At 39.5% G+C, this 144,179-nt stretch overlaps 1 protein-coding gene across 4 annotated transcripts; it reads right to left on the bottom strand.

Moving 5' to 3' along the window:
- Nucleotides 1–26,650: 26,650 nt before the first annotated feature.
- SGK1 (serum/glucocorticoid regulated kinase 1) lies at nucleotides 26,651–132,662 on the bottom strand. 4 transcript variants are annotated; one of them, XM_010965602.3, is made up of 14 exons: nucleotides 132,188–132,662; nucleotides 89,808–90,023; nucleotides 55,604–55,679; nucleotides 31,895–31,970; nucleotides 31,380–31,455; nucleotides 30,875–30,979; nucleotides 30,688–30,771; nucleotides 30,443–30,574; nucleotides 30,060–30,172; nucleotides 29,619–29,742; nucleotides 29,084–29,179; nucleotides 28,461–28,616; nucleotides 28,267–28,356; nucleotides 26,651–27,851 (listed from the first exon to the last, which is right to left on the bottom strand). In XM_010965602.3, the coding sequence occupies exons 1-14, from the start codon at nucleotides 132,254–132,256 to the stop codon at nucleotides 27,684–27,686; spliced, it is 1,581 nt and encodes a 526-aa protein (XP_010963904.1). In that variant the 5' UTR covers nucleotides 132,257–132,662; the 3' UTR covers nucleotides 26,651–27,683. The 4 variants fall into 4 exon arrangements, with proteins under 4 accessions (XP_010963904.1, XP_010963906.1, XP_074224422.1 ...); XM_010965604.3 differs by lacking the exons at nucleotides 55,604–55,679; nucleotides 89,808–90,023; nucleotides 132,188–132,662 and adding an exon at nucleotides 34,754–34,945; XM_074368321.1 differs by lacking the exons at nucleotides 55,604–55,679; nucleotides 89,808–90,023; nucleotides 132,188–132,662 and adding an exon at nucleotides 33,036–34,606.
- Nucleotides 132,663–144,179: the final 11,517 nt, after the last annotated feature.

Genomic DNA, 144,179 nt, shown 5'->3' with positions numbered 1-144,179 from the left:
AGAGGAGAGCAGTGAAAAGAACACTGGGCCAAACTGAATGGAAGGAGAGACAAACGAAGGGAGTGTGGGACACACTATGGCACTTCAGGGTGGGTGTAATCACAGAGGTCCCAGGCGAATTCCACACATGCTCCTGGCCAGCATACCTCCCGATTGTCCACAGATCTGAGGACTCCCGCCATCCATCCCGTCTGGCATTTGTCCCATCTCCTTTCACTCCCCAGATTGTCCCAATTTGGGCAAGAGGTTATATGGTTCACTTTTATTATGAATTTATTGTTTTGTGAGTTCATAAATTGAGGAATATAAAAATGTACTTGTCTTTATAAATAGGACAGAAGAGCATATTTAGAAAAAATACCTTTTGGAAAATAGTCAATGACTTAAGTTTCAAAATCAAAAGATTTGCTTCTTTTTTAAGCAGACTATTGAATTAGTCAGAACAACTCCATTCCTTGATTATTTCAGTTCATGTTTCTGCAGACTGTGGCCATTGCATTTGTGGGAATAGGGGACCAAAATTCAGTTCTGACCAGTCTTCCATATGAAATCAGTACTACACACAGATACATCTTGTTCTTTGTGAAATATTTAATTGCAACGTCTTAAACTAATTGTATATTCAGAAGGACAATTTTTCAATAGGTGGAGATAAAAGTACTTAAAAGTGTGATTTCATTACAGCCTAAGATATACATAAAGGAATGACTGAGATCGATGGTAGGAGCAGGTGTTGGTTATGGGCACACAGCCTCACTTGTTTACTTTTACAGAAACACATATTTTCTCCGTGTGTATCACAAAATAGACTTCTGATAGAATCAGTTTTCCAAGGTGACTGTTGATTCTCCTCCTTTGGAATCAAGTCGGTCCAGATTTTTGTCATCCTTGCTGGTAATATTTACAGCATCCCAATCATTCTTTCTTCTTCAGTCCAACTCTCAAACCAACCCATTTTATCCAGTGCCAGAAGGTTAATTTCCCTAGAATACTATTTTTATTATCACTTCTCCCCCTGCCCTCTGTCATTAAAAGAAATTCCAGATCCAACCCCTCTGAACGGCTTTCCAAGTGTTCCATTAGTTGATCTCATCCTCTCTATCCCAACATTCCTATGGCTCTACTGTTGATAGTTTGCAGTTTTGAATTTGATTATATACCAGCCTGATATTACCATTTAATTTCTTCTTAGTAATAGATCTCATTTTCTGAAAAATTGAAAGGTCTATGGTGACGATGTCTTTTTTCCCCCTTCTCAGGCACAGGAAGTTTATAACTTATCTGCTAGACTCTAAGCTTCTTGAGCACAGGAATTAATCACCTTGTTTCCAGAATCTTGCAAAATATCTGATGTTACATTTATGTTCAATAAATTATTGAATTTGATGCATATGAATAGTGTAGAAGCTGAACAATTCAACTTTCTCCCAGCAGATGTCGCTACATTTAAGGCTTTTAAGTCTTAGTTTCACTGTTAAACAGATGCTTGTGTTCTCAAGCAGTAAAGGTCTACCTTACATGATTACAAATTTCTGGAATTTCTTTTTCACTGCTTTTAGGGGGAATTCTTTGGCTAGTCCCAAATTTTGCGTTTCCTTTTTCCATGCATATTTCTTTTCTGGATGCACAGATGATGATATTGGTAACAGCAATGGCTGAAATTATTTTAAAGAGCTTGCTATCTGCCAGGTGCAGGGCTGAGCACTTCACATGTATTATTACCTCATTTAAGATTCATGACACCTCTGTGAGGTAGGAACTGTTATTACCCTCATTTTAACTAATGAGGAAAGTGCAGGAGAGTAAGCAATTTAGTAACAATATCTCATAGCTGCAATGTGACAGAAACAGAATTCAAACCCAGGCTTTTAGGTAATTTCAGTGTGACGTCATTAAGCTTTTCTTCTGTCATTATATAGTTTCTGTACATATAATTTTACTAAATCTTTAACATGAGCGCCAGTATGTTTGTTTACCATAAATAATATATGTTTTGAAGCAGGGTGGACTCATGGCCTTTAAGTTTTCCAATAAGCATACCTTACGCTTATTAGATTGCTTTATTTTTTAACTAGAAAAAAAGGATGATTGAACTTGAAAGCTTTAAAACCCAAGCTTCTCTCTCAGCTCCAAACTGTACACAAAATTCTTGATGAAATTTTCTTCCATCAAAAAGGTACCTTTCAAAGGAGCTCCTGTGAAGCACTTAGCACAGTCCTGCCCAGAGAAGTGCTCTGTATTAGCTCTTATGATTACTATTATCACCTTCTACATCAAAGCAAACCAAAAGAACAGAATGAAATGCACCAATAGGGTAAAAGAGATTGTTTAAGGCTGCGGCAGGGATGCTAAATTTATGCGTCCAGATTTTCTGCCTCTCTTACTCTGGGAACAGCATCACCTCTTCCTTTGGGGGACTTTTCCTAAATGCCCATTCCGTATGATTCAGGGCAGCTGTCAATCACAGCAGTCTGCTCTCCTGCCCACCCATGTGGGCATGTGGTCCTCCCCAGGCCAGGCCCAGTATTTCCCTGGGATTTATTGATGCCACAGTGGAGGAGAAAAGTCCTTCCTTCTTTGAGGGAAAATGAAGTAAAATAAAAATTTAAAAAAAAATAGTCTAAAACCACATTTGCCAATCCACTTGGGAAAAAGTTAGATCTCTATCTTACACCATTCACAAAAAATAAATTTCACATAAATCGAAGACTTAAAAAACTACTAAATATTAAAATAAAAGAGAATATAATTTAGTCAGGGAAAAGGGAAAATTAGTTTTAGTCCATGTAATTCAAGTTACACGCACTTGGAGATTAAACCAGCCTAGGTGACGTGAGGGAGTCTCACAGAAGACATGGCTGAGGTTTCTAAAGCAGTGGGATGCTTTGGCCTGGTAGGAGCCTAGGGCTCAGATAATTTTGCAGATAGAGGGATGAATCATCCCCAGGCCCATTACACAAGCCTCTCCAGCTATTGGATTTTCCATTCTCTTTAAAATCCACAGAGCAGCAACTCAAGTCAGCAACGTGAGTGAGCGGGCGGTTCTGTTTCTGAGCTTTTTTCCCAAGTTATTTCCGAGGATCTCCAAAGATACATCCGTGTTTGTCCTATAAACGTGTTACAGGTGCCTCTTGCCATCTGCCTCCCACTTCTGTGCTCACTCCAGCCTGTGCACGCCTCTCCCCTCACTCTCTGTGACTCAGAAAGCATGTACCCAGGCCTGGCCTCGTTCCCCACGGCACCAGATGCTTAACAAAATTTACTTGGAGTTTGAAAATAATGGCAAAAAAAAAAAAAAGGGTCATTGAGAAAAACAACCTAAAGCGAGCAGAGTCTTCCCTAGAGGCCTTGGGTCGGGCCCCCTGTGCAGCTCCAGGGACCTGCTCTCTCTTCACTTTCCATGGGGCGGCTCTGTGGTAGGGGCTCTTTTTCCTCCCACCTGGGAAAGTTCTAGAAGAAGCTTTTTCCACAAAGGAAAAAAAGTAAAAAAAACAAAAAACATTTTCTCTAAAGGAAACAATTTCTATGAAGCAGCAATACCCAAGGACCATTTTTGACATAAGTATGTTGAATTATTCAATTCCTCTCTAACCTCCAGTGTCAAAAATGATTTTTTTCTTTACATCTGCATAACCAACGGCTCTCTTCTGTTGCTTTTTCTTAAAATAAACAAACATAAAGGAGATTTAAAAAATAAAGCAATAAATCCAAGCTTTCTTATGTAGAGAAACAGGAAAACAACTAACAGCTTTGAAATGGTATTTTCTTCTTGTTTATAAGGTACCAAAAATGGAGTGTCTTGTCTCAGAAAGATGGTTTGGGGTCTTGGCTGTTGTTAGCAGGTTGAACGTGGGCTGTCTCACTTTCCATGTGTCTACTTTGATCTACAACTTTCTATACACGTTCCATCCTGAAAAATAGATGGAAACTTGAACTCTTTTTGAGGGTTAGGGAGAACTTACATGACTGATGGACTGGGGTGGCCCCTGATTACAGAAAAGAGCCATGGGGCTCCTGACAGGGAACACATTACAGGGGAATAAGGAGCCTGACCCAATAAATCAGACTCAGAGCCAAGGCTTGAGACTGAAACAAGAAGAGCTGTTGCAGGTACGTCATGTGGCCAATGTTAAAATCTAGCTGATCTCTGTCTTTTGGAAGGAAATGGCTGTGTGCTCCTGGATTAAAAGAACCCAAACATGCAATCCCAGGCAGCTTGGCCACAGGCCCCCATGTCTGGTCATAACACACAGGGATGGTGCATTATTTTCTTCTCACTTTCAAGTGGATAATTTGAGTATCTAGTATCTGAAGAGAGGTAGTGGTATCAAATCATCTCTGCAACTAGGATCAGGATGAAGATGATTGTATAAATCGGTGCAATCACCTTAGAAACTAGCAGTGTCTCCCAAAGCAACCAACACAAACCTTACATTGCAGTAATCAATCAACCAATCAATATTAGGTATCACTATATGTGACTATGTGAATCACATGCAGTGATTCCACTCAAGTGTATTTCCAAGAAAAATGAGTGCATATATACAACAAAGGCATGTACAAGAATTTTCAGAGAAGCTTTATTGTTAACTGGAAACAACACAAATATCTATCAATACTGTAATGGTAACCGTGATATAGACATACAGTGGAACACTATGCAGCAATTAAATAAGAGTAAAATCATATTATGCATAACAGCACTGATGAACCTCTCAGAAATGATACTGAGGGGAAGAAGTCAGAGAGAAAAGAGCACCTACTATATGATCCCTTATACATGAACAGGCAAAAACAAATCTCTGGTGATAGACATCATTATTGCAATTATCTTTGGTGAATGGAATGGGAGAAGCTCAGGGAGGCTTCAGGGGCACTGAAAACACTGTATATCTTGATTTCGATTATGATTTCATGTGTGTGTGTGGTGTTAATTTACTAATCTGGATACTTATGATGTGTGCAATTTGCTGCATGTAAATTAAAAGAATTTTTTTAATAAGCTGAGGACACTGGGAAATCCCCAACTAGCATCTGGCCTTAGGAGTCTGTTCCTAAAGAGCAAATTGTTGTCCATTTCCGAAACAGGTTGGCAAAGGAAACTGATTCACAGACACACATAAGACCCCAGGGATTTGTCAAAATATTTGGGGATGCAAACCCCAAGAAAAAACTATAGTTCTAACTAATCAAGCAGATGGGGGCTCAGAGCACCACGATTTGCTCCAAGTGTTCATGTAAAGTGATCTCATTTGCAACAACTGGCCAAACAGAATCTCTCGGAGTCAGCTAAAAATTGGAACTGTGTTTGACCATAACTAGCTCAGCTCTGAAGCTCGCTCAGCACATTTCCAATTTTTTAAAAAGCATTACTAAGATGATTCATCAGCCAAATGCTTTCCCAAGAACGAACAACTGAAGAGAAGTAGCGTGGTTGGCATGTGCTTCTTCATCTACAGGTCTCTAAATGTTGCCCTTTCTGTCAAACATCTTATTTCTCACCTCGATTTTCCTCTTTCATATGTACTTCATGTTGCTGTGTGTCTGATAATTTACTAAAAATAAAATTTGAAGCCAAGGAACCAGTCAAAAAGATATTATAAAGGCCTAGTTGGCTAATCTTTGATATAAGGCTTCCAAATCTTCCAATAACTTAACGTTTGTGTTTAGAGCTGCCAAAGATTTTTTTTTTAATGTGTAGAGAGACAGAGCAACTGGTCTGCCCGAAGTTCCTCAGTGTAGTCGTCCAAATAATAAGAATTATAATAATAACAACAATAGCAGCAGCAGCGTCAGCAGCAAATCCCGTAATAGTTGTCACCCGAGGAGGCACAAGTGGCTTTGGTGAGCAGTCACCCTTCTGCATCAGTGGTTTCCACATCTGTGTATCAGAAGTGGTTTTTTGTTGTTGTTGTTGTTTAGTTCCAGGAAGTTCCCAAAAGCAAATTTTAACTTTGCCACATGCTGGCAATGATTGCCATAGCATTTACATTGTGTTTGGTATTTTAAGCAACCTGGAGATGACTTAAAGTACATGGTAGGATCCACATAGGTTATATGCAAATACTGTGCCGTTTTATATAAAGGAATTGAGCATCCATGGATTTGAGTATTCTGGGGGCCCTGGATCCAATCCCCCACAGATACCACGGGGTGAGGCTACCTTGTTTCTGCTTGGGAGGACAATTTCTCAAACTAAATATTTCTGAGTTCCAATCCCAGATCAACTCTGCATTTATTAACCATATGACCTTGGGCGAGTTATTTAACTTCACTGAGCCTAAATTTGTTTTCTTCTAAAAATATGGAGAAGAGAATACCCCTCAAGGTTTCTGTGAATTGAGAATGTCTTACCACCATAAGTGTGTCTAATAGGAGGCAACACACAGATCTGTTTTCTTTCCCTTGTCCCAGCTGGAAGACTGCCCTGACACTTTTTTCTATAAAGGCAACATTCGACTGCCCAACCACACGTGGTAGTGCTGCTTTTAGACTGTTGTACGCTCAGCTGAGGAACAAACATTTTGAGCTCTGCATGGGGTCACTGCCTGCCAGCCAATAGATCAGTTTGGTCGGCTTGTAATGTGTGTGAACAGCAGGTGGGTACATTTCTAAAATATTTTATTGTGCTAGATCTTATCATGTTACAAATTAATTGGAAAATTAAAATATGAAAGTTGAGAGATAGGTTTATAAACAAAAAAGGGTAGGTCTTATAAACGATACATTTGGAATAAAGATGTAAATCTTTAGTCATGCCAAAAGCTGTGAGTCTCTAATTTTGAAGAGATAGTCATTGACCTATAGTAGTTCATTTATGAATGAAAAGAAAATCAAAGAACATTTATATACTAGAGCTGCATCATTGTATCTTTAAGGTAAGGTATGAATAAGATTTCTATAAAATGTTTAGGTTTGGGGAACAGACTTGTATGAAATTAAAAGATTGGTTATAATGACTTCATTCATCATGTATTTAATTATGGAGTAAAGGGTTCTTCCATTTCACCTTAGGTCCATTTTAAAGATAGAATTTCTCAATAAGTAAATTAAAAATCTTTACTGAGAACTAAACAGGTATAAAGTACTCAGCACAAGGAGGAAATGCGGATGGCCAACAGGCACCTGATAAGATGTTTAACATCACTCATTATCAGGGAAATGCAAATCAAAATCATGATGAGATATCACCTCACACATGTCAGATGGCTATCCTCAAATAGTATACAAAAACCAAATATTGGTGAGCATGTGGAGAAAGGGAACACTTGTACATTGTTGGTGGGACTATAAATTGATGTAAGCACTGTGGAAAACAGTATGGAAGTTTCTCAAAAAACTAAAACTAGAATTGTCATACGACCCAGCAACGCCACTCCTGGGTATATATCTGAAAAAACCAAAAGCTCTAATTTGAAAAGATACATGCACCCCAATGTTCATAGCAGCATTATTTGTGACTGCCAAGACATGGGAACAACCTAAGTATCCATCAACAGATGAATGGGAAAAGAAGATGTGTGTATATATATATATATATATATATATATATATATATATATGGGATACTACTAAAACATGAAATTTTGCCATTTGCAGCAACATGAATGGACTTAGTGGACATCATGCTAAGTGAAATAAGCCAGACAGAGAAAGATAAATACTGTATGATATCGTTTATATATGGAATCTAAAAAATACAACTAGTGAACATAGCATAAAAGAAGCAGACTCACAGTTGTAGAGAACAAACCAGTGGTTACCAGTCGTGGGGAGGGGCAATATACAGGTGGGGGAGTGCGAGGTACAAGCTACTGTGTATAAGGTGGGGTCAAGGATGTATTGCACAACACAGGAATATAGCCAATATTTTGTAATAACTGTAAATGGATAGTAGCCTTTAAAAATTGTATATAAAAAAATTTAAAACGTACCCAGAACTATTTCACAAAAGGAGGCAAGCACTGTTTCAGGAGCCATCTTGGTAGCAGGCTGCTCGACTTCAGTGTCTTGTTTCTCCTCCCTACAGACAGAGGCTGCTTCCTTTCTGGGCTGGGAGAACAGCAGTAATGGCCTAAAAGGGGAATCTAAGGATATTTACAGAAATTATGTGGACTTCTCAAGACACAAGCAGCTAAATCCCCTGAACACAGTTATCAAGTCATGGGAAAGGTGTTACTTGCTTCGTTACTGTAGTAACACTGAAAACTTGTCAAAGAGAATGAATAGAAGTTCTCAGAAGCAGCAAGTAGAGGGAGGTGGTGACAGCGTGCTGGTCTGCTGTTACAGAAAAAAGCCCTGGGAACATTAAATGGTCTCTTGAGGAGTCCCATGGGGAGCAGGTACTCAGGAAGCACTGGGAGAATTGAATTTAATTGAGCTCCTCTGAGGTGAAGAGGCCAGTTTAAAGTCAGAGTCATTATTTCAGCTCAAAGTCCTTGTGACTGCTCTCACATGGTGGCATAAAATTATCCTTGGCATCCTCGCAGGGCCTGGCACTTTTTCCGCCCCAGGGAGCCTTTCCTTTATCCTGCCCTGGCCTAATTAGGTCTCTCTTCTTTCCATTTTCCCTTCTTTCCTGCTCTAAGCACAGAAATAGAAACCCTTTTGCAGCCCCTCATAGAAAAAGTGATCGCTGATCTAAGTAAATGTTTCCAAGGTGTGTTCTCGGAAAGATCTCCCCCTGGTGCTGTTCATTTCCCCCCAACAACCTGGCACATTCAGTTACCCTCCCCGGGCTTACCTCCTGGTCTCCTGGAGCAAATTCATCAAGGGATGGCACACCTTCCCTGCCATCAGAGGCAATGAGTTCACAGCTTTTGCAAGTTCCACTCATTTTCCCTTGAATCTTGCCCCTTCCAAGTACACAGAAAGAAAACCTACCAGAAAGTTATTTAAAAATACTTGTGATCCTGCCTCATTTCGTGTCTCCCTGAAAAGTCTCTCCATTATGGAACAACAAAACATTAATTGTACTTTTGCATCAGAAATTGGCCATCAGAATTATCAACCCAAGAGTTACCAAGTGATCATCGGCATAACTCAAATTCATGCCAAATGCTTCCAGATGGAACATGCAGTTACTGGAGGCTGGTGGTGACCATTCCATTCTAACTTCTTTTCATAATTATGGCGCAGACACAACATTTGATATTCTTGTTTGGAATTTTCTTTTTTGCCACCAGAAGACCATGAAGGCATTATGCTGGGAATGGGAAGCTGCTGGGCCACAGCTGTGCCCCGAGATGCCTGTACCACATGGAGAGACCAGATGTCCTAGCACTGGGGGGACCTGGGCAGATCCTGATGGGAGCAAATAAAATGGCCCCTCTGTGATGAGCAAAAGGGCAACTAATACGTAACAGACTGTCTCTCTCGCTTATAGACAGTGGCTTACCGACCTTCCCCAGTGAATCAGGGAACAGAGTGCCTTGCTTTTCTCAGGCACTCCGTAAACCATCGCAGCTGTGCTTTCTGAAATACGTGGCTCCACAAGGACATTCATGTAGTGGGAAACAAAGGCAGAATTCTGGGAAACAGGCTGGGGTGGCACTCTGAAATGCCTGGACAGGGAGGGGATGGGCCTGGAGATTATTATACTAAGTGAAGTAAGCCAGAAATAGAAAGAAAAATACCATATGATGTCACTTATATGTGGACTCTTAAAAAATGACACAAACAAACTTATTTACAAAACAGAAACAGACTCAGAGATATAGAAAACAAACTTATGGTTACCAGGGAGAGAGGTGGGAGGAGGGATAAATTAGGAGTTTGGGATTAGCAGATACATACTACTATATATAAAATAGATAAACCACAAGGTCCTGCGGTATAGCACAGGGAACTATATTCAATACATTGTAATAGCCTATCATGAAAAGGAATATATATATAGGTATAACTGAATCACTATGCTGTATACCAGAAACTAACACAACATTGTAAATCAACTGTACCTCAATTTTTAAAAAAGTGCTTGGACAGGAATGGAGTCTGAGAAATACTGGGGACAGAACAGTGTGGAAGGAGATAAGGTTACCTTCATGGGAAAGTGAAAGAATAGAGACATCAGGAAGCAAGATGCTGAAAAACCCACAGAGATGCACACAGAGTGACTCTGGATTGCCTGGACCACCTGGGGGCTATTCTTATTACTATCTAGAAGGTCCACGAGTTCAAAAAAATGCAAGAATTAATTCATATAATTACAGTAATTCAAAATGCCAGAGATCATTTGTAGCTGTAGTTAAACTTAAATGCAGCTTTTCTCACACAGCCATAAATAACTAAATAAATAACTCAAACTTAAAATAGGCAAACCCTAAATGGTGCACAAGTTTTATTCTTCCTCTTCTCTATTCAAACGATTTGGTCCAAATCTTTCGGACAAGGTCAAGCAAGGGCAGATGTCTGCACAGGTCAGGGTGGGGAGGTAGAGCAGGATGACCATGCTTGAAGGGTGTCCATGAGAAGAAGTAGCATCTTGGTGTGAGTGTTGGAGCCAGTGGAGAACCAGGTGGAGCCAGGGTGGAAGGGTGTCCCTGTAGGAGGGTAGCCCTGGGGCATCAGAGCCTGAGAAAGGTGAAGGTACCATGCAGAGGAGCAGGTGGCTGGAGCAACAGAGCATAGGTTACATACAGGGGGATTGACCACTTTATGAAATACTTTAAGGATAAAAAGAACAGGTTTCTCACTGTTGGAGCAAGGAGTTACAATCATGCTAGGCAGAAAATAAAAATGAACTGAACTGGAATTAGAGATATTGGTGTAAATTTGTTCTTTAATCTAGATAGATGAGAGAGATACAGAGATAGAGACAGAGACAGAGGAGGAGGGAGGGAGACAAGGAGAGACAGAGACAGAGAGACAAAGAGAGATAGCCCCTGACTCTGTCCACTGAGAGGTCCTGGGAGCAGTGATGCCCCAGGACCAAGTGAAGCCGTGAGCACACCAAACCCAGTAAATGCCATTTTCCATTAAAGGAACCAGAGCTTTTTGGATAAATGGCTGATTTCAGGGCTAGGTTGACTTTTTTTTTTTTTTTTTTTTTTTGCCAGAAAGTGAAGAAATGCTCAAATTCGTTTCTTTAAGGAACTTCCATGCTGTCTTCCATAGTAGCTGCACCAAACTACTTACCTACCAACGGTGTAGGAGGGGTCCCTTTTCTCCACACCCTCTCCAGCATTTATCTGTTGTGGACTTTTTAAGGATGGCCATTCTGACTGGTGTGAGGTGACACCTCACGGTAGTTTTGATTTGCCTTTCTCTGATGTAATTAGTGATATTAAGCATTTTTTTTTCCCTGTGGAGAGAGTCTATCTTATTTATTTTAACTATCACTTCTAAGAAAGAATCTTGTGTTCAGCCATCCCCCACAATAACCCAATCTGTGTGGTGAGACACGTGCCCTCTCCCACGCAAGTTTGGGTGGGGTTGGGAGATGGCGTGAGGAAGGCTGGGGGGATGTCTGTTTCCAGGATGTGTCCCGGGTGTTGTGGCAGTTGCTGTGATACTGGTTTAAAATAAATGTTATGAGGCTTTTCCCAGCGAGTTCCTTAACCCTAATTTTCCCTGAGGATTCTTTTGTGAAACATTAGTGACTGGAATAAACGTAACTCTTGTCAAGCCTTTAAGAAAATGGGATCTGATCTCTTTGTTTTGCCTGGAAGTAGCCTCTCCAGGCAAGTAAAGTACAGATGTGGCACCTCTCTATCACGATTACGATTACTTAAGTCAACTGAACGGCTGTTCCATTTTCTTACGATAATCTGATTCTAGGACTCTTTCTTCATTATTTTGAAGAACTACAAGAAAACTCGAGAAAACGTATGTTTACGTAATCAAGTTTAGGCAGAAAATCGTCATGTGAGATAAAAATAATAGGTTATGTCTGCAGGACACTTTGATACACTTCCAAATGGTTTTATTTAATTCTTAACATTCTTCAGAAACTATCTGCAATATTTAGAGCTAGAAGAAAATGTGGGGGTTACCTGCCCGGGTCTCTACCTGATAAAGGAATTTCCAGTACAACCTGCAGCCTCCCCCACACAGTTACAGAATGTGATGGTGAATTTTATGTGTCAGCTTGTCTGGGCTAAAGGATGCCCAGAGAGCTGGCAAAATATTATATCTGGGTGTGTTTGTTTAGGTGTTTGTAGAGGAGATCAGTGGTTGACTGAGTAAAGAAGGTTGTCCTCACCAGTGTGAGTGGGCACCATCCCATCAGGTGAGGGCCCAAAGGGAACAAAAAGACAGAGGAAGAGTGAATCTGCTCTCTGCTTAAGCTGCAACATCCATCTCCTCCTGCCCTCTGACTTTGGTGCCCCTGCACCTTGGACTCGGACTGAATTTTTGTCATTAGTTTTCCTGATTGTCCAGCTTGCAAAATGGCAGACCAGGGGACTTCTCAGCCTCTGTTATCACATGAGCCAATTTCTATCTGAAATCTCCCCTTATGGCTATGTATCTATACATATCCTATTGATGCTCTTTCTCTGGGGAACTCTAATTCATGGAGCCACTCCACGGTCACTATCAAGATCTCACGACCTCTTCAGGTTGCTTCAAAGTCTGCCTCCCTTTGATTTCCACCCAGCTCCACTTTGTCCTGCCGCACAGCACAGCAAGATCAGGCTAGTTCCTCCTCTGCACAAATATTTGTGGACAGCTATCACGTTCTCCATCTGCACACCTCCTGCACTCCCCTCTCAAGCTGAAAACCACCCCCAAACTTCTCTTTTTCCCAGCTAGATCGTCACTGTTTCTGCCCTCGGAATCTGGTTTCAACAACTTTTCCATCCTGCTCACTTCAGTTTGAACGGTTTTCTTGAAATATCCTGCTGGAAATAAAACCTCCTTCTGATATTGCCTCATTCATTAGAAATGTGGACCTGATTTTCTTCCAGTCACAGCGTTTCTGTTAATCAGCCTAAGAGCACATTTGATTTTTGGAAGCTTCATAGTGCACTTAACTCATATTGAGACTGCAGTCAATTAAATCGTCTAATGTTAACATGTGCTGTTAAGCCCAACGTTTTTGATTTTATAGTTGTGAAGTTGATTCTTTGGACTTCTATGGGAAACTTTATATGTATTTTTTAAATCACTTTTCATCACATGTGACTCTTTGAATACTCTTTTTGAATTCTGACTCCATCGTTTCACACGCTACAGCTTCTTTTTCTAGCCTCAAATTGTAATTTCAAGCTATTGACTTTTTCTGTTTATCTATTTAGTTTTTTGTTTGTTTTGACTAACTGACCAGTTGGCATCAACCCAAGTATTATCATCCCTGCTTTTCTAGCACAGAGATGTTTTGTAAATGTCTAGAAAGTACTATACAGGTGAATTACTCACTCACTCAACAAATGTTTATTGAGCACTTACTATACAATAGGCATATATGGGTGTCGGGGATTTAATAGAGGTCAGAATGATAAAGCCTGCCTTCAGGAAGCTTGTGTTCTAGGAAGAGACAGATAAATAATTGCAGAGCGGTGCGTAAAGGAAATAAAGACAGTGGGAAGACAGAATAATTTCTAGGGGAGCTGCTTTAGAAGAGGTGGAGAGAGCACATCTTCACCAAAATGTCTTAGAGCAGGCGAGGCAGGGTTTCAGGAAGAGAGAAGGGCAAACACAAGGTCCTGAGGCAGGGAAGAGCTTGACCAGTATGTCCAGGTCCGAGATGCACGATCTGACTTGGTCTCTTTCTGATTCTGACTCTGACCTTGGCCCCCCACACAGCACTTCTTGGGTTTGCTCGGGAGCACTGCCCTGAGCGGAGAATGCCGGCTGCTCAGCCGGATTCACCCGAGCCCTCACCTGGCACATGCGGGACTCCTTCTTTATGGACCACTTCGTAGGTGACTTTCATTTGAAAGAGCATATGGAATCAGGAATTACAGGCTGAAGAAGGCCCAGAAACAATGCAAAAGTGTCCCTTTTCAAAAGCCTCAGCGGCTGTTGGAGCTCAGTAGCGTGTGCGTGTAAGTGCCTATGCGTGTCCCCTGCTCTGACTTTACCGTGTGCATGTGATCTTGCAGGCATCGTCCTTCCACTAACCTTATTATCTCCTTTCAATCTTCTAAAGGCACAGAGTAATGCCCATTCAGCCGCAAAGTCATCTGGAAAATTAATATTGAGGTCTAGTGACACCAGTCTCTTGCCCAGATTAGCTGCGGCCTCGAATTTTCCTTTCCATATCATAGTAAATGATGGGAACACGAGCCAAGGGGAAAACGCCCTGTAGGCCCTTCTCAGAAGACTGTGAGGCAGAGGGAAGCAATCACAAAAGTGTGTTCAGAGCTTCAGAATAAATATTTAAAAACGCTTAGTAAACATGTGTTTCCTCCAAGCAGACAGTAGAAAATAATGTGCCCGTATTTTAGCAGAACTGTCTCGATTCTAGTAATGTTCTGAGAAAGATCTTAACCTCCGTAACTTCCTCTGTAAAAATGAAAAGACTGATATTAGCAGCCTTCAATTTCTGGACGCCACGTAAAGGTTAATGACTGGCGGTTGACTGGATAACACTAAGAATGAAATTTATTCAGGTCAGAGTGAAACACATTCTGTTTCATCGGTCATTCTTCTGATGGGGAAGCAATGGAAATATCAGAACATCTGGGGTCAGCAGGACCTGACTTGAATCCTGTCTTTGTCATTTGCTAGCTCTAGGGAATAGCTATTTGTCCTTGCTAGCCCCAGGGTCCCCTCTGTGACTCAGGGACAACAGTACTTACCCCATTAAATAAGATAATGTATCCACAGTGCTTAATACATATGTAGGTTTCAACAAATGTCAACTCTTTAATTCTTCCCTCCCTTCTGAGATATTTTGAATTGTGTACAGGAATATGTATACACTTAATAGGACAGAAAACTCTTATAACTGGAACATTTGAGACATTTCTTCTGTTCATACATAAAAGGGGGCAATGATCTGAAAAACTGTCTGCAAGGCAAAACTTCCAGCAATGTTGGGAAGACTTTTCTGTTTAGATTGTTGAGATATCCAGAAGTATCCATTCTTTTTGATGATGTCTAAAGAGACACAACCCAGAGAACTGATTCATAGGTTTTAGTGCAGTTTCTTCTTTTAAGTAGTTATGAGTCCTAAGCTAACCAATTAAATTTTGCTTCCTCCTTCATTTGACGAATTGAATTTGAACACCTGTCTTAGTCTGACCCTCAAGACTGTGAAATAAAAATTTACATATAATCATTAGATGTTCACTACATGTCTTTGAAATGTGAGGAGCTTGAATTTGCATTCAACCATAACAATGTTATACACTATGTTCTCAAAACTTCTAATTTTTGCTTACTTTTGAGTCAAATTTACATTTTCTTCCTCATTGTTTTAAACTTTATGTACCATTTTAGGGGTCGGTAAAATATGAGTGATGCATTGAAAATTGTGTGACCTTTGATCATATGATACTTTAGGCAAAGTATTAATCACCTATTATATACCATGCACTGTAACAGTCTTGGCTTTCCCCGCCGAGGTAGGTATTATTATTATTTCTATTTTACAGAAAAGAAGAATTGAGTATCAGGGAGATAAAATCATTTGCTGACGGTCACAAGAATAGTAAGAGACCACAGGGTTTATTTGGTGTTTCTGACTCCAGATTTCACTGCTTCACAAGATTATTCTAAAACACAGAGCACACGCTTCTTTCTTCTTCCCACTGATTGTCAGGTTTAAACAAAAGAGCTTCAAGATCGTCCACTGTAAACCCAGTGTCCCCCAAACACCCACATACGCATGAGGACAAATTAGACTCTTGTTCTTTCACAACAACAACAACAACAAAATAAATAACAGATAAAACCACAATGAAACAAACATTCTCTTTCCCTGAGCTAAGTAAGTCAATAACATTTGTGTGGTCACTTAATGATTGCGCAGCTCTCTGACTAGATTGCAAACTCCCGGAAGGCAAGATCTGAGTTCTGTTTTGCTTGCCGCTGTATCCCTAGCAATAAGTACAGTGTCTAACATTGAAAAATACTCAAGAGATTTTTTTTTTTTTTTAATGGAAGCAATGCTATGAGTGAGCGAACTGTAACAAGAAGATTCTCAGGTATGAATCAGCGATTTTAAGTACAACAGACAGGCAAATCAAGAAGGAAACACATGGCTCCAGCAATGTCCCCAGCTTGTCCTCCGGTGTTAAATAACAAACGTTTATCAAACATTTGGGTTGCAGTTCTGATGAGGACAGCTATACAGGGTGAAGCATTCTGAGTAAAATATGAGTTTATGATCTGAAATTTGGGCTTTATTTGGTCTTAGCTTATCAAAGTAAAATTCACTGGCAAAACCTCATATAAACAATTTTTATAAATAAAAATCTGAGAGGAATATACTGAGTGTAAGCAAAGTACCTGAGTAACAGACATATAATAAAGGTAATACTTACCCCCCGAAAAAGAGAAGACACGTAAACTATCAGGCATCACTGTAGCCACTGGGTGGCGCTGCAGACTGATGCTGCTGTTCTTTGGCACATTGTTAAAGGGTGTCAGGAAATTTTTTAAGTTAGGACAGTAATTCCTTATGTGTGAAAGCTCCCTCTTTCATGTGATTCTCACAACAGCTCTAGGAGGAATGTAGCGGATGTATTACTATCCCTTAAACACAGACTTCAGATACCATGTTTAATAAGAAACTGCCTTTCAGGAGATTTGTAACACATTTTAATGGAGCTTTTCACTTGAAAATGGCCCATTCACATTTTGGCTGCACATTCCAGTTATTTATTAGTGACCTTTGGTTCTTTACTCTAGTTTCAGGTGTCTGTCTCATGAAAAGGCAGATCTCTATGGAAGGGAAACTGAAAGAGCTGGTCTATACATTCCTGGTGGTGGGTGCTGGGCTCACTGGTAAAGATAACGTGGATGTTCCCCAAACTCCGTGAAGTCTCTGGTGCCGGAGCCTCAATCTAGCACATGCAGGAAGGGAATAGAAATATTTTACCATTTGCCTTACTAGTCCCAAAAGATAAAACGAGTTAGCATGTGATAGTGTGAAGTGGTCTGTAATGTAGGTTATTACTACTTTCTCTGGAAGCTTACTCTACATTCCAGAAAATTCTTCCCATTCCTAGTCCTGCTCAAACCATAATTCCTATACAGAAGACTCTCAAGCCATATGGTGACACGTGATGTGCCTGTTTGTTAATTAGCCCATCAATGACTTGATAGATTCTTTGCTATTTTCTTCTATTAGTTTAATAGTTTTTTTTATGTTTCATATGTAGGTCTTTTCCCATCCATTTGATGTTTATTTTTAAAGTCATGTGAGGTAGATATTTTCATATAATGAGCTAAATATCCTAACATCATTTGGTAAATAATCTCATTTCTGCATTGATTTGTGGTGTCACTAATCTCATATTCTGTATACCATCTCTCTGTCCCGTTTGTCCCTTTGTCTGTCCATATGTCAATATCATGTAGTTTTAAAATACTGTTTCAATGTCTTTGTAATGTTTTAAGATCTGGTAGATATGGTTTCCCCTCTATGCTCTCCATTTTCTATTATTTCATGTAAATTTTGTATGAAATATTAGTGACTCTTACTCTTTCATATACATTTCACAATTAATTTTTCAATTCAACAACAAAAAATCCTTTTAGACTTTCAGTGGAAGTGTACTGAAACCTATAGATCAATTTTGAAAGAATCAATATCTTTGCAAAATTATGACATCCTGTCCACTAACACATCTTTTCCCGTAGTCAGTCACTTTAATAGAGTTAATTTTTTTCTCTACAAAATTCTCGTTAGGGTAATTTCTAGATACTTTATATATTTTGCTGTTAACTATAAACATTTTTTTTTCTGTTCTGTTTTCTAACTTTTATTTCTGGGTAGAGAAACCTTATTGATTTGTGTAGGCAGATACTGGATGAGGCAAGCTTAATGAACTTCCAATTAGGTTTTATAGTTTGCTGATCTCTTTGGTATTTCTGTGTAAGTTATTACAACATCTGCATCAATGACAATCTTGTCTTGTCTTTTCTTTCATGATGCTTATATCTCTTATTTCTTTCTCTGCTTTTGTTGTTGTTGTTGTTTGTTTTGCATGGTTGGGACCTTGAAAACTATGTGGAATGTTTTTGACAGTGACAAGGACTCATGTTATGAGACTCTCTTTCCTCCTCTCTCATCTCTCTTTCTCTATCTTTCCCCCACTATCTCTGTCTCTGTTTCTATCTCTAATCTCTCTGTCTCCTTTATCTTTATCTCCAATGCATGATTTTTATTTAAATCTTAAAGCCTAAAGAATAGTAAAATAATGATTTGGATATTCTTTATTTAGTAATATCTTTTATAGCTTACACTTTAAATCTCTTGTTCACATGTATATATAATTTCATCATGTTAAGGATTAGTATGATGGAGAGCAATTCTTACTCTCTGAATTCAGGAATTTAATTCCTTGAAAAAGTTTCTTGCTTTTAAATGTGAAGAATTTTCAAAGTCAATTCAAATATACATATGCATATTGAGAGGTGTTAAAAAACTGACTAGATAACAAAATTCTCAGTAGGATAATCTGTTAGAAAAATCTTTAAAGACTCCCAGAGGCCACAATTCTTAACATAAACTACTGTGTGAATTGGGACAGTTCAAAGCATGGTGTTTTCTGGGAAGCATCTGAACCTAGCTGACCACTTCCTGGTTGGCCACGCCAGGTGGTCTATGTGGTCTGTCTGGTTGGAACTTTGCCCTGGCCTGTGAGGAAAGCAGAACAGCTACCAGTATCCCCATTCTATGAAAAAGGAAATTTAACAACATGGTGGAGGTAGAATCTGAATCCAAATCTTCTGGATTGTATCCAGATACGCCCCCAATATCCCTAGATTTCTTCGACAGATTTGACTGTAATGCTATTTGCAATGATGAAAAAATAAAAAACAAAGCTTTTGTGAAAGTGTCACTCACCCTTTCTCTCCTTAAAGAAAAGGTTGGCATGGTGAAATGTCAGGCTATTATAGCACTGTGCCACTCTGTTTTTGTTGGTGAGTAAAGCAATACAATTCTCCCTTATTTTATGGTGTGTGTTTCTTAAAGAAACCTGAAAGAAATTTAATTTGACAGTTTAATAATCCTTTGGGATAATTAGAAACATCTTGAAGTCTATAAAACCAGCATGTGGGACTCTTTACTCAACTTATAGTTCACAGTCCTCCTGCTGCAGTTGGAAAGGGGGTCGTGCTTGGGACTCTGAGGGCACAGGATTGTTCTCTGTGCTTCCAAAGATGCACAGCTGGAGGAGCTGATTGGAAGCCATGTTTTAAGTTACGAAGGGTCCGTGCAGTAGGTCTGAGTGGTCCCAGCCCCTCGCTCCTGGGACAAGTTTCAGCAACACCATTATTTACTTTCTTGTTAAGTTAAAATACATTTTTCTGTATCTTGACACATTACCTCAGATCTTCTACTACAAAAGAAGTGCTTTTAGTCCCAGTTCAGGAAGAAATAAACCAAGGCTCAGAGAGACTAAGAAGCCGAGCTCGGTTTCAAGAATCAGAGGTTTTCTTAATTGACTGTGCTTCCTCTCAACGTATCTTTACTTGGCTTCCTGCTCTCTGGAACTCAGATCAGCTTGGCCAGGTTTAATCCTTGTTCTTGTATGGAAAACAGAAAATTCTTCAGATTATTATAAACAATGTGTGATCCATTCTCTTCTCCCTTGTGAGTGAGTGTGTGGTCTGCTCTCAGGGGGGCCCTTTAATTGTTTCTGGTGATACACCAAAGAGCCTGCCTGCTTCCTTTCCAAAACTGGTTATGGGATTCTGATGGACGTTGGGGCCACCAGGTGTGTGCATATGATTGGAAGCTGGGAACAGACTCTGTTGAACTGGAGAGTGGACTTGGTCTCATCTAATGCCAAGCTAGTGTCCCAGTGAGCCCCTTCTTTCCTTACGATTGCATAGTTGGGGGAAGCAGAGCTTTCAATCTTCAGTGTCTGGGATTTCGTTTTTTTTGTTGTGTTGCTCAACGATAAAGAAGGCACAAGAATGCAAAAGAGAAGGAGGGTCGTTGAATTTTACACAATTGGATATGAAGTTATGCTGTAACACTTACAGGTGTTTCTGGCCATAGACTCATTTTATTTCGTCAACACGGTGGCTTTTGGTTTTGATCTTATTGCTTTAATTTCAATGCTTTTAAGAGAAAATGCATTTCCCATGACTCCCGTCCTCTTAATCTAATATGATTTTCAACTCTGGCTCCTGAAGGCACTGAGTTCACGGCCCTGGAGCTAATAGTGACCTCCCCTATCCCTGACATTTTTGTGATTTTATGGTATTAGAAAGGACAAGAGAGTTGATAAGGGAGAGTGACGTAAAGGAACGGGGGGATGGTTAGAAGAGAAAGTATTATCCCTGAATCAGGTCAGCTTTGTGAAAATATTCAGGTATGCCCTAGGCATGAGACAGCTTGGTGAGTGGCAGACCAAGATGACTCCTAGCTGTTTTTCTGTAACAGTGAAGTTGCTGAGCTGTTAGGTCCTAAAGACTGTGGACAAAGCAAAAATCGTACATAGTTGCAAAGGGCAACCTGGAAAGCTGGGTCTCCGGTCTCAGGGAGTCTATCACTTTGTTCTGCAACATGAAACCAGATTGCTGTGTCTTCATCCTGCAGCAGATGAAAAAGAAGACATGCAGTACAAGAGTTACATTACACCGAAAGTTTTTTAACACTAGAATCACATGAGTGAGATTTTGAGCTTTTAAAAAACATGAACACTTACGGTAACTTAAAAAAAAATCAACCAGCAATCAAGACACCTCCTTTGCTCCCTCTTTTAAAATTCTAATCTTGTGTTATTGTAAGCCTTTATGCTTGTTTATGCATAGTGAATTTCTAAAAGAATACATCAAAAGGCTTGTCTCCAGCCAGGAAAAAATTGGGATGTAAATGGCTGAGCAGTGAGGCAATCGTGAAATTATTACTTATTTTGACCCATCATGTTTTTATTTATTTTACCAAAAGCATGTTATCCATTTACAAATGAAAGAAAAATATAAGGAAGCTTCATTGCTTTCACATTCTTTCCTCTTTGATTATTTATTCTTTGGCTTGCCATATTTTAAAAGAGTTGTCACATATACATTTGAAAAATATTTTCTCTAAATTTATTGCAAATTGTCCATTATTATTAGATAGAGTATAATCTAATTCAAGCATTAGATCATTTCTGGATGTCCCTTTGTCATGATCTTTGTCATGATCTTTCAGAGGAAAATATAATCATTGTTTACAATTTAGACTCCAAACTGTTTCCAGCTTAACCTTAATTAATCTAATTAAGTGAACTTGGATTTAATTAATAATTGCCCAAACAAATAGATCTGTACTGGCCTTTGCTAGCAACACTGCAAAGCACCTGGAATCAAATGGTCTGGTTATGGAGGGCGATGACTTTGGTCTCTGGAATGCTGGGTTCAGAGTCTATGACTATCCAAAGTGGCAGTAAAACAAAGGTGAGCAGAATTGTGTTAAATCACCTGGAAGTCATGCCCAAATTGGCAGCCACTCATCTGTTTTATATATGTGTCTGTGAAGTGACACCATGTCCTCATGCTTATGTTCCTTGTTGACAGGAGGTGATTATCTGTGTGTATATTTTCTTGTGAACAGTCTGTACCTTACACATTGTTGTTGCAGCATCGTCATCATACCTGCTGCGGGACACTAGGTGGAGCGCAGGACAACACAGAAAAGAGGAAACCGCCCTGCCTGTCAGAGCCTGCGGTTTCCAAGATAAATACACAAACGTATCTGTCTGAACATAGTGTTATAGGTAAACACTAAATAAACATCAAGGATTGCTCCTAGCCTTCCTGCTAAAATCCTTCACAGAGAAGATGTGGAAAGGTGAGAAAACGTATGTTAAACACATTCTTATATAGCAAACATGTAATGGCCAAAGCAGACTTGGAAAGGTCATATGTAAGCTACGAGTGAAGTCTAAGTAGTAATAATTTAAGTGTTACTTTTGGTGATTAGCTGACAATTTTCATGCAGTGTGAGAAAAACATTTAACCAGTTTCTCAAATTGGACTTAATTTGGATGAGTGTGTTTTTCTTAAGAAGCGTTGTGCTGATTACAACCAGGTTAAGTTTTACACCATTATGCTGCTAATACAAGGCTGGAGGCATATGGGGTAGGATTTCAGGAGCCTTTTGATGGATGAGATAAGAAATTTCTTATCAGGATGGAGGAGAGCTTGCGTCCATGTGTAGCATCCTGCCTCGCCAAGTACGTTGATTGATTATCTATCGGCTGATTCATTACATCTTGGGGATAGTGAAGAAGTCGGTGGGTGGCTTTGGTCCTAGAGGCTGTTGCTGCAGCTGTGAAAAGCACTTCAATAAGTTGAGTCAATTACATTACAATACAAACTACATTAAATGTGCCTTCCTTTGGATTCATCCTTTTTCTTCCTCCATTCCCAGCAACTCATGAAGCTCCATTGATTTTGGGCCTTCAAAATATCCTATCTTTTTCCTGCCACCACCAGGGTGATGACTGTCAGAAGTCTTCTCAATGGCATTATTATTATTATTATTATTATTATTATTATTATTGTTATTGTTATTATTATTTCCAAAGTTCTCCCCACACTCCCCACAACTCTTGGCAAGAGTCACCAGAACACGCCTTTTGGTCACTTCACTTTCCTCATGGAAAACCTCCAAATGCTTCTCTTTACTACCTAGTGAAATCTGAACTTCTCCACGGGGCTTCCAAGAACATAAATCACAAGGTCCACGTCCCGTCCAAAACGACTTCTCGCTGCTTTTCAATATCTTTTTCTCCAAAAATCTACTAAAGATAAGGGGAAACTGAGAAAGGTAGTAAGTGGAGAAAGAAGAAATTAATTAGCATTCTTTGAATTCCAGTTCCTTCTGACCTTGTGTCGTGGATACCAGTGAAAAAATAGGCATTGTGTGCATTTTTTCCCCCTAAAGAAACTGAAGTTAGACATTTGCCCAAGTTGCTACTTGCCTGATGCTAGAGGGCAAATGAGTAGAGCTGAGATTCTGACCTCGGTCTGCCTGAGACCTTCTCTTTTTCCAATGCCCCATTCATTGTGCTTATACAGGCTGCCTCTTCCTTGTACAGGCCCCCTCTGTAGCCAGTAGCTGGAATGCCCTTCTTTCTGCCTCATCTTCAAGATTCAATTCCCAAGATGATCTACCTGGACCCTCCAGATCTTCCTAAGCATCTCTGTCTTAAGCTACCTGAAAACTCAGTCCTTTTCCCTAAACCCCAAATTGGGTAAGATGTCCCTCCTCTGTGTTCCCGTATCATCCTGTTTTTATCACACCACACATTTTTTAATATTTTTGTTGATATATAACAAACATATGGAAAAGTTCACGTGTCATAAGTGTTTAGCTTGATGAAATATCAAAAAGCAAAGAGAAGGGGAGAGTATAGCTTAGTGGTAGAGCTGCATGCTTAGCATGTACAAGGTCCAGGGTTCAATCCCCAGCACCTCCAGTTAAAAAAAAAAAAAGAAAAGCAAAACCACTTCCTGAAACCACCACCAAGAGTGAGAAATTGTGAGCACCCAGAAGACCAGCCCCGTCATGTGCCCTCTTGATCATTATCTCCACCCTCCCCTCCCCAAAGGCAATCATGTCCTGACTCCTATAAAAGCTTTATTTTGTTTGCCTTCTTTCAAATTTTATATAAATCAAATTATACAGTTTGGTTTCCATGTTTGTGAGACTGATTCCCTGTTGCTATATGTAGCCATTATTCATTTGTTTTCATTATAATATGGTATTCCATTATATTTATTCATTTTATCCGTTATATGTATTCATTTTGCTCTTGGTGGACATTTTGAATTGTTCCCGTTTAGGGGGCTAAAATAAATAGTACTACTATAAACATTATTGCAAAAATTTTATTAAATATATGTACATTCTTTGGGGTGTATACCATGGAGCAGAACTACTGGGTCATAAGTTATAAATCTGTCTATCTTTGTTAAGTAGTAAGTGCCAGTTTTCTAAAATTGTGGTACAGTTCACCCTCCTATTGCAATGCATACTTCCAGCTGCTCCTCATCTTTATCAACAACTGTTAACGTCTACATTATAACTGCAAATTCTTTCTCCCTCCCCTCACCCCCTTCTCTTCTCTCTTTGTCTAGCATGACACTTAGAAGGTATCTTAATAAGAGACTAATGAGATAATAAGTGAATGACTAACAAGCACACAGTGTTTGCTTCTATATTCTTGCCGTCACCTGTTAGGTGGCAATATTATGCAGAATAGCGTATTGATTACAAGCATGGGCTTTGGGGCTAGACTGACATGATTTAACTTCTAACCTCACCACATTCCAGCAAATTACCTTTCTGTGCTAGTTTCTTCACTTTTGACATCACAAGTTTATTCTGAAGATTAGGTAAGTTTTGTCTAAAATGCGTAGACCAATGCCTCATGTCTAGTAGGAGCTCTGTAGTAGTAACTATTAGCGTTATCTCACCCTCAGGGCCTGCATCCTGTTAGGCTCTCCAGAAGCAGAATTGGTTGGTAAGAGTCTTTGGCATCCCCCTGTAAAGCCTACTCTAGGCAGCCAAACCCACAGAGAGCCTCTGGGCTTCTGAGGTTCCCTTTACCCATAATTTACCACCTGCTTTGTACCATGAATGTGTGCCATGTCTCCCCAAGTAGATGGCAAATTCCCTAAAGAGTAGTATTTGACTTATCTCCATGGTAGCAGTGGTTTCAGAGTCCCATTTTAACTAGTGCAAATCTTAGCTGACTGCGTTCCTCCAGACCACATTTGAGCAGCTCCACAGATGAAGTATGGACAAGGGAATTGTCCCTTTAACCAACCATCCTGCTCAAATGAAGTTTCAAATGCTGCCGGGGATGTGCTCCACACCCCTAGATAAAAGATACCTCTGCACCTATGCTATTTGATGTCATAGTGTTTAGTAAATATTTGCCTTTTTTTTTTAATTGACCCTTGTTCTTTCTGGACTTCCGTATTCTCATCTTGTTCACTTCCCACCCACTTGTGTTTGACCTAAGCTCTTCCCATTTGAGTGTCAACACCTGGGATGCCTCTGGCTCATCAGCTCTCCACAGTGTAAATCAGATCATACCTACTAGATTGGCTAAAGCCATAAACCAAATTTCCACCCATAAAAAATTAAAAAGCTTTGTGATCTGTGACTAGCCCCTCTGAGTGATCTATAATTAGATGAGAGTCCCAGCTGCAAGACCTGTGTTCAGATAAAAATGTGATTTAAGCACTTGCTGTTCAAGGAGGAATTCATCACTGTTATTGATCATGAGAACGAGGGGGAAACATGAAGAAAGCCTCCCCGTCAGGGCTAGCCTCCGCCTTTACTAGGAAAGTTCGGACTTTGGACTTTCTTCATCACTCTAGTTGGTTTTTGCTTTTGGGTTTGGTAGTGGATTTAATACGCAGCTAATCGCTGTACGGGTAGAGCAGTAACTGAAATGCAGAGCTTGATCTGGGGCTCACGTTCAGCAAGAAATCATCGACTTGAGGGAGAAGGACTAAGCGATCTCCAAACACCTGTTGAACCAGTCTTAGAAGCCTTGATGGGGAGGTGAGATCTAAGAGCCGTGATAAATGGGAGAATGATCACTACTTTCCCCAGGGAAACCTTTGTGCAAACTGAGAGGTCAGGGTAGAGAGAGTGCAGCTGGCTTAGAGGTTAAAGCAGCAGCAAGACCAAACACTGGAGGAGCCGGTGTGTGCTAGAAATTAGTTAAAGGCTTAGAAAAGTAAAAAAGTCCAAACAACTTGGATGCAAAATAATGATCTCTTAATATGCCACCTTCCCCTCTCTTACAAGAAATTTTCCAGTGGGACCCAGAGTCAGGTGGGCCCATGCAGTGCTGGGTACATACCAGCTCAAGAGGCTTCTGGTTCAAACCAGAGATGTGTGCCTTCAGGATCCTTCTCTAAGCTGACATTGGACCCAGCTCTGGTTACTCTCAGAAACCAGGAGTCCTGCCAGCTCAGTGTTTTTGGAGCAAAGCCATTTATGAAAAACATCCTCACCTTCTTCAGGGGCATTCTCCTATACCTGCAGATTATCTTGATGTCCATTTCAACAAGCTGCTTTTTTAAAAAAAATCTGCCTTGGGGGAGGGTATAGCTTAGTGGTAGAGTTCATGCCTAGTATGCATGAGGTCCTGGGTTCAATCCCAGTACCGCCATTAAAAAACAAATAAACCTAATTACCTCCCTGCTTCCACCAAAAAAAAAAAAAAAACTAACTAAAAATAAAAGTCTGCCTTTCTCATCAGACTCTGTAAGGGCAGAGATTTGCCCATGGCTGTCCTTGTGAGACAGGTAAATTGACAATGGTTTGTTCGGATGGATTTATGGATGATGACTGACGTCATAAAATGCTGCTAGAAGCCCCGAAGTGTAAACTGGCTCTGAGACCATCCTATTCTCTCCTGAGTCAGAAGCTGATGCTATTGGAGGAAGGAAGCCCATTGAGCTGGAACTGGCAACAGCCATTGCTCTGGTTTTAAGTTTCAAGTGAGTCTACTATTTTCCCCCTCAACTGAAATAGACAAAAATACACTAACACAATTTATGTAAATATTTTTCAAGGTTTTATTGCAAACCAAAGTTGGTTTATCACACACAAAAAAAGGTGTGTGGTGGTGGAGGGGGGAAGAATTGTACATATTATAACCATGTTAATTACAGTACATTAAAATGGTGGTTTACATTACAAATAAGCCTGTAAGTTTAAATATACTAGTGTTACAACCCAATGTACAGACTTCCTTTATACAATACATACAATTATCAGGAATGCAAAAAAAAAAAAAACCAAACACATAAATAATGCCCATTTTACAGGTGACATTTTAAACAATGAAAACACCAGGCTCTGACTGACAACTGGGGCATTGGTCCATAAAAACCCTTTCTAAAAATAGAAATATTTGTAGCAGCAATGCTTTCTTTAAGCATCTGGATACAAGTCATTGCAAGACCATTTTCAATAAATTTTAGTTATTAACTATATCTTACAAAAAAAAAAACAGTCTACACATAAATTGATCTTCCAAATATGGAAGAAACAAACAATGTCCCACGTTGTAGTGTCCTGCAAGTGTCACATTGATGCTTAGAACTGAGTCCTTCTGTGAGCAAGCACACCACACTCATACAGCTGATCACACAGGAAGTCCACGAGGGGAAACAGAGAACAGAAACACTCGGCACTAGGAAAAGCTTTGGAGCTAACGCGATCTCATCAGAAAAGGCACATTTCATAAGATTCGTTATCACAGCCCAGACAGACCTTCAGAAGCTCCTTCTTAGAACAGCGCCCTCCTTCTAACAAGACCACTGCCTCTGTCTCGGGCGGCACGCTAATGCTCATTTCAGAGATAGCACCACATTGGAAGGAAGGAAAAACCTCATTAGCTCACTGAGGAGGATGTGCTCTTCGAAAAGCTTCCAGCAAACAGTGTGCAATAAGACTGCCAAGAGGTGCAAGCTTCCGGGGATGTGCAAATTCTCTTTTAAGATGTCCTGTCAGCGGGCGGCTCCGCCAAGAGGCTAACTAAAACGTTCCCAAAACACACGGAAAAATCCTCTGCAACCAACCCCAAGACTGTTCAGAGGAAAGAGTCCACAGGGGGCGCATAGGAAAAGCCCAGGAAGGCCTCGGCCGCCTCCTTGACACTGGCTGTGAGGAGGATGCTGTCGGGAGACCGGCCGATGGAGTTGGGGACCGGCTCTTCAGTGAACTCGGGGTCAAAGTGCCGTAGGTCACTGGGTCCACTCTGTCGAGGGAGAAAACACACTCGGTGTCAAGAATTCACTGTGCAGACAGGGCAGAAGTCCTGAGATCCCCAGGCCGGCTTTAAGTACTGGCGCTAAGTCTTCAGGGCACTACACGGAAGCCTCCCATCCCCCACCACTTCAGGTACAGAGTCCAAAGCCACACCACATTCACACTATGGGGCTCAGGCTTACTTTGGGCCTCTCGGTGCTTTAATTTATAAGTGTGTTGAAAAATCATGTGAGCTTTGTTGAAACAAAAGTTCTACTTTTTTTGTAGGTAAAATAGATAATGGTTTATGAATCAAATATCTGCCAATTTATTCCTGGAGGGCTACCCTTCCCCACCCCTCCCAACTCTGACTTAAAGAAATGCCCTTTGGGCCTCGCTACATCAGGAGAGAGAGAGCTACTCACCACATTTGGGTTAAAAGGGGGAGTAATCTTCTTATTAATGAGATCATCCCAGTTAATGAGGGAGAAGAAGACGTGATTCTTAATCTCCATCTGTTGAGGAAGAAACACGAGTTTAGACAGGCGACATTCAAGAAAGGCGGTGAGGTCTAGTGCTTGGCCCAGACAGCCCAGGAGAACAGGAACACATTACTCACAAAGTCATCCTTGGCACCCAGCCTCTTCGTCCTGTCCTTCTGCAGGAGGCCCTCTAGGACGTGTCTTGCAGAGTTTGTAATATTTGGCTTCAACTGGAGGGGCTTGTTCAGAATGTTGTCGTACATCTCAGCTGTGTTTCGGCTATAAAAGGGAGGCTGAAAGAAGGGGGAAGGCTACTTAATACTTAATTGGAAGTTCTGTAGAGAATCCATTACCGATTAAGTCTTAAACTGGAAACTGGATTGGACTAAGTCTTTCCCTTAATAGGTTTTCTTTGCCCTGGAGTTTTAAGTGTCTACTTTGCAACTCTTATCAGGGCGTAGATGCCAATAAGCCATGTTTTTCATTCTCACATAGGTTTAAGTGCGGCCCATATATAGTAAGCTGAATTTACATAAGAAAAATCCACCAGGGAGGTAAGCATTTACCCTAAGACACTTAGAGAATAACCTACAGACCTGTCTTATCAGCATTTGATAAGTTAACTGACAAAGGGCAAGACACAATGAACAGGTCTGCACTGGAGCCTGTGTCCCCAGATAAGCCTGGATTTGCAGACTGCATTCTAGGGAGCATACATCAACCAGGAGCAATACTCCACGGTCTTCCACGGGCTACTCACCAGGCCATAGAGCATCTCATATAAGACGGCCCCCAGGCACCACCAGTCCACGGTCCTGTCATAAGGCTGCTTATGAAGCACCTCAGGTGCAAGATACTGAAAGACAGACCAGGAAAAGAGAGAGTTTAGAGCCCCCGAAACCCGCAATCCCAAGACCAGGTGTGCACTTTGAAAGGGCTAAGAGACCTTGGGTCCACTCGGAGGATCTGTCTCTTTGGCTTACTTCCTGGTAAAACTGCTGGACTTTGAGACTGACTGGCCATGTATATGTTTAGGAAGCTATTGGGCATCCCACAGATCTTACTTGGGGATTTAGAAACCTTTTATGACATGGATCTTGCAAACAGCTAGTTTTAATTAAAGCAACATGAGGCCTTGGAATTTCTCATGCCTCAAGCAGCAAATGTATCTTACTTGCACTGAACTGGACTAAAAAATCTGCAGGAACCATTTACTCTTTCTGTAGTTAAATCACTTCTGCATTCTTTCTTCCTGGAGGAGGGGGCAGACCAGTCCAAATCAGGAGCACTCCTACCTCAGGGGTGCCGCAGAAAGTGGATGTTGTGCCATTGTGTTCAATGTTCTCCTTGCAGAGTCCGAAGTCAGTAAGGACAATGTGTCCCTGCGAATCTAGCAAAATATTTTCTGGTTTCAAGTCTCTGTAAAAAAAAATGGACAGACAGTCGTGTAAGTTAATTTCACCGCATAAGCGATCCTGTGTAAAGATCATTGCTAGGGGTATTAGAGGCATTCTACATTCAGTATGGTTGTGTTAGTGAAAATAAAAAGGGAGTCCTTGTTCTGTTAATCTATTCAGGATTAGGCACAATCCTAGTTGGCCAGTTTCCTAGTGGCATGGAGTCAAGGCAGCTCACATGCTGGTTTTAGGTGACCAAGTTGTGCCTGAACACAAATTATTTTAAGGCCCATCAAAGGCTACACCTGGGAAGGTAGCCTTAAGAGCTCTTCGGCTCACCTATAAACGATGTTCAGAGAGTGCAGGTAACCCAAGGCACTGGCTATTTCAGCAGCATAGAACCGGGCCCGTGGTTCCAGGAAGCAACGCTCCCTCTGGAGATGGTAGAACAACTGCGGGAGACAGAACGGAGTTAGCCTTGGTCACCAGAGCCTGAGCACAATGCACTGAATTAGTCTGGACACAGACAGCTAAAGAGAACAATTGCAGGAAGTGCCCTAAATAGTCTATTAACCATTTGAAAGCTGGCAGGTTAAAGGAAATGCTAATTCTGGTAACTTTTCCCCCTACTAAGTCTCTTTTAAAAACTTTCCTCTCAAATTAAAATGATGGAGACTGTGCACAGACGCGCAAGGATCGGGGCTCCCATCCCTTCTGCTCACCTCTCCACCATTAATGTAGTCGAGGACAAAGTACAATTTGTCAGCAGTCTGGAAAGAGAAGTGAAGGCCCACCAGGAAAGGGTGTTTCACATTCTTCAGTAGGACATTCCGCTCGGACATAATATGCTTTTCCTAGAAAAAGGACAATTAAGATTTAGTGGCAAATTTCAACTTGGCATCAAGATTCCAAGATAATGTCTATGCCTGTCTCCTCGCCAACCCCAACCAGCAGACACATCTCATACCTCCTTCTTTTTCAGGATTGCTTTCTTCTGTAAAACTTTGACTGCATAGAATGCTTCTTCTGCTTTGTGTCTTGCTAGAAGAACCTGCAATTTAAAGTATAAATCATTTTGCTATTCTCATCCAGGGAGAATGTGAAAAAAGTGTACGAAAGACTGTAAATAATGAGAGCATCAGAAGTAAAATTACCTTTCCAAAACTGCCCTTCCCAATCACTTTCAAGAAGTGAAAGTCAGATGGTTTAGCATGAGGATTGGATGATGGGCCAAGGTTGATTTGCTGAGAAGGACTTGGCTGGAAAATAAAATTTCTTTTAATATCCATGCTTCAAAGGAAGATATCGATAATAAAGTACAGTCAACGTAAAAGGTATTACATCTGCAGATAACTGAGGCAAGTCCCCATACATCTATAAGCACATTCAAAACTACTTTTCTTCCATACATGTCACTAATATTGCAAATGAGGGTATGGAAATTGTACACAATCAAGGTGCTGTTAAGTAGAAAGCACTGTTATAGAATATGCCTTTTAGATTACTCCACTGATTCAATATTTAAGTGATTATGTCACTTGTTATGCCATGAACTGAAGAGGCATTTTAGAAATGCTATTTTAATTCATCAGTGTAGGAGACTGGCTGACTCATTTACAAGATTCCACCACTGATGCATCATGAATAGAGAACACTTACCGGAGGAGAAGGGTTGGCATTCATAAGCTCAGGTTCCTGAGGCTGGGAGATTTTCAGAATGGACTGAACTTCAGGGCTGCAAAGAAAGGAACAATTTAGAATCTCCTAACTCGCCACAAGGGGGCAGACCAACACCAATAGTGAGTTACTGGCTTAACTTTTCCGGAGATTTCAGTGTTTAAGAACACCCAAAATCAATCACTCAGATAAAGAAAATACTAGTTAAAGAAAGTAATAAACCCAATTAAATACAGAGATAAGCGTTGTTTCTCATGGAGACTGGGGGTGAGTTAGGCACACGAAAACTTTATTTTGCATCTTTAGAACAAGCCAAATGAGCAAATTAACTTTAATGTTTTAAATGTTTCCAATAGTTAGAACTTAAAGAGAAAAGGGGTTCCCCATCCCCTGGAAGTCTTCGGCTTCCTGATCAATTTACAGATGAGAATGCGTCTGTGCTGCTGGTAGATGGAAATTTACTACTTTTTTATTTTCCCAAATCCCCCCGAACTTACTGTTTGCATGCATAGGAGTTATTGGCAATCTTCTGAATAAAGTCGTTCAGGCCCATCCTTCTCTGTTTCATGAAAGCTGTGAATTAGAGAGGAGAAATAAATGTCTAGACGGTTTTGTAACGTCCGACGACGCCGCAAACACTAATCTGATCCGGGACTTTCAAAAATTTCCACTCCGCGTAACCGAGAAAGAAGTCCAGTCGGACTCCTACACTCACCGATGAGAATTGCTACCATTCCCCTCATTCTGGAGTAAGTGAGGGTGTCCCTAGCCGCCTCGGTTTTCACCGTCATCGCCACAGACAGGGCGCAGGGAGTCGTTAGCGATGGGAGACCGGCTCTGCCAACTCTGCGCCGGGGCCGCGCCGCCGCCTTTATAAGCGTTGTGCGGCCGCGGGGGCGGATCCCACGCGACAATGAGGAAGCGGCTCGGCGCGGCCCCTCCCCCGGCCCCGCCCCCGGCCGCCGCGCGGCTCGGCTGGCGGCAAAGCGGCAGGCGGCGGACGGCTCCGCCCCTGGCGAGAGGGCCAGCCCGGGGCGGGGAGGGGGCGCGGGGACCTCCCGGGGAGGTCCGGGCGCGGGGCTGTTATCGGCCTCCCTCTGCTCCCGGGCCGGAGACAGGGAAACCGCAGGCAGAGGGGGCGGGGAGGGAGGGAGGGAGCGGCCGGGGTAATTTTCCACCTTTCTCATTTATTCCGCCCAGCGAGGGAAATCAGAGTCGCGGCAGATCAGGAAATCTGAGCGCTTTCTGCCCAGTGCGCGGCGGTCGGGGTGGCTGTGTGCCCACCGTGGTTTCTCAAACCCTCAGCTCGGATTCACTCGCGACCCCGGCGCAGACCCTGATCCTCTCCCCTAATTCATGCGGCAGCCTCCGCAGCCCTTGCCGGGTGGCCGCGCACCGCCAGCCGGAGTTATCTTTGGGGCACAGAGCGGCAGCGCCGGGGGAGGGTGGCCCCTGTTGTCCTTATCTTCGGGGTCAGCATGGAGCCAGGGCGCCCGGCCGATCCCCCGCTCCCGCCTCCCTCCAACCCCGGCCCCATTCCTCCATCCTCAGTACACCCCCAGCCCCTCTGGCGGGATCCCAGCAACGAGTGGGGAAGTAGGGGAGACAAGTCCCCGGCGTGCCAGCAGCGGCGCTTACCCAGTCCGGTCAGCAGGAAGGACTCGCTCCTTTTCTGCGCCTCGGCCCTCTTTTTGTGGCGGGGCCGGAGCAGGGACTCGAGCCGGGCCCTGGCCAGCGCGCCCTGCATCTCCCCCATGGGCAGCGGAGGCCCGGCGCGCAGCGGGCGAGGGCGACAAGAGAACACTGACGTTTCCTTGAAGGAGCCGCCGTGACTCAGGCCGGGCAAGATTTCCTGCCCCGAGTCCCAAAACAAACAAATGGCCCTTGTGCACGGCCGAGCCGCTTCCGAAAACGCCTTTTTTGTGCTTTCGGCCAAAGCCAAGCAAGACTGAAAAATCCCAGAACTTGGAAGAGGAGGAAGGAAGGAAAGAAAGAGGGAAGGGGGAGGGAGAGGTCAGGAATGTGGAGGGGAGGGGGCGGAAATAAAATTCGTCTCTGCACTAAAGGAAAAAAAAACTGCATTTCTCTATTTTTTTTTCCCCCTAAAGTAATCTTTGAGAACATTCTGTCCGTAGCGCATGTAATTTTTTTCCCTTGCATTTTTAATCCCTGCCATGCCAAGAACACGTGAAGAGGTGGCAAGTTAGGGGACCGACCTGGCTTGACCCCGGGGCGGTGCGGTGTCGACACTCCGGGCATCATCGACTCCGGAGGTTCCCTCTCCCGCTCCCCGACCTGAAAACTCCGCCGGGTCGCATCCCATTGTCTTCAGATCCCTTAGTCTGTGTTTTCCCTACCCTTCCTTGGGTTTATTTCAGGGCTGACCCAGGAGACTTAAAAGTTTTACCACTTTGCTCTTTCTCTCAAGTCCCAGATAAACTGACTCCTTAAATCCTGAGAGATTAGCCGGGTGCCTCCTCCGCTCCAGAAAGCAAAGCCAGGAGGAAAGCTCTGCAAAGTAGCGGTGCGGTGCCTGCCAGTAACCCGGCCGCTGGGAGATGCCTGGGAGCTGCAGTCTGATTGCCAGCTGGGCCAGGAGGGGAGAGAGCTGCAAGTTACTAAGATTTGCAGGGCCGGATACCTGGCGCTCGCTGGTGCTGTCTGCGGTGACTGCCCTGCCATGACCCGTTGCTGGCCCTGCCATTTTAAAGTTGCCTACTGGATCTGACACACTCCGAAATACCAGATGTCAAAACCAAGACTAGCATGTAAAGTTTTTTCTCTGGTTCTGGACAAGAACTTGTTTTGCACTCACAACCACCTCATTTGCCCCAATGCCATCTGTAGCCTCAACTGCTTCTTGGTTTGCTCAGTTACAACAGCCCCAAACTGGCATAAGAGAACACACATCCTCTCTCCTGGAGACTGGCTGGGAAATTTCCCACTCTTAAAAAAGCACTAAGGATTGCCTGAAACTGACACTTCAACCTAAAGCAATGTTGAGGAAACTCCAAATCACAGTAACTGGCCCATTTCTGCTTCCTCTTGCATGGGTTTTTCCTAGAATATGACTTTGTTATTGCCAGTGCCCCCTTAATCAACAAGCCTAGCCTAGCCCTGCTCCCACATGGTTCCTTCCCCTTTTGAGAGAGCAGATTTTTCAAAGGATGCCCAGAAACACCAATCTGCACCAAGATTTCTGCTTGTTCGGTTTTTAAACATCAAGAAATCTCCATCAGAGATCCTCCCCTACTCCCCATCTCCTGTCTCCTCCCCATGCCAAGCAACCCCCAATCCTCTGAAACATCTTTGTTTTACTCATTCCATCCAAATTATAGTAGTAAAAGCAGACAAACCTTTCAAAGGGGATTTTATAGCCTCCTCTTTCATTCTTCAAGTTGCCTAGGATATGAAGGTTGGGGATTCCTTTCTGGAGGCTGGAGGGAGAGGTTAGTTATGCTTGGAGCAGCCTCCCTGCTATGTGCCTGATAAGGTTGGAAACTGAGATGACAAGACAGCACGAGTCAGAGGCAGCTGTCCCAGCCCTGTTATGAACCCCACTTTATATGAAGGCAATTTACATACAGGAAGGGAGCAAGCTGCAAAGTTCAACACTGGGCCACTTATTCCCTTCATTGCAACATCACCCAGAAAATTACAGTCATCAGTGTCCTGGGTTTATTACACCCCCAGCAAGACACACAAGAAATGTAACTTGACTGATTATCATCACGGAAAAAATTCAAAACACATGCACAGGGTTCATTTTCTCAAAGAAGCTCTGCCGGCATTCCAGGAGGAACGTGGAATTTAAGTTAGAGGGCTCTAAGTGGAATAGAGAAGAGGCACAACCATATGATTTGTGGTTGGAACAGAAGAGGAACGTCTGATGTGCGCCCTCCTCCCCCTACCCTAATGTTCAGCAGTTGGAGACGGATGGTCTGCTAAACTTATCATTTAACGGAGGGAATCCAGTTGTTGAGACTAGCTTTTCTTCCAACCGGATACCTGATGGGTGGAGCAGGCGCCCCCTGTTCTGTCTAGGCAACCTACTAAGACTTCCGAACAGGAAGGTGACACATGGCGGCGGGTGGATGGGGTAGGGGGAAGTAGGCGGGGGAACTGTGTATGACCCGCTCCCGTTAACTCTGGACAGGCTTTAGGTTGTCCTGTGGCCGCTATTCAGACGCCTGATCGGTTCTTCCTTCCCGTCGCCAGCCTCTTTCTTTGGTCTAGATAATGCTCCCACCGGGAGGAATCCGGCCCCTTCCCTCTTACTCCCTGCTGGTGAAGGGACCGGAGTTGCGTCACAAGACTCTGCTTATAAATACAACCTAGAGGGCGCTCGCGTTCTCCGGGAGAACTGCTCCCAAATGCATGCTTTCCCCCACTTCTCTCCTGAGGTTTAATCAGTTCCAGGTAATTTCTCTACACCACCTTGTGCAAAGAAAATGTAAAGGCGGCTTGATATGAGATACGTTAATTACTCCTCCAAGCCAATCGTCTCATTTATGCCTTATACTGGGAAAATTGCAATCAAAACTTTCAAATGGGAATTAATCACCAAGTTGTAATGTTTGCACTGAAACAAAGCATTTTCCAATGCAAGTGTATTTTAATACGAAAATCATTTTCGATTTTCCACTTTATCTCTCCTTAATAATGAACTATAAATACAACAACCTGAAAGCTTTATTAAGGTATTATTCTTTCCATTTAAAGTAAAGATTTAGAAAACCAATTCCTGGTATTTCTCAACATATTAGGGGAAATACTTTGAAAAATATTTTTATAAGAACTTATCACCCCCTTGGACTACTTCTTTAATTAATGTGTCAGCTGTGTTAGTCTTCATTCCTTAGATACAATATCTTTTATTGATAACAGGGCAATATAATTATTTTGTATTGCTCAAAGTGTCATAAATCCTAGAGCAATCCTGTGCACAGTTTAGGTTCCCATGCTTATTGGTTAATGCATAGAAACTTGTTTCCCTGGAGCATCAACAAAAAAAGTGCATAGAAATGCCAGAAAATATAATTATTACTCCAGAGAGCAAAGAAATGGATCAGTTTTTGTTGGAGGTTGACACCAAGTGCATGTCTTTTTTCCAGTATTCATCAAATAGAAAATGGTGATGACAAACGAGCTTATTCAGCATAGCTATTATAGATAAGTAACTAGCAATGGTGGTTAAATAAATGTCTATTTATAGAACACAGGTTCTATAGTGATTATTACCTTCGTATTCATAATTGTCAAAATTGACATGCACAAAGGAGTTAGGAATGTGATACAGTAGATAAGTAAGAGAACTCATTATCTAGAATAATGGTATTAAGAGTTATTAAAACCCACAAAACTACATGCTTTACTTATACAGATCTTATTCTTTTTTTCCCCAAGACAATCGTTTTGAATAAACATGACTATACACTGTAAAAACTTTGGAATAGGGTTTTGTTAAATAATGTACATGTAGCTGTCTGGTCTGGAGACCTTAGGTTGTTTTCTCTAACAACATTTTTTAATGATTAAGGATTAAGCAATTATTGTTATTTTTCTTCTGGGTTGGACGGATGATAGGCAAAATCGTGAGGTATCAAAGCTTGCTTTTAGGATCAGATTTCTCTCCTTCAAGTAACATTTCTTTGTCCCTGAAGTTGACTCCTATGCCTCTCCCACTCCCCCCTCCACCATGGCAGTGACATACTCTGTGGTCCCTCAAATGCTGAAATATTGCCTCCTATCTCTCTTCCCAGTAATGCTGACTGACTCAAAACCCAGCTCTCAGCTAATTACCGTAGGAGATGTTGGACCAATCCATCCTTCATTCTGTCCTTCCTTCTTTCCTTCCTCCCTCTTTCCCTCCTTTTCCACTATTTATTAATTTGTGCAAGCATTTAACACGCTTTCATTAGGTAAGCACAAATATTAAGATCAAGGGACACAGATGAGTAATCCAGTTATCTGACTTCACAGAAGTACTCATTCTAAGTGGGGAAACACACATGTACATTATAATCCAGCACGAGGAGTGTTAAAGGCCTGAGCCATCTGCCATGGAACAACAGAGAGGAATTTTCTACTGGGGAGAGGCAGCCGATGTGGTATTATTGAGGAAAGTCTCCACAAAGAAATAATATTTGGTCTGATCCTGGAAAGACGAGCTAGGTACAGAAGAGGAAAGGCATTGTAGGCAGAGGAAATAGCATGAGCACCAAACTTTAACGTGCTATGTAGCATCTCTGGAATAATTTGGAAATATGGTCCTGACTGGGACTTTACAGGCAAGCAAATGTATATGGCCCTCTTGCTGCTGCTGCTGAAGGCAGCACTTTCAAGTGAAATGAAAAAGATCTTAGCTGGCACAAATCTGCCCCCCCCCCCCACTGCCTGTCCATCTCCCCCCAGTAAATATGGAATTGATAATGCCTTGCAGGGAAGGGTATAGCTCAGTGGTAGAGTGCGTGCTTAGCATGCACAAGGTCCTGGGTTCAATCCCCAGTACCTCCATTAAAAATAATAATAATAAAATAAAAAAACCTAATCCTCTCCCCTCCACCAAATAATGTCTTAAAAAATATACCCATTTGAAGGACTGCTGATTACTATCCTGCATTGGCATCTCCATGTCTGACATAGCTCTAGGCATGGTGGAATTCATTCATCCATTCATCCAGAGGTTCTTCTAGAACTATGCATCAAAGATTGTATGAGATGCAAGAGACAGTGGTAAAAATGACCTTGCATAGTGAGGGGACAGGTGGGGGAATTACCCACAAAGGTGAATTGAACCTTCTTGTGAAGAGATCTAAAAGCCACCCAGGAAAATCCCTTTCAAAAAGGGAAATGTTCCAATATATTTTGAAAAGTTAATTCAAAATAAAATGTGATTGATCATTTAACTGTTACTCCTTCGAAGGACATTTGCTTTTTTTTTTATACTAGCCTTATCTCATTAAAAAATGAACAAATTTGCATACACAAACATATAAGGAAGTGTTGGAAGTTGGAATGAGGGCATTTATGTATGGATGGAAGATGAGTGAAAGTTCAGACAAGCGTGGTTATAATCTAGCACAGGGATTAGCGATCTGTCAGAGGTGATAACACCAATGTTCTCTGCCCATCCTTTCTAGAAAGTCGGACCACAAGAAAGTTGGGGGAGGGGGATAGTTTTATAGTAACTTTTGGACTTCAATCAGGGGATAAATTAAAGGAGGGAGGCCAGTGGTAGCTCTGGACATGGCCGGAATAGAAATCCAGAGAGCAACAAGCCAGTGGGTCTGTGCTGGGCTGAAAGCTCACCTTCTCTGTAACGCTGTCAACATCTGATGTAGCGTAATCCAACGAACAAGAAATAAAAACACAAAATAACTGTCGATGAGAATACACTGTGAGTTCTGTGGGTGAGGCACAGAACTTATTCAACAGCTTTATAGTTGGCTCTCAGGATGGCCCTGGAAAATGACATCCAAGGAAATTTCTACATGATTATGAAAAATAATTCAAGAACAAGTTGGAAAATTTTTGAAGTCAAAATTCAATACTATCTGTGACTTTCTAAACACAAAAAGACCATGGCTTTCCCTGAAGTCTTACGTATTACTGACGTTGCTTTATTATTAGGCATTTTTGGGTAGGCATTTGTTTACTGCTAGGCATTTCCATCTTAAAAGGCCTTTGTTGATTGAAAAATTAATTTGCAGTGATAAAATGTCAGGCACTGTGGTGAGGATCAGGCCAGAGGGCTTCGGGCTTCAGGGCCTCTCGACTTACTCTGTCCAGAGTGACCCCACGTCTGCACCTGCGTCCCCTGCGTGTCCTGCAGCCCAGCCTCAGAGTTCAGGCAGCACAGGGCTTGGAATTTCTTTGCAGGGCGAGCCCTTCTTGGGGCACACATATTAAAGTTGTAACCGACACGAAGACAGTATAAAGGGCTCCCTTGCACCCCAACTTTACTTACAAAGTGCTGATAGTAAATAAAAAGCCTGGATTTCTGGCAGACATCTTTTGCTAAACTAAAGTGAAACTCAAAAGGTGAAGCTTTCATTTGCTCAGGGTGAATCCCTCCCTCATTTTTTGTTTTCAAACCAATCCTTTAATAAACAAAATTAGTCCATCTGAAACTCCCCAGTAGCTAAGGTGCTAGTCTTGGATGGGTTAGCGGCCATTTCTGACCCTATAATCAGTCTAGCAAGAAGCAACAGAAGGTCGGGCCACCGCTACGGACTGTTTCCTGTAAACCCTGCCTACACATTCTAGCAATGTAGTAAGAAAAATGTGACAGTAACTAGCAGCGGGAAAACCAGGAGGGACGAGATGGCTGGCAGAAGGTGGACCAGCATCATTTTACTGTAAAGAATTTAGTGAGCTTGCTTTTGATTTCAACCCTGAATGTAAGCTTCATAAATTCTGATGTCACCTCCTATAGCAAGCTCAGGAGTGTCAGTCACATGATGAGGAAAGGAATCTTTGCAGAACCCTTAAGTCGGCTACAATTGAGGCTCTTCACTTGTGAGACCTTAGACAGGGTTTCTCTAAATCTTTCTCTCTCTCTCTTTGTTTTTAATGGAGGTACTGGGGATTGAACCCAGGGCTTCATGCATGCTAAGCATGTGCTCTACCACTGAGCTGTACCCAACCCCCAAATCTTCATCTCTTAATCTGTACAATGAGCATACTAATACTTAATATAAATTGAGAAAAGTAACAAATAAAGAATTTAGTTAAGTGCCTTGCTCAACTTGGAATCTCACATAGAAAACATGACGTGTCTGTGTTCCTTAACCCCCACCCCACGTGTATCACAGCCTCAAACAGAACACATTGTATAACACAAAGGGCTCCAAGAAATCAAAATAGGAATGGTTATGTGCTGTGTTTAAAAAATAGAAACAGTATGGGTCACTTAATCTGCTGGGTCAAGTTTAGGCCAATTGGATGGAAATTCTTATAAAGGCCTGAAACGGTGATCTTTTTTGGTTTTCAAACTCCCTCCTCCTCCCTTGGTCTCCACATAGACAATGTTCCAGAAGACGCAGTATCAAAGAGCTGAATGCCATGATAACGGAGTAAATGCTTATTTACTAAGTGTTTGAAGTAAAAGCTAAAGTTTAAGGTGAAGAAGTAGAGAGTAAGCCAAAAGCTAAACCAAAGGAGTTTTTCATTGCTCAAGGTAGATGGGAAATACTGGAATGTAAACAGGGCCCATTGAGAGGGTAGAGTCATTGAAAGCAGGTCAGAGAAGGCCAGTTAGCACAGAAGGCACGTCTTCTAGGTCATTTAGCTTGTCCTCCAGTTAAGGAAAGAGATACAAGCTCCAACGGATGGTGGCCTGTTATTTTTAATCCTTCCGTCCTCCGTGGAGTGCCTCTTTTGTGCCAGGCACCGTGCTAAGTCACGAATCTAACAAGGCTGCCCAAGGTGGGCAGAGTTGCCATTCTCAGGGAGGGCAGGGCCTATATTTATTCTGTCAAATCGAACAGCGCTCCCCCAAAAGCAAAGGCAGGCTTACAGATATTTCTACTTTCCCAAAGGCCCAGCTATGCCGTCACGCCATTAAAATCCAGACTTGAGTATGTTGGTGAACCATTTAGAATATTCACTTTCTCAAGTGAATGTGCTGGAAGTTCTCCTGTAGCTCTGATACCGCACAGTTCTGAGATAGCTGGGGAAAGGTCATCTACAAAGACACTTGGGAAGGCCCAGAGCCACCTCAGGGGACTTCCTGCAAAAACGCTCTGCCCCCAGCTCATCCTTTCCATGCTTTCACCCTTCTCCATGGTCAGGGATTTGGGGGCTGTTAGTTTTTGAAATCTCAGGTCCCTCTCTAGACTTCGAGTTCATTGAAGACCAGACAACACGAACAGTTCACGTTTCTCTTCTGCCTGACAATCTCCCACCAGATCACTCTTCAACTCCCTTTCTTTCCACTCTCCCCTCCCCCTCCCCTCGGCTCCCTGTTCCTTCTGCAGCCAAACCTGGGGCTGACTCAGATGATTCTGTGCTGTAGCCTCCACCTGGAATGCTTCCCCCTGGTGCTCACGTGGTTGGATCCTTCTTGCCATCCAGCTCTCAGAGAAAACATCGCTGTTTCAATTACCTGCATATTGTTTCATTATCTGACTTTTTTGGTACTTGTGGTTGTCTCTCCCAACTAAAAAGTAGTCTCTATCTGTCTCATTCTCCAGAGTATACCTGGTGCCTCGCAGAGTGCCTGACCCCTTAGGAAGTGCTTAATAAAAAAGGTTTAATAATATGCCCCTGATATATTGTTGGGCACATGAATTGTTCTCAACCAAATTTAGTTTTCCTCTTGTCAGCAAATAATCAAGGGTACATTTCCAAACAGCCATGTGACACCTCACTATAAAAAGCAAAACAAAATCAAGCCAAACCCCAAAACCTTTAGCTTTAACTATTTCATTACATATCACATATTAATGCTTCTCAGTTACTTCAAAAAAACAGAAGGGCTAAATTTTATAAATGAAGTACTATGAAGGTATTGAAAACAAGGCTTTTGGGCCAATAGGATCATTAAATGATTATACTGAATAACCATGTTTCAAAAAACTCAAGGAGATGCTCTTTTCTACAGACAACATTCAATGGATACTTTGTCAGGTTCAGAGTATCAAGCCACTGGGAGGGCGGCCATCTCAGTTTTCACCTGCCCAGCTTGGGAAAACATCAGTTTAGCCTCTTGTTTCCAAGACCAGAGATGAATCTTCCAAAGAGTTAGAAAAATGTAGCTTCTTTTTTCTTTTGTTACATTGCCCCTCGAAGTCTCCTTTGCCCCCAAATTCTTTAATGTCTATAAAGACAGAATTTAAAAATGAGAATCCCATTTACTTCTGTTTGGAGCTGCAGGCCCTCTGACCTGTTCCCATTATGAACCTCCCCCGTTTTGTAGGTGCTGCACTGCTCATAGTCATGAGACACTGGCAATTAACGAAGGAGAACCATTCTTTCCTTAGAATTTAAAGAAAGAGATAACAAGCTGTCTCTCTAAGAGTATCATAATCAGGAAGACTGCCTGGTACTCTCAAAGCCTCTTCCTGGCATTCTGTGACTGCCTCGCATCATCTTGAAAAGTAGAGGTACCCTCAGTAGATGGTGGTAGCAAAATGTCATGCTGGATTCGTAGATATGTAGAAATAAAGGGAGGGAAGACCCTCTTCATTAACGATACCACCTGGATTTGGTTTCTAGAAAAGAATGTTGTCTTAACCTGTTTGACTTACATTATTCAGTCAATTTTCCCCAAGAGCTTCAGGACTCTTGTCCAGCCTGAGGACACAGGGAGTAACACAGCCACCTCACAGAATCTTTCCTTCATGTCCTGCAATCATAAAGTTCTTCCACAACTTTCATATTGCCAGAAAGCATGAATGAACTTTTAATTCTAAACCCTTCTACTTTATATCTTTTAAAAATATCCTTCTCCCCATTGTGATAAGGTCTTGATAAAAGGGCCCCTATTATGCAGTGCCACCTTGGACAAAGGAGTTTTACAGCTGTCGCAGAAAGACTGTTAGGTTGCCAGAAGTGGCAAGAGCCATAGTCTGTGGGCAAGTGGGGCAAATGCTTAGTACCAAGTTGGTGGGTAATTGTATTCTCATCCTCTGTGATTATATACACGTACATGTGGATTAGTCCTCCAGAGAAAGTTCTCTAGAGCAAGGGAATTGAGAGAGAGAGAGAGATTTTAAGTAATTGGTTCATGGTCTTATGGAAGCTGTCAAGTCCAAAATCTGGGGGGTGGGCTCGGGTAGGGTGGTGTGGTCAGCAGGCTGGAGACGCAGGGAAGCACTGTTGCAGTTCAAGCCTGAAGGCCATTTACTAGCAGCAGAATTCCTTCTTACTTGGGTGGGGGTTGGGGGGTGGGGGGAGGGTCAGGTTTTGCTCTATTAAGGCTTTCAACTGATTGGATGAGGCCCACCCACATTCTGGGTGACAACCTGCTTTACTCAAAGCCCACTTATGTAAATGCTGATGTCCCACAAAAAAACACTCTCACAGAAACATCTAGAATACTGTTTGACCAAATATCTGGGGACTATGGCCCAGCCAAATTGATGAATAAAATGAACGATCACAAGCCCACCCTTTGTCAACTTGGACCCAAATGCATCTCCTTAAATCACACTTCATCTCCATGAAAGGACAGTGACAAGGTCATATTTCTATCTAACATGATACAACTATCCTGCAGACCAACAAAAACCTACTAACCCTTGCCTAGAAGAGGATGCAAAGTCCTTGTCAGATGTTTACTGTTCTTCTTGTCCATTAATTGGTATTATAATCACACGTCTGGCCAGTTCTCCTTACAAGTAAATTGAACAACCAGGTGCACTGCTTTTAAATTCTGCCCACAGAGAGGATTCTCCCTCACTGGTGGCCTCCAGCTATGTCCCAGAAAGGGGCTGTGGTATTGCAGCTGTCCACTTCTGTGATCGTATCAGTAACTCAGTGGTGTCATCCATCACATGAGGGTATGACACACGAGCTTCCTCTCACACAGGGATATGAAAGTGCAATAATCCACAGACTTGATACTAACCCCTTGGATTTTTATTCCCTGGAGATTCCACATCTCCAGTTACTTTTTTCTTGGTGCTTAGTAGATTTGAGCATGTTTCATTATTTTTAGAACATTGCTGGCCAGCTTTCCTATTTGGGTACTATTGTTTTCTAGTCCTCCCACTCTCTTTTTAGCTAATAATTCACAACATTCTTTGTAACCCTATGAACACTGGGTACTGCATCAGTTTACCAAGCAAAGAAAGATTACTGTGATGCTCCAACTACACTATAGGACCGTCCACTTCATATATTGGAAATATTGAGTGAAAGTATGGAAGGCATTGTCGTGGCATTAGACAATTTTTTGTGGGCAATTCAGAGGGTCACCTATATTTTACACGGTAGCATCACAACTTGACAGTGGGAAGGAGCCAGCCACCCCATATGTCAGGCAGCTTAGGCTTTCTGATGCCTAAAAAGGCCTTGAAAAAACATGACATCTTGACATCTGTTACTCGGGGAGGCGTTGATTGAGCCTCTGTAATTGGCTACTCCTAGAATTTCAGGAGCTAGAGCAGGAACCCCATCTTCATCCCAGTTTTTCTTGAAGTTTTGAAGCTCATCCCCAACTCTGAAGACCACCAATAACCTCGTTGGTCTCATCACCACTAGCAACGATTCCCTCAGCTGAGCAGGGATTTTAGGAATCTATGCATATATTTACACCTTTTTAGTAATTTGAGACATTAAAGAGAAGGATTATTTTGTGCAAATATCTTTCCTCACTTTGAACATATGCCTTGCTTATAATTGATGTTCAGTAAACATTGGATGGATTTGATGAATAAATCTCCCTGTAGGGCCCACCATAATTTCTCTTACGTATCTTTATTTCTCACCTTTAAAACCCTAAGATGAATATTCAAAGCCTCAATCCTTCGCTCAGGTGACACATTTCTGTGGAAGACGTTTAGCCTAGACTAGTTAACATGAATAAATTCATTTTTGTTTTTATTATTACATCCATGATCAGAGCTTCCATGATTAGCTGTTATAGCCTAGTTATGTAAGAGCACATGGTTATCCCATCAGATTCTTTTGATAGTTCTATTTGTTTCTGAACTGGGATTATAGACTCTTTAACAAGATTAGTTGTCAACAAAAAAACCTGATGGTTAAACTAGGAGTTTCAGATATATTAACTACCTTTCTGTTATTTATTTTTCTATTTTGTCTCATAATCACCACTTCACAAAAGATATAAATGACATCTAAAAGAATGAAAATAAGCTTTTTTTTAAAGACCACAAGAAAATTACACAGAAGAAATTAAACAGATGTGAGCAAAAGAAAGGAATCATGAATAAGACCTCCCTCTCTACACTAAATAAATACGGTCACTTAAAGAAGTTACTATAATGTTCTTTGTTTGTAAAACTTTCTGCTTAAAACTGTATCGTACTCTATACACATTTAGAGCAAATGAATATTCCAAACAGATAAGACTATTACTATCATTAGAATCTACAATGCTTCCATTTCACAATTCATAAAATATTGTTTAAAAATCTAGAGCTTTAGAACGCAAACATAGATCATCGTGGTAGAACTATTGGAAATTCATTCTTCAAATCATGCTGTTTAAATACCTTTTTCGGTACCAACATAAATCCAGCTTGGCAAGTTCTGTGTAATAAGCCTTGACTTCACCTTTTAAAGTAAAAGCATTTTCTCTTTACCACCTTGTAAATACTGTGATGTTATATCCACAAGCTGCTCTTGTAAGCATCACTGATGGACCGCTGCCTTCTGACTTTTCCTTTTATAAAGGGAACAGATAACCAAAGAGCAGAAATGAGCCCAAGGTACCCAGTTTCTGTCTAAGCCCCACTTGCTACTTTCCTCTGCCTCCTTCTTCCTAGCTCTTTCCATTTCCCATGTTCTTTTCTTAGGACGTTCATTTCATTTAAGATCATCGGTTTTTGTAAGGTTAACAGGGACCTTTTAAGATTCCCCCAGGGCTGCTTTCTTTTTCCATTTCTTTTCTTAAAACAGTTACAGAAGGTTAGAAGTAATATTACACACATTACACAATATTACACATATTACACAAGTAATATTACACATTACACATATACACTGTGTGTATATCATGTAATATACACACAGTATATATAATATACATTACATACCACATTCATATTAAATTTTAAAATATTTAAAAATATTAGAAAGTACATTTACATAAAGAGGTCAAAGAGGAACAAATATACTAGCCGTAGCTGGAGCACTTCTGGGAATACTAGTAAAAGTGTCTAACACAAGTAGGCTTGTTAGAACACGGTACTGCTGGATCTAACATCTTATCCTCCACATAAGAGCCAATAATTTTCTCTCACGGAGCAATTCTTTCAGATTTTCACAGACTGCTTCCTGATAATTTATCCCACAAAGGGACCAGGTGAAGGCATGTGGCCGGACCACTGTAGACCCACTACCATTTCCCAAAATAACCCAACCGTTCTGCTCACCTTAGTTCTACTCTATTCATGTGTCATGTGTATGAGGGACAGGAGGACAGTTCAGAGCCAGCACACTAAATGTTCTTTTTATCTTTGTTTTAAAGTTTGAAACCATTGTGTGTGTATAGATATGAAAGTTGGGGTTTTCATTTGAACAGCACTGCCAGCCTTACTTTATGCTATTCATAGAATTGTGAACAGATTCCGTTGGTGTTAAAAGGACCTTAGGGACTATCAGCCTCCCTACTATGTTCCTGATATCCATCTATTGAGTTTTCTCTTTCACTTTTCACTGGAGTCACCCCTGCTTCCAAAGCTATCTCTACCATTGTCAACTAGCATTAATTGGTAAAGATTTTTCTTAGCTTATATTCAAACAGCCTCATGAAAGATTTTTAAGGAAGAGCTCTTCTGTATGTTTTAAAGCCAGGCACTTTGGTGATGCTAAGGACACAATGATATGTTCCTCTGTCTAACTTCCGTAGTTTCGTGCATCTATTATAATAGCTAACATTGCTTGATTTTACTAAGTGCCAGACACTATGCTTTAGTGCTTTTTGTGCAGTTTCTCAATTCAATCCTCATAATGACCTTTATGGAAAAATCCCTTTATACATTCTTAAGATCTGCCACTTAAAGAGATAAACATTAGTTGTGTGAAGTGACATAGCTAGTAATGGCAAAACCAGGATGCAAATTTAGGTTTTCTTCTGATACCAAAAGCTCTGCTTTTAACGAGTAAAACATTGTCTGCCTCCTGATCTGTTTTAAAGACCGATCTTTCACATGTCTGTAGGCAACTGCCATGATTTTAACTTGTCTTTACACTATTTTATTCATAGTCTACCTGTATCTGTCCAGTTTGTCTAAGCTTTTGAAAGAGAAAACTGTTTCTTCCTTGTCCATAGAAACTAGCAGAGTGCTGGGCAGAAGGGTATACAATATATTTCATTTCTGTAAAACAAACCCTGCATTTGCCTTAATTTCCCCCTTTCCCAGCTCCCCCGCCCAATGGCAACATCACATCTCGGTTTGAATTTCATCCTCTACTTACTGCCTTTCCCCAAATGCGCGTGTCCACATTCAAGCTACTTTGATCACAAAGCTTCACTCTTACCTTTCTGAAGCTGTAGAAGGAGAACCAGAGGAGTTTCCAGCAGATCTGACCTTCCAGTTCTGTGTTTTAGAATTTATGACTAAATATTTAGCTTTGGGCAAAAAGCACTTAACTTCCTTAACTGTCCTCGGGGTTAACACCCATTTACTTAATCCCTCAGGGCGACTGGGAAGATCAGCTGAGATTAGGTATGGGAGGACAAGTTGAAAACTCAAGCGTGTTAGGTAATTTAATCCTTACAAGAAAAGTGCAGCTGAACTATTTGTATAAAATGTTCCTCTAAGAGCCAGAATTTTAATCGGTGGAAAGAGCTGATTGCCATGTGTTTCTGAGGAGGAAGGGTCAGGGTTCACAGAGTTACATTCTTCATTTAAGTCTATTCCAGGGGCTTGGGCCCATTTTTTCCCCTAAATCCTTTTGCATTTTCTTTTTATTGTCAATTTACACCTTCATAGAATAAAAGAGTTTCAGAGTAAGAAAGAATCTTAGAGTTGATCTACTTCAGTCAACTCTCATTTTGTAAATGAGTTTGCTGGGGGCTCCCTGCCCTAAATTTTTTTTTTTTTTTTTTTTTTGCTGGATTCCTTCTTTTTTTAATTAATTAATTTTTATTGAAGTACAGTTGATTTACAATGTTGTGTTAGTTTCTAGTGTAGCACATATTCAGTCACACCTACATATATATATATTCTTTTTCATTGTAGTTTATTACAAGCTATTGAATATAGTTCCCTGTGCTCTATAGTAGGACCTTGTTATTTATCTATTTTGTATACAGTAATTTATATCTGCTAATCTCAAACCCCAAATTATCCCTCCTGCACTCTAAATTTTAATTCTGTTCTCATCTTTGAGCATTCTGGGTTTATACAAAACTCCATCTCCCTATGGCCCCCCCACACCATGCATCCCCCACCTCCACTCCTAACCTCTCACTTTCTGTCTTGCACTCACTGCTCTCTGTGGGCCATTTCATCCTTGGGAATGCCTGTTTTTATTAGTCATTGGTCTATTCTCCTTATTACATACAATTTTAAAGTTGTAAAATAATTTTTCTTCAAATTTTGAAAACTGTGTTTATATTTGACCAGATTAACTATTTTTGTTATTAAAGCTACAATCCAAAAGCCTTTTTTCATTTATTTTTCCTAGGATACACATATGACCTCCTGAATTATTGTCTGAATGTATTATGTATTCTGTATTATGGGACACTTTTCTTGGGCCAAAAGAAGGCTGTCAAAAGCTGAATATTTCAACATGTTTAAAATACATTTGGGCATTTTAACTTTAACTGTAACTAAAATCTACTAGATTTTTAAAAAATCTGTTGTCATATTAGTCTGATAAAAACAAATAAAACAAGAAAAGATTCATTAAAATAGGAGAAAAATAACTTCTAAAATTGTGAAGTTGCATTTAATCTATTTTCTTTGCATTTTTTAAGTGAGAGAATTTCCTGGTACCATTTCAGTTGTGATAAAATGTCTTTTAATACTATGGAAATCAACAATGTCAGACATGAAATGAATGATCTGGATAAAATGGGCAGAAGGAAATACTGTGAAAATATTTAAAAAGAATGCTGGGGTATCAGAAAAAATCAGCCATTGTGAAACATGCTGGTTTAGCCTTGAGTTAAACATCAGAAATAACAAGTAATTTCAGTCATAACTAAGAGGAAGAGAAAACTGTGAGTTTAACAAAGGGAGAAACAGAATTTGCTCCAATTGTAAAACTTCAGAAAGCTAAGCTCTTCATTGACACAGCCCGAGGGAGAGGGAGGGGGCTTCTGTGTGCTGAGTCTATAGTCATACATTCACACATTCACACATTCACACACTAGGCAGCAGGACCATCGTGAGGAGAGGATTTGATAAAATTCTGCTGCCAAACGTAACTTAAATGCTAGATGAACATGAGTCTACGTATCTTTAAACAGAAAAGTTTTGAAATGACATTTTGCTACTTACAGGAATAAACAATCTGTCCTTGAACTGGGAAACTTCTACCATTGTAAATGGTTAAGGTCATGCAAAACTAAGTTTTTGTTTTTTTTTTTGACTTTATGGATCCTTGCTTAAGAAGGCGATCTTTTATCAAAATGGCTAGGCGATGTCTAAGATTCTTTCCAGTTCGAGGGTTTCATGTCCAGCCATATGTTTATTTTCAAGAAGCTTATCAGTCCTGTGTATGGGGACCCAGATAACAGAAGACAGACAGAGAATGACAAGCTTCATGGTTCAAGGGAAACAAACAAAAAAAACCCCCAAAACCCAAACAAGCTATAGGTTCAGAAAAGGATGAAATAGTAACAGTAAAATGTATTCTTTCAACCCATGGTTTGTAAATCCTATACAAGGCAGAGGCTCTGTGTTCATGTTTGTATAAATGACATAAGTCTTTAAGTAAGAGCTAACATTAACTGGCCACTAACTAAACATTAGATACAGTAAGTACCTTTACCTGCATTAGCTCTTTAACCCTCACCAAACTCTATGATCTATTATAAAATTCCATTTTTGCAGGTAAAAGAAATGGAAGCACAGAAGGGTGAAATCATTTGTCCAAAATCACGCAGGTAATAAGCAGAGAACTTGGCGGCTAACTCAGGGAGCCTGACTCAAGCGCTCACAGCACTAACCACAGCAGAATGTGCTGTGTGGGGCGGTTTCCTGCTGCTCCTCGCATGGCTAGCTGGCAAACGTGGCCAGGTGGCCCGCTAGTCAGGTCTGAGGTGAGTCCAGTTGGCTGAAAGAGATGGGTGAGGCGAATGTGATAACCACTACACCACGGAAACGGTTGAAAGAGATGTGGTTCGGGAAACTGAGGATGGTTGTGGCTTCCTGATCTAATGTAGAGGGAATAAATACCAAGTTTGATTTTGAAAAGTTGGAGTTGGCAGAAGTAGGGAAGTCAGAAGCAGACCAGGGTGCAGGGTTCTTGTGACTGTGCCCTGACCTTTCCAAAGCCTAGCTCCGTCTCGGCTCCCGTTGGTGGCACTCTGTGATGCTGGGAATTCCTCCTGTGGGCAAGGTGACTTTATTACTGAGATAGCTACTTTTTTAAGTTAGGATCTGAGTAAATGAGGTCAGTCCACTTAAGAGATCTTCATGTGTGCATAGATTTTTACTAAACGGGTTTATCTATAACAGCAAGAGGCAAAGTCTGCACTGGCCAACAAGCGTCAGATGGAAAATTTCTGTGTAAGCAGACTGTGTTTAACTTTTATCACATTTTTTTTTTGTTAGATAATGCCATATTTTGAGGGATGAAGCAACTGTTTTCTAGATATCAAATATGAGAGTGTTTTGCTTTTTAAGAAAAAAATCTAGAAATTATGTTTTCTTCATTAAAAAAAACTATATAAAAGTTCTTCCTCTCCTTATATTAATTCAGTGATCTAATTTTATGTATTTTCTGAAATACTGAAATATTTCTGCAGTCCGTATGTTTTCAAACTATGAATCATTTCGTTTCTACATTTGATACATAAATTCTTACTGCTGCTGAATAAATATGAATATATCATTTTACCCCAGGAATTTAGGCTAAATTTTAAAATGTGGTGAATGATTAAAAACTATAAAGAAATAATGCATAATCCTGAAAATATAAGGGAAAATTAAATTTTCCCTCTGGGAAAAATTTGCACAATAATGAATCTTGATCTTTAATTTTCATTTGAAAGAAATCTGGACAGTTTGAAAATTCCAAGGGTAGAACTGCATTTTGTTAAAAGGTGACTTCAAGTAAAAGCCCAGGGAGAGCATCAAGGAATTACATTTTCCTACCTGGCAAAACAGGTGTCCAGTTAAAACCATGGCCCTTGCAAAAGAAACCTTATTGTTTAACTAGTTTGTTATCTGACTTTATCTAAGTAAAGACCATTATCTGTGTCACCAATAATAGTACTTGGAAAAATACACATTCTGAAAGTGTGGGGAAACTCCTTCTACCTTGAAATTCTCATTTAAGAGGATGTTACTGGCTACTGCAGGACAAGCAATTGAAAGACAAAGGTATGCAAAAAACAAACAACTCAGGTTTCAAAGTCTAAAAACAAAGATAATAGGAAAAAGCCTAAACTTGGGCAGCCTGTTTACTTATCATCAGAACAAATGCTGGGAATGCACGAGACTCAAATCCAGTTAAAAAAGTATGGGTGGTAGGATTATGGGTGATTAATTTTCCATTTCTTTCCTAGGATGAACATATGCTACTTTTCCATTATGTGTTAAAAGAAAGCTTTTAAAAAATTACCTTTGTCTCTCCAACTACCATATCTGCATATGGCAACTGAGTTTGCCAGTCCCATCTCTGGTAGTTAAGCAAAAAGATAATGGGTAGGAAAATCCAGGAAAATCATTGGATTTCAGGGTGAGCCAACCCTCGGTAATTCTCCACTTCAAAGCAAAATACTTTAAAATTTACCTTTGATTTCTAGTAAGCAGTCTGAAATAGTTACCTCTAATAGTCAACTCTACTTAAACTCTGTATCAAGAGGCTATACATTAGAATGAGTAAAATACTCTCTGATGATTGTTGGCTTTGAATGGAAATATTCCATTCACTGATACATATTTTCTGTAGGAATTGATGGAACCATTTCATCACAATAATTTCAGGGATTGGTAAAAGTTACCATAATAAAATTCATACTGCGCCTTTGTAAAGACTCTATTTGAAGGCTCATAAATTTGCATGTTGCAGAAGGTGGCTGTGGAGTTGCTTTAGCTTGTGCTTACACTTAACAGAATTGAAAGCAGGAAAATTTTAGTTAGAATGCTGATGTCCTGAGGCAGAAAGGGCACGCTGCATTATAGAAACCACAGCAGAAACAGTTGCATTCCTCAGATTCAAATTCTAAGAAAACTACTAATAGACTAGAAGGATGTTTAACTTCCCAAACCTCAGGAGTCTATATCTAAAAGAACATTGATTCTAGGCTAGACACAAAACTGATAAAAAACAAAGGTTAAAAAAATGTAAGCAGCCATTGAAAAACAACACATTACATTCAGGGTAGCAATAATTTAAATATCACTAGGTTCTCATTAGAAACTATAGAAGCCAGAAGACCATGAACAAACATCTTCTTCTTCTTCTTTTTCTTCTTCTTCTTTTTTTTTATTTAATGGAGGTACCAGGGATTAAACCCAGGACCTGGTGCCTGCTGAGCATGTGCACCTACCACTGAGCTGCTCCCCTCATTCCCTAACATCTTTGAAGTAATTAAAAAAGAAAAAAAAAAAGGCATCCACTCAGAGTTCCACATCTAGAAAAAATACCCTTCAAGAATTAAATTAAAATATTTTTATTTAAAAAGGCACATTGCAAAGATAAAAGAAAATTGAGACATCAATGCCAGAGAATTACTGCATCATAAGAAATGATAAATGAAGTTTTCCCAGGCTAAATGAAAATTATTCTTGAGGAAAACTTCACCTTCAAGAAGAAACATAGAACATCAGAAATGATAAACATCTTGGAAAATACAAAAGATGATTTTCCTTTAAATAGCTTATACTGTAGGTTTAATTTCATAAGTAGAAGCAATATATATGTCAACCATAACATAAAGGATGGGAAAAGAAACTGTTACAAGGTTTTGCAATGGTCTGTGAAAACTTACTTACTTTTTGTAACCCCTAGAGCCACTGCTAAGTCAACAGACAAATAAATACTGAGTCCTCAAAAATATTCAAATAATTCTAGAGAAGTCATAAAAGGAAGAAGAGCAAATGAAGAAGAGAAAGGACATGAGGAAAACGAATCCCAAGTTTGATCTAACAAGTACATTGAGTGTAAGTGGTCTCGACATTCCAAGTAGAAGCAGAGATCGTCAGATAGTCTTTAAAAGGAAAATCTAACTATATGAGGTAGATTAAGAGAAGCACTTTAACTATAAGACACAGATGGATTGAAAGTAAATGGATAGAAAAGATATACCATGTGAAGAGTGGCCTCAGAAGACTGGCTTGGCTATCTTAATATCGGAGAAAAAGACTTCAAACCGAGACTTGTACCAGAGATAGAGGAACACTACAAATTCATCAGGAAGTTATAACAATGATAAGACTGTATGTGCTTAATATCAGAGCTTCAAAATATATGAAGCAAAAATTAAATTTTAAAAAGTAAAAGATAATTCTCCCACCACAGGTGGAGATTTTAATACCCACGTCTCAGAAATTGAACAGCTACCTCCCTCCACCAAACCCTTAGACGTAGAGCTTAGTCTAGGAATTGACTATCAGGGAGGGTCTTCATTAGGTGAGATGCTACAGAAGGAGCCCTATCTCTTTGTAACCCTACTGATGACACAAAGATAATTTTTTAAAAAAGTTTTTAAGATGAGTAGATCTGAAGCTTTCCTGTTACTATTTCTGTACATGTTCTGTGTTCGCTTGTCTTGTACCATAATTTCTCCAGCTCCAAGAAGTACCTGAGCGTCATTTTCTGGACCTGGCCTGTACAGACTTCCCTCTCATTCCATTCTCCTTACAGAACTTTAAGAATTTTTTTTTTTTGAGGGGGGTGTTTATTAGCTATACTGCTTGTTTTATTTTTCGATTACTCTAAGATTTACACAACGAATCTTAAACTTTCCAGTTTAAGTCTACCTTCAAATAATATAATTTCAGATATAAGGATCATTTATTTTTGAATTGTAATGTCTGGTTCTACATAACTTCTTCACAGCATACGCCCTGTAGGTCTTAATGGCAGTATTAGCCAGTGGACACTTGTTCGTTTTGTGGTTGTACTACTCAGGGACCACAGTGACGGCGTAAATAGTCCAGTTCACTTTCGTGTTACTTCATCTTTCTTCGAAAGACATAAAACAAGACAGAACAGTTTTTTTTTTGACAGATGAAATTGATAATACGTTTAGACCATAAGCCTGGACTTTGAACAAAAGGCAGTCGAGTGTTTTTCACTCTCCTCTTCAATCCCTCCCGCTTCTGCTAATAGGCACAGCCTCTCTCTTTTATGAAGAAAAGTTTAAAGCACCAATTTAGCTCATGCTGCTTCTCAAAGGAGAGCTTCTTCCTCCGAGGAAGAGTGATACAGACCTGAGCGCGCAGGCTCTCTGTCTTCCTCCCAGCCCTGGTGTCCTCTGGTCGTGAGCTTTGGATGTCAGGTCACCTCCTTCAGCGTCTGATCTCATCTCTCCCACGGGGACAGTGAGGATGGGCTGCCCCTCCCATGTCACAGGTGTGGCCCAAACACTAAGCTGGATTTTTGTGAACACACCCTGTAAAACCATGAGGCCTAATACAAATATTAGCTATCACCACTGTTCTCCATTTAATTAGACCCTATTTAATCAGAGAAGGTGAAAGCTCTGGTATCATTCTCTTAATTATTTTGCTCTTTTGTTTAACCTTCCCTTCTCATCTCTAGTGTCTTTACTTCATGTAATGAGGCCTCATGGCTCAATGTGTATGTGAAAAAGAATGAAAAGATGTCTTCCATTTCCTAGCAGAGCTTACCCTATCCTTGATCTGAGTGTCATGTTTAATTATACAACGTGAAGCATATTCTCTGATCTCCAAAAGGGGCATCCCTCTGATCTGATTAGATTTATACTCCGGGATGATGGCACAAGTCACACCTGCCCTCCACCCAGGATTCTGAATACGACTCACCTTAGGTTTTTTAATCCTTTTCTTCCCCTGGAAGAGAGACTTGGACCAGTGTATTTGCCCACCGTATCCTATTCCTCTGTCTCTCCCTCCAGGAAGGAGACTCATTGCTTTGTTCTTCCAACACTTGAATATACTTCACAATTCATCAAGCTGCACCTGATGGCATATGTACTTAAGATACTGAAACAGGAGAGAAACTAAGGGAACTTGTATTATTAAAAAAGTGATTATGAAGTATATTCAAGTGTGGAACTAGGTATAAAGAAACAAACAAGCAAAACCAAAAATTTCCCCCAAACCTGGCCTTGGTGCAGGACTTTACTGCAGAATGCTTCCTGTACATCACAGGGCCAGAGTGTATTTCTCCAATAATACCTGAATCATCATTAGTCCAGAAGGTTCTTGGGTCAGGCTTGGTCAGGATGTTGGCATGGTTACTTGGCTCTTTCACCTTGAAAACATAAGGAGAAAAGAAACGATGTGAGGATGGCTTTACCGTTTCCATTGTTTCAAGCTTACTGTTCTACAGGCAAGCTTCCGAAGCTGAGGCTAGCACAGACGGCACATCTGTGCCCTGATTACGGCGACTAGCCATCCTGGTTTGTCCAGGACTATACTGGCTCTGGCACTGAAAGGCATTTATCCTGGGAAACCCTTCCATCCCGGACAAACGGCTGATTGGTGACCCAAGGCCTGATGCGATCTCACTACCAGGGCTCATGGCTGGGTAAGCGCAGGGGGATGGAGTTCAGCCTCTACCTGCTCCTTTATCCCATGCTTTTTGCAGGATGCAAACTGCACAGCTGGTTGCATGGGCCCTGCATGATTAGCAAACATATTAGTGTAAGAATATTCATCACATAAAAAGCATTTGGGACTTCTACAATACAGAGATAGAACTTGTAGTATATGTACTTGGGAAAACACATAAGGTGTACTTTAAAATGAATTCTCATTTATAATTATAGCAGAATCTATATTTATAAATAGAAGTCTATGCATATATGCAATATGCGTTATTTATTCAACCTGAAGACTTGGCCTAGGGCACATCCAACTAATAGATTCCTAACAATAAATTCCAGAGAACAGTAATCCTTTTTTTTTTTCAATTTTATATGACTGTGATGTGTGGCTTTCAAACATATTTTCAATCAGGGAAGTGTAAGTCTTAGTGTTAAAAAGGATGTTCCATTTATATACATTGTAGTGTGATATTTGATTACTGTGAAAAGTCTCTAGGATTTACTATTTGGTGGATAAATTCCTTCTATTGCAGTGATAGTCAAAGTACTCAGGTTTGTCACTAAGTACATTGTCTAGTCCTGTTGGCATTTTCTTTCCACAGCAAGTCTTTATTGATGCAGTGTGTCAGTTTATAATCTGGCACAAGCTCTTTCTCTTGTTGTGAACTAGCTTCAGAGAATGTGTGAAAATCAGAATCTCATAGGGTTATCTGCACCCCCATGTTTACTGCAGTGTTATTCAATTCACCAACAGGTAGAAACAACCTAAATGCTTATGGACAGATGAATGGATAAAGAAAATGTTGTATATATAGACAATGAAATATTATTCTGCCTTAAAAAAGAAGGAAATCCTGCCATATGCAACAACATGGATGAAACTCGAGGATGTTATGCTACGTGAAACAAGCCAGACACAGAAGAACAAAGAGACTGCCTGAGACTACTTATAAGTGGTATCTAAAGTAGCAAAACACATAAAAGCAGAAAGTAGAATGGTGGTTGTCAGGAGCTGGAAGAGGGGGACATGAGGAGTTACTATATGGTGAGTATGAAGTTTTAGTTGGAGGACTGGGTAAAGCTCAGTGCTATAATGCATGTTTAGCATGCTTCAGGTCTTGTGTTCAATCTCCAGTATCTCTATTAAATAATAATAATAATAATAATAATTAAAAAAAAAGAACTGTAAAAATTATATAAAAAATAAAATTTTAGTTATGCAAGAAGATTAAGTTCCAGAGATCTGCTAAACAACATTGTGCCTGTAGTTAACATTACAATATTGCACAATTCAGTATTCTGTAAGAGGGCAGATTTCATGTTAAGTGTTCCTACCCTTCCCACACACAGAAATGTCTAGGAATATGTCATCACCCTATGCCTGTTAGTATGTCAGATAAACACATAAAATATTTGATACATAAATCTATAAGTGGTTTACATTTTAATAGAATTTTCTGGTAATATAATATGCCTTTAATTGATAGGAAACATAATTTTAGAGTAAAATTATTGTTAAAAAATCATTCAAATATAAATCTCAAGGGAAAAAAGAATGAATGTGTAGACCAGCACCAATCTGTGGATAACATTTTGAGCAGCAAAACAAAAACATCCCCCAAACTTTACTAAGCGGCCTCAGGAGAAGTTCCTTCAAAGGAATTACCTATTCCATTAAAGTCTTACCTCCAATTGTCAGAAAGGTCTTTGTAAGTTGAACTGAAATCTGGATCCTTGAAAGTTTCCTCACTAGTTCTAGCTCGTCCCTGAATTATGTGGAAGAGCTCTACTCTTTCGTTGATAAAATAATACCTAAAATATTTGAAAGTAGCAATTATGTCTCACCTTAGCCTTCCATTCCCAGATGAGCTGGCCTTCTTTCCTTCCACGTGCCTCATGAAATGGTTTTAAGTCTCTTTACTGAGATCACTCTCCCCTAGAAGACATTTTATCTGATGTGTGAGCTAACTCCCTGGGGGCTCCCAGGCCAGGATCCAGATATTAGCCACTGAAGTAAGGAACTGGTTTTGAAGAATAAGTCGGGAAGAACTACACAAGTGTTATTTCCAGATGTGAGTAATTACAATGTTTCCAAGAACCTATAAATCTAACATATTGTGGCAATAAAGAATGCTCTGCTACTTAACCATTATTTAATACTTTTTTATTCCAAAAAATCCTAATTGATTTTATAACTGTAGACCCATTTGGGAAAATGGTCATGTATGAACAGTTCTTCCTGCGTTAAGCTCTAATTACCTTGTGTTTTTGTGGTGTTTGTGCCAAACAAGCATCATTCTTTCAGATCTCATTTACTTATGAATAATTCTGTATCACTATTTGTTTGAGACATCTTCTACATTGCTCTTGTTAAATTCAGTCATCAAGAATTCCTTCTTGCTCTCTGTGTTGTTGCCATGCAAGTAGAACATGCTAGTTTTCATGATTCCCAAAGTACCTACGGCAAGTTATCTCTAGAGCTTGTAGAGTGTATTTTAACACACGTTTACCCAAATTCCTTAATAATTATACATATTGCAACTGTTTGTAAGCAGTGCCCTAAAACTCACTTGCATAGTTTGAGGTACTTCACAGAAATGAGAAAAAAATATTTTTCTTCCAAATTTTATCTTTTAAAAAAATATTTATTTATTTTTTATTGAAGTTTAGTCAAGTTACTGTGCTATGTTAATTTCTAGTGTGCAGCATAGAGTTTCAGTTATATACATATTCCTTTTTGTATTCTTTTTCATTATATCATTATGAGATACTGAATATAGTCCCTGTTCTATACAGTAGGACCTTGTTGTTTACCTATTTTATATACAGTAATTAGTATCTGCAAATCCCAAACTTCCAATTTATCCTTCCACCTTCCCCACCTAAAATTCTGTATTGGATGTCAGTCTTAACTGAGTCTTCACAAGACCCTTGTGGCTGAAGTTGTGATACATCCACAGTGGGCTCTGTGGTTCTTTCCTTCTTTCCCTGGGAAAAGATATACCAGAGGGTGTACACTCTGGAAGTCTGATTGGGGCAAAGTGAAAAGGTGATGATGTAAGAACAGCAGAACAACAGTGTAAAGTTTTTAAACATTTTATTAGAGAAAATTCCAAGCAGACACAAATGTAAACAGTAGAATAAACCTGTGTACCTATTATCCAGCTTTAACAATTATTAACATTTTGCCAGTCTCATTTCATCCATCCCCCCTTTTTTAGGCTGGAAAATTTTAAAGTAAACACCAGACATCATGATATTTCATCTGTAATTTCTTTAGAATGTGTTTTTAACTGATGTCATTTTTTTTTGCATAACCATATGCCATTTTCACAACTAACAATTTCAACAACAGCTGGATTTATTAAAGTTCAATGAAGGTTATTAAAGTATTTATTTAATAAATGACAGCAAGCACGTTCTGAAAAACAGAATAAGTACTTGGATTATTTTGCATGCAGAGCAATTTGGAGCTGATGATTAGGAAATAGAGCCTTTAAACTTGTGAGCTCTACAATGTCAAAGGAACTGATCTTCACTTATTTAAATCCCTATAGGTTTTTGGTTTTTTTTAGGTGGGGATGTCATCTTATAAAATTATTTTTCTAATAGAGTGTTATAATTTTTCAACTTATTTCCAGTGCATCCCTGGAGGGAATGAGGGAAAATCTCCTTGCTTGAGAGGACTTAAAGTGTTGAGTGTGAAGGTGAAGGGGAGAGGATCATCTCTAGGTCATTGCCAAATGCTTAATCCTTATAGTTTTGAAATCTAAGACTTTCATAAGTTACTATAACATTAGAGCATTAGAAAGACAGGGGTATTTGAATGAGGATAGAAGGATTTTAACATTATGGGACAGGATGTGGTATTAGAATATCACATTTAGGGAGATATGTTAGGTGTTTAGAAATTTTGGACAAGCTCTGGGGAATGAACCTGGACATTAAAAGTTCTGCTGATGTGAGAAATGAGCCAATGTCTTAGCTACACAAAATGTATCCAATTAATGGCAAGTTGGAATATTTGTAGGATTGCTAAAAAGAAAAGAGTTATGATCATCTTTCTCCATTCCATCTCACCCTGATTTTAAAACATTGATCCAAAATAACATACAAATATATATAAATAATCTAAAAATTGAAAAAAAAAGTCTGTGATGATGATATAGGAAAATAAATCAGAATATATGAATTTCTCTTTGGTTTATTTTTCACTTATTCATAACAACTTACTTATGACTTTTTATAAATCACTTTAGCAGTATGCTATAGTCATTAGTTCTTCCTAAAGTACAACAGAAATTCTCAAAATGCTTGTCTCTTGTTAGCCAGGGGAGTTGATTCTTTTGCATCTCAAGTTACATGATATTCAAAAGTAAGCAAGGACACTTCATATCTAGAGAAATGAAATTTTCCTCCTCAAGCTGCTTTTGTAAAGTTTTAGAAATGCCCCTTGGACACTATCACAGGGTGTAAAACCATCCTGCAAACATTAATTTTGAATTCAGTTCTGTGTATCTGGAAGGAAGAAAGGCCTTCCTTGACTTTTTTCTCTTGGATGGGTTTATTACATCCAAATGTATTTATTAAGCATTTGTTTAAATCCAAGATTGTTATAAGAACACAGAGGAAACGTATTGATTGCTTGGACTTTATATTCTGATTTTGGAACAGAACTTAGACATTCACAAAGCCAAGTGAAACCTGATATTAAGCACCTCCAAACCCAAAGTGAAGAATGTGTACAGCTATGCAGTTTGGTCAGGGTTTAAAGGAGGAAGCAATAGTGTGGGTAAAACTGTGGAGCAAGGTTTCAAAGAGGAGGGAGGATTTGACAGGTTTTCAAAATACAAAAAACATTTGGACTGGTGGGCAGGCAGTAGAAAAGTATCCAAATTGGGCAGGAGAAAACAAACAAGGGTGTGGGAGCAAAACTTAACAAGGTATGTTTAAGCAACCATTGGGTGAACAATTTCATGGGACTAGAAGGCTCCTGGGAGAAATGATTGAAAACTATAACCCAGATAGTAGAAGGCTTTGAATGTTAATAAGTCCTTCACTCTGAGGGAATTCAAGAGCCTTGGCAGTTTGTGTGAGAGGCCAGAGTCCTCAAAAACCAAAACCGAGGAGATTTGGAGGCTGCTGTACCATCAGAGGGTAGTTGATGAGAGCAGAATGAGCATGGGGACTGTGAAAATGGAAAGGAAGGGATGGATGTGAAGGGCAGCTGGGATGACTTGGGGAGATTTGATGAATGGCTGAAAATGAGGGAAGATGGAGGAGTCTGAAATACTTCAGAGCTTTGGAACTTAGTGACCAAGAGGATGGTCATTTGGGGTCACAGCTGTCCATCACTCTGCACTGTGCTTAAGCCAGCATGGCTGGCTCACAGAGCACACATGGGCCCCTGTTCATGTGCTGGGTCTTCAGGCCTCCTAGGAGGGCTGACTCCATCTCTGAGCTACCCAGATCATATCCCCTCTGGGTGCCTAGTGGTGAGGCTTCACTTAGATAGTCGTGGCAGGTGAGTTTCTCTCGTCTTCACCTCTGGGCTACAATCCTCTACCTTATACAGGACAGGATGAGAATCTACCCACACTGTTTCACTCATTTCATATCACTAAACTCCAGCCTCATATAGAGTTTGGATGGGGACAGCAGGAGTCTGATCAAGAGATTATCAAGGAATCTCATCAGAGATCACAAATCTTATCATTTCAGTCTCTGCTAGCCAATGATTTATCCTCCTTCAGTTGCTTAACATTAATTACATCCATATAATATGGAGCATAGGGACTATTCTTGGCCCCTGAATAGATTGTGATTCCAAGCAAGTAGACAACTGCTCTTCCTTTTGTGGCTTTATTTCATTTGCATTCTTGTTGGGGTCTGATATTTTTCAATTTGGCCCTTGTGACTATGAATTGCTTAAGGCAATTTACCACCCAACCCACTTTGCTTATTTATGTTTCCTACTTGGCCCAGCAAGGGTTTCAGTTTCACAAGGTCAAGATATCCAGGTTAAACCTCTATTAAATCAGATGTTTTCTGTATTCTACACCAGTAGTAGAGTTCAGAGGATCAGAGATTAGGGGAGCTGGAAGAGATCTTCTTTGCTTTATGGACGAGGAAACTGAAGTCTAGAGGGAAGTGTAGCTTAAGTTAGTGACTGATTGAGGGCTAAAGTTCAAGTCTCCACAGTTATATTTCAAGATGCCAGATGAGAACTGATACTGGTTTCTTAAGACTTGGATCTATCCTCAATTTTGAAATTAATTCTATGATACATTTAATTCAATACTTGTGGATGACATTATTTAGTAGGTACAGTGCTAGGAGCCACAATGTGGATGGGAACCAGACGGATGTGTCACTGCCTTCATGGAAATTATTTTCTAATGCTGGTGATTGAAATGAGCACTGTGGAGACAATAAACAGGGTGACACGAGTAGGGAGTGGGGCCATATGAGGTCATTTTAGGTGCTTTAAGGGAGTCCACCTTCTTTCATATTCTTTCAATGATATTGCCAGAATCAACAATCACACATCTGCATGTATAAACTAAAGCACAAAGTAGGCACATGGAATTGGTTTGACTGGAATCCAGGTCAAACTTTTATGTATTTTATACCAAATCACATAATTAAATTCTTAAGTAAAAATTATTTCGGGCCATGGTGTTTGTAGATTGTTCCTGGCTCAGAAAAGGAAATCAATGCATGTTTATTGACTATGCCATTGATTTGGTAGAACTCAAAAGATGTGAAAGTGGCCAAAGTGAATATGTCACTGAATAAAAGTATTTTGCGGGTAGAATGGATTTAACAGATGACTTAGCTCAGCCCCTTATTTAATAGATGGGAAAATGGATTCAGAAGGAGGTAGAGTGACTCACAGAAGGTCACATGGAGAGACAGAAGTTATTTATTTTGTTTATAATCCATCCATTGTGATTAAGAGAAGCATCCTTGCATTTACCACTTACTTTAAATCATTTACATAGAAAGAATTATACACCTGTTAGGAGCTTGGGCTCTGGAGTCAGACAGACCTGGAACAAAATATGGCAGCCCCACACTTGGCTCTGCATGTGACCCTGGGCAATTACACGATCTCCCTTCACCTAAGTCCCCTTATTGGAAAAAATGGCAAAGTTAGAGTTGTTAGGGTTAGAAGTTAATCCTCTAGGGCTCAATAATTTGTAAGAGTTATTATTATTCATGGCCATGAAATCATATGTGTTAACAGGAGTATCATGACTTAGAAGAGGCTGGGAGAAATAGAATCTTTTGATACAAAAAGCTTGCTCTGTTAATTGAGTTATCTGTGTGCAAGTAATATCAGTGAAAATAAAAAGACATCTTTACAGGCGTTGTGCTTGCTGAGCGTGCAGACTGGCACTTTCTTTGCTCGGTTATCTGCATAACTCTCATTGCTTTCCAGTGGTTTTCAATCATGGCTACACATTGCAATGAGGAACTTAAAAAATAAGTACCAATGCCAGGACGCCGTGCACGAAGAGAGGGGACTGGGGTGTTAGTTTATTTTTAAACTCCCCAAGAATCTCTAACATGCTTAAACCAACTTCTCTCAAACAGAAGTAATATGGATTAAATGGTATTTATCCACTGGGTACAGGGTAGAAACTAAATGTGGCAATTTCAAGGTTACTGTACTATCTAAAGGTAATATAAAGAATGATTCCCAGGCCTAAGATAATCGATGAACAAACATCACACTCCTAAGCTTTATGGGGAAAAGAGAAATGCCTTGACTATCTCGAACTGCCAATGACAATATATTTCTTAGTATTCTTCTCCTTGAACTTACCTCCAAAAAGGTATTTGACAGGAGGGGGAAAAAAACCAGAAATCTGGATCTGGATTTTGTGTAGGGTTCTAGGAGAAATATTTCTACTGCTTCTCTGCACAGAAGCTATGTCAGATTCAAGGCCAATGTGATTATAATTTGCTATGTGCTATAACTCTTAATGTTCAATTTTCTTTTAATAAAAAACGTCTGATACTCAATCTTCCAATAACACTTTAGCCATAGAGTCTAAATTGTCAAATGCCATTGCCAACAAATGTATGGTTTATTTTTCCCTCTGTGAATGGAACTAGACATCTCCATTTAAATACCTGCTGTTTTTCTTTTGCAGCAGGCTAGCCGTACAGTATTTAATGGTCTACAGGTCTAAAAATACTTCTTATATGCTTTGGCTTGCAGAGTGCTTCTGCAAAAACAGTTAATAATCTGGCCATCCCAAGAGTTGAGAATGTTGAGTTAATTTTTTACAGAGGTTCCCAGATGTGCTGGAAGACTCACTCACAGCCAGTCTGGCCAACATTTTTTTTTTTAAGCGTCATCTGACCTTTCTTGTATCTGATATGAAACACATGTTAAAAACAATACCTGACAATTACGAAATGCATTTTTTGCATAAGAAAAACCACCATGAATGCATCTTTTACAAAGGTTCGTATGGCAGGGATGGAAGGTTTTCATTGTGAAACTTTGCTAGCAGTTAGCCAAGTTAATCATCCATCTTGACAATGATTCTTTATCCAACAGCTCTTTGGTTTTCAGTGGGTAAGTCATTAGGCTCATGGAGAAATAAGTGGGAGAATGTCCAGAGAATGAAAAACATCTATATAACATGTGGAGAAGTGGAGAGTTTTCCTTAATACTAAATTTCAATTTTAAGAGGTGCAGGGTCTGATCCCAGCCAGATCACTTGAGCTCCTGACTTCTGGGAAGTAAGCAGAATAACCATGTGAGTCTGTGCAAGTTCCAAGAAGATCCTGCATTAGTTGTTTTCCTCTGCAGGTATTTTCCATACCCAGTTTTACTTTGGCCTTTTCTTTCTATGTTTTCTTTTCTATTTACTTCTCAGTGGGCTCTAGAAAATCCTTAAGTGAACGGAGTTTGCATTTTATCATTCCTTTTAGAGATCCTATAATATTTATGAAATAGAATTCTGGATCCAGAGTTTGGCCAAGGATCACATAGACATTCCAGAGACTTAAAGGCAAGAGATGGCTACCGAGGAGGGAATAGTGCCACCCTTAGCTGTCTTAAAAAGGAAAAAAAATGCCACTGCAATCCAGTATGGAAATTTTCTGAGACTTAGAATATCAAGCATTTCAAGTCACACTCTATTTCAGCATAATAATTACTAAAAATATTTTTATAGAGTGTTTATAATGGGCCAGACACATTAATTATTTTTATTACTCAGTGAATCCTTAGAACGAATCTCTGGGGACTCTTGTCCCCTTTTGGGGACAAAGGAAGTGTGGACAAGTTAGCCTTTACAGTCTTATCCAGGGAGGTGACATCAGCAAAAGGCAGAGGAGGCAACTCCAACTTGCTGTGCCCTGACAGAAACATCAAAAAGCAAGCAAAAATCATCAGAACTAAATTTTTTACAACTCTGGAAAAGAGTTGAAGGTTTACAACAAACAAGCAAAGGCAGAATAAAATAAGAAAGGAGAGGGCAACCTTGTAGGAAACCTTCGTAATGTTTTTAGGTGCCTGTTCCCACCCCCTCCCTACTTGGTGGCAGTCTTGAAGAGTTAACACTCACCCTCCCTACAACTGCCTCCTTAGTCCCTGGTCCCATAGTGATGCCTGAGAGATACCTAAGGACCGAAGCAAGGGGATCATCACTCATCCAGGCCAGAAGAGCAGCAGGCATTGCTGGAAACACTTGTAAGGCAATAAATAAGCTGCAGCAAAGGACTACTCTTAAACCAAGGAGGAAACACATATTGTTCTACGTGCTTCACATTAACTAACTCACTTTATGCTCACCATGTTCCTAAGAGAAAGGTATTATTATCATGATCCCCATTTTACAGATGAGGAAACTGAGGTACCTTGGAAATGGTAAATGTAGCTAGTAAGCCCTGGTGTTTAATTGCTACACTATAGTGCCTCCCGATACAATCACACTTGAAGTCAAATGACTTAGAATATAACTATTATATGTGAGGATATTAATAAAATCTTATTTGAAAATTTTATCTGGAGTTTACTCTTTTGAACTTTAGAGCTTATATCTACCTTTTTTTTTTAAACTCATTTGAAAGACAAGAGCAAGTGGAATTCATTCTTGATAGCATTGGTATTCACTTTCTTCCCAGATGGTGTAAAATATATTACTGTTTCAACTGTTAGTTTGTTGTGAGGAAATGAAGATGATTAAATAAGATACCTTTTCAGAAACTAAAGGTAAAAAATTAAGGAAAATTCTCCATTTCAAGGAAATAGAAATAAAAGAAGGAGGAAGGAGAAAGCAAAAAAGGCACAAAAAATATATACTTCCTGAATAAAACAAAGTCTTTCTATTGCTTATTATTTGTAATTATTCCTAGACCAGCATTCTGTAGAAAAGGGACAGTGTTCTGAATTATTCACCAATTTCCAGTGTCTTAGCATGGTAGCAGACTGGCATCAACCTTAGCAGTCAATCAATAAAGACTTGGCGTATAAATAAATGATAAACCATGGTTTTGTTTTTATACATATCTTCCTATTCAGTTCTGCTCGAAACAGAAGTGTGTTCTAGGCAAACAGGGGTAGGTGATTGCTTACGTTACTTCATTTTCTCCCATGGGGAGTTACAAAAACTGTTTACAAAGAGAATGACAATTCTGGTCTCGTACCTGCTGTGGCTGCAGGTTATAAATCACTGGGGCTGCAGAAGACAGATACTCAGGGGTAGACTTATGGCAAGGCTTTGTCTCACGTATGCTGTGCTTGTTACTTATCTCGACTTGGTCCCCAAACCTCCCTTACTCTTTCCACTGAGTATTTTAACCTAACAAGAGTAAACTTGCAGTATTCAAGTGCATAATAGAAACTGAATCTGAACAGTCTATTACTTCAACATCTGCTAAAGTCACTCCATCCTGTTTCATTTGCTCTATAATCACAAAAGTGCCAACTCCATTAATATTGGTCACATGTGCTTAGTTTTTTTAAAAGGAGATGGAAGAATATCTTTTCTGAACATTCATGGAAGTTATCCATTTTTTTAACTAAGTTGATTTTTTTTAACATTTTTTATTGATTTATAATCATTTAACTAAGTTGAATATTAAGGAGAAAGATTATTCCTGATTGTCTATCTCCAGTCCCATAATCACCACCCATGATTTCTCATAGAGCTATACAGAAAATGCCCACGCATACGTGCACGAATCTCTATCTGCAATGATTTCCTCTGTGTGTGTGTGCGTGCATGCTCACACAAACATCTCTGAACTTTGCTTTCTGTAGAAAAGAGCAAGAATGAGGCCTCAGGGTCAGAAATGGGGAAATCAGGTAAAAAGAAAAGAAAAAGGCTTGCTTAGAATCTCTGTGATTTCTTTCCTGAACTCAAACATTTCTTTTATCAAAACCTTGCTGCCCAATGTTAGCCACTAAAAAGTCTATATGTACGCAAAAGGGCATTTAGTTCAGGGCATAAGAGTTTGATGTGATAATTAACAGGACCTGACCTTGCAGTATAGCTGCTGAGTAAGGCTGCAGGACGGCTTCTCAGAACACAACGGTTTATATAACTCTCCTTGAGCTAAGTTAGACTTTAGTCCTCGGTGTTATGGAAAGTCTGCCTCAAGGATACTCAGGTAGATTATAACTGAAGACCATGCACTGGTTAATTACCATGTTCCTCAAATAATTCAAGCTACTCATTGGAAACCTAAGTGGAAAATGCCTGCCCATATATTTTATTTATTAAATTTTTTTTTTTAAATGAAGGTACTGGGCATTGAATCCTGGACCTCATGCTTGCTAAGCAAGCATTCTAACACTGAGCCGTCACCTACCTACATATTTTAAAAAATAGATATTTGACTCTTCCCCAGGTAAAAAGATGAAGTTAGCAATAGTGGTATTTGGTTAGAATACTCATGTTTGAAAAGAAGGTTATACTCGTAATAATAGATAGAATTAAATTTTTAAATGGCAATATTCAATCCTAGCAAAGGTATAGTAAAACTGGTATTCTTACAGGTTGTTCATTGTATTTTAATTTTTAAACATTTTCTGAAAGTGATTATATATAAAGAGCTTTAAGATCCTCAATACTTTGATTCCATTTACTTAATTTTAGGTCATTTATCCTCAATAAACAATTCATAAATCTATAGGCACAAAGCTGTCTTAATACTGTTCATAGTTACAAAACACTGGAAGCAACCTAATATTTAATGGGGAAATGATTGAGTAAAGACATAGCCACTATTCACATGGTGCCTCTGAAGTGTTTTTATATAGAGAAATGTTGCCACATTATGTTACATAAAAGACATCACAATATAAAATTGTACTTCAATTGTGTATAGAAGGACAGACGAATCAATGCATGAAGAAATGTTTGTTGTTTTACGCTAGTGAGATTATGGATGCTTTTCTTTTGTCTCTTATTTCTTTGATTTTTAATAATATTTTATATTTTCTTCATAATTTAAAAATTATCTACCATCTGTATCTATAAATCAATCAATCAATCAATCTATCTATCTATCTATCTATCTACCTACCTACCTACCTACCTACCTATCTTAATGCAAACAGAACTGCTCTGTCCATATCTAGGAAATGGATTGTAAGGATGAATATCCTAATGATTAGAAAAGTCCCTGATTCAAAATGTTACTATAAAAACGATCAATAAACAAATGATACGATTTTGAGGTATAAGCACAGAATTAGTGATGAGCATGAATGCACATGTACACCACCCCCAGTCTTCTGTTCTAATCTGGTGCTCTCAAGTTTCTCTGGACTTGTGCAAAGATGGGGCTCTCTAGCACTAATTCCTGACAGGACTATTTTGTGTCATTGGGAAAAGGGGGAATGGGGAAGGAAGATTTTCCTTTAAGCCCTAGAGCCTCAGTCATTATTTCCATTGCCTGCTTTCCCCATGGACCTGGTTCTCTCCCAAGATAAATGAAAATCCACATGCTGAGGCAAGATGTTACTGAACTTCCCAAAGACCCATACTGAATATGCCAGTCAAGGTTACCATTTCTGAAGGCCCAAAATTTCAGAGGGATTCATGAAATTAATGAACTACAAATTGAGTGCTTGCATCTGCTATAATCATTTTCAGCCTGCTTTCCAAAAAAGGAAAACAATAAACCTGGGATTCAAATATAATTCATGCAGAAATAGCCCAAAACATTCCTAAAGGCTCTAAATTTGTTCATAATCACACTGATGCCAAACTAAATTGGCCTATTTATTGTAGTAGTATCATACAGCTAGTTTCTCATTTTTTTTTTTTTTCTGGCCAGAAACTTGCTGGAAAAACACAGAACTGGAAAATCATCCAAGATTAAATAGAGGAAAAATATTAGAAACAAAACTTAAATAGAGAAACCATAAAGCCATTTTAGCCATAGTTATAATATCTATGGATGTTTCTTAGAGAAATTTTATGTATGTCATCAGTGTTGCATTAAAATGTTTACTCTTATATAGACACCCTTACCTGAAACCAATCAGTTGCATTAAAAACAAATCTAGATTAGGAGTTTAATGTGTAACAGATACACATTACTATATATAAAATAGATAAATAACAAGAATTTGCTGTATAGCACAAGGAACTACATTCAATTTCTTATAATGAGATGTCATGGAAAAGAAACTGGAAATATATATGTATGTGTATGTGTAACTGAACCACTTTGCTGTACACCTAAAACTAACATTCTAAATTGACTACACTTCAAAAAAAATAAAAGAATAAAAAAATTTAAATCTAAATTAAAAAAAATTATTTTTTTAAGAAGACATTCAGAAAGACTGATATAAAAGTAAATAAATGTAGAATGAGGATATGATGTGAAGGAGCAGTTAGATGATCTCAACTTAATATTGTTCTGGAAGATGAACTCCCGGAGTCCAGGCCTGAAGACTCGATTGGAAAACTTGGAAATTATTCAGAAGGTAATCATGAAGACAGCAAGATGATTCAAGCATTGGAAAATAAGACCCATGAGGAGAGGTAAACAGGACTGTTATTCATTCTCTTGAAGAGAAGTCCAGATTGCAATTGACTACATTCTTTGAGTGTATGGAGAACTTTTTATAAAACAATGGTGGGCTATCTGCATTACTTATGAAGCAAGAGAAAACAGGCTGGCTATGAAGTATGAAGGCTTGGTTAGACAGAATAAGAATAGTTCTATATTGAAATGCGATGCAGGTTGGGATTGTGCAGTCTTCTCCAGAACCATGAAAAATAATCATTGTGTGGTATCTTCTTTGGGTGGCTCTTCCTGAAGGTGAGGGAATGTCCTAACGTCCCTTCTGGGCCTCAGATTCAGGTGGCTGAAGAGAATTTTCTGAAAGTCAGGGAGTTACTGTAAACCCTAAAACCAATTTAGCTGGACATGGTAAACAAAAGGGGAGAAAGCAACTAAGATGAAGATGAAAATGTAGCTCCATGCCCTTTTTGGAAAACAGAAAAGGGATTACTTTAAAATAATAACATTTGTTATTAAAGGTTCAGAAGGGTTTTGATGGGAAAGAAGTAGGAAAAATAGCTATTTTAAATAAAGTACAAGATCAAGTGTTTCACCTAAATTATGACCTAGGTATTTCTAACCAAATCATTTTTCCAGACACAGCATTAGGAAACAGATCTTCAGAATATAGAGAATTCAGGTCAGCCTTGCCTGGGAGGTTGTGTGCTCAGTGTTAACACAGGGCCACATGTATGTGAGGCTCCTTAGTCAGCGTTATCTGATTATTCCAACAGCCTCTGACTTTTCTGTGTGAATTGTAATGTACAGTGAAAGGGTTGTAGTACTGGCAGGTTTGTCCCAAAATAGATTGTGAGTCAGTTATGAAGGAGTTATTCCAGGAACTAGAATTTGAAAGTGAAGAAATTAAGAAAAATTTATGTATGACTCAGTTCCAACACCTCACATACTACGGGGTACTTTCTCTTCTTATAATAGATTCTTCGCTTCATCCCTGGAGTTCGTTGTTTCTGTCAATAGCCTTAGATAAGTGATTTTTGAAAAATCATTAAGAAATGACTGTTTTAGGGTAGCTTGCCAGCAACTCAAATACCCAAAATAGCCTTATTCTAAGTATTGAATGTTAAAGGTTTTCGAGATAATTACACTAATTGCAGGATGGAATAATTTGCTACCTTTTGAGTTCCAATTCTCTTCTTTTTCAAAAATCAGGAGGATATTAACTCCCAAGTGCTAATGGGATTCAGGTAGAAGCCACTGCTGCTTTTTTCAGTGTCCCTGTGCCTCCCACCAACATTACAGTTAAACAACAAAGCACCCACAGCGAGCATCTCCAACAGTGGCACTGTTATTTATCAAGTAAATTCATTGTTGAGTGAATGCATTCCACTTGTAGAATTCATTTTCATTGGCCTTATTTTTATAAAATAAACTCAAATCCAGTTATATATATACTTACTTTTTAAATAGACTTAAAAAAAAACTATTTTGTTTCCTGCTTGCTTTGCTTTTTTTATGTCCTATTGCATAGTCTGACTCCACTGGGGTAGCTTGTCACCAAAATATTCTCTTCTCTAAAGCAAAGGTCTACTGAAGGGAGTAAATAAGTTACATGTTTGCAATCCCAGAGGATCTAAAATAGAATAAACTTGCCATTGAGAATACTATACTTAGATAATTCACATAGCTCACAAAATTTTGTGTCAGTAAATGTGTGAATAGAAATCTTACTCCCCATATGAAGGCTCCCTCAGTTTATGTGTCTTAGTAATTCTTTATTTAGAGTATAATTGTTCTGGAAGCTAGAAAAAAATTGAAAGGAATTGTCTGTATCTTTGGGAAAGGATTGCCTTCCAGCTGGAAAGATAATCTTTCTTCCATTCTCCCACTTTTTTTGTATAGAAAAGTAAATAACTGACTTCCTGCCTAAGCACACCTGGATTATTTTTCAGGAGAATAGCAAATGGGTTGGATTTAAAAATTAGGAAATTGACCATAAGGTCTTAGAGAATCAATGAATTTAGGTGCAAGAAGGACCTTGGAAACCTGTTTTTACTCCTTCATAAATGACAAGAATTAGATATGAAAACTGCATTTGAGAAGCCTATTAGCTTCAGGAGTGAAGCTATAGACTAACCGCTATATAAAGAAAGGGGATTCTGGCAACTACTTCCCACATGGCAGAAATCCAGAACAGACCTAAAACCAAAGAAGTAAGAATGAAAGTCAAATGAACTGACATGAAAACTATTTTTTTTAATTGAGACTAAAGAATATCAGTTCTCTCACATGATTCCCAAAGTCAGTCAGTTGTCTTTTTAATTCCCTCAAAATCTTTCATGCATCAAAAGATGCTCCTGAGATACTAGCATGGAAATAATTAGTACTTTTAATTAGCACAACTGGGAAACAAGGCAGACCAGCCTTAATAAGAATCTTCAATCTGGAGAACATTAAAGTAAAAATTTTTTTTCCCTAATATCAAAGAATATCCCACTGACGAACACACAAGATGAGTTATTTTGCAAAATGGAAAGAGTATAATTGAATTCAGAACAAGTTTGATGTATTAAGAAAGGAGACGCCTTGGAACTGTGGGACCTGGGAATTAGATTTTCTCAGATGCTCACTAACACGTTTCTAGATCACACTACCACATTAAACTACCTAAACTCTAAATGTCTTTAAATACTGCATAATGCCTCTTTTGAGGGTCAAAATTGAAAGTGAAAATTACCAAAAATATTAGGAGCATGCCAAACAACATATCTGAATAGAGTCTAACAACTGAGAACATAATTGGCAAGAAGAGAGCTGTGGTCACATCACCCCAGATTGATGGTAGCAAGCACATCTGGAATCCTAATGATCCCAGGAGCTTTGGGGCCTTTGGGGGACAGCCATCTGGTGCAAACAAAATCTGCATTAAGCGTCCCACCCAACAGAAAGAGCCTCCTTGCGCTGCTGTGAAAAGCTGTTGGTCCTCCTGCCCTCTGGTAACACACAAGCTTCTCAACCAGCAAGTGAGCAAGAGAAATAGATGTGCACAGGGGGTTCATTAATAGACGTGGATCTAAAACCATGACAGTGTGGCAGATAAGAAAGAGATAGAGATACATTTGTGAAATAAATCCCTTTTGAAAGGGCATCAGCAGATTTGGTTACTTTTATCTAATCTTTCTGCAATTTCTTTTGATAATGTCAGTTTATGGCCTTCTTCAGGCCTCTGTTCTTTATCTGTAAAATGAAGGGGTTGGGCTCTAGGAATTTTATGGCCTCTTCTAATCTTAACATCCCATCAGTTTGTGATTTTATAGAATACATGCCGGGCATAGAGAGAAAGGACCACTGAGGAACGAGGAATGACAGCCAACATGTGAAGGTGCTGCTGGGAGAGCAGTTGCCTGATGGCTCCAGATCGCTGGGGAAGAAGGGTGCACTCAAAGATGACCTCTCAAATGATGATAGATCTGGCCAGCAAATTAAGCCGGTGTCATCTTTGCTCTAAACTATCTACCAACTATGCTCAGCTTGTTAGGTCCTCCCGACATTAAACACACTATAAGAATCTCCAGTAGATGAAGAGAGGATGTGCTGCTTCAACAGATAAGGAGGGGGGTCTCTGCAGTGACAGCATTGGTACAAGGGACATGACTGGAGGGCTTGATGCAGGAGAAGGGGATGTACAGTGGTGAAAGGTCGAAAGGAAACTTCAGAGTATAAAGACTTGGAGAAGTCATTTAGGATAATCATAAGAGTCAACAAACAGCCGTGCCCACAGGCTGATGTGGTGTGGAGGTACAGAGGTAGGAGGACAGAGTCTGAATAGCTATAAGGCAGGAAAGATATTGTGGATCAGCTAAATATGGCTCTGAACCCTGGTTCTGCCCCTCAATATCCTGTACATCCTTGCACTTGTTAAATAATGTTATTATCCTCATCAGTAAATTGGAAGTGATGATGGCTCTTTCTTATCGCGCTTGTGGAGGTGAAACGAGATAATGCATGCCAAGTGTGAAAGATACTTATGGATGCACAGCAGACATTCAAAAATAACATATTAGTTATCACTGTCACTACTACTATTGTTATTATTAGCTGAATCAGGTGAGTGAATATTGAATTTGCCCAGAATGATTGTTTGTGAAAGAGTCAAGAAGAAAATTAATACATCAGCCACCAAAGTGATTAAAGAATAGGAAGCAGTGTCTTGGAGGTTAGCAGATGATGGCAATAAAGGCTGTGTTTGAGTCAACATGGTGAAGTTCTCGGAGGCTACGGAAGAGAGTGCCCGCCCAGCTCTTGGCCTCCAGGCAGGGGAGGCTGGAGAAGAGGCCATTTCTGTTTGAGGCTGTGGGAGAAGCTGTGGCATCGTCGGCAGAAAGCCAAATCTCAACCAAGGCAGCCTTTTCCTAACGATGTTTCTTTATAGGAGATTTTTGGTCCAGTGTATCCGGGTAATGTTTAGGCTCTTCCCTCTTGGGGATGCACAGAGCTTATTGCCCAAATGGAGGTGCTGAGAAATCCAGCTGGGCTTTTCCAAAACACAGTTGGCCAACAAACCCTTTTTAATACATGTTGTATCTTCTGACATAGGAAGACATAGAGAACAAACCAATGGTTACCAAAGGGGAAAGGAGGGGAGGGAGGGGTAAATTAGAATTTTGGGATTAGCAGATACAAACTACTACATATAAAATAGATAAGCAACAACATCCTACTGTACAGCACAGGGAACTATATTCAATATCTTGTAATAAAACATAATGGAAAAGAATATGAAAAAGAGTCTATACATATACATATGTATGTATAACTAAATCACTTTGCTGTACACCAGAAACTAACACAATATTGTAAATCAACTATACCTCAATAAAAAAATTAAAAACATAATAGATTAATATGAGGATAATAAAGAATATATGCCATCTTTAATATACTAATGATTAAGTTTTATTTCTAAATTGCCTGCATGGAGGTAAATTAAAAGTAAATTATAAAAGTATAATTGGGGCAATTCATTATATACCAAGTTATGGTCTTGTTATTTTTATTCTAATTTACAATTTTAAAGTACAATCATTGAAGAAGTTAAATTGCTAGTGGTTTTCTAATCTATATCATTCACTCATCCTGCACAGAGGAATTATACTGCGTGGCTTTGTTCTCAGAAAGCTTAAAATGTTGTTCATCAATATGTAGATAATTATTATTTATGTTTTAAAAACTTGATTGCATTTTTCCTTACAGGCAAAGAAAAATTAAGTTTTGATGAGATTAAAGTTTAAAATAATAAAATTGAGTTTGAGAAAACTCTGAACAACAACAAAAAACTCTAGGAGTCGTGTTTTACTTATATTTTAGGTCCTAATAATTTAGTCTCTCAGGTGGCAAATATCTCCTAGAATTAAAGGTAAAGACATACCTGCTAAAGATGATCTCGAGATTATACAGAGAATCTGACCTGCCAGAGGTGACTGTGGTTCAATGGGGAAAAAATGTCAGTGGAATTATTTTTCTGTGATAACATTTCAGGTCACAGTGTGGGTTGAGCAAACAATCTGTGTGGTTTTGTCCATAATAGGAGTTCAGGCGGGATCTAACCTTCAGAATTCAGGATGAAATACTAAAAATTTTGCCCTAGAGAAAGGCAAACTCAAAAGATCTTTCCTCCAGTTTTCCCACTGGTTTAGTTCAAGGAGTTTGGAAATGAGACTAGAAATAACGTTGACAAAATACGTTGATGAGTAAAAAGCTCACTTGTTTTACAAAAGTTACACTAACATAAGCTCATTGACTAATGTACCTGTTTTGCAACCTCTACTTCCTCTTTTAATTCTCCTTTTGCTAAACAAAAAGACATAGGACACAGGCTTATGAGTAATAAGTGTAGCATCCTATGGATACAGATCACAAAGTAAAGAGAAGTAGTTGACTGCCGATCGGGCACATGACACATTGTTCAGTCACCATGTAATTCTCATTGTGCAGACCTGTTTGATTTCTTTTAGGCCTGGGAAACCAGGGTGGGTTTGGAGGAGAATGGAAGCAGAGAGAAATGAAATAAATGTCTCTGCATTCTCTCTTGGAAACCTTCCAGCAACCCTGTTTAGTTTGTATGATTATCTACTTTATAGATGGGGAAACTCCAAGTTACAGCTGGTAAGGGTCAGTGCTGGGCTTTGAACTAAGATCTAACACCAAAACCATGCTTGGTTCATATGTGGGCCAAAGATTTTTTTTTTTTTTTTTTGATATTAGTTACTATCAAGTAGCCCCCTCGGAGATATGGTGGGCTGACCAGAGTGTTTGGGGGATCTTTTTTTCACTGCCTCTCCTTTCCCCCAGCACTTGAACACTCACCTCTCATTCCCTCATCCCCCCACCCCCCCACCACCAGTACATTCACTCATGACTGTAGGGAAAATCGTTAACTGTTTTGAGACTATTTTTGTACCACAGAGTTGAGGAAGGGGAAGGAAGTAATGTGTTGCAGAGCAGAGGGGAAAGTCCCCCCTTTTGATGAGACATCCTGTGTGGCAACTGCCAAGCTTGGATTTCCCCAAAGTGAGGTGAGGGTGACATGCTGCTGCTTGTCACATGGCCTCAGTTCACAGCCACATCTGCTGTGGCCTTTTGTAAAATTTACCTACGTGTGGCCCACACAAAGCCACAAACACAGAACCCAAAATGGCATTCACCACTGAGATGCTCTGCAGAAAGAAATTACACTGTCTTTAATGAATGAAGTTCATGGTATACACAACGAGGAGGAAATGAACCCTATAAGCTTAAACTTGCACAGCCTTTCAATACTGAAAGATTAATTTTGGGGGCTGAGGTTAATCATACCACGGTTATTTGTGTTTGGGTAAGAACGCGACTTGACTGATTGGGAAAGCAGGTGCTGGACTGATGCGCCATCTCTGAGACCCATGAGTCACGTCACTGATTTACAAGCTGTCCTTACCATGAAAATGAAAGCCAGAGCCAACTTTATGTCATACAATTTATGTCATTCACTGCAATTATAGATAATTTCAGCCTGTGTGTTTGTGAAATAGTCCATGCCATTTTTGCTTTAAACATCTTTTGTACTTGGTATTTCTGGCTTGTCGAAATAAATATTATCAACTATAAGAACCATTACAAATCCATTATAGACTTCATGAAAGTACATACAGCTTTTAGACTTAATCCATGAAATAAAGCCTTATGACTTCTCCTTACAGTTTGATAAACAGCCGAGTTCTCACAGCTGTTATGATTTCAATTATGAAGAAAATTGCAACTTTTGTATTCGTTGGTGGCTAAAAATGACTTAAGAAAAAAACCCACTTCTTCAAATTCTGTGATTTTTCTTTTCCTTGTATATATTGCCAACCATGGGTCTGATTAGTGTAGCTGATTATTGTGCTAAAGGACCAAGGCCCCTTGTTTAAGTCCAGGGAAGGTCATCCAGGTTAACCCTCCAAGTCTACAGAAAATTTGTTCTATGTGTCTTCCATGAGATTAGGCAAGAGGACAGAAACAGATCGGTACAAATCCAGTCTTTAATACTGGGGCTGACACTCAACATTGGTACAAGGTCAGTAGCGTCGTCTTCCCATACAAAGACAGATGACGTGTGTGCAGAAGCATTTTCCAGACATCTGCTCTCCTTGGCCTTTTCAGCTTTTTGCTTACTCATGTACAATCAATCCCAACAGAGAGGACTCCCTGACTCCGCTCCACGTGAGTGCTGCCTCTGCAAGACTCCACTAGATTCCTCAAGTCAAACACAAGATGGTGAAGAGCCTGTGCTCATTTGTGTCTCCTCTCTTCCTCCTTGTCCCCCCATCCCTCCAACTACCATCCTCTTTGAAACTTCTCAATTCTCCCACATCTTAATTTCACCTTTTCTCCTCAGTCACTAAATAATGACAAGCTTGGCAAATGACAAATTTTGTTCATGGTTTCAGACTCCCCTTTTTCTTCCTTTCCCCCATCTTTCCACTAAAAAAAATTATTATTATTTTTTAATGGAGGCACTGGGGATTGGACCCAGGACCTTGTACATGCTAAGCATGTGTTTTGCCACTGAGCTATACTCACCTTCCCCATTTTGATAATGAGGGCATTTTTAGTAATTTGGTTAATGTTACCCTTTTCTAAATCTGGACTCCTTGTTTTTCTTTGCAAAACAAGAATCAGGCTTATTGTATTAAATCTCAAGCATATTTAGCCTCAACAGAGTCAGAGCCATAAACCTTAATCCAAAGCCATAAATCTCCAGTGGAAGAATTTCTGGAATTTGACTTTCTCCTATCCATTCTTTATGCCCAATGATAAAACTGCTGTGATTGAAACATTTAAATGGATCTTTGTTTCTTGAGGATAGTTGTACATTATTTAAAATGCCTTGTAAAAAGCCTTAATGATCTGACCTCTTTGTGTCCAGGTTTAGCTTCCTTTCCCTTGCTCCGAATTTACTATGTCACTTCGGTGCTCCAGGCTCTGGGTTGTTTGTCCCATCTGCCTGGGTTTCTCTTTCCCACCTTTCCCTACCTGTCTAATTTACTCATCCCTTATTTTTAAATTTAGATTTCTATTCTGGTGAACCTTCATTGACTGCCCCCACCCCCACCAATAGTGGGCTATGGGACCCTATTATGCGCAGTCTCTCCCTTCCCCGATGGTAGCACGCATCACAGTCTATTAGAACTGCCTGGTTACTTGTCAGTATTTTCCCATTTCCTGGAAGCACTGCATGACTTACTACTACTGCCTGGCCCATCAGTAAACACTAGTTGAGAGAAAAAAACAAAACTCTGTCATGAGCTCAGAGGAGATTCCACATTCTGGTGTCCCTCTCACCATTTGCATAGGTGATCCCTACCTGAAAGGTCTGTCTTCATGCTAGTATCAAATTGCTTGTTTTAAAAATAACTCAGAGCTGCTGAAACAAGCAATGCTAAACCAAGAAAAGAATTGTAATGGTCATTCACTTCTCTCTTTTCTTTCTCTCTTTCTTCCTTCCTTCCTTCCTTCCTTTTCTTTTCTTCCTTTTCTTTTCTTTTCTTTTCTTTTCTTTTCTTTTCGTTTCTTCTCTTCTCTTCTCTTCTCTTCTCTTCTCTTCTCTTCTCTTCTCTTCTCTTCTTCCTTCCTTCCTTCCTTCCTTCCTCTCTTTCTTTCTTTGTTTGTTTCTTTCTTTCTTTTTCTTTCTTTCTCTCTCTCTTTCTTTCTTTCTCTCTCTCTCTCTCTTTCTTTTTTGGTGCTACCAATTTAATGCATTTAGCATTTTCTCATCTACGTAGATCTATAACCCCAGCTCCCTGTTTTACTTAACTAGGGAGCCACCTGTCTGCTACTTATCTAACTCTGCCTGAGGTGTTGGATTCTTGCATTTTCCCTCAAGTAGAAATCTAGGTGAATCTCTTAAAAGGTCATTTTAAAATCAGCTCAAAAGGAAAACCATCTACTGGCACAAGAGAGAAAAGTGAATTGAGGGTAGAATTGTGTATTTATAGTTATCAAGGCTGATGGGCATTGGAAAGTACACTAAAATTATAGATAGCAAGCTGTAAAGTTTGACTAGACTTCAAAAGGTTTTTTTTTTTTTTAATTTTGAAGCATAGTTGATTTACAATATTGTGTTAATTTCTGATATACAGCATAGTGAATCATTTACATATATATATTCCTTTTCATATTCTTTTTCATTATAGACCTTACAAAGTATTGAATATAGTTTCCTGTGCTATATAGTAGGATTTTGTTGTTTATCTATCGAAGAGATTTTTAATATGTTCTTACACCAATGCCTGCTACTCAAGGTCAATAAGAAAAGTTTAATCTCCTTATGGAATACAGCTGAGTCACTTACATAATATCAGTTGTAATGATTCTCTAAAGAGCTGATGTCACCCAAATTGAGGTTTGCTAGAATCTTGCCTAGAAATAGATTGATTTATTTACTAGCTCACAAAGACAAGTGAAAATAGAATGACTTATTTATCATGAACACCATGGGCAAATGTGTTTCTGGACACATTTAGGTGTTTATCCAAATCTCTGTGTGTAAGCAGAATGAACAAGAAGCAAATTACTTGATGTGAATAGGAAGTTTCAAGGTGATAGTCATCATTTTTAGTTACTTTTTCTTTAGAAGGTTTATAAGAAGAATCTTTTCAGATCCCCAGAGATAAAGTTTAGAGATAAATTATACTGTTTCAAGTAATTATCATTAAATCTTTCTCAAAATTTTGTTTAACTTGTTCTGTATAGAGTAGTTTACACTACTTGATGGGTTAAATTCTGTCATTTTAATAAGCAATCCAATAAAAAAATATATAGCTGTAAACTTTGAGAAAAAAAGAGAAATAATGATAAAAAAATCAAATGACATACTATTATTAGACTTTGCTTTATTTCTTAAATTCTGATGTTGCCTGTGGAATTTTAGTAGTTTGTAAAAAGCCTTTTAAAATGTTTAAAGTCTCAAAACTACTAAGCAGGGATATTATTATAGTGGAAAATAGTCATACGGTTTCTGGGAAGGATTATACTAAAAGGAGTAAGTTTAATTAGAAGTAGGATAGGTTTGGTTACATACAGCAAGAGCCAACAAAACATGCTCCAAACCAAGGGTAAGTGTAACCACTGGCTAGAGATTTTCAGGAGAGGACAGGGAGTAAATTTCCTGGAATATTTCATGTTCTGACTAGGCTGGATCAGTTCCCTTCTCCCTTTCCAGACTTATCTCCTGGGAACGAGGCACACTGGTGGGATGTAACTCATAGAAGAGCTTAGGTAATCAAAATGCAGTGAGCTATGAATGCAAGCATAAACTTGTTTTATTCCACAGTCGTCTGACTCTCAAATTTAATTTCTGTGACTTGAATCATGTCTTTAAATACTGCAGAAGTGTCTGCCAAGTTGTGGATAAAGCAATCCTTTGGTCAGTGCCTAGCGGGAGAGGCAGTGACTGGGAGGCCACGCTGCCTCCTCCGGTGCCCTGATCCTGGCAGAACTCCCCTCCAGACTCCCGGCCCTCGCCTCTGGAAGAAAGGGGCGGCACTGACTTGGATGGAGGTGGCCTCCTGGCTCTGAGACCTGGATACATGGGCTGGAAACACAGAAGTCCTCTTGGAAGAGGAGGAGCCAGCTTCCTAGTTATCGAGCTTTCTGGCCAGACACAAAATGTGCACGTGGCAGACAGAAAGCCATAATCAGCCAGGACCTGGCATTTTTTCACATGCAGGCTTTCTGTTGGCAACAGGGTCCTGCCCTATACCTTTCTGGGTGGAAGGGAGTGTGCTTCTTTTAGCTTTAAGCTGACGTGGCTGTCCCCTTTCTAATACTACGAAAAGCAGACTTGGTTCATTCTTGTGACTATAATAACCAAGACTTAGATTGGGGAAAAAACCTGCCACAGATAGACTTGAAAGACATTGAAACAGAATGTAAGTCTACATAGAAGTAATTCATTTAAACTGACAAAAATAAATGCAAAATTCTGGCAGATAAAGAAGCAAGGACAGAACAAAAAAGTTCCCATGAAGAATTGCAAGTAATTAGTTAAAAAACAGAAAAATTGCTTACATTTTTGGTAATCAAAGAAAGGCATATCACATCACTGAAGTATCATTTAATTCACTGAGCAAAAATTAAAACATGCCACTATCTTCAAGGGATAAAATGCTAGTGGAGTAGATTTATTCGTATGGTGCTGGTGGCATTTTTATTGACTTGACTGTTTCTAAATTGGTCTTGAAAGTATTTTGACAAGAACCACAATTATCTTTAAGCACTACTCCATTACTGGGAATTTATTCTAAGGTTCAATTTAGTCTAAGGTTATTCAAGTTGAGGGGAAAAATCATTTGCTGCCTTATCCAAAAGAGAGAAAAAAATCAATAAAATGAAAGGGCCAACTAAAGTCTAAGGTTACATTAAATGATACCAGTTTGATGCAACGTTAACCATAATAATGATTAAATTTATGTTGCAACATACACATGTTTTCAATAAATGATAAGTGGAAAAAAGGCAGCTTCATTGTCATATATACACACTGTGATACAATCATGGACAAAATTAGGAATACGGGGCTGGGGTACTAAAAAGATAGCACACACAAAAAATAAAAACAGTCGGCATGTAAAGAAAAATCTCAATAATGCTGTTATGGTCATTCTTGTATAGTTTTTGAAAATTATGGGGAAAAGTCAGGAAGGAGATAAGAGTTACGTTAAAAGACATATGAAATCTAAAAATGGAAATTTCAGCTAACTGGTAGCTCTCAAAAAGAGCTATAAGATAACAAGGTGATCTTTCCGCTGGCACTTAGACAAAGAGAAATGCTTGGATTGTAAGTTACTTAGGACACTTCAAATTACTGTAGAATAAAGAGAAAAAATATTGAAAACTTCCAAGAAAAACCAATAGAGTTTCCTCTGTTTTCCATACTCCTGCCTGAAATAATTTTTTTAATGCCCCCCCTTTTTTTTTTTAATGCTTTTCTAGGGGAAAAAATTCCAAGTTTTGGGGGGAATAAAACTATCTTTTTTTCTAATTCTACCTCACTCTTAGAACAATAATATTCAGATATTACTGGCAATAGTGATTATAGGGGTTTTCACTCTCCTAAGAGGGCAACTTAATGTTTCCCAAAACATATTATTTCCCAGGTAGTATTCTCTGTTATTATTACTATTACCATAGTTAGGAAAGCTTAGAAATGTGATGAATGTTTTGCTTAAGACTGATTTTTTTGCTTTAAAGTCTTTTCAGCTTTTGTCACCCTTAAGTGTATTTGCCAACTAATAATATTTCAAATGCTGTTTATGGGTTTTTTTTTTTTTTTTAGGAGTTTCCACACATGCTTTCTCATTTGACACCCATCCTCTCATCAGCCAGTTGAGGTGGGCGGTGCTTGCAGGTCAGCCTCTGGAGATCAAGGAACAGGCAGATGGTCACGTGACCCACCAATGGCAGAGCTGGATGCAGAGCCCAGGTTTTCTGGTTCTGGATAGAATGTCATCCACTTTGCCACATCCTAAGTACACCAAGCGGAAGAAAAGGGCATCTTCCTGTCCCTCCCTCAGTGCCTGATCTTTTGTTTTATGTGGTAAGTGCCTTCTCAAAAATCACATGGCTTAAAATCTGGTGCAGAACAAGGACTCTTGCGGGTGATAAGCTTAGAAATCACCAGACGTTCCCCTAGAGACCATGATACGTCATGCCAAGAGCAGAAAACTGGAGGAAGATGGTGATTTGAAACACGATTATTTTATTCCCCATGAGCCTTCACAAAAACCCATTTTTACTATGTAAATTGAAAGAAACCAGAAATCTACAAAGCCATCTGGCTGACTTACGTCTGTCTTTTATAGCCTTTTCTTAAGAAAGATCAGAAGAACTCCAGACGATGTGAAAGTAAATCGGTATGGAAACTATTCCTCAGCTGACCATTTTACTACCAGGCTTCCTGGGCATCAAAGGAACAGCTCAACAGCTTTGAGAAGGAAAACGAAGGTAACAGTGCACCTCCTTGAGCTGTTGTGGCTTTGCAGGTGGAGAGGAGACACCCAAAGTGCTGAGCAAGCCGCAGGGGGGAGGATGCCCTCCCAGAACTGTGTCAAGTTGGCTTAATTAAAAGTGCCTTCTATTATTGTCTGTGGTGATTTGCTGAGGAGGATGAAGAGGCAGTGACCTTATATTTAATCACGTCAAGAGCTCAACATTAATTCTTGGGTCTGTAGTAGCGTGGTTAATAATTCCTCCAAGTTGGCAGCTCTTTCCAGGGGACTGACTCCACCAGGCCTTAAAGTCAGCACGCAGGGTCCTGGCTCCAGTTTTTGGCCGCTGACTAAGCACTTTTCGAGCTGTCTTCAATTGAAAGACAGACAGAGGAGTCTGAGGAAATCCTCACTCAGCCAAATCTATCCCAGATGAGAGGGCAAAGTTAACAAGAATCAGTCATGAGCCCTAGGCAGGCAGCGCGTCTGGAACGCGTGTGATTTATAACCAGCGTGCACAGGCTACAGTGTTTTCCTAGTCTCTCCTTTTCATGTTTTAAAAAAAAAATTGCATGAACAAAATTTTGATTTCAGCTAATAAAGGCAAATGGAAAGAAAAGGGGCACATTAACTTTTAGCATGTAGGCAAGGCTCTGGGGGAGATAAGAAACGAACATGCTGGATTTAAAAACCACAAGGAGCTTGAGGAATGAATGGGTGTGCACACAGCCACCACATGCGGCAGGGTAAAATGACTGACGGCAGGATAAGCAAGGTGCTGTGGGAGCACAAATACCATGTGTTTCCTCTTGCCTTTCTTTATAGCATAGAGATAAGATGCTCTCATGGTGCGAAGCCATCTTTGTGATGGTGCCTGACTTTCCACCAGTGAGACTGAGTGTACCTTCATTTTCTACAAGTGAGCTTCCTGGTGGGCATAATATTTTCCCCAAACCTACAAGTAATATATTAATATATCTTGAGAGATTCAACCATTATAGGCAAAACTAAAGTTCCTTTATTTTTGTATTTTTTTTATTTGTTTTTTTGGGCGAAGTAATTAGGTTTATTTATTATCATCATTATTATTATTTTAAAAAAGGAATACTGGAGATTGAACCCATGACCTTGTGGATGCTAAGCATGTGCTCTGACCTATACCCTCCCCCTAAAGTCCTTCTTGATTTTTCTCCCCCACCTCATCATTTCTCCATTTGAATCCTTGGAAAGGTGTAATCACCATTTCAAAAGTTTGAAGTGTATACTTCCAGATCTTTTTATTTGCATTTATACAGACACACAGATACACTCACTGATACACACATACACACGCACACACACACAGACATGAAAAGAGAAATCCGAAGTTAAAAAAAAATGTGATGCTGCTATCCACATACCAATCTTCAGTTTGCTTTTCTAACTGAGTATCATTGTACCTGTCCCCACTATCAACAGAAGCAAGTATGTATCTAAGGTGAAGGTAGAAATATAGATTTGCTAAGTTAAAAGGCACGGGATGTAAACATTTGTAATAGAGGAACATTGTCCCCACATCGTCCCACCAGTAGTGTTTGGCCCTTACTTTTACCAATATGACATCATCAATCTTTTCCACCTCTAATAATCAGATGGGTTAAAAACAAATGGGATTTCAATGTTCCAATTTGCATTTCCCAGATGGTGGTGTAATCGCTTAAAATGGTTTTTAATTTTCTTTTTTTAATTTCCTACGTAAGTCGAGAGTTGTAGGACGAGTGTTTAGGAATACCAGGTGGGTGAATTGGCCAAGGATGGTGTTTGGCTCTCACACTGTTTTCAGTTTCTAATTTTATCAAGTTGTAATCAGCTAGTGTGATCTCTGCTTTTTGGAATTTGATGAGCTAATTCTTGGTCAGTTTTTGTAACTGTTCCATGTGTGCTTAAAGTATACTCTTCGTTGACTAGATACAAGTCTCAACACAAATCAGATTTGGTTCATTGTTTTATTAAAACCCTCAATCCTCACATATTGTTAGTCTTCTTGACCTGGCAATTTCTGGGAGAACTAAGACAAAAATATCCTTCTGTGATATGAATTTTCAATTTTTCTTTGTATTTCTATTATTTGGCACTTTAAATATTTCCATGCTATGCTGTTAAGTGCACAAAGGTTGGTGAATGTTGTATCTTCGTAGTAGCTCTTTCATCAATGTGAAATAGTCCCCTGTGTTCCTTTCAAATTTTTTTTGTCTTACATGATAATTTTTCTGACAGTAATATTGTTCACATTACTTCCCTTTTATTAGGTCTTTCCTGGAACATCTTTCTTTTCCAGCTGACCGACGAGGTCCTTTTGAGTACATGAGCTTGCAGTGTCCCCGTCTATTACATCTGTTCTTTGATGTCATCATTTTGGACTGTGGTTTTCTCATCAGCCTCATAATCCTACCTGCCTTCTGTTTTTCAGAGATCCTTACTTACCCCTTCTCTATCCAGCAGTATGCCTCATTTTCTGGCACTACTATAAATTAAAACGTGAGTGGCCATGTGTGTGTTTTCTGTCATTTAAGGCAAGAAGAAGAGATGACATTAAATGTTCAGGCTGCCATCTTGATCTGACTTTATGCTTTCCCTCACACTGGATTTCCTGCCTCACTCCCACTCCAAAACACTCCTTGCCCTTCCTTCCAGCTTGGTTGATCTGGATATGGAAGGTGCAGTGAGAGATATACTGCAGGACAGAGTTTGTGAATATCTTTAATCAGCATGCACCCATCAAAAAACTACTTTGATTACTACCTCTTTATGGCCTAAAAGTTGATTCAACTTGAGTTCCACTGGCATGCACTATTCAGTAACAGTTTACTCAGCTCTGTTATCCTCTTCCCATCTCATTTCCAGAAAAGTCTGTTTAATAAACAGTCCATTTTAGACAGCACTGCTAGTAACATCAAGGTATTGCTATTCTTCTGGGTGATTTGTTGGCAATATGTATAATATCCCAGTTTCTTCCAAGGGAGAAACATGTTTAAAGGCTACTAACTAGACAATTGACAAGGCCAAGCACAAACTAACTGCAACAGAACTCTTAGAGATTTTTTTTTGCCATTCAAGGTAACATTTAGAATGTACTATTCTTAAAGTCAGGGAAAAAAAAAAACCTCTACAATTATTTATAAAGGACTTGTACTTTGTTTGCTTTCTTATCTTATTTAAAACATTCTCACTTCATTTTCTATGCTTTATCTTTGTACATCGAATACAGAGTTTATTTTCATTTATAGGTCATCAAATTCCAACCACAGGATTTCAGACTAAAAAGGGTTTGAGAGTTAATTAGGTTATTCCCATCATCTGACGTTTGAGAGCTTTTGTGACATGCTCGAGTTCATATATTGACCTTGTGACAGAGCTGGCACCAGAATGTGGGTTGCCTGACCCCAGAACACTGTTTATACATCAATTTTACATTTACAAAAGATTTTAAAAATCCTATCTCATCTGCAAAGCACTAAAGGACTCCTGGAAAGAAACCCGATGGCAAGCATGAATAATCTCAATTTTCATAGGAGGGAACACTGAGCAGGAAGGATGGATTAATGAGTTGCTTAAAATAATCCACATGAGGAGTTGTCAGAGAGACAACCTGAGGTCTTCACTACTAGGCCCCCGTGTCTAACAGCCTCTCCACCTCCTCAGCACACAACTCCATTTCCTAAAAGGGTAGAAGTGCCTTATCAAGGAAATTTTTCATGGTTTAACCCCCTAAAGGACCACAAAATATAGATTCATTTTTAAACTGTTAAAATGTAAGTGTCTTCTTGTTTTGTGGTGACCTTAAGAAAAAGCCTCAGCTAAGGCAGAACCAGGTAATCCATTGTAAATTGGAGACAGATTCACCTATAATCCTGGATAAAGTAAAAGGATGAATCACAATGTTGTTTTAAATTCCTTCCAGCTCTTTGTTTATTGTTTCCTCCTGAGTGAAATTCCATTTACTCATTAATCCACCCCCTCTCCCCAGCAGACAGGCATATAGTAGGCCCTCAAGTAAACATTTAGTACCAGGCATTGGTGCTCTGTATAAGGTTTTCAGAGCCCTCTCTCTGCCTGTGAGTCATGAATAGTTCTTTTGACTCTTTAGAAGTTGGCAGACTCCTTTAGACTGAGTCCAGGAATCTGCAAACTATGACTGGTGGACCGGCCACGTGTTTTTGTGAATCAAAGTTTCATTTGAACACAGTCAGGTCCATTCATTTGTATGTTATCTATGGCTGCTTTCCCTACAAGGTCAGAGCTGAATAGACATGACAGACCGTACGGCCTGCAAAGCCTAAAATATTTGCTCTCGGGCCCTTTACAGAGAAAGGATGTCCATCCCTGCATTTAGAATCTATGTATTGCCTTTTATGACCAACGTGGAGTTAAGCTAGTGTCTAGTTAAATAACAGATGCCCATAACAAATGTTCATAGATCAGCAACTGCTCGCCTGGTCATGGAAGTCTAATTCAGTGTTACAGATTCACAGGCTTGGCCAATATGTAAGTTAGCAAACGTAAGTGAGGATGATTTATATTTGCCTGGCACTTTATAGATTACAACATATTTCATAAATGTTGTTTCATTTGATGTTGCCAATAACCCTGGAAAGTAAGCCGGCAGGTATTATACACTGCATATCTCAGGGTTAAAAAGAATTCACATTCAAGTGTTTTTATCTTTTCTTTTAGCAGCTAAAATGATCCCTTCATCTCTGGAAAATGCTGACTTTGAAAAAAAAAGGACGGTGTGTAGCGTTATTAACATTTATCATCTTATGATGCACTAATTTGAGATAATATATTGGAAGATCACTTGCAATCAATTGTACTTTGTAATAATATGTCTTGTTGTCTTCAAGTCATGTTTTTATGTCAATAAGTTGGTAACAAAAATAAGATGAACATTTAATCTGATGGTTTACAAGTCAAAATAAATAAGCCTAAATGAGTTATAAGTTAAAAATACAATTTTAAATTCTTTAAATCTTAGAACTTATCGCAAGGTAAGTCAGTTACCTGATTTTCTTGGATTAGCAAAGTTAAAAAACAAACAAACAAAACCCCCTAAATCTCTTGTAGTAACAGAGAAAAATAAGTCAGTAAAAATATAAGTGTATATCAAAAATATGAGTACATATGGGAAAAGTAGTGAAAGATTGATATAATTTTCTGTTACAGGTCAGGTCATGTTGCACTAAATATTTCAGTGGAGGTTACAAACTTTAGACCACTGTTATATTTCTTGCATCATACAAGAATTGATCTCTATGTGATCAAAAAACTTATGAGGAATTTCTAGTTGTCCAAAACATTGCTGTATCCATCTTGGAACAGCATAAAAACTTAGGACAGCACACTGTATGATTCCAACTAATATGGCATCTGGAAAAGCGAAACTATGAAGGCAGTGAAATATCAGCTGTTACCAGGGGTTAGGGGATGAGAAGGATGAATAGATGGGTTTTTAGGGCAGTGAAACGGTTCTGTATGATACCCTAATGATGGATACGTGTCATTACACATTTGTCCAAACCTGTAGAATGTACACCATCCAGAGTTAATCCTTACGTAAACTATGGATTTTGGGTGATGCTGTGTCAATGTAGGTTCATCAGTTGTAACAAACCCATCACTCTGGTGGGGATGTTGGTAGTGGAGGAGGCTATGTATGTGTTGGGGCAGAGGAGGTATGGGAAATTTCTGTACCTTCCTCTCAGTTTTGTTGTGAATTGAGCTCTAAAAAATGAAGTCCATTTAAAAAAAATTAGTACAATATTACTATATATAAAATAGATATACAGCAAGGACCTACTAGGTAGCACAGGGAACCATATTCAAGTCCTTGTAATGAACTGTAATGGAAAAGAATCTGAATAAATATATATATATATGTAAAACTGAATTGCTTTGCTGTACACTTGAAACTAACATTGTAAATCAATTACATGTCAATAAAAAATAAGAATTATTTTTTAAAAATTAGTACAATGGGCTAACAAAGGCCACAATTCTATTATCCTCCTTAGAAGCTTTATAAATGTGCATTAAAAAATAAATTTTGTGGGGGAGGGTATAGCTCAGTGGTAGAGTGTATGTTTAGCGTGCATGAGGTCTTGAGGTCAATCCACAGTGCTTCCACTTAAAAAATAAATAAATAAACCTAATTACCACCACCCCAACCTCAAAAATAAATATATATAAATACATTTTGAGGGGACATACTATGGCATGAATACAAGAAAAACAAAGGCCTAGAATCCTTTCAGGAGAATGGAACCAGAGCAAAAATGCACTTACTTCACACCCGGATTGAGTTTCCCATGAGCATGACTCCTTCTCCGGAGGGAGAACCCCTCTTTGGAAAGCGTGGTCTCCCAGGCACGTCTGACACAAGGAAGGCTCGAAGTCTGGCTCTCCTGGTGGGATGTGGACCACTGAGGGGCCCGAGTACTTCAGGCTGGGACTCTGATGCTTGTCCACACTGACCATTGGGCTCTTGATCCATCTTCGTACCTAAAACGTGCAAAAAAAAATGCATTTTATCTCCTTTGATGTTTAATGGGGATTTGGTGATAAAATATGGTGGAATGGACACTCATGGAAAGAGTCTCACAATGTCCCTATCTGTTAAACCTTAACATAACCTGAATCGATCAGTGCTGGCCACTCATTTTCCAGGAACATATGTTTTTTGGCTGGTCATTTCACCTCACTGAATCTGTCTCCCCATCGGTAAGATTGGGGTAATAATATTTCCTGTGCAGATTTTGCAGTATTTGTTAATGTCCAAGTGTTTGCCTGCACATAGTGTTAGTAGATGGTCCCTATTTTACTTTGACTCTTATGATTTTGTTGTTAGCATGGCAGTTCACAAACGTCTAAGGTGGATTGCCAGTTATTCTAACCAGAGAAAATACTAACCACATAGCTTAGGTTCTAATTGCTGCTAAATGAATTAACATATATTTTACTATTGCAAAAACTTGATTATAAAAGAAGTTGCTTCTGCCTAAGAAATTATCTCACTTTTACTTTAAAGTGAAAACTTTCCACTTGTCTTGCTTGCATGTAGAATTCCTGTAAGATAGAAAAAAAAAATGTAAAGCTATTCTAATATTAAAAGGATAACATTTACATAGCATTTTAATATGAAACACACTGTTCTAAGTGTTTAACATACATCATTTTGTTTAATCCTGAGAACAGTCTTATAAGATATGCACTATTATGAGTCCCACTTTGCAGATGAGAAAACAGAGGCACAGAGAAGTGAAGCAAAAGTCCCCAAGACACAATGCTGGTATCAAGCAAAGGCAGGACCCAGGCACCTTGAATCCAACATCTATTCCTTTACAAGCATGCAGTTTTAGCAAGTGTTGGGGTGCTGTAAGACTTGTCATCAAATGCTTAAAATTTATCCTGATCTAGTATGTCTTGTCCATGGTCTTTGAAACTCCTGAGGGTTCTTTTATAGTTAACCAATTGGTGAAATTAGTGTATACTAAAAGGATGAAAAGATAAAATCACAGTACTGAATTTTAGTTAGTAATGCTGACAATTAGATTTTTAAAAATACACCGAGAATAAACTAAAATTGCAACAGCAAAAGAATGTTTAAGCAATTTGATGGAATATTATGCCATCACTAAAAATAAATATTGTGAAGACTGTAGCAATATGGAAAATGTTTAGAACATAATTATATGAAAGAGATCCAAATACAGAATTGTTCAATCACTGTCATTGCAAATGTAAAAATATGTGCACTATCTATAGGCAAAGCAAGACAGTAACAGGCAAAATAGAAACTATTGCAGCCATTGTTAGGAACACGGATGTCTTAGTTCTCCCTCTTTTTACAGTGTCTTGTTTAATTTTTTAAAGAATAATTTCTTTTAAAGTTTATAAGAATCTCAAGCAGTTAAAATCATCATATTTCTTTCTTTGATTACATATGTATCTTTTAATTGCTTTATTTATATGTATTCTTTTCCAGGCTGTTGAAAATCATCTTTTTTTGTATTTACTATCCTAATGTTAACATGGGAGGTTTCCAACAGTATTCTTTGCACTCTGTGGCCCCATAAGCATGTTAGAAGGTGCATTCAAAGTGTTTACTTGATTCATTAATGAAAGTCTAAAAGAAAGTCTAAAAGTTTGAGATGACAATGGAAATTCTTCCTGACGGCCGTACCAAATGTGTTTTTGATCAACCTAAAAAGTACTAAATTTCATTAGAGATGGAAAAGTTTTTTATTCTTCTTCTTCAGAGGGTTTTGAGTTTGAAGTTTGGTAATTTTTCCTGATTAGTCACCAACCTTGTGTTTTAAAATCAATCTTTTATTCTGGATTACTTTCAATGTCTCTTTTGCCATAGACTTAACTTTGGGGTGACTACGAATAGATTTTAAACAAATTTCATCAGATGAATTTGTATGGCCTGACTGATTAAGAATTTTGATGTATTTAAATGTAAATCTTATATTCATGGACCACTATATGTAGAGCAAAACTCATGTAATATTGTCTTACAATTATTCAATTTATAGTGGAAACATGTCCTTTCATTAGGTTATAGAAAAAAATAAACTGATTTTATTAAGGAAGAAGAATATAAAGATATTATATCTCACTTCAAAGAATACAAATGACCTATGAACTTAAATGATCTGTTGAATATTAGAAACCATAGGGATTAAGGATTTTAAAATACACAAAAAAATCATATAGAGTTGTCATTTTATTTGCTATCCAGCTGGAAATTCTCCAAATAGTTTGGATGACCTTGAGCATAGGCTGTCAAACAACCCACAGATGTTTTTGAAGAATTTCAGAGTCAGAAGATAGCCAAAGATGTCAGTAATTTGCCCAAAGTCACACTGTAAATTATTATGTGGGAAAAAAAACTACACCTCTTGGTTTAAGCAAATCATTGAACTAGCTTCTACTAAGGGGTAAGCGGGCACACTCAATGCCTTCAGGGGCTGGTAGGAATAGGAAATGTGTACAGCCCTATGACCCAAGTATAAAACTAGGGAGCAGTAGGGATTGTGGCAAACTGGGAGTGCTCGCTTACTAAGGGCTTCTAAATTTAAATTAAAACAAACAAACAAATAAAATCCCCAAGCACACAAACAATGCTGGCCAAATAAAACCCTAGTCAAGTCTACCCTATGCCTTCAAGAGTCACTGCTTAACCTTTAAAGTTATTCTACCAAGTAGAAAAAGTATGAAGCAGAATTCTATGAAGAAGAAATAAAATGATTTGCTATCTTCTATCTTAAAAAAAAAATCCAATGCTTTCGACATTTTAACTTTCATTCATTCATTCACCGCTTATTCCTGAAGACCAGCTGTGTGTCAGGCATTGAGAATACAGCCGTTTACAGGATAGATTCCCCTAAAACCTGCCCACATGGAGCTTGACTTATGACTAAGGGAATACATTAATTTATTAAGGGAGTTAATAAATTATTTAATACAATAAGTAAATTATAATAAGTAAGGGGGAAAGAAGACAGAGAAGAGTGATCAGGCTCATTGAGGGTGGGAGGGCTCAATTTTAATTTTATAAGAAAGGAAAGCTTCCCTGAGAAGGTGGCTTTCCAGTCAAGACCTGCGAGGTGATAAGGCTGTAAGACATCCAAGAGTGCTATCAAATAGGCAGCTGGATTGAGTCTAGATTTCCAGGGAAAGATTTAAGCTGTGAAGATGAATTGGAAACTTGAAACAAATAGCCACATTCTTCTGAAGTCTTCCAGAAAACTTGCCTGAATGTTCTTGTAAAGTATGTGTCTAGGTGTTAAACTGTTGTTTCTGGGGCCTTGGTTTTTAGAATATATTACAGTGCATGTGAATTTACTGAAATGCGTGATTTAGTGAAGTCTTCTAAGAGCGAGTATGTGTTTTGTGCCTTCACACCTCCCACTGGGGGCAAGTTGTGGGTGGGGTGAGATTTCACTAGAAAAGCCCAGGATTCCAAATAACCTTCAATGAATGAACCCATTCTGAGGCCTCCGGTCATGGGAGTAAGGGTACTGCCTCTCTTTCCACAGAGAATGTGGTGGCAAGGGAAATTTAGAAATACTCATTTTTCCAGAAGCATCAGGGAGAAAGGTGTTGTAAAAATAGATAGGGTAATACATTTTGTAACAGGGCGGCATTAATTGCCTGCTGCCTCTTGAAAGGCTTTCTTTCCTTTGGCTAAGTCCTCACGCTGGCTTCAGTCTGTCCCTGCCTGCTACTCCTTTACGCATTTCACTGCTTCCCAGCCTCCCAGGTGGTTTTTATAGGTCTGATTCATGACAGGGTTGAGGATGTGTACTTGATCTTGGGCGAGAGGCTGGACTGGGAGTGAGTACCAGGGCTCTCCCTCTGGCCCGGGACTCCGGCAAGGTGCCCTCCAAAACTGCTGAGTGCACAAGGCTCCCTCTGCCCCAGAGGGAATGCAAGCCTATTGTGTCCCTCCAGGCGGTGAGCTGCTGTGCTGGAGGGAGTAGCTGACAGCCAGTGGCTTTGGGAGCCCCTCAGGGACCAGTCACAATGGCTCTCGGAAAACCAGAGCAGCTGCGTGTGTGAGAAAAATGAATGCCCGGATACAAGCCGCAGGCCTGGCTCCTCGGCCACCTGGGCCTCCTGTATCCAGAGCTACGTACCCATTTGTGGAGAGCCTGGTAAACAAACACAGACTGGGGCAGGACATCCTCCTCACCCCGAGCAAATTGAGAACTCCCTCACTTGGGGCTTATAGAAGCCTGTTCTCCTAACAGCCTCAGACTTTTTAAGGAGCAATTACCTCCCTAGACATAGGGTCAAACAGTAAGGCCCTTCTTTTAACTGTACAGCTATTCTCACCGAGCAGTGTGCCTGCCAAATACTAAGCCAATTTCTTTGCTAAAGCAGCCTGCTCCGGTTTGATTAATTTCTTTGTTTAAAAAAAAACAAAAATCCAAAAGCAATAATCCTTCAGACCAGAGAATCACCAGATGTGATTTGAAGAGATTGGCCAGCTTCGAGGGATTTTCCGCTGGTGGTTTTTTTCCTATTATGTAAGAGTAAACAAATATTATTCTTAATTTAATATGGTCTAGCTGATAATGATATCAGCTGATGCAGAAAAATTAGAGAGCGTTCAGGTACTTATTTGTGAACTCAGAAGGTAGTGCCTGCTCCTCTCATCTTTCCTTTTGTTTTCCAGGAGTAAAGAGCTATTTTTTCCCTTAAAATCCAAGTGAACTTGATGTTGAACACAACTTCAGCAATTCCCAGAGAGGCATTTTAAAAAAATTGTTATTTTTTTTTACTTTGAGGGAGGAGATAATCAGGTATTTATTTATTTATTTTTAATGGAGGTACTGGGGATTGAACCCAGGACCTTGTGCATGCTAGGCATGCACTCTACCACTGAGCTATACCTTCCCCTCTGCCCGACGGGCATTTTTTATCATAGAAAACTGACTTTGTTTCTAGGCTGCCACAATAACTTTCCATTCAGATCTAGTCAAGTGAGTTTTTTAGAATTCAATTATTTGAATAATTCAACTGATGATTAAAAAAAGACCTCCACACTTATTCCTTTTCCAGAGGCGGCCTGTCAGCAAGCTGGCTCTAAACATTAATGTAATTCAGGAAAAGGCTCCTGGAAGCAAAGTCCTCTCACACTGGTGCCTGGAGCTGCTTCCTAGCCTGACTCCTGAAATATAGCAGTGCCACCATACAAGGTCAGTGATGTCCGTCTGACTTCTCCACCCCAGCTGTATGTGCTCATCGTCCAGCCGTCTCTTCTCTGAGCATCTGTAGTGTTTAGTACTTGTCTGCAACCCTGGCACTTGGATGCTCACCGGTTGTTATTATGCCCACATCCTCTCTCCAACTGGAACATAAGAATGAGGACAGCTTCTTAGGCTTTTGTTTTTGTTTTTATTCCTCAGAAGCTAGCATTAGGTCTTACAAATAGTAGGCAATAAAAACAGCAATTGCTTGATTATTTTTGACAATCACTGTAATTGTTCGCTTATAGATCTGAACGTGCTTTGCTACCATTCTTTATCAAGGTAATAAGTATTCTCTGTAGAACTATTTGCCTTACACAGCAATACCTCCCAGGAGCAGGCACCCTGAGAAGACAGGCTGACTCCTGGAATTCCCCATCCTTTCATGCCATTCATTGCCCTTGGGATTTTCCGGTCCTTTCTTCTCAGCCTTGACCAAGGTAGTTGCATCCTGTTCTAGAATCTCAGGGTCTAACCCTGTGTTTCCTCAGACCTGGTCTGGGGGATGGGGTGCTGGGGAGGAACAGTGGGCAGAGACAGGAAGGAGAGAGCCCACATGGCTCCATCCTTTTCTATGGTGCTGCTCAAAGTGGCCGACATCCCCAACCCCATCTCCCCCTGCAGCTGACCCCCTCTTCCCGCTTTACCTCCGCAAGAGTTTGTGAGGATTCAACACTAAACACAGTCCTTGTGCTTTTGTTCTGTAAATCCCCCTCCCCCTCCTCCCCACTGAGGGACCCACCCTACCAAGCTTTACGTAGAAAAAGCTTAGAATTTACTGACACGAGTCTCTCTCTGGAAATGGAAGTAAAGTTTTTCTTGGTGCTTTAAATTCTGGGAATGAACCTTTTAGTTTGAATTAGTCTTTCCTGGATTTAGAAAGTTAAAAAAAAAAAGTAGGAGAGAATGATTTCAGGTAAGATCTCTAAGGGGCAGTATGTGTGATTTGCTTTTGGAATTGAAAAACGAAGCTCAGGGAAACTGGCAGTGTTGGGCTGGCCCCTGGGAAAAACCCTGGCCGGCTGGCCACAGGAAAGCCACCCACACCCGCTTTGGAACTTTCCCCTTCTGTCTTCTCCAAGAAATCCCCTGTTCCAGGATCTTTAACTTCTCCCTCTCTCTTGGCTACTGCCTCCTAGCACAGTCCACACATTGTTCTTGAACTTTCTTTAAAAAGCCAGCAAACTAACCAAACACATAACACCCCCTTTTCACCCACCAACTTCCTCATTCCAGAAACCCTCCTCACCACCACCTCAACCCTTTTCCTTCTTAGCTAAACTTTATAAAGCCATGATCTCTGTTTCTTCACCTCACATTTACTCCTCAGTCCATTGCAATTTATTTATTAAACAATATTTATGGATTGCCAAATATTTTCTGGGACAAAAAGAGTCTCCACTGAAACAAGTTCACACTGAGATACCCATAAACCTCATGGTCAAATCCATTGGACACTTCTCAGTACTTACCTGAGTGAACTAAGATTTATATTTTATGGCAAGACAAGAAAAATTTAAACACAAAAAAAATTCTTCTCTGCCCTTTGACCTCCTCTCCCCACACTGTGCATTGTGTATTTATTGGCATTACGCATGGACCAAATATCCCCCATGGGCAGGAGTACCTGCTCACCCATAAGGAGTAACATTCCAGCATCAACAACACAGCTCCTTAAAAGGTAATATCCCTCCTTGATCCTGTAAGGGGTCACATGTCGCTTAGATCTGGATTATGTAAACTGTCAATAATACATCATTTGACGTATAGCCTTCTGTCTCAAAAAATGTACAAACCTGGACCTTGATTTCTAACCAGCGGGACATTCTCAGAGCTTTTTGAGATGCTCTTCTCAGGTTGTAATCCTCAAATTTGGCTCAGATAAAATATTCCACTTCTTTCTTAGATTGACTGATTAATTTTTTGTTGACACCTGGCTTGCATACTCTGCAGCATTTCAAGGTTTCAGCAAAAGATCAACAACTCTCTGCCTGGCATTATGCTGGGTGGTGGAGACACAAAGAAATAGGATTGCTTAAGTGACCTTTGAGGAAGGTTGCTTGCGCTTCAGGGGGGACTGCCCCATGAGCCTGTGGGTTATTACTACCTCGTAAGTGTTAATGTAGCAACCAGTTAAAACCGTGAGCTCAAGAACCACTCTGCCTGGCTGCATGTCCAGCATCACTGTTTGGGAAACTTCTCAGAGCAGTTCCTACACTTGTAAAATGGAGTTAATGATAATACTAACTTCATCAGGGCTTTGTGAGGACAAAGTGAGACGATACAAGTAAGCCCAGTTCTTGGTACTGGGTGAACGCCTGGTTAATATTTGCTAATATAGTTATGGCTCCAAGCCATAAGAGATGTTTGTACAAACTGCTGTGGCAGAAAAGATGGGAGGTATTTGGTCCAGTTGGGAGAAGTCAGGGAAGGCTTCCTGGAGGAAGTGACAGTTAACCTGAGTCTTGAACATTGAGTTAAAGGAAGCCAGGCGAATTGAAATGGGAAAGACATTTCCAGCAGAGAGGATGGCAGAAGCTAAAATACAAAGACAAGAATCTGCATGGGATGTATAGAAAATGAGCCCAAAGAAGAGAGACAAGAGCTGAAGCTGGGTAGAGAGGTTGGGTGGTGGGGCAATGCCTGGTCATTAATGTGTCCTAAGCAGGAGAGTGGGATGGGCAGATGTGTCTTTCCACATCGTAAGTGTTAACATAGCAAACAGTTAAAAGCGTGAGCTCAAAAATTCAGTATGAAGAATGGATTGAAGTGGGTCAGGAACACAAGGAGCTGGATGAGTCAGGAATCTTTGATTATAAAAGAAATAATAAGGGCTGAAAAAGAATAGTCGCAGTGGAGGTGGAAAGGAGGGATGAATCAGCACTTCTATCTGTCTTGCAGCTCTCAAGTCCATCTTCTTTTCTCCACCCGAGAATCGCTATTTTATTGTCGTTTATCTGGATTCTTAAAGCCAACCCCTAAATGGCCTTGACCCTTTCATCTATTCCCACTGAAACCACAGCATCTTTCCAAATGCAAAAGCTGATCTTGTCCCAGCTTTAAACTCTTCAGTGGTTTTCCATCCATGGCAGCGGTGGCCTTCAAACCTGCTTGATGAGGATGGATGTGCTGTCAGAAAGCCCTGTGCAGATGTGCATTTATGATGATATAAAGAGATACAACTGAAATGACTGGTTCTACTTCCAAGTTTATTCTTTTTCCATGAAATGCACTGTTTCCTATTTTAATCTATTCCTTTAAAATGCTTATTTCAATCCACTGACTTGATTTCACGACCCACTAACAGGTAACACACCAGTTGAAGAACACTTATCTAACTGGTCAAGTCTAAACTCCTTGGCCTGGGACACCAGTTCCCTTAGAATCTGCATTGTCCTCTCCCATTGTGCCCCCAATGCATCCAAATCTTCCACCATATCATTTAATTTGCAGTTGTATTAAAGACTTTTCTCCTATGTCTTTGATTGAATACAAACTCTTTCCTCTGACTTCTCTTTTCTATCTGGGAACTTTTGCTAAGTGTCGCATACTTGGGACAGACTACTGTTGTCTGACTTCCCACTACCCCTTGACCCATTAGAGTATTTATTTGTGCAAATGAGAACACCCATTCACCCTAATTTACTTGTCTGTTTCCCTATTAGAATGTGAGTTTCACAAGGAGAAAGACACTATTTTCTCTCATTTATTCATCAACGGGACATTTACAAAGTTTCTTTTGTGTGTTCCCTCTTCCTAGCCCATCCCTTCCCATTTCCTGTCTGCCTTCACATTGAGCCGAAACTCCCAACAGGCTCACGATTCTATCCCCAGAACACAGCTCCCAGCCTATAGCAAGTGATAAAGAAATATTTGTTGACTGGCTTAAAGCCAGGTACTAGTCAAAGCACAGAGAATAAAAAATAAGGGACAACTGTCCTTAAGAAACCTACAAGGAAATCAACAGCTGTAAAATAGTGTTTAAGCCAGTAGGAGTTCACCTTTGGGGACAACCAGGAAAGGGAGGTGATGGGGATGGCTTTTGGGTGGAGAGCATGATGGACTTGTCCTGAGCCGACATTGGGGGTAAGACAGCAGAGGGCAAGACAGAAAGCCAGGGAAGTAAGGGGGTCAGGTATCAAAGGGACTTGAATGCCTGGATGCTGAAATGTTATCCTTCAATCACAGGGGGGGAAAACTTAAGGATTTTAAGCTTTCGAGTGATCAGATTAGCTGTACTCGGGGTGAACTGGAATATGCTCAGGGGAAAGGCAGCCTAGACCAGGGGAACGAGCACTGTGTACACAGGTGGTCTCAAGAAGGCATATCTCTCTCCATGCATTTCTAAACCTGGGCGCTTTAAAAAAATGAAGGTTCACCCACAGTTTTTAAATTTTTTAAATTTTATTTTCAAGCTCTGTGTGTCCTGGATGAAGGTCAGGGAAGACAGAATGAAGCATGAAAAAAGTGGGGTCTTGGAGGTCTGGGGGTGGGTTGAGTAGGTTGGGTAGGAGGCCGCCGGGTGGACGGGGGTGGGGGTGGGGCACTGGGAGGGGTTATCCCTGAGGATAACACAGAGCGGAAGCGCCACTCTGCGTCCTTTGTTGGAGTTCTACCGTATTGCCCTTCAGAGACCGCTTCATTCCCGTCTTCCTCCTCCCCACCCTGAATCGAATACAATGTCATTTATTATTTCATGTAGCTGTTGAATTCATTAATAATCTAGGCCTATTATGAATTTATTAGATTCTTACGGTTTAGGGTAGGGTCAGGCATGGCACATGAAAACTTCCTAAACAGCAAATATAATCTAGCTTTTATGTTATTCTGGGATGAAACAGCCAGTTTACAAGTGATTTGGATTTCTAATTTACTGAACCAAAAAACATTTAAAAGAGAAAAATGATTTTCTACAGAAATGAGTGACCGGGATTAAGAGAAATGGATCCTAGTTCTGGCTTTGCAACCATCTTGAGCAAGTCACTTAACCCATTTGAACTTCACTGCCCTTATCTGTGAAATGAAAGGCTCGAAGCAGGTAAGCCTTGCAGTCCCTTCCAGCCACGTTACAGATTCCAAGCTATGTCTTCACATAGCCTGGGTTCTGCTGGGACAATTCAGTGCCCCGACTTCTATGGTGTTGTCACGCCCAGCGCTGTTGAATGAACAGTGATCAAATAACACTTGGTTTATCCACTGCATGTTCTCCCCGCTTGCCACACCAGTCACATTCTTCTATAACTATGTATTACTTCCATTAGATAAACTGTGAAAAAACTCACAAGGCTCTTAAAATAATCTTATGGTTTTAGGGCAGTTGTTAGAAAAATCCATTTAAATTGTAATGATAAGACTGAATTAAAGTCTCCTTATGTGAACAGTGTACATTACTTAATTAAACTGAAGGTGCTAAATGAAAGAGAAGATTATTAACCTCCAAAATAGGGGCTTATTACGACTCCCTGATGTTTCTGCTCCTTCGTTGAGTCTTCTTGTAAAAGAAGCTGCACAGCACAGCCAGTTTCAATTTTATGCAAAAAAGATTTTCCTCTAAATGATGCTTGTGCTGTGTTGGTAATGGTTTCTATTTCAATATTCTATTCTTTTTCTCACTTCATGTTTTATAAAGAAAATCGTAAAATGCAATTGTTCCCTGAACACAAGAAGGGAGTCAAAACTAATCAATAGATATCTACCAAGTACCTGCGATGTCCAAGGAGTGTGTGAGGTACTGAACATGTGGGAGATGGGAGAAGGGAGCAGGAATGAACTGCCGTTGTTTGAAAATCCTATGGAAAGTGCTGAAACTGGAAAGCTCACTGCGACCTCAGGACAACTGAGACAGAGGAAAATTACCATTACTATGAATATATGTAAATGGAGAAGGAAAAAAAGATATTTTTCAGGACAGAAGCATTTTGGAGATGTGAAAAAAACCTAATAATATTAAAGGTAAAGAATTAGAATCAACGAAAGATCCCAGAAGCAACATTATCCCTGGTGATCCCTCCGCCTTGAAACAGTGAAATCTGCCAACGGGTGTCCACAAATACGTATTTAATGCATTTCATTAGTATGGCCCTCATATAACCTCAAAAGAAAACAGCAAACCTTTCAGCTTTATGGGGAGAGCTTCATATAAAACATTAGGCAAAGACAATTGTGGGACCTCATGCCATTGGCCATGGTTATTGGGCCAAGAGTTGGCATGTGACCCAATCAGAACCAATCAGGGTGTTTCTCTGCAGTCTCTTTTCATACTGAAGCAAGGAGATAGAGCTTTCTCCTTTTTTGGATTGCAAGCTCCAGGGATGCGCCCTGAGGAAATATTTTTCTCTTGTGGAAAAACCTGAGATAATAGTCTACCTAGTGAGAGGCAGAGACGCCTCTTAACCCAGACTTCAGAAAGAATACACATAATTTTTTTCATGTAGCTCATAGTCTAATTAGATGCAAGGAGTAAAATTATCTGGGAAAAAAAAGTTGCTTTTAGTTAGTTGTGATAATTCAAAATATTTCACCAGCTGAATAGCAGGGGCACAGAGCCCAGATATTGTCTGTAGCACACAGACAGGATTGCTTAGGGCCCCTGCTGTCTTGCTTTCACCCTTTTGTGTGTTAGACTGTGAAGAGTTCTTGTCGAGTCCCTTGGGACAGCCCTTTTTGGACCACTGGGTTGGTTGGAGGCAGAGGACACTCAGAAGGTTCTGGACAGTGGGTATTTATTAACCCTTATATAGAAGGATTCCAATATTTCAAAATCAGTGTAACTTATCCTACATGCCAACTGAACACCAGCCCCAGTTTGGGAAAAGAGGAGATAGAATTGGGGTTGTTTTTTGTGGAAACGACAGAGTAGACTGTGTGATGAAGATTCACCCAAGAATAAAAGCTGTCAGATTGCTTGAACTCAAATTGTTCTTACAAGTTTGGATTTTACGATCTTTGTTTACATCCCAAATTGATAATGACCAAAATTTCATTTCTTTCCACAATCCAGATGTCCCTGAGCCTTCCACCAAGTGCTAGAAGATAATAAAAGGTGTTTTTTTTTTAAAGGATCATTTGTCCATGTCTAGTGTTAAATAAAATAAGAACTTGCATTTTATAAAGAAATAGAGAGCAAATATTCTGAACATAAGGGAAACTAATTCTCACTAATCAAAAAATAGGAAAGAATTTTCCAAAAACGTGGAACAAAATTATTCAAATGAATTTTTATGGGTACTTTGGCTAATAAAGCCACTAAAACAAAACAAAACAAAAACTTAGAGTGTATGAAAACAAAGGATTTGAATGCCAGGCCTGTCACTAGTGAATTGAATATTAGGGGAATGTTGTTGATTGAACTAAGAACTATGGCCAGCAGACAACAAGCTCAGTAGTACATTTTCCCTTCTCAGTCCCAGAGGGAACATTCTTTAAGCACCCAAGAGTCACAGGTTAAGTGGTGATTGAACACCATCACAGCAGCCTACTCACTTCCCTTTCTTCTTTTGCCTCTTCCAATCCACCCTACACTTTCCGGCTAGATCTAGCTTCCTAAAACATGGTTTTGATTATATCACTTCCTTGCTTGGTACCTTCAATGACTTGTATTTTCTACTGATTAAGGGCCAAGCACTTTGTTTACCTGGAATCTCTCCACTTACATCTTATTCCCCATGACTCGCCTCCCTTTGGGCCATATACCAGCCAGAACAGATTATTTAGTCTTTTCTTAACTAATCCTTCATTTTTTGACCATTGAACGTCTGGGTTCTCATGGGTTCTTGTCAATAGGGATGACTTTTACTCTTCAGCTCATCTCAGTTTTGCTAGGTCAAATCTTACCCAAGCTTGAAAACCTGACTCTAAAAATATCTTCATGAAGTCTTATTACAACTCCATGAAGTATCTTCCTCCTTGGACACCCCCTCCCATTTTTACTTCAGATTTCTCGTGTAAATCTGTTATATTGTATAGCCCCATGATTCGTGCATTCTTTAATGATTCCAGCTAGTGTTTATTTTCATGGATGATTACCATGAGGTATATTCCCTTCCTGGAGTTATGAGAAATACAAAAGAATTTTTTTGCCATAATGTCATGCTAGAAGGGTTAGGAGAAAATAACTCATGATGTATATATGAAATAGGAAGACTCCATTTATACCCTGTGAATTCCCCTGAGGGTTCGGTCTGTAAGACTGATTTCTTGGCCATTACTGTTGCTATTCTTTTTTGTAAGAAGTGTATGAGACCTTGAGGGCTATCGTAAAATTTCTAACATGTCCTTGGACCAGTGATTTCCATAGCATGCATTTATTTATTTATGGATTTATGTATGCATGTATGTATTTATTTTTTTTTCATAGGATTTTTGTAATTTTGACGTATTTTGAACTTGAGTGGCTGGTGATTTACTTATAATTTCATCACCAGGTGTTTCTCACCTTTCCATCCACTGGTATTGATAAATGCCAGGTTTCACTTTAGACATCTTGTCACCCCAAGCAGTGTCTTGCATGGATCAAGTTTAACAAATATTTTTTGTATTAGTTGCTAAGTGTGTACCTGTCACCTCTTGGGGTCTGAATGAAGTAGCAGACCCAATCTTTGGAAACTTCACAGCCTCATTTTTTGTTCCAGCTTCTTTGAATCTAGCCCAGAACCGTATTTTTAAGGCCTAATCAAACTTTTTCATCCACCTACCCATTCATAGGTTTAGCTTCTGTCTGTTTTGATGTTTGTCTCAATATCTTAGGACTGTTAGAAGGTCTGATTTCAAGAGTTGTTTCTTGAACTTATTAAAGGTGTGATTTTGAACGACTAAGTTAAACTCTAAGTATTTTCTCATCCGTTAAGACGCAGTGATCATACTTACCTAAAAATTGGTGAGAATCAGAAGATAAACAGGGGGTAGTAACAGGAAGGCACGTGAGCCCTCTGTGAGTACATATAATGCACATACATGAATAAGGGTGATTAATTTTGTGATTATTCACAATTAGCTTTCCAAAGATGAAACTGGTTCTCAGAAGAGACAGAGTCACTAGTTACTTCAGAGAAATTTGCAGGCACTTGGCAAGTAGGGGCAGAGGGAAATCAAGATGTTTATGACCTTGTCAATTCTGACATACTATAATCCCCCATATAACTTGTACCAAGAAAGTCACTCACAGTTAATCAAGTTTAACTATGTACTTGAGCTTTCTTACACTTGAGCTACGACAGGTCAACTCACTATTTTTCTCCTAGGTGTGGAATAAGAGAGACTGGCTTAAAAACATTTCAAGTGGAAAAAGTCCTAGGGATTTTGGTTCACACTAAACTTTATAGGAATCATCTAATCCATCTTCTGGACTGTTGGAATGAGGCTATATCAGTAGAAACACTGAGGCCAGAACAAGGGAGGTGATCCATTGACCTCTGTCCTGATAAATCAAATCAGGAGCACTGGTTCTAGACTTGTTCTTCGGAATTTAATAGTATTGACAAGCTACCACCCAAATAAGAGCAGGTGCAAGGGGAGAGGAGATTGTGATGGTTAGTTACATGTATCAATGTGGCTGGGTTATATACCTGGTTATAAAATTAAACACTAATCTATGATTTGCTGTGAAGGGGTTTTGTGGATGTTATCAATATCTGCAGTCAGTTGACTTTAATGAAAATCTGGGTGGGCCTCGCCCAATCAGTTGAAAGCCCTTAAGAATAAAGCTGAAATTTCCCTGAGAAGGAAGAAATTCTGCCTCAAGATTGTATCAACCTTCCAGCCTGCTCTATACATTTCAGACTTGCCATTTCCACAATTGTATAAATTAATTCATTGAGATAACTCTCTTCTTATGTATCTTCTAATGGCTCTGTTTCTCTAGAGAAACTCTGATAGAGAGATCAAATAAGAAAGATGGATATGAAAAACTTAGGAAGGCCATGGCTACAGTTTCCCAGCATTTGAATAGCTATTATGTGAAAGATGAACCAATGGTTGGAGGTAACAGCAAGGCATATTTGAGCTTCTCATGTAACTGAAGTTAAATGATGCTTTCTCTTCAAGAAGGCAGCTGTCCATCAAAGGGCACATCAAAGAGGAAATCAGACCAGTATTTCATTCTGTAAAGTGAAGTGCCCAAATAATGTTTTGTTGTTGTTGTTATTCTAGGCACTAAATGAGTCCCTTCTTTACAGCTCTTTCATTACTCTTTGAAATTTTATTTGTTGTTATAACTGTTCTTCCTAGAACTTCACTGTGGTTCATATAAACAATATTTCTAATTTGTGGACCATTGCATTTAGCCCAGAGCTCCTCTCTGCATATTCATCCACTGAGTAAAACTTCTCACATGGTTTTCATTTTCCAAAAGATAAAGCTGATGCTTCTCTGAAGTTGTCCAACCATTCTGTAGCAGATCAGAACTTGGGGAAGGCTAGCCAGCTTATAAACTTACTGCCAGGGCTTTTCTTACCAAATGAGGCAGCATCTCTAGGCCAAATGGCTTTAGTAATGTACAATTCCCACAAAGTTTTCTGTGAGATTATAGCCAGAAAAACAAATTCTATGCTAGATAAGCATAGAATCAAGAACTGAATTTATTTTTTAAAGGCTATTTTTGAAATGCACAAATGGCCTTATGTTGTAATGCCTAATGCTACTGTCTGCATGTCTTAAAACTACTGAGTGGCTCTCATGAAAATAACTTCAAAGCTAGGAGGTGACTTAGAAATCAGCCAACACTGTCCACAAAACACATATTTAAAGTGTGCCCAGGAGAAATTTCCTCCCCGGAGCCAGACACACTTGTCCAGAATGGCTATACTATTTTACATCACCACCAGTGAACTCAGGGACCCAGTCTCTCCACATCTCCATCATTTCTCCATAGCCTTGCAGATTAGAAGTACCCATCATGCACAGATGCCATGACACTTCTGATCCAGACTAAATAAGAACAAAAATCCCTCCTCTCTTCAGGAGGGTGGAGTTGGGGTAAAAATCAGGGAATATAACCCCAAATCCTTCCCTCCCCAATGAATATTCTGCCCATTCATTTTTACACCCTATGTAACCACCTTGCCAAAAAAACTCAGGGCAGCCACTCACCTGAGCCTGCCCGCTCTCCCCTTGAGATTGTACTATCCATCCCTTAATAAATCATCACTTTACTTTCTTTAAAAAAAAAAGTGTGCCCTGTGTGCTCAACTCTGCAAGTCATACTCACGGAAGACTTGTCCCTTGAGTTTTATCTTCCCTGATGTACACTTCATGGAATTGCTTGCTATAATTATTTTTTCTACTCTTCAGCAACTTTAGCTGAAATACTGAGCCATTACAGAATATAATTATAATATAATAATCATCCCTTACCACTGGAGATGAATATAATGGATTTCCTCATTTAGAATGAGACACCTTTTAACTCTAATCGTTAGTTCTCCTAGATGGAAATTATGCCTGATTTAAGTCCCTATGTCTGGTTATCTTGAAGGATATAGTATGTGTCTGGTAGTGGTTAACATAATCGTGTTTCTGCTCTCTTTTATTTCATTAAATTATATACAATTACATTAATTCAACAGGATGTAGACTTTGAGCTATTTAAAAATGAATTTCTGAAAAGGGAAAGGTAATATTCTATACTGATCTAAAGAGAAATAATAAATCACAGAGTTGAGTATGTTTTTCATGACTTTCCAGCTCCTAAAATCTCCATGGTGCTCTTAATTATTTGCTGTCTCTCGTTTTCCTGGAAATGAAGACATTTTTAACAAACATATTTAAAAATTTCCAGAGCTGGCATGTGGTGGAAAAAATATTTTTAGTCCTTGACTAGAAGAAAAGTTCATTCATTTGGAATTTGGAGTTATTCAAGTTCAACTGATATCGATTTTCTAGTTGACCTAGGATTTCAGAACTTTTTTCTGAATTCTACATATAGTAGCCTTGGCAAGGAAGCATCATGGCAGGGGGAGGACACAGCTCAGTGGCAGAGCACATGCTCAGCATGAAGAGGGCTTGCGGCCTTTTGTACAGGAAACCCCAGTTGGACAGACACTGGGGTGTGGCCAAGAGGGGCGTGGTCTGGGGGGCAGTGCTCTGACGGGTTTGGGCTGGGCTCCTCATCCTTTGTTGGGGTTGAGGGGAGGCCAGCGGCAGAGGCATTACATAAATGGGGCCCACTGAGGGGCAGTACAAATGCCAGGGCTTCCTCCCACCTCACAGGCCAGCCCCATTTTTTTCTCAAATTCCACTGGGTACATGGTTCTCAAATTTCAGCCTGCATCAGAACCACATAGATGGCTTGTTGAAATACAGATTTCTGAACCTCATCTCCAGAGTTTCCGATTCAGTAGATCTAGGATGGGGAGCAGGATTTGCATTTCTATCAAGTTCCCAGGGGAAGCTGCTGCTGCTGTTCCGGGGATCCTACTTTGAGAACCACTGCTCCAGGCCTTCAGGGTTCCTGCTCTTTCCCTTCAAATCAAGGAGGAGTTTTTGCAGCCCTTGTATCTTTTCTTTCCTCACAAGGAAAACACATCTTATCTCTTTGCCACAGGGTCAACTGGTAAGAACTTTCTCAAGTAACTGTTTATTAACCTGATTAGCTCCTTTGAATGTGTCCCAGCCCTCAGGAGCCTTTTTTGGCAAATGAGGTCAGTTTAAAGGTAACAGCCAAATTATGTCTCTTAGTCTCCCCTCAGAGTGTCCCCAGAAATGAATCCAGATGTGTGTGTGTGTGTGTGTCTGTGTGTGTGTGTCTGTGCAAGTTTAACCTCATCTGGGCCTCCAGCCCCACTTGTGTTGTCTGGGCTCTGCACAGCCACTTTTCCTGGTGACTGGCATCCTTGTGATGTCCTAGCCTCTCTGTGTCAGTGCCAGCATGAAAGGGCAAGGATGGGGGTGGGGGCTTAGCGGGGTGGAAAACACTCCTTTGCCAAGCTTTTTGTCTTATCTGAGCATCACCAGAGGCCCCAGTGGCATAATTCACGCTCAGAGTTTCAAAGCCACTGGAGAACACCACCCTTCAGCATCCTGTCCTGACATCCATTCTCCACCACTGCTCAGACCTGTCCCTTGAGGTGAGCAGGAAAGCAGGTACTGTATAATCCCCTCCGGTTTTTACCTTCTGCATTCTCGAGGGCCTGTACCCCACTACTACTCTCCTGTCCCTGTATAGGGCCTGCTTCTCCAAAAAGTAAATGCACACATGCGTGTCATTTAGTGTAAACTGGGCACCCAGTTCTATGGCTGGATCCGGATTTCCAGCTTAGGGTTCGTCTGGGTCATTGTGCTGTATTTTCAATGCAGATCCATTCCTTTATATGTTCAAACATTTTTGAAGGCTATTATGTGTTAGGTGCTGTGGAGGCAAAAAAAATGTACAACTAAATGGGAGACAATGAACTATACTAAAGGCTAGTCATTTCTTTTAAGTGATACAGAGACCAAATTTGCTGAGAAACACATATTAGGAGCAATGGATTCAGACTGGCTGAGAGCAAGGAGTTGCTGAAGGGGTGGCCTTCCAAAATGGACTGTCTCACTTCACCAGCCATTTTCTTAAGACAAGGATGCTGCATACTTCACCAGACTCAGGGTGGACTCTAATGCATAAAACAGTAAGGAAGGTAAACAAGAGGCCTCTTGGGGTGTCTTCAGATCATTCAGGCTGAAAACTAGTCTGCAAGAGGGGACATCTGACCCAGACTAGAAGGTCAGAGGTGAAAAGGTCCCAAGGGCTTACTTAGACCCTTCTTGTAGCTGTGAAAATAAAGGCTAATTAAGTTAAATAACTTGCCCAAATTAAATCCTTGGTTATAGTGAAAAGCACATGGCAAGCTGGGATTTAAATTCTGACTGGAACACTTGCTTTAAACTTGATCATGTTACTAAACTCTTCGAGCCCAACATCCGCATTTACCAAATGGAAATATTATCTAATTGATAGGACCATTGCAAAGACCAAATAAAAAATGTGTGACAGTTTAATATGCTCCTAATGAATGTTTATAACTTCACTTTTTTGATCCAGATTGAGAATTAGAATTAAGAACTCTGACCTTCTCGGCTTGTGTTTTCTTATATATGCAACCTCTCCTCCACCTGGGTGAGGTTGTTATTGCCTTTCCCAAATCATCATCACCACCAACACTCACCACCATCATCATTATCACCTACCTCCAGAACAGAATAGTTATTGTGAGGATTGGTGAAGCTAATGTTTATGAAACACTTTGCAAACTGTATAAAGGTTTATACAAATTTCCATTTTTATTAAAGATGACACTGTTTTGTAATAAGACTGTCACACTGGCTATCAAATATGCTAAAATCCTAATGATTGACTGAGACGTTTTTATTTGTTTTCATTGAATTTTTGGTGCCATATATTATCAACGACTATGGAAAACATAATAATCTATGAGTGATGCAATATCTGAGGTTACAGAACCTGAGTTTGATGTTTTTCTCCATTCTAGATTCACAAGCGTTCAGGACTCAGTAAAATAAGGACTTAGTTTCAGTAAAAATGCTGTCAAATTTCTATCAATGATTCCATCAGTAATGTCCCAATACACTGAAAGCAGCTTTCTATTACTGAAGGCCTGCTGGGTTCAGGGCACTGGGTAATTATCACCTCTTACACATAATACCCCACGAGGTCAACATCATCACTATTTTATAGATAAAAAATACTGAGGCTCAGAGAAGTCACTTGACTTGCTTAAAGTCACACAGCAAATAAGATGCAGAATCCAGGTCTGACTTTTTTCAGAGTCCTCTCTATCACCTCCTGCTGCCTCTCCACAGAATGTGCTGGAGCTCAACAACAAATACACAAACACATTTTCATTCTAGCACCTGCCATATTCACTATGCTTGGTATAATTAAATAAATTATTTCTAACAAAATTTCTTTGAGCTTACTTAAATTTATTGAGAAATAAACAGAAAGAACACTCCACTAATACATATAATACATGGTATATTAGAAAGGAGGTTATTAGTTCTGGGTGTCAGTCACACCCTCTGCTTCCTTCTGAGGAAAAACCAGTAATGTGACTTTGTCAAACTGGCCACAATCGATTAAACCCAAACAAGGCACATGGGTTGGAACCAGCCTGCCATAGGCTGATGTCATCTCAGGAGAGAGACTGGGGTGAGAATTCATTTCATACTGAATCTTCAATAGCAACTTGACAAGCTGACACGCTTTTGAGGGGAGTTTGACTGGAGACATTCAGAGAGAACCCTTGGGTGGGGCGAGGGTGGAGACTGAGAGGAACCTAGATCAGCAGCAGGCATTTGAAGGGACAATGAGGAGCTGAGTTTGGTCAAAGCAGAAGGTGCCTAAGGGAGGCAGAGAGAAAATGAGCCCAGAGGAGAAGTCCAAAACGAACCACCTTTCCCAGGTATAAACCATAATATCCTGGAAATCGGTTTTTAAATTGGCAAAGAGTTGCTGCAAACCATTTTATGATGAAAAATACGTTTGTTCATCCTCAAAGTTCCCGTCACAGGAAAGGAGAATGTGGATGCAGAGTTGCCATGGGGGAACCTCCACGAACTGTAAGAAGAAGTGCTCTAAACCAGAAACCCGCCAACACAAAATAATTTGTAAAATTACAGATGTGGGACTGGGAAGTCCTAAATACTTTTTTGCTTTATACCAGAAATGCTTGGTATCTTAATCATTTTTTCTTTCTGTTATGTTTTCTATGCTCTTAACAATTTTCCTCAGTCCATGTCTCATCATTAAGGAAGACCACATCAGTTCTAGACACTGTCCAGAGGCAGGAAATCACACTTTATTCCATCACTCCTAAACCATCATTCGTAATGCTCAGTGTCAGGATACCTATAGCAACAGATGTTAAAACACACATAGTAACTACAAAGGCTCTTTTAATGTCAATTTAATTTAAACCTTAACCGCAGATTTTTTCCACAGATAACAGCGAGAAACCACAAAGATCCTCTTGTCTTCATGCTCTTTCCACACACTGCAATACAGGCTCTTGTTTTGGAAACAAAGAAATCGTCTGAATCAGCTGTCGTGGCCCAGTGTGTCTGCCATGGTCACACCGTGTCTGGTACATTAGCCGTTCTCAGAGCCGAGCGGGAGAACTGTCCCCCTCCCCACCTGTGATTTTCACTGTGGAGTTTTGACTACACATCTCAGATGGAAAGTAGGCAGTGTGCTAAAATTGCAAAGTACTTTAAAAAAAATACTTCAGAGAATGGCAATGCATTTAAACAACATTTATTAAATCTTTACTATGGAAAATCTAGCATGTTTCTTAGGGGCATAAAAAGATGCAAAATTGAATAAATATTCACTATTGAAGAAGCATATAGTCTAGAAGAGTGTTGTTCAACAGACATATAATGTAACCCACATAAGTAATTTAAAATGTTCCACTCAGAGGAAGGAAACAGCTCAGTGGTAAAGTGTGTGCTTAGCATGCATGAGGTCATGGGTTCAATGCCCAGTATCTCCACTCAAAAAAACAAAAAAGCAAAAGAGTTCCCAAATAAACAAATAAGCCAAAAAAAGTTCCACTAGCTACACTGAATAAAGTGTAAAAAAAAAAAAAAAAAAAAAAAAAGAAAGACAAGAAAAGTAACTTCAATAATATGATTTAATCCTATATATCCAAATATTACCATTTCAAAATGTAATCAACATGAAACTATCAATGAGGTATTTTATATTTATTTTCTCTCTCTTTTTTAGTTTTTTAAATTTTATATTCATTTTTTTTCAAACTGAGTTGAAGCTTGGATGTGTGTGACACTTATAGCACATCTCAATTCAGATTCGTCACATTTCAGGGGCTCAATACCCACATACAGCCACCATATCAGACCCTACAGGTCTCGTCCTTGGAAAAGATAAGGGCATAAATGACTTTCATACAAGCTCTATCAGTTTTAGGGAGGGGAGGGACTTTTCCATGGAAGAGATGGCATTTGAAATTGATGTTGTAGATAATGGTTATGAGCTGGAGAGATGAAGAGTGTAGTTCACACCGAAGAAACTGCAGAAGCAGCAGCCTGGGGAGGAAAATTGTAGAAAATTGCAACTCTGTTCAATCAATGGAATTTCTCATTGTGCTGAGATTAATGACATAACTCCTTAAGGAGGTTTGTGAGGGTCTGTGGAGTTTTCTCACTTTACTTCCCAAATTGATCTCCTTCTTTCGAGCTCTCTGTCCCAGGCACACAGTCTGTATCCCTCTTCTCATGCATTCCCCACTTCTTCCCACCCAGATCTTTACATAAGCAGTGCCCTGCCTGAACACATCTGGTTTGGCTTCTAGCACCTAGCTTAGGGCTCAGCAGAGAGTCAGTCGTCAGTAAGTACACTGGAATAAACAAATGAATGATTGCTGGAGACATAAAGAAGAGGAAGAAGAGAAAGTGGGACAGGTCTGATGGTGGCATGTCGCTGAGGACCTTGGGCTTAAGGGTTTGTAACGCATTCTGGAGCAAGTCAGCACCACACCTGTCACTTGCATATTGCGCGTTCGTCTGCAGCTCAGCCGTGCCCGGGATAGCCTGGAGTGAGGAGAGACGGGTAGCGGAGTGCCCTGTAAGGAGCCTTTTGAAAGAGTCCAGATGAGAATTCATTGGACTGCAGGAGACCGGTGGGTGTATGCATTAGTTACAAAGCGCACCAAGAGAGCAAATCATTTCATGGAAATCTTACTCTTAGAGGTGAAAAGAGCTTTTGGCATTTTACAGATGAGGAAAGCAAGACTCAGGTAAGTTAAATCACTTGCCTTTAATTCTACCTTAGAACTCATTTCTTGGCACAAATGAATTTCATTATTAAAATACAGCCTGGGAATAGATTACATGGTATAGGAGGACGGATCATTTTTCAAACATGAAATTAAGTAGATACAGAAAAGTGGAGAAAAGGATCCAAAATGCATCTGAATTATGGAAGAAATGACTTTTAAAAGCTTTTGACACTAGTGCTCACTGACCTTAAAACCCAGCAGCTGATACCATACTCAGTCAAGGGCTCTAACTCCTCAGTCACTTAAATATTTCCATTTTCTAAGAATGTTAGAAGTGCTACTAATCCATCTTCACAGTGATCGAAGTGTCCTCTTTGACAGAATTAAAAAAGACCCGAAGAGGGAAATTAATGGCACACCATGGTCACGGAAACTTATTTTCTAAGTCATATGTCATCTTTATAATTAGATAACTCGCTTGTTTCTAGGCTGTGTTCTCAGCTAAACTCTTTTTTTTTTTCTGTGTGTCTCAGAAGATGGTGAAAAGAGGGAGAGGATATTTTTATTTATTTACTTTTTAAATTAAGAAAAATTGGGGGAATAGTTAGGTTTTCTTTATTTATTTTTGATGGAAGTACTGGGGATTGAACCCAGGATCTCATGCATGCTAAGCACACACTACCATTAAGCTATACCCTCCCTCAGGAGAGACTATTTTTAATATTCAAAGAAGTAAGGTTCGAGAATCTATGCTTTAGGATCTAGACAATACAAGATGACTCATAATTTACTGGTTTCCAATAAGCTGTAAAAGTCTCACTATTTCATTGAGAAAGATTTGTAAATTTTAAAAGTCTCAAACAGTTATGACTATCTAAGCTAACATTACAAAGGAGTAACAGACTGAATATTTCATGAGGCTTTGCTGGTCATAGTATCCCTTAATGATGAAACCTTTAGGTTAGAGGCAAACAAGAGTATTAGAAGGTCTGTTTGTTTATTAGTCAAACTACCTTCAAAAAGAAAAAAAAAGCCCAACTAGGCTGTATGGTTGACATTGCAAAGCCAAAACAGCCTTGATTGGATAGAAATTTCACTTTATAATCGATTGTTTTGATGTTTCATGAATCAAACTTTGATATCAAACCTTTAAACTTCAAGATTTGATAACATTTACTTTAATAAAACCTTGTATTTTAATAAAAAAAAAAAGAATAGAAGTGAGACGACTTCCTAAAAGATTACAATTAGACTTAGACTCCCCATTGATTATCTTTTGTGAGTCCAGAAAGGTAAATAGGATAAAGCTAAACTCTGGGAAGCATGGATATTAAGATGATTTATGAGGCCATTAGAGACATAAATCAGATATAATTATCTGATTTTCAAAAACGAATCATAGTCACCTCCTCAAATGGCCTCATAAATTCTTCGATGACGCACGGCAGAGCAGTGCTTATGTCATGCTGAAAGTGGGCACAGAAAGATAAATGGTCCAAGTGACAATCTGAGAAGCCGGTGGTCTTCCTGAGGACTTCCCCAATGGACTGTGTGCTTTTCCCGGAGGCACGAGGGGAATGAAAGGTGTCCAGCTCTTGGGAATTTAGCAACTCATTTACCTTGGTACCCACGGATGATCAAATGGAAGATTTATGTCTTCCTGAATCTTCCTCCAAACATGTGATTTGTGCCTGTAGCTCAGGTCCTGAGCAGAAACTAGTGAGAAATCCTGTAGTGGTGAGGTCTAGCTCAGCCTCTTACTTACTAGTCCTTCCTCTTCCCTCCTTCACACTGTTACTTTGCTCCAGCACATTTCCCATCTAATATCGTGTGTTTAACTTTTTCAAATTGGGATGAAATATATATAAAATAGAATTGACCATTTTCACCATTTCTAAGTGCACAGTTCAGTTCATTCGCATTGTTGTGTGATCATCACCACCATCCATCTCCAGATGCGTCTTCCTAAACTGAAACTCTGTCCATATTAAACAGTAATTCCTCATCCTCCAGTCCTCCCACCCCAGCCCCTGGCAACCACCATTCTACTTGCTGTCTCTGAATTTGCCTACTCTACGTCACTTGTAGGAGGAATCACATAGTATTGTTCTGTTGTGACTGAAGTGTTTTACTTTCTAAATTTTGTTTAATGACTAGCTCATTTCACGAGTGTGTAAGCATCTGGGTCAGGAATTTCTTTGTGTGTTATTCTCTGCTTTATTTCCAGTGTCTAGAGAATCCTTGGGACCTAGTAGAGTCAGAATAAATGTTTGTATGAAGGAATGGTTCAGGATGGCATGCTGCTAAAATGGGGTGAGAATCAGACAACGTTGAACAGAGGACTACTGAACACTTCCACATGTTGGGCACGGTGGGTAAAAAAGGGACAAAGCCATAGGGCTGGCCTCAAAGAGCTTTCATGTGTGTTAGAGTCAAATGGTTGAAAGGTAATTTTACCATAGTGAAATCAACCCAAAACGGAGGAAAGTCCACTGTTAATGAGACAGACAGGAAGTGCTCCCAGTCTTGGAGGATAAGGGAAAGGACTTTCGAGTGCTAACTTTAAATCCCACCCTAAGGACGAGTGAGTGTTGGCCAGTTCAAGAGTGCGGAGTTCAAGGTTAGAGGAACATTCTAAGGAAGGGGAACAACTATAGGGGCTCTTGACATTTTGAGCCTTGAGCCCTTCTCAGAGTCTGTTGAAGCCTAAAGGTCCCTTCCGAGAATAAGTTTCTAATGAATAAAATAAAATACATAGGATTACAAAGGCAATTGATTACATTAAACAACAGCAAAATAAAAAATTTTAGTACTGTATAAATATTCAGTACTATATGTGATTATTTCTTAATGTGTTAGAAAACGAGGTCTAGATAAAAGCTCATAACTACTGTAATGATAATCATATGTGATATATTGTGATATTTTCATCAATTGTCATGTGATATGAAAATACATGTGATTTCTTTCAGTGATGAAGTTACAAGTCCTGGTAGTTATTGGTTACATTCATAATTGGAGGAAGAACAAAATTTCAGTTGGAGGTTAATGAAAATAAACATGTAAGTTTTTCCACCCACGTTTCTGAATTCTATTCATAGACATCTCTCTCTGTAAGGGATCTGTAAACGCTAGGCAAAGAACCCCGGGACTGGTGGCAGGATCATGTGGATGGAGAAAATGAAGTTACTCAACATGCTTGGAGAACGGAATTCAGTGGATGAGGAAGGGGGAGAAGAAAGGGAAAGAGATGAGGGGTGAGGGAGGCAAGCAAGAGCCCCATCTTAGTAAACTTTATACACAAACACTAAAGAATTCAGGAAATATCAAGTATCAACTCGTATTTTAGAAAATTCTTCTAGACTGCAGCTGGGACGGTTCCATCAGGCAAGACCAGCAGCAGGAGGCCAATTAGGGGGTGGTGTCATTTCTTCAGAGAAGGATGGAAGTGGCGTGAGCTAGGGAAATGGCAGTGCAGACTCTCAGTATGCAAGGCAAGTGGGAGGCAAAAGCTATTTAGAAGATGGAACATATGAAAAGGAATATGTGTATGTATATGTCTGACTGAAACTTTATGCTGTACACCAGAAATTGACACAACATTGTACACTGACTATACTTCAATAAAAAAAGTGGGGGCGGGGGTGGATCTTAGTTAAGAGGACAGCAGGAATGTGAAAAGAGGCAGTGTTTTCTCTTTAAAATTTTTTCCATGCTAAAAAAAAAAAGAATTGAGAAAAGTGGATTCTCTTCTACTCCTAGACTAAAGAATCTTACAATGCTAGGGTGATAATAAAGAACTCCGTTTCAATTTTTTGAAATTCCTGCAGTAAGAGATGGTGAGCATAGAATGCCCAGTGAAAAAACACAACCGTTGCTAGAGAAGTGATGTGGTGTAATGGAAAGAGAATCTCAAATCTCATCAACTGATATGGCCCTTCTTATATGTGTGACCATGAGGAAGTTACTTAACCTTTCTGATGCCCACTATTTCTGTTGGTAAAGCAAGGCTAAGGATACCTGCATTCCTGAGTTGTAAGACACAAGGGAGAAAGAAATCACTGAACATGTTCTAAATTGAGTGCTATGAAAATGCTACCTGTGCTAGTATGTTATAATCAATCAGTAGAGGGTAATTACTATAAGTCAGTATTTACTAACAGTTGAAGAAGCATTTGAAGAAAGTAACCTGTGTAATTCCTAGCAGCTGGTTAAGTGTCACAGATCACGTGGAAATACGTTTGGTCCTGGAAAAAAAATGTAGAATTTAGCTAAGTGTAGGGTAAGGGTGAGGGGTGGGCAAAAGTAGGACTTTTTGGGTGGAAGAATGATAAAAATGAAGAGATGGAGGTCCAATGTATTCCTGAGGTAATAAAGGTGGAGGGTTAAACCAAGGAGTGTGGGTTATCAGGTATAAAGTATTCTGAATGTGTCCAGAATATGGAGGACTTTGAACACCATCCAAAGTGGTCAGCTGACATCACAGTAAAACCTGTAAAAAAGATGGTCTCTAACATTATTTTATACTTGTTTAATAAGCCACTTTCAAAAGGTTACTTGATATGGGAAAAAAAAAGATTTCCAATTTGGAAATACTCAGTGTTGGGATACATTTGTTAATTCTAGTTTCAAAGAAAGAATTAGGCTGTTTCCTTCTGATAGGGTTTTGGAGCCTCTGGTAGCTTTTCCAACCCCTGTAATTTTTTTTCTGCTTTGAGGTAGGTGGGTGTGAATAACATAATTTAAGCTAAAGCAAATTAGCATTGGCCGTTCCCCAGAGGGTCAAAATACCTCAATTCTTTACAGAAGTAAATGCTTCTTTAATTCAAAAAAAGAAAGTAAATCAAGAAAAGGAGAAAAACAAGCCATAACAGTAAATATCCGAGAGGGTAACAGAATTTATTGCCCCAAAGAAGGAACTCGACTTCTAATGTCAAGTTGGGCATTTCTCTTTAAGACTCTAGGGAAGTTCTCTCCTCTTTCACTGCCTTTTTTTTCCCCTCAGGAAAACCTCACTGCTATAATCTGACTAAAGTCCTGTGACTTCTTCATGGGACAGTCAAGGAGATGAAGGGCAAGGAAGAGTAGATTTGGACATGAGAGTAAAAAGGCTTTATTAAAGAGTCCAAAAGATGGTGGGTGGTGGTTTACACCAAGGCTCTGGAGATTAAGAGACGGGGAATTAAAAAAAAAAATTGTTTTAGAGGTAAACTCAGTAGGATGTGCTGATGAATTCATTACATTGATGACAGAAGAAAAGAAAGAGGAATAATTCTGAGATTTCTGGCTCTAACAAATGAATAGATGGCAATTACATTTACTGAGCTGGGGAGAATTGGGAAAGAATAAAATTAGGTAAGAAGGAAAATCCAGAGTTCAATTTTTGAACATGATTAATTCAAGGTGCCTATAAGACATCTGATTGGGAATATTAAGCAGCCAAGTGGGAATAGGAACAGGCATTTAGAGAACTGATACATTTCAGGAAGACATATGGGTTGTATTTAAACCACAGGAATGAATAAATTTGTATGTTGCAAGAGAAGGAGGAAGGGGAGAGGTGGTGGAGGGTATGGGAAAGTGAGAGGATGGCGAACCAGAGTGAGAGAGAAAAGAGAAAGAGATGGTGAGAGCGGGAGACCGGCTAATTAGCCAATGACTGTGCCTGGGCTACTCCCATATGCCCACAGGGTCCCGTAGGATAGAGAGGAGAAGCCTGAAAGGAAACTAAGAAATAACCCAGAGGTAAGAGGAGAGCCTGGACAGCGCTGTGCCAGGCAGGCGTTCATGGAGGAGTGGTCCACAGGGAGGCAAACCGAGAAAGCGGAAATTAAGATGATGGATGAGAGTCCACATGACAGAAGTGCTATGGAAGAGTTTAATCTCAGAAGTCAGGCAGAGGGATGAAAATGCCTGGCAATTCAAGTTTTTTAGCCTTTTATAAGAAATATTTTCATGGAGGGGAGTGATAAAATGAATTTTAAAGATCATCTGAGTGCTCACGAGTTACATGGGTTATGATTCAGAATTTCAGATGCATGTCAAGTCTTGATTTGGCAATGCAAGGCAGATTAGAAAGTAAAATCTGGCATTAAATTTGGATCGAATGTCATTAATAAGTGATTATCTGTTGGACGTAAGGGTTTGAGTTTCTGTTCTTCCTTCAGTGCCTTCTGCACATAAAGCTAAAAAAGCAGAGTAATTTGGTGTCACTTGATTTAATGAGACCCTGTGCGAATGAAATATTATTTCAGCAAAGAAGCCGGACAACTGCAGTTGCTCCAGGGAGAAGTTTCTATAGAAGATAATTAATTGTGTTCACTAGTTCCTAACCCCCTGGAAACGTCTAAATAACCCAGTAAAACTGTGAACCTGCTGACCATCAGAGGTCTTTTGAGAAATGACCTTTAAGCAATAAAATCCAAAAGCAAAGAGGTTTTATAGTAGCATGTCTATAAGTAGACTCATGAGTAAAATCACAACTTATACTATAATGAAAAGCATAGAAAGGTAGGCTGGAAAGGTAGGTCATGATTTTGAGGTCTGTCTTGATAATATCTAATATGTTTAGAGTGCTTAGTATGTCCCAGGCACTGCAGCTAAATGCTTTCCACGCATTTTGTCATTTAATCCTCGTAACAGTTCTAAGAGGTAAGGGTTGTCATGAAACCCCTTTTACGGATAAGCCAGTAGGCTTAGAACATTAAATAGCTTGCCCAGTGTTACAAAGCTTGTAAAAATGCAGCTAAGAATCCAACTGGGTTTGTCTGATCCCTATTAGGAGTCCTTAATAGCTTTCACCCATGGGTGTTTCTTTGACTTTTAAGTGTAACTGAAAATGTTTTGATTTTAAAAGTTTTTTAGATGCATTCAGTACAATTGGATTCAATTTGGAAAATTATGCTATGCTTCAGTGGAATAAACAGAAACATTCAATTGTAGTAAAAGTAAATTGTCACTCTTTCCACTGAAAGGTGGAGTTTATTCCTCCCCATCTTGAACATGAGGTGGCCCTGTGGCTTTTTTTAACAAATCAAATGCAGTGGAAGTGACACTGTAGAACCTTCAAGGATGGGCCTAACAAGATGGGCAGATCCCGCTACTCTCTTGAATCACATCCTCTTAGAAGCCAGCAGCCCTATAAGAAGTCTGGCTGTCTCAAGCCCATGAGACTGTGAGGAGTGCCACGCTATTGGAGAAAGAAAGAGGCCAACAGAGAAGCAATGAGGCACCAGTCAGGAGAGTGACGCTTTCTTGGACTTTCCAGCCCCGCTAAGCCAGCAGCTGAACGCAGCTGAGGAATGATCCAGCCAACATCATGGAGAAGGGCCATCCTAATGAGTCAACATGAATTCTTATTCCATAGAATCATAAGCAAAAAAAAAAAAATGTTGTTTTGATCACTAAGTCACTAAATTATTTAGAGGTATTTTATTATGCAACAATAGATAAATAAATTTAGTACAGTTTGGTACAATTTGGAAAAATATAATCTAGTTTGGTGGGACAGAGAGTAAACATTCCTAGGCTTTTTCTCTTCTACGTTGAGACCAAGTAGCTTATGCTATATATCTGAGATAATAAATCAACAGTTTAAAAGTTAGCTCTGTGGTCCAATGGTTAATTTCATTAGGACTGAGGCAAGCAGTATTTTCAAGATGAAAAGCTAGTAAACAAGCACTTCATGGTTTAGAACTACATTTCTTCTGTGTGTGCTGTGTATCATCATAGTAATGCGTTTATGTAATCATTATCCACTTTTAATATTTGGAACTTGTCCTTGATAGGTCCCTTTGTTTATTTATTTATATTACATGCCTTCTATCTCACTATTAAGACCACCTGAGACAGATTGACAATGAGATACACGAAGCAAGAGAGTTAAAATAAAAACACAAGATCAAAACCAAATTCAGTAACTGAGAAATCATTGGTAAAGATTTCTCTAATTTGTTCACTGAAATTTACTTTTAAATTTAGCTTTGAGTTTCCTGGCAACTGAGGCAAACCTGTGGGATTATATCATGCTAACTGTGATTTCCTTCAGAAAAGAAAAATCCTTAACCTACTGCTAAATTATAAGGGCAATTTATTATGTGGTTCTTCTCCCAGGGAACAGTAAATGATAGAAAAGAAGACGGTTTTGAAAGAGATGTCACTGAGAATACAAATGCATCTCAGACATGGAGTCTTAACATAAGCCTCCATTTAAAACAAAGAAGAATAAAATGTAAAGGACTTTTAATTTCAATGTGGGCTTTCAGGTTAACTCCTTTCTCTTCTTCCTCATAATCAGAATTTCATAATATCCTATCTTTTTATTTGTTTCAACAGGATTTATTGATAACTCTCCAGGAACCAAGCACTGAGGATATAACTGGAAGCCAAAGAGAGGGAAGGTTCCTACCCTTATAGAGATCATAGTCCAGGAGGATATTAATTAACGTTAAGGACATTAATTAAATAGCTACACAGATATGTGATTACAGATTGACAGTTGCCATTAAAGAAAAAAAAAAGTACAGGAAGTTATAAAGAGTATGTAACCAGGAGATGTGATCCAAGTTCCTGGGAATGGGTTAGGATGGGGAGACTGAAAGAAAATATAATTTCAAAAAAACCCCGAAAAACAAGAAAATGTAATTTCTTATATCTGCATTCCTACCACAATGCCTAAAACATACAGGTGCTCAATTCGTGTTGGCTGTTGATGATGATAATACAAGGGGAAAAAAAAGGAGAGCTTCAACGCTAATTTTGAATCTATTGCTTGAAGGATGATGACTTTAGAAAGAAAGGCACCATTAGAAATTTTCATTGCTCTGATTTTTGGATAACATAAGAGTTAACTGTAAGATGCTAGATTAAAAAAAAATTACACATTCTGAAATTCCGTCTAACTGAGATTAAGTCTGAAGGGTTACTCTCAAATGTCCGATTTAATGTGTTTGTTTTGTCCTGGAAAACTAATTATTAGCCATGGCTTCACCACCTTATTGAGTGGCAAGGTGAGAAGATACGCCCCTTTTACGTAAAAGCAGACTAATAGACAAATAAATTAGATATGACTGCTTTGCCGAAGCTGATAACCAAGGCCCTGTATACAGTAAGTTCCAGGTCCTAGTTCTTACTATGTAACATTTAATCTTTGAGGCTAAGTGGTTGGGAGAGAAAGCAAGTATATTGATGTTCTTTGGAGACATTCATTTACAGGTCATTATTACTTAGTTGCCAGCTCTTAAATGCTATGTTGGGCATCTTATCAACCACGTAGCTCCTCAAGCTCTACTACGTAATATTTAGCAGCACTTTTCCCCCCAATTACTACTCAGTTCCCACATCCAACACATTACTATCTTTTTAAAAACATATTCCTGTGTACCCAGCCTCTCTGTCTCACCTGGTACTCTCCAGTGTTATAGCTTTTCTGTAATATCTTATGTTTCCTAGAATTTACTAATAACTTCAACATTGTACCTCGGAGCCCATCTTATTAGGGAGGCTCTTCCATTTCAGATATAACTGAAGCTTCAATGGTAAGGAGAAAAACCTCTGATGGGTTGAACTGTGTTCCCCTGGCCCAAATTAATATATTGAAATCCTAATCCCAGAATCTCAGAACGTGAATTTATTTGGAGATAATCTTTATAGAGGTAACCAAGTTAAAATGAGGTGGGCCCCAATCCAACATACTAGTGTCCTTATGAGAAGGGAAAATTTGGACAGATAGATACAGAGGGGAGATACATAGCAAAGACAGCCATCTACCAGCCCAGGAGAGAGGCCTGGACCAGATCCCTCATTCCCCACAGCCCTTAAGAGGAACCAACTCTGCTGACACCTTCCTCTGAAACTTGCTGCTTCCAGAAATGTCAGGCAATACATTTCTATTGTTAAGCCACTCAGTTTGTGGTACTTTATTATGGCAGCCCTAACAAATTAATACAAACTCTAGGTCCCCATGAAAATTGAAGAGAGTTTCTGGAAGCTTCTCTCAAAACTCACTCAGAGATGAATTAGAAATTTCAGTGCCATAAATGTCTTTGTGATCTCTTATCTCCTTAAGCTTCGTCATTCCATTATAAACATCTTCAGAAAACTACTGATAGATGCATTAATCTTTTCTTGTTAATCACTGTAAAACTGATGTACAAGTTATGGGTATTCATAAATCAAGCCCTCAACTTGTTACAAGGATTTAAAAAAATCATTTACATCTAGCACCATAAAAATGCGAAACTGTATATACTGTATCTTCTTTTTCTTTTTCTTTTTTTGAGTAAAGGTTGATTTATTTAGAGAGATACATCAAAGGGCAAGAGAAAGGCCACAAGGTGATGGGGTTGGGTGCTCAGATTAGAGTAAAAGTAGGTACACACTCCATAGACAGAGTGAGGGCTGTCTCCGAAGAGGGAGAGAGTGAGGGATGGCGGAAGGCACCGTGTTGCCAGTTTTTATGGGCTGGGTAGCTTCATATGCTAATAAGTGGAAGGACCAGTCTAACTAGCCTAGGGAAGGGGCTGGGATTCCCAGAAAGTTGGCCATTTCCCACTCTTTGACCTTTTGTGGCTTACGCTGCATTTTCTTTATCCATTCATCTATTGATATGCATTTATGATGCTTCCATATCTTGGCAATTATAAATACTGTTGTTAATAGCAGGGTGTATGTATCTTTCTGAATTCTTATTTTGTGGTTCGATTTATTCCCTTAATAACTACGTAAGTTTAAAAAGCTGAAGCTCTAAACGTTCTTAGAAACAATGAACAGTACATATATGTAAATTAAAAAATATGTGCAGTATATTGTGTATATGTATTTATATGCAATACATTGTATCTGTGCAGTCAAATTGTAACAATTCTATCTAATAAAACTGAAAAAAGAAAAAAAAAAGGAGAAAAAAAAAAAAGCCAAACACTAGAACCCAGTTTAGAAAGCTCAGTGCTCAAATCTAGTTCCTACCAAGCCTGAGCAAACAAACACATCATTTCGTTACCTGCATTAGCATATTTTATTCATCAAGGTCTTGGGTTCTAGTTTTCCCTCAGTCTTACTTATTGGAATGCCGGACGGCACTACCTGAAAGCAGTGGAAATCACATCAAGATTTTCTTTAAAGTCTTACTTCCTCTCTTTATCAGTATCCTCTCTATTTAACCAAATAATGACATCACAATTACACGATACCTCCTCCCAAGCCCTTTGATTTAATTGTTTGTATTGATTTGTTAAACATATATTATTGATATATGTTTACTACACATAGATATTGTAGTACCATGTTCCAGGCACTTGGACCAAGCTGTGAACAACACAGACAAGATCTTTGCCCTCAGGGAGCTTATATTCTAGGTTTCAGAGAAGCTATATGAGACTGTAAACAGAGTTCAGTGTTTAATGTCTTTGCTTTTACACTACCTTTCTACTGTTTTGCTACTTAGCTTTACTTAGATCTTTTTAACCACTCTAGAAGCTATATACTCACAGTTTTTTTTTTTTTTATATTTTTCTCCTACCGTATAACCCAATTTATACTGGTCTACAAAGATTCAGGATTCAAAGGAAATTCAGTCAGTTTTCAGAAAGATCATTCTATGGAAAAGATGGTATTTGTGACTAAAAAAGATGGAAAATATATCTTCTTATTTATTCTTAATTCTCAAACAAGTCACTTAATTTTTTTTTTTCCTTCTTGGTATAGTTTCATGTTGGTTCTACAGAAACTTGAGCATTAAAATGTTTTAACTATTTTGGGGCCCTTTTTATCTTGCTATTTCTAGAAACTAAAATCTGAGCTGTCAGTGTCTTCCATCCTGGCCGATTTCACTCTCACGGACTCAGAGATGACAAGATATTCCTGAAGCCACTGAGTTAGTAGGTTCCATGGAACATGCGTCTAGGAGTGTCTCATGTCAGGCTTTTCTCTCTTTGACCTTGATGTGAGCTTATCCTCCAAAGACAGGAGAAAGAGATGGGGGAGAGGGATACAGGGAGAGGAGAAGAGAAAGAGAGAAAAGAAAAAGAAAAAGGGAAAGAGGAGGAGGAGACAGAGGAAGAAAGAAGAGAAAAGGAAAGAACAATGTGACCAGTCATTCCCCAAACAAAGGCATTTTTGGTGAGTGCCCTGACCTAGGAAGAGAAAAGAGACCAAGGTGACCCTGATGCTATAAAAATAGCTAAGCCAACTCTTCCCAGAAAAATGCCACAGCAGGCTCTGGAAAGCAATTAGAGCAATATTTTGGCATCTTGCACCACCAAGGGGAAGACTCTCCTACCGCCCTAGTTACAGCCTTGAGTTTCACTTCCCTTTGTTGTAAATACTTATGAAATCATTTGAGAATGCTGCGAAGAAATAGGTGTGAAAGAAAACAAACTCTAACAGCAACCCTGTCTGCAAAGCCGGAGCCGCTGCAGAAGCGATCCCGAGCAGCACCTAACTCGCTGGGCTGTCTGCTCTCCCTCGTGGTCCTCCTCCCACCTCCTTCTCTTCTTCCTCCCACATATCATCTCTAAAGATTTGCCAGCTCACTGTGCCGCCTGCCAGAGAAACCTGGCCAGTTTCTGGATCCGCCTGCCCTTAGACCAAGGACTTGGGGAGGTCACTGCAAGTGCCCTTCACGTCCTGGACAGGGCAGAGGCATTGAAACTAAGGGCCAGAGCAGCCTGCCTTCCTGCTGGGAGGGATGCAGATCTCCAGAGAGCTGGTGCACACGGCTTCAGTTAAAGCTCTTTGGGAAGCTGTTTGCCCTGTGAATTTAACCTTCTTAAACCCCATGGAAGGCATAAAAGTCCTTATCCCCTGCTTGGTGGGGAGCCAATGATTCCAGGCTCCAAGCTAGGAACTAAGGCTCTATTCAGCAGGCAGGAAGCAGCCTCCCACTGCACGTCAGGAGACTTCTTACCCAAAAATGTTAAGAATGTTGATATCTACTATTTAACTTTTTGGACTTACTTCTAAAAAATTAACTAGTGTGCATTAAAAATAAAATCACACTTTAAAAAGATGCCTTCACAGTATTTCCTCTAAAGAAATATCTTTAGCTTTACCTAAATTACTGATTAAGCTTTTCTGTTGATTCAATTCCCGTACAGTTCTTCCCCGTATGCTTTTCTAATCAGAAATCTTCAGCTGAGGACCTGTGTTTCAGTGGCTCTCTCCACGCCCCACTGTAGACTTCCTTTATCTTGTTACGCATTTACAGGTTATAAAATATGGGTGTGCTCAGGACGTTGCTGACTCCAGTGTTATATACGGCACTGACACGTTAGCACCAGTTTATCAAAAAATGAAACTTTCAAGGAACCCTGCTACACTTTCCATTCAAAATATTTTCCAAGCGCTGTATTGTAGCAGGATGAGAGCCTAACTGTCCTAGGGCTTTCCTGAGAGCTGCTGGGGTGACAAACATCTGATACTCCTCACCTGCGTTCTGTGGTACCCAAGTGTAATCCTCTAGCCTAGCCAAATCTAGCCACTCTCTTCTCCAGTCTAAACCCTCTAAGACTCAGCTATCAGACCTTGAGTTCAATTTTTCTTCACACTCAGTGGCTCCCAGACCACACTGAAAAATGAGGAAAAACAATAATTGAATAAATGTTTTAAGGATTCTAGGTGGGAGAGTACATGATGCAGAACTGTATTGTACTGAAGTCAGTGATTTCTGTTAAAATCAAACCAAAAGAGATGAGTGAATCATGACTACATCTGTCTTGTTAGTCCTGATAGGAAAAGAATTACAGAAAAGATGTTGTGAGGTGGGCAGTGATCACTGAATGAGCTGAGGTCAAGTTTCCCTAAGCAGCTGCCAGCTGTTAAGGGTAGCAACAACTTGTCTTTGAACAAGATTTAAGTTATTTTTCAAAGTCTTTATTTATATATAATCCATATTCAAACACATAATTAGAAAGCATTTGATTCCTAAGCTATTAATCAAGACAGAAGAAGTGGGGAGGAGGAGGACAAGGCAAAGATTTTGGGACAAGTTAATAAGGGACTTGTTCATTTGTTTTTTTTCATAATTTCATTGAACAAATATGGTGACCAGTAGAGGATCTAGTGAACAAGGTAACAGATTCTCTGTCCTCAAGGACCTTCCTGCCGTATCGGAGCTTCAGGTGGGTCCTAATATTACAGCACAGTGTGACTGGGGCCATGTACTATGCTGTTGAGTGAACACAGGAGGGACTCAAACAGATCAGATTTTAGCAACTTCTAAAGAAAGCAGAGTAGAAGCCATTGGAATCATCACTATGGTTCCAGGAAGTATGATCAAATAAGTCTTGGAGAAATCAGAGACACACTTCTGATTTGTTGGGAAGTATTCCTACCTCCCTCAGGAGTCATGTGGGAAACAATTCCGTAGCGATGACCACATGACCACCCCACCACACACGTGTGTAATCCTCTCTGAATCGTCTTCACAGGTAATTTCCAGTGGGGAGAGCCAACCCTGCAGCAGTGTTCAACTCTTAGCAGAGCACTCCAGTGATGCAAATGGAAATACTAAAGTTGACTGCCTGAGTTGGATTCTGGCTACACCTCTTCCTAGCACCATGACCTTGGACCAGTTCCTTAACCTCTCTGACCCTCAGTTTCCTTGGCTGTAAAATGGGCATGATGGAGCGATGTGAGGATGACTCTAGTAAAGTGCTACCATAGTAAGGCTGGACCCTTAGTAAACACGCAGTAAATGCCAGCCCTCTGAGAAGACATCGAGGGCTTCACCTAAGAAAAGAACCTTTGTTATCATCCCAATTCAGATGCTTTAAGCAGACATAATAGAACAGTAAAGGGAAATAAAACATAAAGGGAGCAGTTTATGGGACAGTTGTGGAGAATAACCACTTCGGAGGAGGTTAATTTCACTTCTCAGCTCTGCTAGAGTAAACATCATAACCAGGTTGAAAGCCTTTGCTTTGTTCCTGATGAGTTTTAGAGAAAGGAGAACCCTAAGGCTGTCAGACCTCTCCAAGTCTCCTCTGACCATGTTGGGTTGTTTAAAGACACAGAGAGGATGTGCAGTGGTTAAGGATACAGACTCTGCAGCCACACACTTTGATCCCACCCCTGACTTTGCCACAAGCTAGCTGTGTGACTTTGGACTTCCTTCACCTCGGTTCACCTTTCCTTTTTCATCTGTGAAATCGGGATAACAGTAGCATCTTCCTTAGGATTTTCATGTTTGAGAATTTAAATATGTAATAGACTGAAGCCTCTTAAAACAGTGTTCAGCAATCTAGTGCTGCATAAGTGACAGTTAATATGAAATGTATTGTTAGTAAGGAACAGCACAAGGAATTGTGCAAATGTGCAAAATCATGACATATCTGGGTCGAGACAAGTTTGACAGGAGATGTCGAAGTTGGTGGTCATGAGGCAGTTAGCTCTATGAAGACAAGAACTGGGTTTTGTTCCTACTCTATCTGCTAAAAAAAAGAAATGAATGAATGAGGCATGAAGCACTGAACTTGTTTGAGAACATAATAAAGAGGACAGCACATTTCATCTGGATGTGAAAATTCTACCAGTGAGGGATGGCTTAGCCTCCTTGAAGTCTGAGTAGGTGCTTTACCTGCCAGACACTCAGTTTCCTCATCTTTAACATAGGGAGGTCGACGAGAGGATTTCTAAGGTTCATTTCAAATCCAAAATTCCATACTGGCTAGTTTTCCTTAGAAATTTTACAAAAGATAACTTAATTATGTCCATAGAAATCTTTTTTTTTTTTAACCTACTTAAGGAATTTCCAAAATGGATTATCAAGTCAAAGATAATGTCATTTGTTGGTGTTTTCTGAGTCATAGTGCAAGAATCTGAACCATGGAACAAATCTTTAAATCCATGAAAATGGATTATCTTTGGCACAATTGATAACTTTTTAAAGCTCTGGGATTGTGAGAGTGTAAGACTGATAAGGACATTTTCCCATTCATCTTAAATGAATTTTCAGAGACTTTAAGAATAAAACATAATCCATAGGCATCTAATGTTAACTTATCGTTAACACGTTAACACGTTAACACGTAGAGAACGAAAGTAGAACTCTTATCGAGTTTGGCTGAGCAATCCTCAACTAAATGAAATTAAGCTGATTTAGTTGAGCTTTTAAGACGTGAGGGTAGAATGCATTAGTCCAGAGGATTTGGAGAACAAGCACAGGGACTGTCTTTCTTCAGATCATGTTCCTAGAAGCTGGGTTCCCAGAGCTGCCTCAGTCACCACTGAGGGTTGGAAAGGAGCTTTGAGATGCTTGTCTGCTGAGGACTGGCTGCCTTCGTAGCTTTTGTAAATTGGGTAATGGCATCAAGATTTCACTTGAGGAGAAAAAGATACTGCTATAGGGGAGAAAAAAAAGTGGGGGGAGTGTGTGTTGAAATAGACATTCTGGATTTAGAATATAGGCTTTGGGTCAAAGAAAGTTTAAATGTTGGCTCTGTTACTTTTTAGCTAAGGGATGTTGGGCTGGTTGTTTAATCTCTCTAAGCCACACTTTGTACATTTAATAACTTTTCTTACTTCATAGGGAGACTGTGAGAATTAAATAAGATAATACATGTAAAGCACTTGACCCATAACTTCTAGAACACAGCACTCAATAAATGGTGGCTACACTTATTCTGCTAAATGCATCATAGGGCAGATCATCCACATCCTCTGTCAGCAACATTTTGAATTTTCTCAGAGGCACAGGAAACACTAGTTAAGCTTTGTGTAATCAAAATCTGGGTCCTAACCTCCATATTTTTAGTAAGCCCTAAAAAACCTATGTGTGTGTGTGTGTTCTTTTTTTTCCCCCAAGATCTATTCATTAATTTAATGTGGGCACCCAACAAAGGTTCACTTTGTGAGACTCTCTAGCTAGGTTAAAAATAAAAATATGCAGAAATGTGTGGAACTTCAACAATAGAATAGAGAGAAAATGGATTATTCTTAGCTGAAAACAAAGACATTCTAGTATATGAGTGTGTATGCAAATATATAGAAAAGGTCTGGAAAGTATAGATACCAACAGGGTTAACAACCTCTGGGGAAGGAAGGGAGATTAGTGAGGAGGTGGGGGTTACCTGGGTATTGTCTTGATGTTTTACACATTTACCTATTAGCTGTGTAATTAAAAACTCCAAACAAATGAACAAGCAAAAGCCAAAGCAAAGTCATGGTACAAACTGGAATGAACTTTCAGAAAAGAGAACTCATGGACAAGAATCAAGGAATTTATCCCTTGGGGCAATCCAAACTTGACACAAAGTAATATTCTGCTTAGTTTCCATCCTTGAGCAGTCAGGACAGGAGGATGGGGGATTTCTGATCTTATCTCCAGTAAGTGACAGACCCAGGTTCGAAGGCAGATGAAACTGCCAGCCAGATATCTTGGTGTAAAGTTCTCTCTCTCTGCAAGTACTCAGATTAGACATCAGTACCCTGGCTAGTTCTTTGCAAAACCCAGGTCTAAGGAGGCATCAACAGAGGCACCAAGAAAAAGCTATTGGTAAATTATGGTTTTAAGCAAAAAGAAACCAGATGGTAAATTAATACAGTTATTAGTATATTTCCATAGCAAGGAAAATAAGAGAAAACCTTAAAAAAAATTGACTTGACAGCTACTTGGTTGTTAAAGATACCTGACTAAGGAGTTTTTAAGTCTCACCCTTGCCCCTATTTCCCCTGGTACCACCAAATAAATTAATTAATTAAAAGAGAGTAAAGAGTTTAAATACTGAATTATGGTCTATGGCACTTTTTTTTTTTATTAGCAAAACATTTGTTTACTGTTGGAAATTAGTATTCACAAAAGGCCCTTTCCTTGGAAAGAAATATTTTGGCTACAGGGGAAACCAAGAAACATGGTGGACTCTGAAAGGCTGCAGTGACTTACTTTGATTTAGCTGGAGTCCCCTCTAGTTGGGCTCCAGGAGGAGTGGCCAGGACTCGGTAGGTCTGGCTTTGGTTTTAATGCTTATGTTTTGGCTCCTGGACTTCAGGGAGGATTTTGCGTTACAGATGAGAACTCAATCACAGGCAAGTGGAAACCCGTGTTAGCCCTCTGGCTGGACCTGGCATGCTGGGTCTAGCCCAGCCTTCCCATTCCCAGCTTGCCCATTTGGTGCAGGAGGGAGTCCAGCCCAGAGTGTCATTCATTGTGTTCTGCTGGTGGATAAAATGAAGGGCTGGGCTTCAGAATGGACCTGAATGAAGGGACAGAAGAATGAATGGAGAGAGACCTTTTGATGGACTTGCCCTAAAGTCCATTAAACAGGCTGGGATAGCTGGGGGCTGGAGGAAGCTTCTGTGACTTAAGAAACTCTCCAGAGGGTGTCAGTCATCAGTCACTTAATCATTCATTTTGTCTCTCCCAGTTGTGTATAAATTTGCAGATTTACGCAGACCACCGGTGTGACCACTACAATGAACTGAGTTCATTTTGAGACACACACAAAAAAGGACCTCAACCTTTTCTTCTCATTTACAAGCAATGTGACTTTCATGCTGTGAATAGAACAGGCATTTAAGAAATAAACATATACAGCAGCATAACCTCACATTATCACTTGAATTCAGACCGCCCACTAAAATAAAGGCGGTCATACTGAGGAACATTGAGGCAACTTGAAAGAGAAGGATTTAAAAATGCTTGATTCCACCATTTCTGGAAAAGGTCATTCTAGTCCTTTGCTATTTTTACCCAGTAAGTTATTGGCTAGATGGCTTTGGGAAGCCAGACGCTGCTGATTTTGACGAAGGAAGATGATAATGCAGCACTTGAGACTGAGTGAATGAAAGATGTGGGAAAAGTTGAACCCTTCAAAGATAAGAGCGAGAGCGCGCTACTGAATTAGTCCCTGACTGAATTACCAGCGGTAACTGTACCCAGGCTAATTCTCTTGGAAACTGCTTGTAATCTTGTGGCTTTGACTGAGGAACTCCCATTCCCAGCTCAAACCCTCAAGACATCCCAGCCCAACCCCCTCCTCCCAAAGCGGCTCTTCCTAGGCGCCCCCACCCACAAATTTGCATCAAGGCAGGTAGATTTCCCAGCCGGACCACTGCTACCAGAAGCACGGTTTCCATTCAGGGTTCTGCAACAAAATCGTAGGCTTACCTCGGGCAAGCAATCAAAGGCATTTGAGAGAAGAGCAGAAAACAAAAGAAACAAACAAAAACCTGTCCTTACCCGCTTCTTAAAAAACTGGAAGGCTGAGCACTTCTTGACTGGGAATCCATTCATGTCTTTGTTTACCATTTTCCACAGTGGGGAGTTCACAGTTATAGATCCAGGGTGGCACCCGCCTGGTCAGTGCATCTGGTTCCCGGTTTGCCTCCTGGAGATAGTTAACGAAGAGCGGGATGGAGAATCTAGCGGGGCTCAGGTCTTCACCCACACATTCTGCAGCACCGGCTACTGCAGCAACCGATTCCCACTCTCAGTTGCCGCGAGCAGCGGCTTTTCTTTTTCCATCGTTGCTCCGAAGCGCAGGCATCACCGCTGCAGGACCCCGGGATGCAGCGGATTCCCGGGAGAGGCTCCTGCTGCTGCCGAGCGGGAGAAGGGCACCCTCTGCGCGCCCCCAGCTACCTGGCGGCTCTGCGGCGGGTGCGCCGGCAGAGTCTCTCCGCTCCAGGTGATGCGCTTCTGGAGGCTGCTCCAGCGGAGAGCTGGTTTTGACTGTGCAAGTTCCAATGGGAGCTGTAGTTAAGCAGCTGAGAGGAGTAAGAAAGAGCAGAAGCCAGAGGGAGGGAGGGAGAGCCGCGCCAGAAAAGCGGAGGGAGAGAGAAAGCTGGGCTGAAGACGCAATTCATGAATAATCTGAGCAGCGGATGGAGAGAAGGCAGCAGCTCAGGACGCACCGAAAAGCAGTTGACGCCCCTTGGGAGGGTCACTTCAAGAGCTTTTTTCTTTTGTTTTTCTTGTTAGGACCACTGAAATCAGACTTTCGTATAAAATGTAGAACGTTTTTATTTTATGCTCATTGAAATTCTGTTGATACAGAATGAGGGGGGAAAACGCCTCTCAATGGAAATTTAATCAAATTTATTCCTGATCTGTTCAAATGTGGAAAAAATGAAATAAAGCGCAAGTGCAGGTATAACAACGGGTGCTCCCTCACTACGTAGGACCTCTTCTAGCCTCCTCTTCCTACTTGTCAGAATACAGTGGGCAACTGAAGGTAATTGTGTGTGTGTGTGTTCCGTTAAAGAAGTCTGTTGAAAAAAGAACACAATGGGCACATATACGAAGTATTTTATGCAAAAAAAATACAAGGAGCATTACCAAAAAGTATTAGTGAATCCATTTGATGGAGAGGAAGGACTCACAGTGAATAAGAAAGGAGAGCGTTTCTTTCCTAAAAAGTGAAAATCTACTCCCGCCCCCCCCCCCAGTTTTACTCAATGTTATTCTTTGCAAATTAAATTCACTTCAAAAAGCAATGTAATTTGTTTTTGGCCTATTTTCCCATTTTTACTTTTCTATGTTGATACTCATGGGGATTTTTAAAAATTAGAGTTGATAGCTAAACAGAGTAAAGAAAATAATCTTGGCATCCCATTGGGCACTGCGGCAACATCCGTGTGCAGCTTCCCGCCAGTCTCCTGGCCTCACGGTGCCTGTCCATGAAATGGAGGCACTCACTCACTCATTCTTTCACTCATGCCTTTATTTAGTCGTTCACCTGTTTCCTGTGTCATTCCACGTATGCATTAAATCAAGTCCAAATGTAGCAAGTGTCCCCAGGATGCAGAGTCTTTTCAATGTCACCACAAAGGAATATAATGAGGAATAAGGGAAAGGCACAATGTCTACGATAAAACCAATGGCTAGCTCATCAAAAACAATACTCCTAACCACTGTTAACATATTTACAGGGCAGTCTATGGCAAGAAGAGAAACATACAGGTTAACTGGGGAAGAGATACACCTATTTCATTGAACTGGAGTATAAATCTTTATAGCTGGACCAGGTTTGGGGGGAATAAGAATGAAATCTTGATAGCTAAATGCTTTGAGATTCTCATAAGAAAAATGCAACACAACCAAATGATGGCATTATGATCGAGGGAAAATAAGCAATTCATTTTGAAGAGATATGTTAAGTTGTTCAAGATGCAAGGCTACATTACTTAATCTCCAATCTTGATAGCTTTTTGTGGTTCTTCTAAAGAGTTCATGTAAAATTCTGGTAGTTCGAACAGAATTTTTGAGGATGGGGGAAGTGTCCCCTCTGTTATAAGTCCATGCATTTGTCAAAACTCATCAGACTCTATATACAATAAGGCAAATTTTGCTATAGGTAAATTACAGTTTAAACTTGATTTAAAAAAAAAATCATGACCATTCAGGTTCTTTCCTGTTTCTCACCTTGCCTCTCCCCTAAAAGTATTTTAGCAGCTCAAGTTTCAGTCAAAAATAGGAGGGCCTCTATCCTATTGGAAGTGGAAGGTAGGGGCCTTGCCTTGGTTCCACTGGTCCAGCATGCATACTGGTTTGAAGTGCACTGTATGTCTATTTGGGATGAAGGAGGGATGGTTAATAGAAACCATTGAGGAGGAGATGAAGATAAAGTTAAATCCGAGCCCTCCTCCCCACTATATGCCACCCCTTGGACATGCTATCACTGTCACTGAGTCTCTGCTAGATCCTATGGAAGGCCCTGTGAATACAAATATCAGTAATTTTTGTCCGTAAGGAAGTCACAGCCTAGTGGAGAAACACACACTGTTGGAAGAATGATATATTATAGATCATTATATATGTACAAGTATGAACCTCATCTTAGTTTGGAGGCGTGGCAGAGTAGCTTAGAGTAGAGTCTTTAAGAATGAATAGAGGCTGGCCAGAAGGAGGAGAAGAAGTACAGGGCAGGGGTTCTGGTCTGACCAGGTAGCCTATCATTGGGACTGTATTTTGGTAACTGTAATAAAACAGCAATCGGTTAAATGCACTGTGTTGGCTTCCCAGGGATAGGAAAGCATCTCTGATCTCTCTATTTCCTCTATTTTCATAAATAAGGCTGCTTGCAGGAAGGCTCAGAGTAACTAATCTTTACTAAATGTCTCCTTTACTAGGCTCGTTAATACTTACAAAGGAGCACAGACCACTGCTGATGGGAGAAAGGAAACCAACTCCTGGACTCTTATAATATCCTGTTTACACAGGTGACTTGTTTTAATGTCAATAATTTACTTACTTACCTTTTTTTTTTTTTTTCTCTTATTAAACATGCTTATTCACTTCTGTAGCCCCAACACACAGTGGAGCCTGGGCCTTGTGAGGCTTTCAGGGAATGGTTTTTAAATGAATTAAATAAAAAATTTTGTAAAGCTAACAGCCGTGACCCTGGCACCAGGCTGTGTGTAAGAATTGTTAAATATCTTTGAGATTCTTAAACCATTAAGTAAACTCCCATCATAACTAAGGTGCTGAGCTCTAGTTAGAGCCGATGACCTTTAAGTCTCATTTCTTCTTTAAGCTTCAGTGACATTGCTATCCTGGGATGACACATCTTTTTTTTTTTTTTTTTTTTTTTTTTTTTTATAAAAGCTATCATATTAAAAAGAATCCCTTGAACCTCTATTTGCTTTTTTTTTTTTGTAGCATATTTACTTTTCCTCCCAAGAATTATGTTTAAACCATAATACAAAGAATAAACAAGTAACTAGGTAGGACTGATTACCAATATGCATATGACATGGAGAGAGGCTATGCTGATTTGGAAGATCTGGTACCTCCCTTCTCTAATTGTGTGACCCTGAACAAATCCCTTCAACTCACTGAGCCTCGGTTTCCTCATCTTTAAAATAATAACAAAATGCTCCCCATTTACCTCATAAGGCAATTGTCAGTATCAAACTTCATGTAAAAGGGCCTTGCAAAATGGTAAATAATCCTACATTTTTGGTTTCACTAAAGCAAGAGACACATGCTGCTGTAGTACTTTTCAGAAAGTTGCTCTTCCCATAGATTAAAGTGTTTTTTTTTTTGTGTCACACCATTAGTTGTTAAATGGAATGTGATTTTTTTTTCTATAGCAACCTGGAAAACACAAAAGGTGAAAAACAACAAAATATCTATCTAATGACAAATGTCCCTAAGGAGACAAGGACACAGACTACATCATGAGAAATGTTTTACATTCCTCTTTGGCCCAGATGACTTGATCATATGCTTAAAACACCAGCCGCAGCGGAAGTGATGTATGCAATTAAGAATTACGAAAGCCTGTTGGGAATTTTATGGGTTTGTTTTTGTACCTATGAAAGAACTTGTTTTTTAAATTAGAATTCTTTGGTTTCACCACATTAGATTTCTTTTCATTTAATTCATACATATATCAAAGGAAAAGTTACAAAAGAAAACCCAGACCTAGACTATCAATTCATTGTATTTTTCTTTGAAAGGAAGAATTATGTACGTATAAAAAAATCAATACCAGAATGGATTCACGGAATTTTGCAGAAGAGATGCCAGTAGCTAAGGATTGCTCTCCCTTTTATAGATAAGAGACTAAGAGCTGCATTTTTGCAGTTGGTTTTCGTTTTTACTATGTTAAAAAAACCAAAAAGTCATGCAGTTTACAGATATACAGCTTCCTTATACAGACAGTACTTAGCAGCTATGTTCTTCTAATTGGCAAAAAGGTCAAAAAATATTTTCAGTGTTAATTGATTTGACACTATTTATTGAATGTCAAGTATGTGCTAGTCATTACACTTCTAAGAAAAAGAACAAACCACTAAAAAGACCTGTATTTGTCTTGGCAAATCTCGTAGTTAATTCACATTTAAGATTTTTTCCCTAGGGATATAGTTTTAGCCAGCTCACCAAATAAACTGGACTTTTATTTATCTCTGCTATTTGAAGCATTTTCAGGTGGAATTACAAAATTGAGCTCCTTAGTTCGAGAGAAAGCTGATGGAAAATTCAAGCCACCTCCCCATATTTCTCTGTCACTTGTTTTTTACCTGAGCCTGCTCACCCGCGCAGGCACTGCCCCCCCACAGACCTCTCTTTCTCTGCTTTTTCTCTCATTGTTTTGATATAATAAAATGGTATTCAAACATATTTATGACATAGCCTCTTTTGACACAAAGGCATAAAAAAATCATCTCTTCCCTTGTGAAAAAAGTGACAATATGTAGTCCAATGGGACAAATCAATTTATTACTAATTGATCATTTGAGTATTCATGATAATCCATTCCACATAAACAGTGAATTTCACAGCTCTCCCAGATTTCAAATGTATGCATTGATCTCTGCTTCCTCCTTTAAACCATACAAAGATTATTTAAAGACAATATATTCCTTTGAACTCCTTTAGACTTGACAGTCCTAATTACAGTGATCTCTTGTCTCCTCAATCAGGATATTTTCCACGTGTAGCAAGACTTGGTCATTGTGTAAATCACATTGATGGAGACCTGGAAAACATAGGCATACACACTTCCGCCCCCACACATGTACACACTCAGGGGGAATAAATAGAGCAGATCAGCAGAGCGTTCTGCAAAGGTCATTATCCTCTATGAATTAGATTGCCCTCTGAATGACTTTGAGAAATGAAGTAGAAACTCTAGATGGTAATGGATTTTATAGCCTTTTAATAAGATGTTATTTTGGGGCAGGGGTGTTTTCAGTGATTCCTCTTTTCTTTTTTTTCAACATTTCAACCTTTGCGATCAGGTTCAACATAACTCCTTCACTGAGGTCAGAAGTCATAGTCTCAACTTGACTCGTCCGAAAGATGTTCACCAGCCACTTACCTACGTAGAGCACAAATGAACTGCGGCATGGAGGGCTGCTCCTGTCAGCCATCTCACCCTGCTGTGTATGTGATGCAGTAGGCTATTGGGATTGGTATTGATTGAGAAGACGCTAGAGGGAAATTAGTAGCCTGTACCACAGTCCTATTTTCTCCATTTTATAACCATGATCTTTGGCTTCATCTCTACCTGCGCTGGGAAATGAAAAGCTGAGTCAGTTTCTCAGATAATTCAAATAGCTGAGGCTTGCAGAGGCAAGAGTGTGAGCTGGGTAGATAGGTCCAGTGGCAGGAACGGCTCCGGCTGAGACAAAGAACCGAAGCTTCACATCCCAGTATTCTAGAAAATGCCGTGCTTTAGGGTGAATTGATCCCTGAATGTGACCGGCTTCAATTTGAAACTCTTTCCAAGTTTGCCTGGGGTTTATGCTTTGCAGATTATGCTTAAAATTTTTTTTGAATTTATCTTTTATTCTTTTTGAGGGTGATTAAGTTTTATTCATTTTAATGGAGGTACTGGGGATTGAACCCAGGACCTTGTGCATGCTAGGCACACATTCTACCACTGCACTATACCCTCCCCTCTATACTTATTTAAATTGAACACAATTTCATCTCATCTGATTTATTTTGTTTTCAAGGGAAATCAGCCACCACGAATATACTGTCAACTCAAAATTATTGGAGTGGAGATAACAAGCACTGAAATGAATGGGATCTCCCCTCCAGTTAAAATGGCTTTAGTAGAATTAGCATGGCTTTGTGTAGATGGATTTGAAGCCTGCCTCTGAAACTTACTAGTTATATGACACCTGGCAAGCTAAAACTAGACTTCATACTACCTATCTAATTGATTGGTTGTGAAAATTAAAGGAGATTTAATACTCACACATGTGTACATATATCTGTATCTATTAATATGTTTATAGATGACAATTTTAAAACATGGTTGCTAATTCTTCCATTCTGCTCTCACTGATGAGTGGTATTTATGACTTCCCACTTTGAATCTGAGTGGGCTTGTGACTGCTTTAGCCAATATGTTACAGTGGAAGTGATGTTATGACTTCTGAGGTTAGGTCATAAAGCCAAGTTGCTTTGCTTTGTTCACTGAAACTGCCTCACTTGGAGCCCTGAGCTGCCATGTAAGAAGTTTGACTATGACCCAAAGACCATGATGATGTGAGGAAGCCCAAGCTACATAAAGAGGACAGGAGTAGGCACTCTGGTGGGTGGTCCCAACTGAGCCCAGCCTTTGGGTCATCCCAGTCCAGGAGCCAGACATGGGAGTGGAAATGCTTCAGATAATTCCAGCCCTAAAGTGTCTGAGTCACCTCAGCTGTTTGAGATTTTTCAGCTGAGGTCCCAGACTTTGTGGAGCAGAGATAGACTCTGTGAGCATAACAAAATAGTGTGGTTTAATGTAACTAAGTTTGAGGTAGTTCGTTATGCAGCTCTAGATATATATTCCCCGCACCCATCGCCTCACCTCTGGGAACATGGTCCATTCTTAATAAAGTTAGAGCACAAGGAAACCCTTAATGCTAAAAAAAAGTTCAATTAGTAATGGTTAACAATTTGGATGGAAAATGTTTAAATATACATCAATAATTGGTGATGCTGAAGGATAATGCTCTCTTTTAGGAAACATTATCCTTTGAGTTTTGTATAATGTTTTTGTCTTGATCAGCTTAAACTGCTCTAGCAAAATACCATAGACTGGGTAGCTTAAACAAGAGAAACTTATTTCCTCACAGTCCTGAAGGCTACAAGTCCGAGATCAAGTTGCCAGGATGGTCAATTTCTGGTGAGATCTCTTCTCTTGGTTTGTAGCTGGCTGCCTTCTTGCTGTGTCCTCATTTGGTAAGAGGAGAGAGAGAAAGAGCAAGCTCTTTGGTATCTTTTCTTCTAAGGGTGCTCATCTTATGGTGAGGGCCCCACCTTCATGGTCTTATCTAAACCTGATTATCTCCCAAAGGCCCCACTTCCAAATACCATCACATTGGAGGTTAGACTTTAACATATGAATTTTGGGGACACACAATTCAGTCCAAAGCAATTCTTTTGAGATGTAAAATTACTTCTGGTACTGATGCACTCTCAATTTCCATAACAATTCTAAAAGATGAATATTATGACATTTCTTATTAAGTAATAGATGGGGAAATTTTCCAAAATTCATGTCAATGTGTGTGACAAAGAGTTGATATAACTTCTGTACAAAAAAGCAACTATACATTTATAAGAAAGACAATAAACTTAATAGAAAAGATGCTTAGGATACAGAAAGCAAATTAGTAAAGGTATAGTGCAAAAAAAAAAAAAAAAAAAAAAAAAAACAAAAACCCCGAAACATATGCAAATAAATGTATGTAAAGATGCTAAAATTCCTGGTAATTAGGAAAATGCAATTTAAAATAAAAAAATACTATTTTTCACTTATCAGACTGGAAAATATTAAAAAGAAGTTGTGTAGTCAAACTAGGCAAGACTCTGGGGAAATAGGTACTTTCAGATAGTTAGGGAGAGTATGAATATTTTTGAAAATAATTTAGCAATATTTGTACAAACTTACAATGTACCTATCCACTGCCTTAGCAATCTTTCTTCTGAGAATAAACTTTTTGAAAATATACACACCCAGTATGCAAGACTCTATGTATAGGGATGTTTATTATGAGAGTGCTTATAGTAACAAAAATTGGAGGATATAGGGACATAATTAAATGCTTTATACAAACATATTAAAGAGTATTACACAGTTAATAAAAAACATGCTTAATATATTGTCAAATTAAAAAATGTATAATCCTAATGGGTAAAGGAGATGTGGGATGGTATATAATGGAATACTACTCAGTCATAAAAAAGAATGAAATAATGCCATTTGCAGCAACATGCATGGACCTGGAGATTATCACACTCAGTAATGTAAAGCAGACAGAGAAAGACAAATGTCATATGATATCACTTATATGTGGAATCCAAAAATTGTTACAAATGAACTTATTTACAAAACAGATACAGATTCACAGACCTAGAAAACAAACTTATGGTTACCAAAGGGAAAAGCGAGTAGGGGAAGGATAAATTAGAAGTTTGGGATTAGCAGATACAAACTAGTATATATAAAATAGATAAACAACAAGGTCTTACTGTATAGCCCAGGGAACTATATTCAATATCCTAAAATAAACCATAATGGAAAAGGATATGAAAAAGAATATATATATATATATATATATATATATATATATATATGTGATCACTATGCTGTACACCAGAAACTAACAATATTCTAAGTCAACTATACTTCAGTAAAAAAAAGAAAGTAAAAGGAAAGTATAATTCTAATGTTTTCTAAAGGAAAAAAAACCTCTTTTTTTTGTATGCACGTACAGAAAGGGATAGATAGTTACACACCAAAAAAATTGAAATTGGTTACTTTAGGAGATAAACTGGGGAGAAAATTAGCCTTTTTCTTTATAAACCTCTACAATATTATACTTATTACAACAAGCACTTCTTACAATCAGGTTGAAAATCATTAAAAATCCTATGGCTTACCAGATGTACACAGATCATCTCATTTTTATCAGATACTTTACTGCCTTCCTTTGAAAGCTTCCATACCCTCATCTCTGACTATGTACTTTGTAATTTTTAAGTGCTATGCTTGTTGCTAGGATATTTGTAAAGAATAGCATTTGATCACAGCCAGCACCTAGAATTGTGGACTATACCTTAGAGCTGAAAGGGGCCTTAGAGATCTTCTAATCAAGCCCTTCATTCTCTGGATGATGACAGTGAGGCCCAGAGAAAGACTGACTTGCCCAAAGTCGCAAGATAGTTAATGATACTCCCATTTTGAATCTAGCCATAGGATCACAGGAATATACGAAATCTATACAAAAGAGGATAGAAAATATAGTAAAATGTATCCATCAAGCAATAGGACAGCAAGTACTTGTTGACAGTCCAATCATTCATTGGGCACTGGTTCAGGGTTGAGTATCTGTCACATTTCCTTAGGCTCTGTCTCATTTCTCTAGACCTAGCCTTCAGCTACCAATGCCTATTGTTATAACGGACTCTGTAACAAAATTTGCATGAGAAGGTGTAGCTCCTCCTTTTAGTAACTATTCTTTTTCTTTTTTCATTACTGATTACAAAATCAAACAACCTCTCCCTGTAAGTAACCTTCGTAATCAAAAGAGATAAACGCAGACAAACAGGATTCTGGTAACTGACTGAGAATTTGATTGAATTTGCGTCATAAGATTTTCAAGAAATTTTCCCTAAGTTCCTAAAGTAAAGAGATCTGTAAGAAGTTGAGTGGATGGTCTAGACTTTTTCAGATGGAATGGGAAAAAATAGTGGTTAGTTCAAAATATAGTAACAAATTCTGAAGAGAAGCTGGCTATTTTGGCAAGTTATGTGCGATCAAAAATCACTTGAATTGTGAAAGGTCGGATATTGTAAATGGTTAAATACATTTTAGTGACTGTGTTTCTCGTTTGATTTGGCCTTTCTTTGCATACCACCTTGTCAATGAAGCACAGACTTGACATTTGGACAGAAGCTGTTGAGTGGGGTGGGGAAAGACCAATATGTTCTTTTAAAATTCCCCTATTTATTTATTTATAAATTAAAAATACTTCTTCCTTATCTAGCCTATCATTTTATACTTCTATTTTTAATTTTTAATATAGGGTTTTACTGGAGACTTCTGCCTAGAATCTCTTCTCAGCTTTGGCTGAACAAAATACCAATATTTTAGCTTTTCTGGAAGGACTTAAAGTTTACTTTCAGTAGAATATTCTTATTTGACTCACTGTGTGCTATTTTTATAATAAAATGGACCATTAAAAAAGGCGTTTAAAATGTAGTGTAGATTTCTATTTTATTGCAAGTCATTCTAGATAGAGCACAAATGTGAACTCTCAAGGAAAATAAAACTATTTTTAAGGGTCTATGCACTAAGCTGCATTTACTTTGTCTACTAGATATGTATCACCACAGTTTGGCTGAGGAAGGAGAAACAGCCTAAATAAAGGACTAAATGAAGGTCCAAATAAATAAGCTTCACCTCTTTAGCTCAAGAATTCAATATGCACATTTAAATCAACAACAGAGTAATAATGAAACAACGGGTTATTGTGCGAGAAGCAGTGTGACCTAATGGCTAAGAGTGAGAAGCCTGGGCTTGAATGTCTTCACCATTTCCTAGCTGTGTGACTTGGGACACATGATTTAAGCCTTCCGAGGCTGTTTCTGGTCTTTAAAGATGAGATCATAGTTGTACCTATCTCTTTGAGTTCTTAGACTAATTAAAAGACATAATAGCTACACACGGCCATATGTAAAATAGATAAACAGCATGTTCCTACTGTATAGCACAGGGAACTATACTCAATATCTTAAAATGGCCTATAATGAAAAAGAATATGAAAAGGAACACACATATATATATATGTACAACTGAATCACTATGCTATACAATAAAAATTAACACAACATTGTAAACCAACTGTACTTCAATAAAAATTTTTTTTAATCATCAAAAAAACACAAATGTGAGTTGTTTAACAGGGTGCTTGGCAATGGCAAACTCTAGGAGATCAGTAAGTGTTGGCTACTGCTGTTATTACCTGAAAACATTCACAGAAGAGGTTGTCATTGAAACCAGTGGCTACAAGATTATTCAGAACACAGAAGACAGGAAGTGTTATGAGTGTTCTGTTGGGTGCTGGACAATACTTTCATAAGACTGTGAACCTAGTTTCTAGAGGGGTCTGAGGGTATTAATCTAAAGCAATCACCAGCAAGTAGAAATTTTCTTTAAGTCTTACGTTTTATTTTTTGAAAAATGCATGTGACTTTTGTATTATATTCCATAATATATATTATATTCCATAATATATTCATAGGTGTTAATATTAGAGTAATGTCCTTCCTTCACCTTGCATCCCAAGTCCTCAAGTACAATTTCTGCTCCTGGGGGCTGAGACCTACTTATTTTGTGGCTTCTGGCACTCTGTCCTTTATGCCAGATGGAGAAACACAAGGGGAAGATGAGAAAGATGTCACATGCAGGCTGGAGGCATGAGTTTAAGTTGGACTTGGGGGTAACTTTATAAAAAGGATGTCAAATGAAATATTCTAGCAGCATTACAACAGCAGGTATTATATTGTGAGTGTTTTTTAACTGCCAGACACTGGGTTAGGCACTTTATAAACATCTCATTTAATCCTCACAATACCCCTGAGCTTAAGCCGTTAATGTCTGCCTTTGTGGAGGAGAAACTTGCAATGGAAAGATGGGAGCCCAGAGGCAATGAGACAATTCAGTAGAATGTTAATGGGTCCAATTTTGACATGATGATCATTTGATCCAGGAGGGTAG

Source organism: Camelus bactrianus, chromosome 8, assembly GCF_048773025.1.
Source record: "Camelus bactrianus isolate YW-2024 breed Bactrian camel chromosome 8, ASM4877302v1, whole genome shotgun sequence".
NCBI lineage: Eukaryota > Metazoa > Chordata > Mammalia > Artiodactyla > Camelidae > Camelus > Camelus bactrianus.
The sequence above is the reverse complement of the archived record's forward strand: the minus strand, read 5'-3'. Positions and strand labels throughout refer to the sequence as shown.

Excerpts from the sequence above, each read along its gene's own strand:
- SGK1 (XM_010965602.3), bottom strand. The coding sequence starts at position 132,256 with ATGGTAAACAAAGACATGAATGGATTCCCAGTCAAGAAGTGCTCAGCC. Across the intron at positions 29,743-30,059 it reads TCTCTGAACATCGTTTATAG|AGACTTGAAACCAGAAAATA; the intron begins GTGAGCCGAAGA and ends TTTTTTTTACAG. Across the intron at positions 28,357-28,460 it reads TGGGTGCCAAGGATGACTTT|ATGGAGATTAAGAATCACGT; the intron begins GTGAGTAATGTG and ends CTTCCTCAACAG.